The 143,822-nt window shown below is 44.7% G+C and overlaps 1 protein-coding gene across 1 annotated transcript; it reads right to left on the bottom strand.

Annotated features, from left to right (window-relative positions):
* Nucleotides 1-57,467: 57,467 nt before the first annotated feature.
* On the bottom strand, nucleotides 57,468-128,857 carry LOC120839584 (venom metalloproteinase antarease-like TtrivMP_A). The gene is made up of 14 exons (XM_040209898.1): nucleotides 128,815-128,857; nucleotides 119,892-120,067; nucleotides 119,304-119,396; nucleotides 116,416-116,542; nucleotides 107,731-107,769; nucleotides 107,513-107,631; nucleotides 99,499-99,576; nucleotides 99,313-99,440; nucleotides 99,157-99,206; nucleotides 93,178-93,286; nucleotides 90,811-90,984; nucleotides 74,378-74,522; nucleotides 62,171-62,296; nucleotides 57,468-57,500 (listed from the first exon to the last, which is right to left on the bottom strand). The coding sequence occupies exons 1-14, from the start codon at nucleotides 128,855-128,857 to the stop codon at nucleotides 57,468-57,470; spliced, it is 1,440 nt and encodes a 479-aa protein (XP_040065832.1).
* Between the last annotated feature and the right edge of the window lie 14,965 nt (nucleotides 128,858-143,822).

The raw sequence follows: 143,822 nt of genomic DNA, 5'->3' as shown, positions 1-143,822 counted from the left end.
TTCGCAGGTGCAGGAAGCCTGAGCCAACGTTAGCCTGAGCCGCCTGACGCGTTAGTTACTTGTTCGGTTTGTTGTCATTGGTGTGTGAGGTGTAGTGGTTGTAGCTTGTAGTGCCGTAGGGTATTGAAGTTGTGCTGGAGCTGCAACCGACGATGACCTACCTCAGACACGTTCAGCGTGCACAAAAAAGGTATCTTTTGCACGCTGGAAATTACTCGGTGCTCGTCTAGTGAGCACAAGTGATTGGAAGCCTTCCAGAGGTGCCTTCGCGTGCCGCCTGTACGTACGCGTACGTGCTCGAGGTTGTTCAGTGTTGGCTTAAGTTTCCCTGCTATGACAAAGCTTCCCATATGGCCTGACCTTCGCCTGGGGTCTTCCCAATCCGCAATGGTATTTAAATCTGACTCCACTTCGTGTTTTCTTTCTTGTGTTTTCGTGTTTTCTTATTTGTTTTGCTGGGATACTGATTCGCAGTGTGCGTTTCAACAGTGTTTCGCGGGCACAAAATTTCGTGATCGGGGATGGTATGTATTTTTTACCATAAAATGATAAATTCGTGTAATCATATTTTTGTGATGCTTTTCAAATCTTCAATATATAGCCATTCACCATTCGCCCTCTATTGATCGACAAGGAACTCGTAGGTGCCATGTATAGGTAGGGTTGTTCGTTTTCGGGTAAAGCCCGATTTTACCCGATTTTACACCCCAAACATATTTCAGGAGAATCGGGTTAAACCCGATTTCTCCCCGAATTCCTAAACCACATAACCAACCTATTTATTTTTGCGCCGCACGGAGTTTGCGGTGCACACACGCTAGCTGCCCTACCTCGGGACAACAGTGACCGATAGTTCGTTTCGCAATCTGCGTGCAGCACTGTGGACGCTATGCGACTCTCAGCCAACCGCCCAACGAGGGTGCCTAACTCACCCTGACATTCTACGTGGAGGCCGGCTGAGGAAAAGCGACAATAGGCGTTGGGGCCTCAGAGGGACATTTCCGTCCCCCCGCTGTGCAGGTGGGACCGCCTCGGCACGCCACGTAGCTTCGGCCCTGCTGCACGCAGCTTGTGAAATGCACTATCAATCCCCCTTAGACTGCTGAGGTGTTGACGCACAGCAGAGTCTCTTGGGTAGCATCGCCATCTTGCTGGCGTCCAACCTTTCTCACGAACAACGTCTGAGCCGGTCAGTCACGTAAACAGATTGGGAAAACTTAACAGGTTTATTCCATAGCGAAATATCTGATCGAAGACGACTGTCCCTCGAATGGTCGGGGTTCTCATTGACACCTGAGGGAGAGGAGGACTCCGTAGGTGATGCTTCCATTGAAGCGACTGACGGCAATCATAGCTGGAAAACCCTGATGTCCTCTCGATTACCGGCTTGAAACAGACCCTTACGGAGCTCGTAAAACGCTCCAAAAGAGAAAAATACACTAATATATTCCTGAGCACCATTCTAAACTTAACCCGAAAAAACCCGTATTTTGGAATGTTTCCACAAAAACCCCGATTTCTCCCCGATTCTCAGCTTGTAAAGTAGCACCTGATTTTTACCCCCCGAATTTAAAAAAAAAAATGAAACCCGAAAACGAACAACCCTATGTATAGGCTACGGGTAGCATTGGCCCTTGTACGTCTTTCCTCCGTAATAGACATAAAATTGGCGCAACGTTTGTTAAGGCCATTTTGTGAATAAATCACGGAAGTGTTAAAAAAAAGCCTTTAAAATGCCACAAAACGACGAAAGTATGGTGCAACTCGTGCGGAAGTGAGTGAATATTTTTCATAGTTGCCTAGAGACGCCAGTATCAATATTTAGCTTTCAATATTTTAATGGAAAAAGAAAATTATTATATATCTTCATTCTTCGCATGACGCCTAAGGGTGCATTGCTCGTGTCCACTCCACCTGTGTTATCATGCACAATAGTGAAGAAATATGAATCGTGAAGCACCTAAATTGCCAGAGAACATACTCTGTGGTGGTAACACGAAGGGGTTATAGTGGTCAGGTTTTTTGAACATGCTGGCACACAGGAGGGATGAACGACAATGGTTTGGAGGCACAGGGAACTCCCATACCTTGGGACGCAGAGAACCGCAGTTGTCCGCGACTCTTTCCTACGAGTAGTGATTCGGACGTGACCAGTGTTCTGTGCTTCCCCCAAGTACGTGAGTGTCATGTACCCTACCCTATACCCCCCCCCCCCCCCCCCCCAGGACATCAGCTTCTAGTTCAGGTGATCAGCGATGTTAGAAAGTATGTTGGTAACCATTTGCAGGTGTTGACGTCAGGACAACACAGTCGGAAGACGGGTCTTGCTGGGCATTCTTGGTCGTCACCAGGATCGTGCTCCGCACCCAGCAGCTGGCTGCGAGCAGCGAAATCGTCTTCCTGGACTCCACCTCGTCGACTGACGGCACTCGGAGCACCACCATCATGCTAATAGTTCACACCATGCTGGTGCCGGCCCTCTTGCAGTGCTACTGCGCAACTGCCAGATGACGGAGAGCTTCCGGAGTCTTCCAACTCCCGAAGGATGCCTATCTGGTCTGCTTTGGAGGAGCGCATGTGAGTAAGCTGTATGCAAGTAACACCGAGACAGACTACGCTCATAACTAGACAGAAAGTGGAAATTGCAATACAGTTCCCACACTAAGTTGCAAGATCATTGCAATTCGAGTTATCTTCTGTTCAACCCATGCATATTTGCACTTGTTTCAGTGAGCAGATTGCCCAATATTCTCATTTACTTCTGAGTTTCCAATATGAGCAAATCCATTTGTTTCATTTGTGGATTGCTGAATGTTGTGCACACTTTCACATGGTTAAAAATATTAGTTGGGAATTTGCTACATCAGCAAAATTCCACAATAAATATTTGCATCTGCTGACTTGACAACTTAGAAGTGAGAGCCTGTCTTACATAGGACCCTTTAAATATTATTTCTTCAAAAAAGTCTGGAAGTTATGAGAGGTCATGTTGCTATTTGATGCAATTTGGAGAAGCCAAAAATTGCAGCATGCTCATGTTACATTGCTGTACATGCCATTAGAGATTCTCACTCTTAATGTGGCACTTGCAGGCCCCTCAGGCGTTCATGACCGATAATGTGTCCGCTGAGTAGGCAGCCCTGCGAACAACCTGGCCTGAGGCCGTCCAGCCGTGTGCCACTTCCATGTGGCTCAGGCAGAGTGGCACTGTGCATTTGCCTCGACAAACCAGGTTGGTGGGGACACGATGCCGCTACGTGTCCAGCCACGGTGGGCAGAGGGTTCCTGCCATTTTGCTTTTATTTTTTATCCTCATGTGCAATGCTCCTACATGTCAAGTCACGGTGGACAGAGACTTTGTGTCATTGTGCTTTAGTTTTTTTTATCCTTGTGTGCAATGCCGCTACATGTCTAGTCACGGCGGGCAGACTTCTGCCCTGCCGTTTTGCTTTCATTTTTTATCCTTGTGTGCAACGCTGCTACGTGTGAAGTCAGAATGAACAGCCTTTCTGCCGTTGGGCTTTTATTTTTCATCCTTGCCTACAGTGTGGTCGCCCTGGTGCAAGGATTACTTTCAAAGAAGGCTCCTCTCGAATTCACAAAGTTGTAGCCCAGCCCACCAGCTGAGACAGATGCCTGCCTCCAGGGCCGTACCCAGAAAAAAATTTCGGGGTGGGGGGGGGGGGGGGGTTTCGGGGTCGACGGCGGCCATTTTGAAAGTGTCTATTGTCTTATTTTCGCCTATGAATCATGTGCATCGGTAGCATATAATGGAGAGTTACAGCAAACCGGAGAACCGGTCCCGGTTTGGTACCCGGTAGCCGACTGGCGCCACTGCGCGTGCGCAGAGGCGGAGATTAAAATCAGCTGGCTGCAAGTGCACCGACCAGGGCCGTACCCAGAAAAAAATTTCGGGGGGGGTCAGAACCCCCTAACACCCCCCCCCCCCCTGGTTACGGCCCTGCCTGCCTCTACTGCTGAGTACATCATTCCACTGCAGGACAACATGTATGACATCTGCCGTAACATTGGGATGTGTAGCTGGACAGCAGGACGCCATCTGTAGTCGGCTGGCACTGGTCCACTACCACTACAGAGAAGCATTTTCTAATGTTCCTGTGCTTGCACCAAACTGCTTACGTTAAGAGGAAAATGCCCAGCCGTGTTGTGTCATGAAGACTTCCTGTGGTCATCGCAGCAGCCGTCTACCAGTGCTGAAATTGTCCAAGGAGCCGCACCACTATCGGAGGCAACAAACAGCCTTTTGGTGTTGGGAGTTCCTAACTTTTCGCTATAATTGAGGGAGAAAAATAATTCTTATCATTAAGAAAGACTAAGCCATTTGAAGGAAAAAGCTAGTCACGCTATTATTGACAGAGACAGTACACAGAAAGACGCCTGGAGAAAAAGGACAGAAATAAGACATGCATCAGGAAACGAATATAGGTGTTTGGTTTTCAATTAGGAGAAGAAAGAGTGAAATTGAGCTTATCAGTTTTGTTTCACTGAGGGAAGCGAAAGTTCAGTTTTGCCATGTGTCGAGGTGCAGTGCAATGCAGGCACCGGTTGAAAGCTCGCAGCTATGAGATTCGCTACTTTTGGTTTTATACTGTTGAATTTCTTGAGTTGGTGCATCCCACAACGTTTACATGCCACTCTCATGTGGAAGCCAGAGTTGAAAGGATGTAGAAGGGTTCGATTGGCGTATTGGTGTGTCCTGGTCTGGTGGCCCGACTTGAGTGCCCTATCGCCTTCCACGATCCAACGGTGCTCCACATGCCCGCTGTTCTATCCTCCCTTTTCCTTGCCGCGTCTCGTGCCCCTGCGCGCTCATGGAGACACACAGACAGACAGGGAAGAACAGGGCTATCTGGACCCCTGAACGACAAACAGCTCAAGATGTTTTCCCGCCCCGAATTAAGGGGACTGAACCTTTAAAGAGTTTTTGCTCAGGACAGACGCCACTGACACTTGCGTAGCCGCTGTGCTTCTCCAAGACCACGACAGGCTTCTTCACCCAGTATGTTACACTAGCCGACAACTTTCTTGTCCGTGTGTCGTTGTGCACTTTTTAAATGCTGTAAAACCCTTTTTTCGTGGCCCCTATTTTTCGCGAATCCGTCAAAGAGGACTAGTTGCAGCCACTAAATTTTGCGAATTCAAGACGCCTGCATTGAAACTTAATTGCGCAAACTTTTCAGTTTGCGAAGTTTAGGAGCTCTTGAATATGAAGGGTTTTACAGTACTATGGAGGTGTCCAATTTTGCCGCAAACTAGCCTTCTTTCTTTTTTTGCTCAGTCTCTGTGGTTCTGGATAGTTGTCTTGTTTACTTTTCTGCAGGTGCCTCATCGTGTGTGTCACTGTTTATTTGGCAATAAATTTCATGTACATTTTGAAGAAGTGGCCGCTCTAGCTTTAATCAATTTACCTGCACCGGTGTAGGGCGGTGTGCTTCAGGTATTGTCTGGACAAGGATAACCCACAAACTGTTGCCCCGACGTTGAAAGAAGCTTTTATTTATTATTTTCTCTCTAAACTTCAAATTTTAACATGTAACTCGGACCAATAGAAGACGTATTTGAAGAAATGCGTATTACTGAGCGTCTGCGCTGGCCCAAGCAAACATCGGTGCAGCCCCACTACTCCTTGCATTGCAACATGGAATTGTCAAGGGGCAATGTGGGATTTTTCAGAAAGGTCTATTGGCCGAGTTGGAAAGTGCTGATGTCAATGAACCGCATTCCACATGTAAATTAAGGGGCATGCCATAGAAACTTTTTCAAAGCAACACTGGGTACCGAACATAGTCAATGTGCATGTTGAATTAACATCAATATTTGACGCTGCCTGTAAGCTTTCGAAAAATCGGCGCATGACTCGCCAACTATTGAGTGCAGAGCTTTTAATGCTTACTGCATCAGATAGACCTGGTGAAAACCCTCAGGCCTCTTCAAAAATATTCAGCACTATTTATGTCCACAAATAGGAAACAAACTACTACGGAGCTGTCATTGTTTTTATTGACATTTTCAATTTCATCTGAATCATTGTCCTGTACCACAGTTTCACTGCTCAGTATTGGCTGTTAGTGGCGATACCCTTGTAAAAGGTGTGCAGCAGACCCAACTCTGATGTTCTGAGTGTAGGTGTGTGGATACTGACATTTCAGCCCGAATGGAATCGAGCCAGAAAGTGACGACAAAGTCAAATGATAAATTGGATATAGAACACCAAAATTTTTATTTGAAATGCACAGAAACGAAACAACTGCCTAGCAAAAGAAAACACCTGCACGGCGTATTTTGCATAGAGCGGCCATGCAAACAAAAAGCGCTGACGACAAGTTGGCAACGACAAACTTGAGACAGCTAAAGAGTGTGTTCACTTATCCATGCTGCAGGTGTGGATACCCAGCATCTGCAGCGTGCTGGACAGATACGGCTGAACCTTTTCAATCGGGTTGCTGTCTTTGCCACCTGTAGTCGCCTGCATGTTCAGAATAGCAGGACAAGCCCCTCCCACAAAACTATGCGATTGGTGGGTTCCTCCTCTCCAGTGCTCAGTCTGCTAAAAGGGAAAGGGTGGATAGCTTTGTGGAAGGTGCTTGTCCTGCCAATCTTAATGTCGCTCAACATGGCAAGGCATGACATGTTTGTGGATGAAACTGTCATCGCAGAGCTAGTGTCCAGACTGAAAACTAATTCACGACTTCCTCTTTTGTTACACCAAAATCTCGTTTGTGTCTTTTCTATAAAATTTATCATTTAGATACTTCTGTAATAACAAACTAATGTTAAAACCAGCTTTCATTTCACCATACGTAGATAATCTATATAAAGTCAAGATTCCTCATTGTGTTATTTAGCCTATTACATCTCATTAATTCCCAGCACTTTCTCAGACTGGAACAACCTTCCTACAGAACTAGTAAACATACCATCCTCCGATGTATTGAAAAATGTGGAGACCACTTATGTGAATATTACGACCTCTCTGATTGGTTTGTTCTATAATTTCACTTGTATACACTTTTCTTTGTATTTTGTGCGTTTTTGCTACCTGGCTTATGTTTGTATATTCCTGATTGTATAATATTTTGTTTGTCCCACCCCCCTCTCTAATGCCTTCAAGTCCTAAGTGTGTTACAAAACTTTTCAGGGAAGATTGGTGGTGCCTGAATAAAATCCAGCACAAACCTGCGGTATCATGGAATTCTAGGGAGAGTAATCTTAATTAAACACGAATTTTGTTTAACAGCATTTCATGTGTCAATTCGGAAGTCCAATTACAATCCAATTTTAATTCGATAGTGATTATCGAATTGAAATGTTTGCACACCCCCAGTTTTGAAGCATTCACATACGTTTGCAGAAGCTCAGGCAATGGTTTTTTCTTAACATATACACAATAAAAGTGTGAAATTAGTCACCCTTTAAATTTAGGTTTCTTAAAAATGCAAATTAGGCATTCGAAGCCAGCACGCACTCTTAGTCTCCGTCACCAGCACACTCCCATGAATGAAGCAATCGGCGTCTTCCAAAGTGAGTAGCGCTAGCACTCGAGTCTGACCTCCGTTTTCCCATGCACGCAGTCGTCCGCTGCCTAGGTACTCACAAATTAGAAATGTTCTGCACAGGTCATCATTCCTGTTTCTGGGGCGTGTTCCGACATTTACTCGATCCTATTCCAGGGTAAGGTTTTTTTTACCTTGGCGTTCCAAAACCAACCCGTGACCAGCGTTTTTCAATCTCTGTTGTCACGTGACACGACCCGCCGGAGTAACTCGGATTCATTTGGAACACAGCCCTGCTCCCTTCGCTTAATAAAAACAAGAATATAATAGTCTGTTCCGTCCGCAGCCCTGTCGAAGGCACACGGGTGCGTGCGTTTAGTACAGTGGGAAAGCAGGCTGTGAAGCTACGCGTTGACGTGCCACAGCTGCGCAGAAAACTCAGTCTAGTAGCGTCGTAAAGCCAAAAGCGCGTAGATTTGCATCAAACACTGATAGACTCTGGCTATAATTGCCGAGGGAGGCGAGTGTGAATGCGAAGCGTCGTAGCTTGTACGCGCGTACTAACAGCCAGAATCGCTTTCTCAGGTAGGATATTGTTCGTGCAACTTATGCACGTGCGAATATTAGGGCGTTCGCTCGCGTCCTTAGACCCCACGGAGGTCAGTCGTCAATCGCGAAAGTCGGAAAGACGTTTGATAATGGCTGGAATCCAGCAGTGGCGATCAACAAATCGGTTAAACGCAAACAACTAGCTAGCGGCACCGCGCTGTGCTGCGCCAGGGCCGTAACGCGACAAAACATTGGCGTCATCAACGTGTACGCCTGGGCGTGAGGTGGTGAGGAAAAGTTTATTTGTACACGACACGGTAAATTACTTCGGCGCGTCCCTCCTGCGCGCGCTAGGCCTAAGGCTATGTGTAGCTATGTGCTCTGCCTAGGTTTGCTGGGAGTATATTGGGCGTGGCGTCTACTGTGAGAACGTCGATCTCACTTCTATATTTTCAGTTTTCTGGATTACACACTCGCGGTGTCGTACCTTTGACTTGACTTCGGCGGGGCCGGCGTGGCGTCGCCCCAGAGCCAGCCAAAGGCCGGTGGCGGCGGTGGCCGTCTGGCCGTCTGCTCGCGGGCGCGGTTTGGCGGGGGGGTGACGGCGGAACAGCCGGGTGCGCGTATTACGTGCCTACGCGGGCCAATCAACGGCGGCTTCTCTCCCCCTTTCCTCCTCTCTCCCACTTTTTTTCCCCTCGCGGCTCTGTGTTCTCCGGCAAGTGTATATACACCGCCGGCGTGCTTGACGACACGTAGCCAGGGACCGCAGAACGCAGGCCCCGGACGAGATGCAGCCAGGAACTCAGGAACAGCGACGAGATGTTTCAGCTTTCTAGTGAAGGCTAATTTTCGACCAACTCCATGGTTACGTAGTTTTTGAGTGTATTTCGGGGTAACCCTGAACAAGCACCTGATATACCCCAAGGACCTACCTGATCACTTTTAAAATTGCTCGTCAACGTCCGCATTTTTATACTGCGCATGCGATCCACCTTTCAACCTGGCTGAGCTGCAGAAATCTCTTACAATATTATCATTCTCGTGATTGTTGTTTGAGCAAGAATTGCTTAAAAAGCCGATAATTCGCAACAACTAAAACCAGGATTTATCTCGGAGTCCGCGGGGCTGTTTAGAGCATTTTTAGCGTTTCTAACTTAATATCAGCATCATATTAATAAGAGATTTCTGCAGCCCATCCAGGTGGAAGGGTGGACAGCATGCACAGTATTAAAAACGCTGACATTGAGGAGAAAGTTTAAAAGCGATATGACAGGTCATTAGGGTATATCAGGCGCTTGTTCAGGGTGACTCCGAATTATGCTCAATACCTGTGTAACCACGAATAGGGTCGAAATTGCCGATCACTATGGGGCTGAAGGAACACTGTTCCCATGATACTTTTAGGGCGGGCCGGGGCACTTCGGGGATATCGCAAATGGTCTATTGCAAATTTGAAATCACCACTGAAAAATACATCAGTATACTAATTTCCAAAGCAATAAATAAGTAAAAAAAGATAGTCCAGCGTTTTTTTGTTTTTTTTTAAAGGCCGCCCGACTTTTGTTAACTTTTTGATGGTAATCGCTGCACATGTACGGCGACGATGACATTTGAAAGTGGTACGTTCAAATGCGAAACTGCGCACGCCGTGAGAGGCATTGCCATTTGTAATGCCTTTGGTGAACTATAAATGTTGCATTCGAACGTTGTTTCGCATTGCTGGACTGGTTATAGCCTTCGAATTAGATGCTCCGTGCGCATGGTGCTCACTTTGCTTGCTGTCTGCTCCGGCGATAGTGCCAATGGGAGCACTGGCTCTTCCGATTCGTACTTCCGACGCTTTTTACAGCGGAGCTGTTAAGGGCTAGTAGTTTCCCCAGGATCATGGCCCCCGCAAAGGAATGAAGACACCAAACTTGAACACCAATTGTGATAAAAAATACATTTTTCAAGTCTATCTCGATGCAGAGATGCAGATACTAAGATGTATTTGTTCCTACACCCAATGGCAGTGTCGGAATAGGAATGTATTGCGACCGTCAAAAATGTACAAAAAATGGGTCCGGAAAAAGAAAATAACTGGCGAGGAAAGACCATTTAGAGTAAATATATTTACCGGAAAGAATGGTCCGAGGTGGCAAGTGGGAAACAATACTTCTGGTGAAATCCACTTTGGAATGGAGATAATAAACTGCCGAATTTCCCCAGCACAGTAATCAAATTCTTGGTGTAAGTGCCGTTGTTTGTTTTTGTTTTCTTTTTTCTAATAAAAAGAAGCGACGAGATGCACTTCAGCACACTGGCGTCAACATTCTAAACACAAGCCGGGACGTTAGATTCCAATGGTATGGACAACTGCACGCGGGAAGACTCGAAATATTATCATCGCTGTGGCGTACTCTTTACAAAAGTATTGAGACGGCGTTGCATTTGAACGAACGCGGATTTGCTCCCCTTCTTGGGAGGAGCGCCGAATGAGCCCTGGGCATGCTGTGGAACCGAACCCGAACAGAAAACCGGAGCAACACCGTTATTTTTGACCGAACCGTAACAAAACCAACCCGAAATCAGACATTGAATATTGAACCGGAACGGAACCGTAATCTCATGTGGCGGTTATTGGTTCATTCGAAAACGGTTCGGCGTGATCAACTATATATGAGCCGCGCATTATTGCCGGTGGCGGCGCGCAGACAATTAAATATTCGCGACGGTGGTGTCAGCGGCGACGTTCTGAGTAAACAAACGGCGGCGACGTGGAGGCACCTCAATAATATTAAACAAACAACAAAAACATTTCACCTTTTTGTGCAGCGCGATTCAGTGTTGGTGAGTCGGCCGAGTGGCGGACACTTTACCTCTTTTCAAGTTACGATGTTCCGCAAAGGTCGCAACAGACCGCCAGAGCGAATCCATGGCTCGAAGGGTGTCACGTGCACTCCCGGTTTGGCGGTGTGACGCCGGGAGCCAGCAGTCACGTGACGAGCTACGAGCTATGGATTGGCGCGGGTAGCCTCGTAGCGTCCATTGTGGAACATGGCCAGGTGAAACAGTGTATCTGACTATCCCAATAGGCTACAGCTGTTGTGTGTGTGCGTGTGTGTATGTGCATGCGCGCACGTGTGTGTGTCTGTGTGTGTGTTTGTGTGTGTGTGTGTGTGTGTGCAGTGCTCCCCCAACATAACGCCACCACTGGGTTCCCAAACATTGAGCTCGTGTAGGCTACTTACTGTTAAATTTGTCACCAAAACGTTCGGGATGCCTTCTCAGGATCCGATAGAAATCGGGAGGCCAAACATTCTTCAGATAGTTTAATCGGCCGCCGCAGGACCTGTCAGAAACTGCAACTAATGTGGCGATGCAGGCGAGTTGGTTATGCATGTTGAAAGTAGTGAAAGCGCACAATAAAGACGAATACGAAGACAGAGAGGCACTTCCGGAAAAGAAAAAGGCAAAGATGAGGCGGCAATGCACAGTGAAGCAAGTAAACAAATACGTGGAATGTGCGGTGGGCGTGATCTATACAATTCCATTGGGGTGCGGCAAGGTTTACATAGGCCAGACCGGAAGGTACAGCCTAGAGCCCTGAAAGCCGCTGGAATATTATTTTTTTTTGTGTTTGTGCACTCTTGAAACGCAGCATGTGGCCCTTTTTTCGAGTACTTTAGACCGTTTTTCGTTCTTCCTTCTTTTGAACTCAGCAGGTGCATGCTGCCGTCACGATGTCACCGTACGTGCCGGCTGCTCGACTTCACATGTGGGTACCGTACTTTGGTACTGTTTCTGGGTGCCTGTATGACAGCTGATATTTCGTAAAAGGGTGTATGCAATAAAAAGTCAAGACCACAAAACAAAATTAAGCATATATTTGTTTTGCCGTTCACGTTTCTGTGAAACGGATTTTCATGAACTTTTTTAAGATACAAATTCCGTCCAGTTTAATACACTTTTTGTTTGACTGAAAGGTGCGGACTTTACTTTTTCATAACCCGTTTGAACCGTTTCGGAGTCGGCGTATTGAATTCATCACTGAACCGGAACCAAACCGGAATGAATTGCGAAGCCACTCAACCCCAACGTGAACCGAACCGAAATAATAACCGGTTGGACTTCCTGGTCCTGGGCCATCTTTATGATCCATTTCTCTAAGCGTAAGGCGTGGATGGCCGTCTAGCCTGTTGGATGACTCATGGTTGTGACCGATAATGCTTCCAAGCCTTCTACTCCACGCTTCACACCAGTGTGTCAAAGTGCATTCCGTTTTCTTTTTTTATTTTTTTTTTTAACAAAATTAAAAATAAAAATGCACCACTTCAATCTAGAATGAAATTATTTATGCTTGGGGGGAAAGTTGCGTTTATAAATCCCATTTCAAAGTGTGTTTCGAGGAAAACGTATATATATTAATATATATATATTCTTTTTTTTTTGTTGGACAGTTTTATTTTACTTGCCGCTTGGAACCATTTTTTTTCGGTGTGGTTTTTCCGGGGCCGGTTATTCCGTGGAAATTTTAGTGGGTTCATTTATCTCGGCAACCACTACACAGCCCTGGCAAAGAAACGTATTGATCCGATGGTTCTCACGTAGCGTGTCTTGGAAAGCTTCATGTGGCCTAAATCGAAAAGGCGGTACGACTGTGAAACGCTTAGCGACCACGAAAAGTGTTTGCCATTCCATCCAACCTCGTTAAGGAAGGCATTAGAAGGAGCGGACATGACAGCGCAACCTTTCCTGAAAAATCGGCTCTCGGATTTTCATGGTCTTGAGACCCGCTCAGCACTTCCGCCATCGGTCACACTCGCGAGGCTGTCTTCACTCCTTGAGCCACCAGACAAACACCAGGCTACAGGGGGTCTTTGTCGCAAGATCATCTGTACCTCTTTCGCCCAGCCACGCCGAAATCTGAGGGCGAGACTCGGCGGAAGGCAGACGTGGACAACAGTGCCCCCAGAACATTCCACTGACAAAAAAGGGGAGTATGGCCGCGTTTAAAAAAAAAATATATGAATGCTTCTTTAAGATTTGATTTTGTCACTTGGGTTTTTTCAGTGACCCAGTTGCACAAGAGACAAGTCTCCTGGAGCCTTCAGAGTGCCTTAGAAGATAGCCGTCGCTTTAGAGGCGTAGCTTTTAAGCTTAGCTTACATGGTTAGCTTCGTGATACCGCTCAGCGACTGAGTACAGAGGATTAGGTTAGATACTTCAAGTTCAATGTCAAGTTTAATTACTCTCAAGAACATGTGAATGATGTATTACATGATAAGTTCAAATAGTTAATGAATTATCTTAGTGTACAATAAATGTTTGGATAGCAGCACAATGTAGGTAGTTAACAGTAAACATGAAAAACACGAGAGACATGGGAACAGAAGTGCTCACATTTCCAAAAAATATTTTGCCCTTTAAAGAAAATAGAAGTGCGTCCTTAACAGCTACGATGTTATTAGGATGTGAGTTCCAGTCTTTGATGCAGAGTGAAAACGGAGAATATTTATGTCGATTAGTCCGTAATTCTGATAGTTCAATTTTGAGTACACGGTCGCACCGTTGACACCTGTATAAGGAGGATAACCGTATATAGAGTTTAGGTATGGAAGGTTGTAGTACATATTATAAAGAAGCACTACCGAGGTAGTTTTTTCGTGCTGACAAAGGCGAAATATTAGATTCTGACTTGAGTTGTGAAACACTCGCCACGGGGGAGTATTTGGGATGGAAGGATCGGGCCGATTAATTTTGTCTAACTAGTTTTGGTGAGGGATCCATATGATGCTTCCACATTCTAATCGTGAGCTGTCGAGAATTTGATATGTTATGAGTGTAGTTTAGTAAGAAGCTTGGAAAAAACAACAACAACAAAAACACAACCTAGAGTTTGTGCTGCATATTTTAGAACGGTTTCGATATGCAAAATCTACGTTAGGGCTTCGGTAATTGTTATTCCTAAATTATTTTAAGAAGGCACCTGTACTATGCTGGTTGAGTTCAGTGTATAGTTTGCTCTGTAAAATTTAGTTTTATGATTACTCGTGATCATTTTTGCTTTAGAGCGCAGCTCTTAGGTGCCCGTTCAAGGCTTGAGCGGCGTCGCCGTCGCCGTTGCTGTCGGTGTAACTGCGCCTTGCATTATGTTAAGCTCCCATAATGATGTCGCAGATGACGTGACGTGTGACGTCCCCCTATTACGTCACACGGCGCCTATTTTTAGAGGAATATAAATTTAGCGGAAAAAATTCCTAGCTATATTTAGCGGGGTAATTTTCTCGCAAAATTTAGCGGAACATTACCTCGCTAAATTTAGCGGAAAAATTTCCCCGCTAAATTCAGCGGAAAAAATTCCCGCTAAATTTTGCGGAAACATTTTTCCGCTAAATTTAGCAGAAGAATGCCCTGCAAAATTTAGCGGAAACATCTCCCTGCTAAATCTAGCGCGAAACGTCTCCACTAAATTTAGAGAAAAGACTTCCCCGCTGAAACTACCAGAAAAAAATTCCTCACAAAATTTAGTGGAACACTCCTCCCAGCTAAATTTAGCAGGAGAATGTTCACGGTAAATTTGGCGGAAAAAATTTACATTAAATTTAGCGAACAAATTCCCGGCTAAGTTTAGCGAAACTAATTGCACCATAAATTCAGCAGAAAAGTCTTTAGCTGAAAAAATTTCCCGCTAAATTTAGCAAAGAAATTGAGTGAAAATGTCCCGCAAAATGGGAGGGGAGCTGAAGAGGAGGACGGGCTTAACCTTCCGTCCGTACCCTCCCCTTCTCCTCCTCAAGACCTTGATAAGGTTCCTCGCTTCAGGGAGAAACCTTATCAAGGTCGAAATTGAAGCAGAGACAAATCGTGAGAATTCATAACAGGGCGGCAAATGACGCAGTAATCCGCAAACCGGCGTATATATGAAGTAACAGAACATTGTAGATCGTTTACGTACAGTGCTAATCACACTTGTCTATAACGCGCGAGCGTGCGGCTTTCCCCGGGGAGCGCAGGACTGGTGGCAGTCGCGGAAACTAAGCTAGTCACGTGGCGCAACATGGAACGGCCCGCTCGATGTGTCTCCTTTTGAACGAGTCTCAACAATCGAACGAAATTGAACGAGTCTCAACAATCGAACAACATATATTGTACGTACCCGACGGTCCGAGTTATCCAAACAGCATTTGAGAAAGGTCTCAAACAACACAGCATATCTAATATACAGTGTCGACGATAGTCACTTCAAAACAATCGAACGGAATCCGGCTTGTCTTGGGGTACGTTTTGAAGACTGATGCTTTTTTTCACAGCACTAAAGCAAATGAAGGTACATGTAAATTCAGTCCACATACCCTGGACCCAATTAGCTACTCCTCGCCAAGACCAGGAACATAGCCGCGAAGGCTTTTTCGGAGATTATCTCAACGAAAATAATTTTCGAAGAACGTCGAAAGGCCCGCGTCGCAGGCTGCTTGACGTTCGCTTTCTTCCTTCGTTTCACGCGAAAGAGGAGCAGGCTGCGAGCCCTGGTAATCCCTTGTTCTCATGGTGGAAGATGACACAAACACGCAAGCATCGTGAACAGGCAAACAAAGTAAAAACTTCCAAGGAAAGTCGGCGAAATTCGAATGCAGAATGCAGGTGGGGAGCCGCGCTGACCGGGTTTCTTCAGCTCAGGCGGGTGGCAAATATGTTCGGCTGATAGGTGTCACTCGAGTCGCAAAATGGAGACGGCCAGAGAGCTCTTTTTGCAAATGTCTATAGGGTGATTGAAATAACAAGGCTCTACATAAAATATTCCGTAAAACTTGGCGCCTGCACGTAGCAATCTACACTTTTCGTCAAAGGTGTATTTCACAGGTCCGTTTTGTCTTGTAAAATTACAAGGTGTAGCCTTCTCTTTCTGTAAAAAGATAGGGCCAAAAAACCTGCCATGGTCAACGGCAGACAGCGGCGGGGACGACCGAGTCGATTGGCGTGGCGCGTTCGGGGCACATATTGATAGATTGCGCTACTTCTTATCGAGACTGCTCACGACGACCGTGGGCTATTAAAATGAACCTAATTTTTTTGTAAAGTACATTTGGTTTAAACATAAATGTCAATAATAAAAACTAAGCTAAAATAAAAAACAAACACGTTTGCATAACGACGGCGCTTTTGCTGCCGATGGATCTTGTGTGCGTGTCGTCTGCTTTCTTTCGCTGGTCGGCTACACCTCCCAACGCTGCTCCCGACGCCATCCATCGATTCGTGCGCCAATAACGCCAAGTCACCCGAGTCGGTCATCTGCGTTGAAGTCCGTCGTTGACTCTGGTTAATCTTTTCGGTTTTTACAGTAAAGCAGCTACGCTTTATTACTTTACAAGATAGAACCGACCTGTGAACTACGCCTTTGACGCAATGTTAAGATTGCTACGTGCAGGTGCCGATTTCTACGGCCGATTTTCGACCGAGCCTGGATGTTTCAGAGACCCTGTATATGATTTTATCCAAGTGAATCAAAGTTTTAGTATGCAGTACATGTGGAGCTTTTTTTCTTGTGACCAGATATTAATATTCACCTATCTTTGCTCTTAGCGTAATGTTCGTTTCAACTTATGATAATCAAGAGCGGACGATACAAGTCATTCCAGTCAATAGGTCGCTGAATACAAATCACGTGACGGCACGCTCCACGCCTGGCTGTTCTCCTCCCGAAGGTCACCGGACACTGACACGGCTTTGGGTTGGCTTCGAAACTTTGTAGCATCCTCATCAGTCTACCGAATTGTGAAACAGAGTATTTAGTGAAGATTTTCGGCCTCTGCCAGTCCCAGTGTAGATCCAGCAAATGAACTAGGCTTTAGAGTGACGACTTTCAGCTACCTTGGAGCCTAAATTTACTGCTACTACTTTCCTGAAACTTTATCTCAAATCGAAGGGAACTTTTTTTCCGCTTTCGTTAAACGTTAAAGTAGGTTGCGAATGAGGAAGAAGATGTCGCCTTAGCTTCTTGACACCACATCGAAAACTCACAAAGTCGCATTTTCGAATCTGAACATTTGACAATGGAGGCTTAGCCTAAAGGGACGCAGAAAATTGTTACACCGGTGTAAGGAACGAATAAAAAAGCATGAATCGTTAAAATAATGTGTCACTTTTTTATGACATCGTTGAAAAGCATACAAGAGGAAACAGGAGGACGTCATAGGAAGAAGCGAAAGGGAAGAGGGAAAATAACTGTGTGAGCAGCTCTTGAGAGAAGGAACGTCTACAAGAAGCCCCGGGCAAGTTTACTGTGGGAGGCCCAGTATCTTCGCACAGTCCATAATAACACCCCGACACGCAGATACCAGAAACGTGAGGGAGATGTGACACCTGTCCTCAACGAATATAAAAAAAAACTGGTCAACATTGGATATCAGCAAGCTGAAAAAGTGACGTGATAGTGCCCGATATGCCTTCAACGTGGTTTCACACATTATTGGAAACATCTGAACTAGTAACTTGAGTTACGCCTGTCAATACTTCTTTTGTGAACTTTTTGAACCTTGACGTTAAATGCATTAATATGGGGTAGTACAATTCCATGAGAATTGCTAGTGTATACGAGTACCGTTTGCTATGTTCTTATTTAAATAATAATTGGGTTGTGTGTGTGTTTATACAGCCTAGAACTTGGTCTGCCTCACAGGGGCGACGAGTCTCCCAGCTGTAGATGAGCAATTTAGCCAGTGCGGTACAGCCGCTAGCCTGGGGTCTATAACGTGCACCATGCAGTAGTGATACGCGACCGCACGCCGGTACGATGCTCATCCAGATCGAAACGGGCAGGGGTGGGGCTCGAACCCAGGATCCCTGGGTTCTGCAGCGCGAGCTTTCGCTTCACGTGCTCCGAGCTGGTGTGCGCTAGACCACTCGGCCACCGATCCCCCTATGTTCTTATTTATTTTCAACTGAAGAATTTATTTCTTTTTTTGTCTAATTTATCCCACCTGACAAAACGCGAATATTCTATCCGTATCCGACGGAGAGAGTTCTGGAATATGTCCTATCTTTGTACCCATTGCGCACTGCACTCAGTTGCTCCTAGCCTGCTTAGATTACTTAAGGTTTATTATAAACCTCATTGACATTCACCGTTTAACAAACAAAAAATGTACTCGCATTTCTTGTTGAGACAAATTATATTGTGTAGTCTTTTTTTTATTACCATGTCCTGTAAGTTCAGGGGCACCAGACCCAGTCAAGCTACTTTGTGGAAGCTTTTTTTTTTCTGGTGCCCTCAGCACAATAGTGCTGAGATGAACAACTTCAAGTTCAAGTTAAAGTTACCGACTGCTTGACGGTGTGGAATGAATGCTGAGGAAGCTCAAGTCACCACAAACAATGAGACAGCGCGAAATACTTTTGTTTTTTTGCTGCCTGCTTTACTTGATAATCGCACAACATGTGACATCAACGGATTGAGAATCGCAGGGTTGATAGTAAACTTGAACTTAAACTTTTTTTTTTTCAGCGCTATTGTGCTGAGGGCACCAGACAAAAATCTTCGACAAGGTGGACAAGGTGAAAAATCTTCGACAAGGTTGTGCAAAACACTATACAATATAATCTGTCAGAACGAAACATGGGCGTACCTATTTTTTTAAACAGTGTATATCAATGCGGTTTATAATAAACTTGTTAACTTTATTATAGTGCGTAATTGGTACAAAAACGAGACACATTCCAGATTTTTGTGCGTCGGATATAGGTGGAAGATTCCTGCTTTATCAGTCTGGACACATTGGTAAGGTTAATTTGCCGTTTTCGTAATATCTATTCTTAATTACAAGATAATAACTACCGTGCTGCGAAAAGTGTAAAACGTAGGTATTTAAAAGAAATTTCTTTAGCTCAGGTAACTAAAAAAAACTCCTTTAGGAGACACGGCGAGTGCCCTAGTGATATTTGCCATTTTTCTGGAATGCATTTTTTTCATTTCTTTTCATACCTTTTTAACAAATAGTGTTTTAGTTTTTGAGTGTCGAATTTGTATGAGGTTTTTATCGTAAACCCAAGAATTACATCGTGCAGGTAACGCATTTCTGAGGCCGTTAATGGCTATGTAGAGAGACACGTGTTCTTGCGTCCCATCACTTACCGTTTCCGATGCTACAGTTACGGTTAGTTTGGCCAGTTGGCTGAATATTGTTCAAAACAAAAAAAAAAAGAAGAAAAGAAATAACGCTTCACCTATGTACATCTTATACTTGTATCTGTCATGAGTGTTGGTATTGTTTCCTTATAAGCCCATTTGATTTTTTCTGAATTTTTTTTCCAGGACCTGCCACCTGCATTTTGCAAAAAGATCTACGAATACTGAAGGGTAAAACCCAACAAGAGGCAAAGTTTAAATAACTTCATTGAGTGAAACAACTCTTTCATCGAAAGGCTTGGATAGAGGCAAAACATGTGCCTCGATAGCTTATATTTTGTATACCAAAGTGCTACTGAAATATACTACTATTCCTCAAAATAAAGGATAACTTTTTTTTTCGATTTTACCTACTACTCTTTTTTAATGCTAAAATTCCCCACTGTAAATATACGTACTTTCCGTCATAATTTTGTACTGTTCAGCCCTTTCCCCCAGAGCGCAATCGCTCTCGGCGAGGAGACAACCGACAGTCACATTGGCCACTGTACGATAGGTGCCACTGCTTACTGTTCAGACCAACGTTCCAACATGACTATCCGCAAGTCTATCGATTGCACGTGCCTATTCCCTCAAGTGGTCCTAAACATTTTAATGTAAAGCGGAGTGTCAACCTGCGACACCCCGCCCCTTCTGATCACGGCCCGACCAGCGGCATGGATGCTCGACTGTTTACGTCATCTCATCTTGTTACACCACTGATAGGCGAACACGCGGTCACATCGGCGATAATTCCAGTCTTCTGTACACAACCCACAACACTGCCATCACGATGTTGCTGCTATGTTGCTGACACGCAGAAATTCAGAACCACGTTGAACGCCGCTTGGCCCTCGGCAACGGAAAGCAAAGCCGGACTCAGCTCGGAAGGCGCCGTGGCAGCAGGCAACAAAACCTGCCTGTCTTGGACGCAGTTCCTGCGATTTCCATGACGTCGAAAACGTCGACGCAGTTCCAAGCGGTTCCCCTACTGTAGCCTGACGTGGGCAAGGAGGTTACAAGTACTAGGAGAAGGCACGTTGAGATATTGGTGAAGCCTAGTCATAAAAAGTTTAAACGATTTTGTTGCCAACGTGACCGTAGATCTCCCTGGCTATTTGTGCGCGTGACATGTCACGTGTGAGATGGATGGTTGATTCTAGAAGGATTCCTTACAGGCTTGCGCGAGCTCCGCCCGGTAGGTTTTATCACATCGAAGGCTAGAGGAAGGCTAGCTACGGTCACGTGATGTGGTCACGTTGGCCTGATAAGTGAGGAGAGTAAGGAGGAAAATGAAAAAGAGACCAGGCGGTCAAGGGAGCATGGCTTGTGGAGGCTACGCGGCTGACGTCATGGCCGCTCCTACCATTCTGTCCTCCTTGGGCGTGGGTCCAGCAATCAGGAGATGGCCCGGCCGTCTTACCCAGTGTACGTAGCGCTGCTCGCACTGCTCCGGAACTTCGCTGTTTCTAGCGGCTTCGTTTGCTCGTTTGATAAAATTAGTGATAAAAACGTCAATGCAACCGAAATGTTCTGCACGTTTGGACTAGACGACGGAGTTACAGGCGGCCTTCGCTGCCGCTGAAGCTCAATCAACTCAACAACATTTATAAAACAACGTGCGCGGCGTGCTCGAAAAACGAAACCGAAAGAAGGTGAGTAGGGAGAGCAAAAGCTTTCTCCCGTCTGCCTGGAGAAGGAGGAAAACGTTTCGTTCCTCCCTGTTTCTCGTGTCCGCTTGGGGGCGCTTTAGTAGAAAGGAGGAAGACGCGCCGTTGCTACCTTTTTCCTCCATTTTTTCTTAGAGTGCACTAACTACTACGACGGGCATTTTACGAAGCAATGTTGTGCTTTCACACGCGGGGCATTTGACGAAGCAATGTTGTGCTTGCACGCGCGCTCTCGTGCACGATTAACACGAAACTCCTGATTTGTGGCCGTCTAACTTAGTAGTCTGTCACATGTGTTGTCAACAACAGGAGCCGTCGGCACGTGTGCGCGAGAACCGCGAACGCATGCCGCAACCGATCCACGCGATGTGGTATCATCGGCGTGTGACGTCACTTAGATAGGCTGTGTGTGGACAACGAGGAAGAGGAGGTAGACTCGAGATGAACGAGATTCGGAAGGTAGGTACCCGTCTCGGTGACGAACGGGTGTCGTCGAAATAAACCGCTTGTTTTTATAAGAAAACGAAAAACGCAACGTCTGTGTGACTACAGAAAAGCTCAGAAGTGGGATCGAGAGGCCCCGACTTGAGAAGCCGTTCGGATTGAATGCTACAACGTAAGTAGCGCTCTACGAATTCTTGCTTTACCCGAGATCCTCGACGAGAGCTTCGTCCACTTAAATCCCGATGTCGAGAAGACGTAAGCTAACGACAGGAGGACAAGGGCAGGGGACCCCACGAGAGGATGATCCGACGACCACAGATATGCTTCCCAGTGCGGAGGTGCGTGACGGACACTCGGACCACGACGATCGCCAACACGACAATTTGACGACGGAAGTCGGGGACACCGCGACGTCGAACGACCACGGCCTAGCTCCTGACGGTGCAACGTCCGGAGTCCTTGACTTTCAAGTGCTCATGCAAGCCGCGATACGAACTGCCGTACGCGAAGCCTTGGAAGGAGCGGCCCAGCTTTTCCAAACGACGCAGTCACCACAACGCCACCCACCAACGGGGGCTTCGAGCGCCATGGACGGACGGCTGGCTACGACGAGCGCCCAGTTGGTGCCAGTATATGATCCATTATCGGACACCCAGCTTACGGTGGAAGCGTGGCTCAACGAGGTTGACAATCTTGCTGCGGCCTATGAATGGAGTGATCGACAAACGACCTGCTTTGCTCTCACTAAGCTTCACGGCGTCGCAAAGACATGGTATGACGGTTTGACCTCTGTTCAACGAACCTGGCACGAGTGGAAAGTGGAAATGAAAAAGGCCTTTCCGTCGGCATCGAGTTTTCAACACGTCTTCAGGGACATGGAGAAAAGAAAGAAAGGGCGCCACGAGACCATCGAAGCATACTTTTATGACAAGCTGGCAAAAGCACGACGCTGCAACCTGGATGACGGGACGTGCATCGAGTACCTGATCACTGGACTAGAAGATGAAGATTTAGTGCGGTCTCTGAGCGTGCGAGATTCCGCCACCCCAGACGAGCTACTTCGGTGCATGAAGAGACTGCATGAACGAGTCGATGTGATCAAGCAGACTCGGGCCAAAACCCTCCATCAACCGCCGACTGGTCAATGTGAAAATCACGGTTTAGACAACAACGAGCCGACGACCAGGGCTCCACGAAAAAGATTCAACGAAGCAGGCGAGCCACTTTGTTTTAATTGCTCGACATACGGACACTTCTCGGCTGTATGCCCGAAACCTCAGCGAAAACCAAGATGCACCAATTGTGGGAAATCTGGTCACGAGGCGAAAGACTGCTTTCAAGAAATAAACTCAACGAACACGATTGACAACAAAGCAGCCGTTCTAACTCAACAAGGTAACAAGACGTACGGCTGCATGGCGCCAAACGAGAAGTATTTTATGCAGGCGATTCTAAACGATAAGCCAATCAAAGCTTTCGTCGACATGGGAAGCCAGTGCGTAACGTTACGAGAAAGCGAAGCGCAGCTGATGAACGTGACCTACGAACCGTTGAATCATCCATTCACAATCAACGGGTTTGGCTCTGGAAAAACGACGCCTTTAGGCAATTTCCAAGCAACATTGACGGTCGACCAAGCCAAGGCCAATGTCAAGCTGTACGTGGTGCGAGGCGCAGTGCAGGTTGTTCCGCTGCTTGTCGGACAGCCTTTTACTGAACAACCGCATGTTACGGTGGTACGTCGCAAGAACACCCTACGCATTTTCGAAGAGCGTGACACGTCTGATGATGAGGACGGGACTTTGGCCAATCTTAAGATACCGTTCCTGCCTCCACGACGCGTAAGCCTCTGGGTCAAAGAAGCGGTCGTAATCCCTCCAAGCTACGTCGGGATTATCGCGCTCCGTTCCGGAGAAGGGACACAGAAAACCCACGGAGACATATTTATTGATAGCAGTATCCACGAATCGCGTGGGCATTACGTCCCGACCTGTGTTTTGAGAAAAGACGAACTGGGAGAACTGTATATCCCCGTAACTAACATATCAGCTACGCCGCTGATCGTCGCTGAAAACGAACAGATCGCTAGAGGAACATGGTGCACGGTGAAGACGCTAACACCAACCTCGACGCGTGCGTAAACTACAGCGAAAGAAAGCCGACAACCTTGATTGCAGCAGAGGACGTAAATGTCAAAAGAAAGCCCTCGTCACCCCGATTAATGACTACCGCGACTGCTTCGCTACATCCCTATCGGAATTGGGGTGCGCGAATACAACAAAGATGAAGCACATCGACGCGCTCAGTAGGGCTCCTGCATCGGTACCTGAAGAAATGGATATCGCAACGGGCGAGTTGCGGAAGCCGCGCCCTAAATACCGAGGCCCGTACATCGTTGTAGAAAAGGTACCTCCCGATAGGTATAAAGTGAAAGATCTACCGGAGACCCGACGGGAGCAACGTTTCTACGAAGGTGTTGCCGCTGTTGTCCAGATGAAGCGCTTCACGGCCAGCGCTGAGAGAACCACGGAGAGCAGCGACGACGGCCTGTCAACGGGAGCGGAGAGCGACACAGATATAGCAGACGTAGAACCTCACCAAGAGGTAGCGTAAGTTGGATGATCACTTCGCCGAAACGTTCCAAGTTCCAGCGACGAGAAGACCCAGCCGGGGCGACTGGGATGGAGGATGGCCGTGTTGTCAACAACAGGAGCCGTCGGCACGTGTGCGCGAGAACCGCGAACGCATGCCGCAACCGATCCACGCGATGTGGTATCATCGGCGTGTGACGCCACTTAGATAGGCTGTGTGTGGACAACGAGGAAGAGGAGGTAGACTCGAGATGAATGAGATTCGGAAGGTAGGTACCCGTCTCGGTGACGAACGGGTATCGTCGAAATAAACCGCTTGTTTTTATAAGAAAACGAAAAACGCAACGTCTGTGTGACTACACATGTATGCACAAGTTTCCACCGCCACGTCTGGTAGGGCCAAGTAACATTTGACAGGGAGGCCAAAAAAAACAAGGTGCTGTGATTTTTCTTGGCGTCGTATGGTCTCGAGGCAGTGGGCACACATCGATCTATCTTACGTCCTGTTTTTGATATATTGTTTTCGATTTTCCTCCGAGAAAAACTTAAAATGAAACACGCGCTCATTCTTGCTCATTGAAACGTACGCAAAAACCTGATCACCCGGAAATCATCTCGGCCGCAAGAAGTTGTTTGATAATTAAGATGTGCAAACCCGAGACTGTCGTGGGACAATTTAAAAATTTAAATTTGAAAGCACCAGGTCGACTACAGCCTAACTGTTCTTTCATTGCTTTGATAGGCATAGCGCGACGACGCTGTGTTGTTCCAAAATGAACTTTACTCCTGTCAATGGAAACTAAGCGGAGGCATTTGGCGAGATCAGACAGCGTAAAAACAATGCGCAAACAATGGCTTTTGCTAGCGGGGCTCCTACTGAACTTTGATAGGTGTCAGCAGCAAACAAAGCAAACGGAGCGACCGGCAGAGCTAGCAGACGACAACTGGTGCCTATCGTACAGTTTGCACAAAGGAACAAGCGTGACTTAGCTTTGTAAAAAGCAAGGAAAAGGCGGTTATCTACGTCTGAACTAGGTTTTGAAGAGTCAACACCTGTGTTTGTAAATGAGCACTTATGCCCTACATTGAAAAGACTGCTTGGAATGATCCACACACAAAAAAGCAAGAGTGCCAATGGGCGCGTTCAGTAGCGCCTCCTTTGCCTCCAAATGGAGTGACTCGAGTCAGAGCTCTTTGGATTTTCTCGCCGTAAATCGTCACCAGTCAGGAAATGAGGTCATCTTTAGCTCCTTGGACTCTACGTGCACCGTCTCCGGACTCGTTGCTTCGGAGCTTGACTCCGCCGTCCGGGAGGTACGTGCACCGGAAGTGACTTTGGGCCGTCCAGTGGAAGGAGTCAGTGACTTCTTGACTCCGGGGCTGATACTGAACGCACCCAATGGCGCTTCATTTGGATCAAAAACTGCAAGATAATGGCACGAAAATTGGTGGGCACTTTGATTGTCTCAATACGCATGAAGAGGATGTAGACCAGGTTTGTTAGCCTATTATAAAGCCGGTACTTTTTTTCTTTTTTTTCTTTTCTGATGCACTACCACGAATTATACAGGTCAACACACTGGCAAAGTGTGAAGACCTTAGTTTCTTTAGATACGGAGAAAAATATTCTTTAACCCAGATCGTTATTGCGCAATGTGCCGTGTTTGCGATTTGTTTTCTCAAAATAACTACCCTAGTACTCGGTGATTAATACTTTTTGTCAATCCTTCCTATGTCTAATTTGTCAATGAATATTTCTAGACCCGTAGCCTGAACATTTTTTGGGGGGAAGCCGCCCGAACTGTCAACATCGTACACGTGACTGAGGGGGCGCTTACAAAATTGTTAGCAAAGACAAAAAATTTTTTCCGAAAACATTAATTGGTTTTATTCTTCTGGGGATTAATCCAGCAAAGTGTATTTTTTTCTTCAAAACTAAAAATGGTCACCGGAAATGGCTGTTCGATCTTATCTGAAAACGCCCAGTGGGTCGACCTCAAGGCATCTAGCACTGAGGTCTACCCACTATCCTTCCTATCAAAGCCAATCAGAAGTCGTCGTCGTCCTGACGTCACCTCAGTCCCTGCGCAAGAAGAAGATGACTTGTTCTCCGCGTTGGTTGTGCTTCCGAGCAGGGGTTAATGAGAGCTGCTCTTTTCTGGTGGGAGCTGGTCCACTTGGTCTTTTGGGGTTGATGGGTCTTGTTCCGGCGTGGGGAAGTGCTTTGCCCTATACAAAGAGCTTCTCCTGTAAATACATCTTTCAACTGTAGTTTGAGACGTCATTTTGTGTCGCCTTTTTTTTCCTGGGTTTTTTCTTGTCTCGGTTTTTTTTGTGAGTGTCGCTTTGCTAACAAGCAAAAAAAAAAAAAGGATGCAATTAAAAAAAAACTGCAGAACTTCCTTTTTTTAATTTAATCGCAACAGCATGGTCACCTAACAATTCTACATGATTTAGCAAGCAGCAAAAAACAAACACCACAGAATTTAGCAATGGTAAGAACGAGTGCAACCAAGCCCTGCATTTGCCGTTTCTCCGGCGAGATACCCTCTGTCGTCGCACAGCAACGGGCCTCTCCAGTTACTCCGATTTCGGAAACCACGTGAACTTGAGTTGCTGGGACGATGAAAAACACAGCCAACCCTGCACGATGTTAAACACGCTCTTATGAGGGGGCTGCGGGAGGGAGAACTATGGAATTGGAAAAGCGGGAGTCTGCCTTTGGGAAATACTGTTCCGTAAGTCCACACCCTCAGCAAGTCGTCAACGCAAGTTGCATGTGGCCCACAACTGAGTACTGCTTTTTCGGGAGTTACACTTACACCCTGAAAATTATCTGCGAAGCGTGTTTTATTATGACTGAAGGGAATAAAAAAATCCCGAATTATCATTGAATGAAGAAAATGCAGGCTTCTTGAGAAGAAATCTCTAACATGAGCATTACTTTGTGCAGCCAGAGAACCCAGCTTTGACTGAACTAACGTGAATGCGGTTTCATTTATTGGGAACTACACCTAATGTCGTTTCCTTCTCTTGTATATACAGCCTGCAGACTTGTACCGTACGCATTACAAGTAATCAAATTACTTGGAATCGATTACTTTTTAGAGTAATTTTTTCATCAGTTGAATACTTTTATTAGGCAGTAATGCCAAGAGTAATCTGATTACTTTTTGAAGTAATAAAATTACTTGTAACCGTTACAATTTGTCCACGGGACCCCCCCACCCCCCGGCATACGCCTTATTTTTATGAAATAAATAAAATAAAATTTGCTTTTTCTTTTTTTCGAACGGAAAAAAAGAAGGATTTTTGCGGAGCTGTAGGAAACGAGGTCAATCTCTTTCTATGTACAGTTTCTGTGGAATGTCCGTTTTTTTGTTTTTTTTTTTCGAGCTGGGACTGGGAGTGGGAAGCCCCAGGAAAGCCACAATGCGTGAAAAAGGCCATTCAGGGCGAAGTTGAATGTAGCTTGTAGCTTTGTGAGTCCTTCGTTCAAACTAGCCCCTTCACGCACACACGCTCAGAAATAAAAAAAGTAAAAAAAAAATATCCTGCTTAGGGTACCTACTCGCAGCCCGTAGGAGAACTAGAACCGAAGAATGCCTAAAGCGGATGCAAAATATAACAAAAGCAGTTGAAATATTGCCCCATTTTCCCTACGTGGTCTTTGTGACAAGCAATGTTTCCAGTTGAGAATTGGTCGGGGCGATCTCTTCCGCTAATGGAGACTACACATGATCCGTTTCAAATCCTGGAGCTGCTGCTCTTTTGTATAACATGCGAGCTCATTCACATGTGAATAATAAGGTGAGCGACGCAAACTTTGAGCGACAACCCTTGCTCAAGCTTAACAAGATCTAGAACCCCCTCCCCCCCCCCCCCCCCCCACACACACACACCCACTGGCGAACGCCCAAATCATTAAACGCTTTCAAACGAATTCTATGCTTGTATCCGCATTGTGAAGGTGACACGACCACGAAGAGGGAGCCAGTTTTACTTCTTTAATACTTGTGCAAATATGAAATATAGGTTGGAAGTAGTTCATTTTTATGAGCGCTAAAGATGTGTCTTCACACAGTAAAGTAATCGGAAAAGTAACGATTACTTTTTTAAGTAATGTCCAATTACTTTTGACGACGAGTAATCAAGTAATCTAAGCGAATACTTTTTAGCCAAGAGTAATAGTAATTGTAATCGATTACCATTTTTTAGTACCGTGTACAAGACTGAGTACGGGGATGTTTTGCAACTGTTCGGGTCGCGCTCATGTTCCTTGGAAGTTGGGGAATTTCACGCCCGTGTCCTATTTGCATCAGCCCCAAAAACGTCGGCGTTCATCTAAAAAAAAAAAAACAAAAAAAAACACCTATGAGGTTGAGCGCACTGAGAGTGCACAGCTGGTAGTCCCGTGTGCCTTTTTTGATCTCGCACACTTTTCATAAAACTTGGAAGTTTAGGCAAACTAAGACTACATTGATAGTTACAAAAAGATGGGATATTTATCAACACTTTCTACAACGTTTCTATTAAAGGCCTTCCACACAAATTAAGCTGTAAATAGATAACATTAGCCAGTTTGGATTATAGCAAATATATACTGACTTACTCAATAGGACTCTTAAGAATCCTGGGCTGATTTGACTCGCGGAGCGTGCACTAGCGTTTTTAGGTCTTGGCACAAGTTAGCTAAAAAACCCTCTTTACTACAAAATGGTTATATCTAGAACCCTTCGTTTTTTGGGCTAAACCCGATATTTTTATGCATTCACTTTTGGAACGTGTGCTTCGAAAATAAGATTCAACCAGCTTTCTCCGTGAATTCGGAACAAAAACTCCTTTATTTTTTTTCGTGTGTTTTAAAAAATGCGTCGCTGATTAACTAATCCTGTTAAAAGTGCTCGTGACAAAAACAATGCGAAAATATTAGAGTGATACTTTCCGGAATTTGTTATTAAGGCAATTGTCATGAGAGAGTCCTACTCCAATCTACCAAATGCCTCGTTGGGGTTGATTTGCGCTACTGACGAAGCATTTAGGTTGAGAATATATTAGCTCAGATAAGATATATTTGAAGACTGTCAGAGATCTGCTATCGGGACAAAAATGCTGCGCACGCAGGCTTTTTTGTGGGAGGCGGGGGAGAGGGGGGGAAGAGAACTATCGTTTTATACAGGACCAAGATTGAAATGCGATTACACAAAATGGACACGTTTTTACAGAAGCACAATACCACACTCAACTAAGTTAAACATTTCTGGCAGAAATGCCTGAGATAAAGGAACTAAATTCGTCCCGACTTCTAGCTATTAGGACATGTTCTCGGAGCTTGTTCTATTGCAGTGTCGTACACGTTCCTCAAAAAGAGGAACGGAAGCTCGTTCCTCGACCCTCTTGATTTTTGGAACGCGTTCCCTTTACAAGTTTCATCTGCGAGGAAGGAACTCGTTCCCGTTACAGTTTAAAAAAATAGAACGTGTCGTTACATATACGTTGCATTTGTATTTTGCTAATCAAAAAATGTATTTAGATGAAACCAACATTTTTTTTATCTCTCCCATTAAATAGCAACATACGAATTCGAATGCCGTGATGGAAGGACGCTAGAAGAAGAAAACAAGCGGAAGCAAGGCTTCATTTGTTGATATATTCACGTTTAAAAACTCTCAGCGTTTTGCCATAGTCACGTTTGCGGTGGACAATCCAGATGAGCCAAATATACTGTTACCCCCGATTGCAGAAGCGTTTTACAACAACTTCACACGTTTCAATCTAACAAAGTCCCGTGTTCGAACTCAACAACAGTTCCTGCTCGATGCTGCTGTCTGCAAGACGAGCAATGGAGAAGAAGGTAGGGCTTTTTGAAGGTCAGTCTTGAAAACTACCAGTCCTTCTTCGTGAAGGTTGGACTCGTTGTTCAGTTTGAAGGTGGGTGAAGAGCACAGAGAAGGAAGGTTAATTTTTGTGCATCTGGCCAATGTTTTGGATACAAGGGTGCGTTTGATGTATAGTAACCTCTTCTTTTGGTGTAACTGGTTTCTTTGTAGAAGTTCAGTGATGGCTGCAGTAGGCCTTAGATTTATAGGTGCATGAGCATTCGTGAAAGCAAGGAAAGTAGCTGATTTCAAGACGTCCCTTTTTTCTCTTTTTCCTTCGGCCAAATGTTCTGACTTTTTGCCGCAGTCTCGGGCACTGAAAAAAATAATCTATGGTTACTAGCTCTCCTGCAACCTGCTGTTGCCAAGCGAGGACCCCACAAAATAAACCCTAAGTAACAAAAAAACGGAACAAGATCCTCCTCTTCGTTAATATAATGTTGTTATACTTTTTTTTTTCGAAATTCCCCTCATGCAAATAAAATAAAAATGACCACAACGGACGAAGAAAAAAGAACGCCGATCCTTTTTTCCGTTTACGTAAAAATCTAACGAGTTCCCATTCCAGTTGCATGGATGCAAACTGGAACGGCGGCGTTCCTTCGTTCCTCCTAAAAGGAACGCTTTCCAGGAACGCCGTTCGTTGGAACGCCGTTCCGTACAACACTGCTCTATTGTCACGATGTTTGCAAGAATATTTCATACTTAGAACAATCCTTAGAAATCTTTGGTTCCTCCACATGTGTGCTTATTGTGAGTGTTATGCGACATGCTTTCATTTGTCTACTGTTGTTCATTTACAAGAACGATGTTTCTTATTATGTTGTAAAAATATTAAGACGTTTCTTCTGCTATCTTGTGTTATGGAGGGCCAGATTCGCCCTACCAGAAAGAGGTGACCCAGAGTCTAGCCATATCTAACAAGAGTAGATGAAACGTAACGCACGCCGTTGCACCTGTTCCGAATTTGAAGCTAGATGTTTAGTATGCGGGTCCGACTTCGCACGCGTATTCTATAAGTGGTGTTAAAAGTTTGTATGCAGTAACCTTTGTTTCTGACGAAGCAAGTTCAAGAAAGCTTTTAACGTAACCGCGATTAGAATTAGCTCTTGCTACAATGGTATTAACGTTCTGGGTCCAACTTAGATATAAAATTAAAGTAAAACCTCAATGTACTACTCTGATATTTCACTCAGTGTTTTCCCTGCAGCCTTTGCACCTAATGTAGAGGCTGTCGGTTGTGAGTAATCGTCATACGTACTATCTAGTCGAGGTTTATTAACATTTCTCACTTAACACAGCATTCCTTGGCTTTAAACAAATATATGTTTAGCATAATTTCATCATTTGGAAATTGAACTGCCGCAAAAATTGTGGCTGTAACAAGAGAGTCTTGAATAAAACAATTAACAAAATTCAAGAACCGCGAATAATGCAAAACTGAACCATGCGATACTCCAGAATTTACGTCACATTCGTCTAAACTTACTCATTCAATACTGACATACTGCCGACGATTAATTAGGAAGGCCTTAATCCCTCCAGCAAATTTAGAATCTTCTAAGATAAAATAAATTTAATACGAGACTTCTACGGTTAATCTTGGCCGAATGCTTTCTTAAACACAAAAATGTAGCATATCTTATAGTCCCAATTAGGATCCACTATCTCAGAAAAGTGATGTAAGGTTTAAACTAGCTCCGCGACCGTTGAGAGCCTCTCACGGGACCCGTGTTGGTACCGGCTGAGACCGCTATTTGATGATGGAAACTGCCGGGCATGTTTAGATACGATATTTCTGGAATCTTTGCACGATGTTGATGCTAATGCGTGGGAGCTATAAGTACACACTCACTTAACGTCTCCACTTTTCAGTATTGGTATTAGGGAGTTTTAGATAACCGATTATGCAAATTAGATACGGAAACAATGGGCCGTCCGGTACGAATCGCTCATGCGAGAGTCTTCTGCTTTGGCGCATGCGCAGTTCGTGCGGACGACATATCGTATCGGATGGGCGAAAACGGTTCTCTAAAACTCCCTATTATTTTGCTGGGTTTTCAGTCATATGGCCCTATACCGGCCAAAGTGACTATAGGGCGCTGTACGTCGAATTGAAGTTTTGGGGTGTAATATATGGGACAAAGGGTGGAACAGTACACCCTTTTACACCCTTTTTTCTTGAGAGTGTACGATGCAGATGATTATGCATGTCAACAAAACATTCTTGGAAAATAAAATGGCCAAGTTTTAAGCCTTTTATCTTCCAATTAATTACTTCATCGTGTAAATAAAGCATGCCATGTCGTAAAGCCGATCAATAGAATTAATGGACAATTATAGTCACATACAATATAACCCGAGATACCAGAATTCAATGCATGATAGTATCTAGAAAAACTCGATTTTCTCCTATTAGCTTCGAAAATAAAAAGAGAATCTGCGCCCCCCTTAAAAAAAAAAATGAAATCCTAAAATGAAGGGTCTTACTTAAACAGCTGCCCCTTCGACTAAACAAAAAGGCCGTTTTGTTTTACTTTGTATGTTCGATATTTTACCGTAAAGTCGAAGAGCAAAGTCACGTCCGCAACAACCGCGTCAAACTTTTTTTTTCTATTACAGACGCGCACTTTATGGTAACACAAGGCAATAATTAGCATAAAAAGCAACATCGACGTTAGTAGAGGTACAAAGTAGCTCGGTCTATGTGTAACAAAATATTGATTTATCAATGAAAAAGCACTTAATATACAAAACGCGCAGTGCCCAATAAGTATGGTCCAACCTTCGATTCAACTACTCAGCCTGTTTAGATAAAACATTTCTTCTATCTCTTGTGCAGTAGAAATGTTATCTCGTTTGGTACAAGTAACGGGACAGCATACGTATCTTTACGTTCACTTTGAAAGTCTGGGCCGCTAAAATTATTTACATGCTCTTAAATCCATTCAACGTCTGATAGCAAGACAACATCTCAGCGTTTAGCATTACCATATTGCTGGAAACTACTGCGAATCCAGTTGGACAGAAGGGGAGGAAACCCAGCATACTTAGCTGCAACGATAGATTGATGGGCTTCAAAGCACTTACTGCCAGGGCGCATAAACTCTATCGTTCGGATTACTACGTATATAAACCGAGACTTGCAGTTCCGCATATCAGTGATTTATTTCGAAGCAAAGACTCTCCGCAGAAAATGTTGTCTCAAAGTATCTGAGAAAAACAAGCACGTGAGTTTCTTCAGAGCGGCGAAGGTAATAGTAGATTGGGTTACAAAATAGAACTCTAACGGACAGTCAAACATGTCGTCATTTCTACAAAGAATAATCTTTCTGCTTGTGATCTTGGAGGAACCGACGTCTTCGGACAGTTTTAAGTTGGAAGACACTGGGAGGGTCCTGAAGACCATGCAAGACATATACAACGAGTTCCTAATCCATTTTGAATCGGGAAATTACTTCATGGACATATTTGTGCCCACAGAGTGCCTCAACGACAACACTGCGCTGTTCAAGGCTTTCGTGAACTCCCGAGCGAAACCGATCACGCTGTGGACTGACGGCATAATGCACTCAAGACATGGCGAGACAAGATATTCTACACTATTAGAAAGTAGTTTTTTTCAAATGATGTACTTCATATGCGGCAACTACGATGTTGTTCCTCTAGTGCTTAGCCTTGGAACAGAATACTTCATGAATATTTTCGTCGTAGCTGAAAATGCAAATCACGGTTCGGAAGATTATCGAAAGGCGTTTTCATTACCATTTGAGCCACCGTACCCTAGAGCTAGTGGTACATACGTGATAAATTACGACAACGGCAGTCTTTTCATAACTAGTGAGTTTGAAAGAAAACTAATCGAACGTCAATCTCTCACGAGGGGTCTGGTAGAACGGCAGCGGTCGTTGAACGGAAGCATGATACAACTCACTTGTGCAAGTACTTATGCCTGCCAGCACACAAGCTTCAACGTTACATTACAACTCTTGATGAACCGCAATGCTTCGGCTTATGTTGACCCTTCAATTAACAATCGTAAGTCGTTTTCGAGCACAGATATAAATAGTTTAGTTAATCCTGCAGATAGAGACAACCAAGGCTTTTCCGGCGCGCTTCATTATTTCGGATCGACCGGTTTTTCATTTTATGTTCTCAGGCGTCGTCCAGTCCTCAAGGAAACAATATTTTTCTTGCCTTTTTTATGGGAGGTTTGGGTTGCGCTTCTTGCGTCTTGCTTGTTACTCGTCTTGACGTATGGCCTGATTGAAAAGCTTACACTGAAGCCGAATGTGAATATTTTAGTCTTTCTATTTCCCATGGTGGCGGCATTCTTTCAGCAAAGCACTCAACTCCACACAAGACTCTTAAACTCGTCTCCGTACCGAATGTTGTACGGCATAATGGCATTAATGTTTGTCGTGATGTCGACAGCATTCAAAGGTCGTCTCACTTCGCTTCTCAACAACCTTCCTCTTGAGGGAGAAGCCACTCAGTTTGTGTCGTTTGAGCGTCTTGTTCAAACGGGACACCGACTCTGCTTCCTTGAAAGTCGGGGCCTCATTCTTCCAATTAGGTCGCTAAAGATCTTCAAGAAAAACGGCCCAATCAGGGGAGGAAAGAAATGCTACCAAACTTCAAACTTGGCTTTAGGTAGTTCTCGCTCAATCAAAATTTCCGCAGATGGAAAGGACACCTTTTTTACCTACAACTCGCGAACAGGTCGCAGCGAGGTTTTAAGACGAGAACTTCTCAGCCGGGGCTACATTGAAAGGAAAGGCACCGTGTTCTCGTACCCCGTAGGACCAGAAATAAGGCCATCGTCTGTTTACCGAAACGCCTTCGGTGCAACAGTGAGTGAAGCGATTGAGGCGGGCCTATACCAAAGATATGCCTCCCTTGCCGAGTACAAGAGCACTTATTTTAACGAGGCTAACTTGGAGCACGCCGAGAAACTGGTTCTGAACTTCAGCGATCTGAGACCGTTTTTTCTTGCTTGGTTTTTGGGCATGTCCTTCTCAATTCTTGAGTTCATTGGTGAAGCGATTTTATCTCGTGTTGGATGCCGAAAGAGCTCACATCCCGCAGAGGTAATTTCCTAACGACCTTCACAAAACTTGACGCGAACCACGCGTTTTACCAAATTAAATCCTCGTCGCGTTCTTAAAAGAAACTGAACAAATTATTCTAAGAAGTTTGAACCAGATTGGGTTTATACTTTGTACAAATCATGGTAGTTCAATGTTCACAACATTTGAAAATAAAGAGTAGTTTTTCAATCATTTTCTATGGATGCTTTGAGAACTTTAAAACTTAATATTGTACCCTTATTTGTAAATCATAATTTTAAGGTTATTTGTATGTGTATCATCTGTCGATGATACGTATACATATATATACATATATACATATTATCTGTGTAAATCCTTGAACGACGATTTGCTTGGTACAAATATTTACCGATGGTGCGAGGATCTTCTCTACAATATTTGTACGCCAATTTTATTCCTTTTCTATTCAAAGCGTATATCGATTTAAGTTATACTCTCAACCTTGCTTTGTTTATCATTCAAAGCTGATGTTCAATGAATGAATACTGTAAAAAGTAAACCTTTATATTCAATGCTGATTTTCAATAAATGTATGCTGCCAAACCTCCTTTTTCAGTTAAAATCCGATATTCCGTAAGAGAATGTTGTCAAAGTGCCTTTTTTCATTATTTTTTTTTAATTAAAGTGATGTTTAATTAGAGTGTTCTGCAAGCGTGTACCCTTGTTTTCTTTTTAAGGTTGATATTTGGTTTTAGTATGCTGAGTGCTGTGTCACTGACGGAAAACGGGATATCTCAGGTAACAGAAGAGAAAGAACTGATTGTAAAATATATGTACCCAACAAAGTTTAAAAGCGTACTCTGCCTCCCAATTCACAGAATGTTGAGATCCCAAGAAGACCTGAGGTCCAATCGGTTAATATATTCCATGGTAAATTATTGTTATCCCTACTAAGGAATTAAACATAAGCTATTGTCGAATGAAAATTGTTAGCGCTGCGGCACTGTAATTTGTTTTTTTTTTTGTTTTTTTTGAGAATGTGTCACAAATGATGAAGCTCTACTACTTGATGACCAATTCGTGATTTTAAAAGCGTAAAAAAACGACGGATGTTAAAGGCTGTTGCTGTTTCCAGGTTTTATGGCGCAGGAGCTACGACGGCCATACTGCGCTCAACCAGGTAAGCTAAAATGAACTAGAAATGATGTACCAAGGAAGTACTTGCGCTATAGTTTGTGTGAAATCGCTATATTTCCTAGAAAAGCTAGGACACGGTCAAATGGTATGAAAAAGCATCGCTTGCTAGACGCAACCCAAGATGGTGCACTGGTTCAAGCATCTTCAATGCAGACGGCCTAGCAAATCCATACACAATAGCACCATAATCAAGACGTGATCGTACGAGACAGGAATAGAGACACAGCAGACACCTTTTATCTGAGCCCTAAGACTTGCGAGAAAGAACTTTTAGGATATTCATAGTCTGCATACACTTTTGCTTCAGCCACTTTAGGTGAAGTAGAAAGCTATGTTTGCGGTCGAAAATCACTCCCAGGAACTTATTCTCTGGTCTTACTGTAATGCTATTTCTATTTAAACTGAGAGTCGGATCTGACCAAAGCCAACGACGCAGAGAAAAGGGGACACAGATAGTTTTCCCGAAGAGAACTTAAAAACATTTTCGTTTCCCCAATTAATCTTTTTATTTATGGCTAGCTGCAGCTCTCTTTATCAGCTAGACATATTACAAGATGCCACAGCAATCTGAATATCATCCACATATATAGGGAGTACGACATGGGAGAAGGTATGACCTGACAGCGAGAGTTATTTTTACGGCGAAGAGAGTGAAACTCAGGACTCCACCCTGAGGAACACCGTTTTCCTGAACATACGAATCGAATAATGTAGTGCCTATCCGGACACGGAAAGTGCGTCCACAGAGGAAGTTCCTTATGCAATGAAGCATTCGGCCACGTACTCCATACATCATACATAAAAAGGTCGAGCAGGGTGCCATGTTTCCAAGTGTTATCATAAGCCTTTTCTAAGTCAAAAGAGACTGATACAAAATGCTGCTTATTCACAAATGCCTCTCGTACAGTTGTCTCCAGTTGAACTAAATGGTCGGTTGTCGAGCGTCCAGGTCGACAGCCGCACTGATTTATATCTAAAATATTGTGTTGTTCGAGGAAATAAACAACCCGTTTATTAACTAACCTTTCAAAAGTTTTCCCCAAGCAAATTCTTATTGCTATTGGCCTGTAACTGGAAGGAAAGGAAGAATCTTTTTCAGGCTTCAGCAGCGGAATAACCCCTGCCCGCTTCCATTCGGAAGGGAAGTGATAATCGTTCCACAGATGATTGAAATAAGCGAGGAGGGTATCCAGTGATTCCTTTGCGAAGTGTGGGATCATCTCCTAATGTACTTGGTCAGGACCAGGGGACGAGTCTTTCCGGACATTAAGAGCCATTTGGAGCTCGACCATCGTAAACGGTTGATTGTAGGGTGCAGAGGCTTCTCCTGCCAAGCTGACTTTCGTGCTTTCTGCATCTGTCTTAAACTTCAAAAACGCTGAAGAGTAATCGGGGGAGTTGGAAATGGCTGCAATATGTTCGCCCAACACATTAGCCTGGTCGCGCAACGAATCCACTGAAGGAAAAAGAGGAACTGTAAAGCAGCGGTATTTGCCTTCGACTTTGTGAAGTCGTTCCCGCGCTTCCTTCGCTAGGACGTAGCTGCTCATAGAGGCCAGATAACCTTACCAAGACTTCCTCTTTGCCTGCTTCCTGGTTGAACAAGCGTGAGCTCTATTTCTATGAAGCTATCAAATTTATAGGCGTTGGATATCTCCAAAAGATACACCTAGCCCTGCCCTGTTTTTCTTAGTGGTGGAACAATCTTTATTCCACCGTGGCTTACAATTGTTTTTGCAATATTACATAAAGTCTGAGGGATGGAGCGAAAGGCCGCATTTACGATCTGATCTGTAATGTAAGTGTTGGCTTCATCATGTGTTGATGGCAAGAACATGCAAGGTTTGAGCTCCGAGTTTGGGCTAAAAGGCTCCAGTCTGCCTTTTCCAGTTTCCAACGTATACTGCGTTTCATGAGGCTTAGAATAGAAACCTGACTCTCCAAAACGACTGGAAAGTGGTCACTCCGAAAGGGGTTATTTAAAACTTTCCAAGTAAATATAGAAAACACTGAGCGGGATGAAATTGAAAGGTCAATAGATTTAAAAGAGCTAAAAAAGGTTTTTTTTTTTTGTATTCATAAAACACCGTCTAGAAGATAATGAAGATCGCTCAATTACCCAACCACGCGAGTCCTGACGGGCGCTACTCCACAAGGGGTGGTGAGCATTAAAATCTCCTTACGGTAAAAATGGATGAGGAATCTGTGTAACCAGCCGTTGAAAATCATGAAGATGCAGTGAAGTGTTTGGTTGAATATCAACAGAAACGACAGTAATAAGGCAGTCCAAAAGAAAACGTACAGCTACTGCTTCAAGAGGCGTAGCAAGAGAAATCTGAGAGCAGGCGACTCCATTCTGCACAACCACAGCTACTCCACCAGATGAATTAGATACAGGGCGATCTTTTCTAAAAACTTGATGGCGGAGCAATAAAGTCTTATGATGATCATTGAGGTGCGTCTCTTTAAAGAGAGAGCAATAGGACGTAAATCGTCCATAAATAAATTAACATCATCAATATTACGTAAAATACCGCGGCAGTTCCACTGCATGAAATGAAATTTAGCCGTGCCTCTAAAAAATTAACGAAAAAATTAAACTAAAACGCTGCTAAACCTGTAAAGCTAGAAGGGAATACATGATAAGTAACAAATATGCCGCTCATGGCACCAATAGATCAGCAACATCACTTTGGGGGGATTACGGGATTTTTGTTCTTCTGTTTAGCTTAGGAGTCTGCCAGTCCATGTCGTCTTGGTCAGACGCATAAATGGAGACTTCCGTGCCCTCATCAGTTGCCTCTACTTCTTGAGGCGAGGCTTTTGGTGCTGGTTTGGGAGGCTCGGAGGATGGGGCGCCATGCCCCGTCCACGACCAGCCCCAGTCGAATGGGCGGAGGAGGTGCTCGGCGAGGAATCGCCCGAGTGCACCCGTTCCTGCCCCTTAGGTGCTGCAGGAGCGGCACGAGAGCCATGCCGCTCCCTCGATGATGCTTTCTCCAGGGAGTGTGGGCGAGAGTGTCGATTCTTCTGCCTGGATGGAGATCGCGGAGGAGGGAGGGTTGCCGTAGCCGCCGGCCCATCCTGAGCTTGGGAAGCAGCCTGCGTCACACTTGCACGTAACTTAGAAACTCTACTCAAGTTACTGTACCTTAAATGCTTTTGTGAGCAACTTGGTATCTTACAAATACTTTGGAACGTCAGTAGTTAGTCCTCTATTTTAAATAATTTTTTCAAGTAACTTGTACTCATTTTAAAGTTACTTTTATGTTACTTTCTTTTTTTATTTTCTTTAGAGGCGGGAAGCTTGGAAAATATGGAACTCCAGTTCTTTTGGATAGGCGCCCCGCCATTGCAGATCCATTTCGTACCAGGTAATGCAATGAAGGGGGGACATCGAGAAGCAGGTGTCGAAGCCTCAAGCGGAGCGGACATGTGTCGTGTCTTCTAACTGGCAAAACGTCAAAGCACATTTTTTTACAATTTTTTTATTGCCAAGCCCAAGAGCAACAGATATTCCAAAGCAAAAGGGCACGCGGGTGAAAGCATAAGATGTGTACAAGGCTACAAGCCAGAGGGAGGGCACTTGTGTCGGAGGAAGGGTAGGTTCTACAAGTGTCTGGTGAGAGTCGACAGCAAACCGGAGTTTATTTTTTTATGTTATGAAGTGAAAGCATATAAAGGAAAGCCTTCTAGCTTCAGAAATGCCTTTGCATCCGCACGCAGTCGCACACACCGAACGTTCGTTTCACTAGGCTCTCTTCGCACACAAAACTCGTAAGACGCGACTGCACGGCTCCAATCCGGCGGCCCGTCGCTCGCGCCGTAGGCAGCATTAGGAAGTTTTAGTAGACCGTGTTTCCCCCTCCGCTAATCCCCCGCTACGAAGAAACGGCCACTGCGCCTGCCTGCTGATGGCCTTGGCTGTAGAGTTGCGGGTAGCGGAAGGGCTCAGCGGAGGGGTAAACACGGTCTTCTAAAGCGCCCTATTGTCTTCGGCAGCACGAATGACCGCCGGCGCCCACTACGGTGACGCCCGGTCTCTCCTGGCCTGGACTCCCCGACCCCCGACTGCACGGCACCGCCAGTGCACTGACGGGGGTAGCAGAAATGAACACCTGGCACAAAGCGAGCGTCGGAGGCGAGTCTCTGTGTATAGAAACTCCCTCCGCAGGCGAACGGGCATCGCGCTGCCCTCGCCTATGTCCTCGCCATAGCAAGGGTATAAAAGAAAAACATTTTTATTTTTGTTTCATTCGTAGTTACCGGGACCTCCTAGAAGCCTGAGTGGCAGCCGAAGTTTAGCTAAGAGATTTCCAGCAGATTCCCTAGTAGGTAGGAGGAAGAACTTTTTCTGAGTTCGGTTGTGCTTGACAATGAATTGAAAGTAATAAGTTACGTTTTTGGAATATTTTGTGCTTTATTCAATTACTTTACATATTTGAGTATTCAGTACTCTACTCACTATTTTTCATGGTACTCCGTAACTTAACTTAAATACTTTTAGTGAGTATCTTGTACAAGCCTGGCCTGCGTACCCTCTACGTGAGAGGTCGGAGGCTGTTTTCCCGTAGAAGCGCGAGTGTTTGCACTCTGGCTGGGAGGGTCAGCAGACCCACCAGACGAGATTGCACGCCCTAGAAGCTGAATTTTCAGCTGGGGTGTGGGGTACTGCTGTGGCTTCCCATAGTCCAGAAAGGACGTCTGGGTTTCCACTGCAACCTTCAGTGGTGTAGGTCCCGCTGCACCACCTGCGCATAGCAACCCTTGCACAAGAACGCAAAGCGACGGCGCGCTTCCGGGTAGGAGAAGTTTTTTTTTAATTTCAAGGTAAACACTTCTTTCTCTTCTTTCCATGTCTTGCAAGATCGAGAATACGCTGTGTGTGGATCACTACAGTTGAAACGATGGGCTTCGTTGGAGCAAGAGTCTGCAGAATGGTCATTTTTTTCACACTTGACACAAGTGGCCTTACCACGGCAGTTCTGAGAGGTTTGGCCAAACCTCTGGCAGTTGAAACATCTCCGAGGGTTAGGTACATAGAGCCGAACCTTGCAGTGCAGCTACCTAGCCTTCAAAGCGTCGGGAAGTGTGGTAGATTGAAAAGTTAAAACTATGTGCTTGGTTTTACGTTTCTGGCCATCAGGGAGCAGGGAGATGCGTCTTGCAGCGATAACTCCTAGATTAGAAAGGCCCTCAACTATTTCAGTGTCAGTAGTCTCAGGAAGGTCATCCTCGGAGATAACTCCTTGGATGGAGTTCAAGGTGCGGTAAGGTGTGACTGTTACTTCATGATCAGCTACAGAACTCAAGGCCAGAAGAGCAGCGCTCTGCTCGCTTGATTCAATTTCGACGAGTAGGTCACCCAATGGCATTTTCTTGGCTTTAAATTCCTTACCGATAACACCTTCGAGTGTTTTTACGACAAAAAAATTGAGATAATTTCGACAGCTGTGTCGCTTTTTCAGAGTGAAAGACAAAAAACGTGAAAAATCAGGCAGGTGTAGGGGGGTGTATTCTTTGTGGCTTGGACTTCGGTGCGGACCCTTTTCAGGGGCCGATCGAGGGAGGTTTTTGCGCGAGAACCCATAATATGGGAAGGAAGGTTCAATTCTCGTGTGCACCGCCCACCACGTAGCCCAATAAGGGGGTAGGTTATGTGCCATATCAAGATGGGCTTGGCTGACACAATTACTCTACCAGTGCTGCCACGGCCACTATACCCTACTGTGGTTGCAGGGACAGGACCTGTTTCCACTCAAGGTTCGCCCTTGCCGCCTAAAAAAGTGAAAAAGGAAGGAAGAGACTGGAGAAGAAAAGAGAAAGAGGTGGAAGGAAAAGTGAAAGAGGGAGGAAGAGTGTAGAAGAGGTGACTGACTGAATCATCCTGGTCGGGCCAAGCTAGGACACCCGTCTACGAGAAGCAGAGGCCGAAGGGGTGTTTTGCCTCACCCGGGGGGCCCCAAAAGGTCCAAACATTCCCCGGGCTCAGCTCAACCACCAAGGTCCCCCTTTCCCCGGACTCGGGTTAAGCCACGCACAGTCAGACGTTGGTGGGCGCCACATGGCTCGCTGTTCGTAGTGACACCACTCACAAAGCACCTACTAAAGCTATGGTGGCCCACGTGGCTGGGGTCCGTGGCGACGCCACTCTCCAAACACCTGCTTTCACAGGAGCCCCCTGCGGGGCGGATGTTAAAGGCATCAAAATGAGATGCATATATTCTTCACTAGAGTGTTACCTGTAAAAAGTTTTTTTCACCCAAATTCCACCTATTCTTGTTTTTTGTATTCAAGTTGGAGGGCTCTGGAAGAACTGTTTGTATCCAAGTGTCTGAAGAAAAATTTGGTTACCAGTCACTAGCCGTCATGTGAGACGCCTTCTGCAACATTAGTATTACGTTTTGCACATTTGTACCCTATGTGCATAAACTGATTTTAAGGCAATTTGCGTAATCGTGTTAATTGTGAACTTCATGAATTTAAAGAGAAATTTCAACACCTTCATCAAGAGTGCATTCCGTATTTGTAAGTGTAGCTTGCAGTTTTCTTTCACGTTTGATATGAAAGCATAATTTTTGCGTAATGTATACAAGTATAATGTATCTTCGCTCTGTGCTAAAGTGGTCAGGGAGCTTGAGTGATTCCCAATTTTTTGCCTATTAAATATAAGAATAGCTCTAAAATGAAGATTGTGTTAATAAATGTCGTGTTTCTCTCCTGGCCACATTTGTTCTGGTTTTGTTACATAAATTTATTCACTTACATCAAATTTTAATTCCCTTCATTTTAACTAGCGCTGCAGGTCTTCGACATCAAGAGGGATCTTTTCACCACCTTATGTCATGCTTGCCTCCTGCCCCAAATCTTTCAAGACATATTTAACCACCCTTGTGTGCACGGCTGGGATTTTGATTGACGATTTTAAAATGTAGCGTGAATTAGCATTTCATATAATTCTATCAAAAAGCGACACAGAAAACTTCACTGCACAATCAACTTCCAAACACCTATATTTGTGTTTGGAAGGTGTTTCACATCCAATGCACCTGTTGAAAGCGCTATATTGTTTTTATTAATTGGTGTAATGTCTTTAATACACGCATTGAGCACATGAAAGAGGTGTTGTAATACCTTTTGGCGACGTCGGAAACGTATTCTAGCTACATTACATCTTTTACAAAAAAAAGAAGGTGTTTCCAGCTGAAAACACCTTTTTTGAGTTTGCCGGAATATTACTTTACTGAAATAACAGACCGGTGTCATACTGGGCTCTGAGTATCGCGTTTTTGGGAACGTTTGGGGAGGTGCGGTGGTGAGGTGATCCAACAAGATAAAAAAAGGGTTGAGCAGAAAATTCGAAGTGAATGCGATTTCGCATAGTTTTAGTTTGAAATTTTAAATTGCAGAGGCACACCATCGCTACCAGTAACAACAACATGGCATGTCGGTCCAACGGGCGGTTGGAAGTATGTCGTTTGTCAGTCAAGGTAAGTATATTACATTTCAAGATTTCGGAGGAAGTATATGAATTGGAAATGTCAATAAGTGACTAATCCAGACTTCCGTTCTATGTACGTCAGTTTTGTACCTAAAGCCATAGTAGAATGTTGACTATAAGCATATTTGTTGCTGCCGAAAACGTGAACTGCCAATAGTATGCTAGCAATTAATATAGTTGTATATAAACTTCAATTTGCAAATGGGATGCCTTCAATCGCCATATTTTCGTCAGTGATTTCCCTAGTCGTCAGTAAGAACTTGTCTACGATTCAGTAACGAAGGTTTACTGTTCCAGCCTAAAATATTAAAATGAGAAAGAACTGGCGTTTTACTACCTGTTACAGAGATACGACATCAAGTTCCTGGGACAATCGGTCTTCGTATGCCTCGTCCCGAGCCACTCGGGGAATTACTCACCTCGTCAAGTATAAGAGGCACGAGTTTATCGATCATGGCAGACGTATTTCGGCATAAACACCCGCTACTACATTTGGATCCAACCAAACCAAAGCCTCTTCGTATGCCTGTTAAATTTATAAAAATACATAATCATCCCCTCATCGTAGTAATGCCTCGTAGGCGCTGCGAGGTAACATGAATAAATAAATAAATAAATAAATAAATAAATAAATAATCTGCGTCACAAAGAAATAATAAAAGAGCGAAGATTTCGAATAAAGGCTGATTCAGCCTCAGCATGAGAATGCATAATGGTGTTGAATAGAAGAAACGTGCCACATTTTTCCATTGTAAATTTATAAGAATAGTTTAGACCTTTTAGACCAGATAACGGCAAGCTCTGTAACTTTGGCATCTGTTCCAAACCATCAGAGTTACATTTCGGTGGCGGTAGAAACTTTCACGATGCAAAGTGTTTTTTTAATTTTCATTTATTGAGGTGGAAAAAGTCAAAAATATTTTAGAGACAACCGACACATATTTGTGTGCAGTTCATTTGTGCCAACGTTCAAGTTCTAAGTGGTGCCATACTCATAAAATATAGGTCGTCCACATCTGAGTACAAAACCTTTTCTCAAATGACTTAGATAACTGATATTGTATCTGAAAACCGGCAAATTGTCCATAGTGGAACAGCTCCTCGCAGTTGAAATACATAATCACTCATCTATTTTTAAATTAATCTAGCTGAGGAATTAGCTTATGAATTATGTATCATTCTTAATTTTCTGAATGTCATATTGTAGAAGCATTGTCGAAGCAAGCCTGCTGACGCTACGAAAACCTGTTTCACCAAGGGAGGAACCCAAAGCGCCGTCATCCGCGGTCCGAGTCCTCGCCAGCCACGTGAACTTACCCCCGCGGTCCGGTGTTTTCGTATCCGTCGAGATCACCGAAGCTTTCTGAGGCGAAGCTCTGCTTGAGGGAAGCCTCCGGTCACTTCTAGAAGCAGGAATAGGCGACACAAGAGGAGTATCTGAACTTTCGGACAGAAATAGATTGTAGCAACAACCTAGCTGTCAGCTTAAAAAGGGATCGGCGCTGAACCTCGAGTCACTACTTTTCGAAAGCAGGAACTCAGCTGGAAAAAGAGCAAATCCGCGAAGCAACTTCAGTATAATACTGGGGTCCTCGTCAACGAATTGTGCATGTGGGGAGGATGCTTTATGGAAAAGGAAGGCGCTTCGAATTTTCTAAGGATAAGAGGTGCCTGACACAGAGACTGGGGTAGAAATAGTGTGCGGCTTTAAACGGGTGACTCACGGCAATACCAACGTAGCTTCTATCTAGCACTAAAGTAAATTTGTTTAGATCTCGAGTGTTTCGTTCAAGCTCTGAAACTTTGCACACGAAGGCTACTTCTATGGAAACCATAACAGAGGATCTTTCTCCTCGCGTTCTAGAACGTCTGTTTTAGAGGGTTTGCTCGTAAATCTCGAAATTACGAAGGGAGTCCGACATTTAAACTAAACTGATTGTTACAAAGCTGTGGATTTATATTTACTCATGCACAATTTTGTGATCTCTAAAATGCTCTCCGTCTCATATGATACAGTCGTCGTTATGCTTTCTGCAATGCTGAAAGCAGCCTCTATACGCCTTGAGGTTTTTCCCTTGCAGTGCTAATGCCAATTTTTTGTTTCCCCTCGTCATTGTGGTGAAGGAAACAGAATACAAAATGCTTTCCTGTAAGAAAAAATAATCGTCCAAGAAAAATTAAAACCAAACGGGGCGACGTCGGCTGAATAAAGAAGGAGGATTGTCGGAGTCATGCTGTTTTTGAACAAAAATTGCTGAACAGAGCGTGGTGTGCAGAGGCGGAGTGCCATGGTGGACGAACCAATCGAACGATGCCAGGCAAGAATTTTGCTGCAACAAGTTTTACGTGTAAATATTCCTATAAAATTATCTAACAGGAAATCCACGACGCTTTAGTTAACTTTACAATTTCAGCAATCGTCTGCCGGCGGTTATCGAAAATGGATTGAGGAGTTTGGCGACAAGTCTCATTGAGTGCGCCTGGTCGAACTTTGCCCGGTACGAAATTGAATGTAAATCAACATTTCGCTTTGTTTTAAACTGGAAGTTCATTTATCAACTTGTGTTTTACATATATAAAGACTAGTCTGAACAGTACGTAGTACAACAGCCATTATCGACGCACTTTGTTCCTCTACAGGAAAAAATCACACTTTATTGAAGTGCGTTTTTGCATTCGGTCTTTCTTGCGTGAGTTGAAAAGTGGTGGCTCCAGTCTGCAAATATTCCCCACCACTTCCGTTTCGGAACTATTCGGCGAGTTTCGCTGTATTTGTGAAATAATCAAATATGCACTTTATATTTTCAAGATGGCCCCTTATAGCATTGTACGCCTTACTTCACTCCTATGATAAAATATTCATGCCTAAAAAATACGGAAATGGTCGTAAATCGCAAGTGTGCCGGGGCTGCCAAATAGAAGGCGCCACTTTGTTTGTTGCCAAGCAAAAAAGGCGCATAAATCAGGTATCACGAAATAGGGAGACAAGTTGAAAGAGACTGCAAACACAATCCAGCGAAGCCAAACATTGTGTTTCACAAAAACGCCGGCTGCTACACTAATGGAGAGTGGTTCATAGAAAACGCACTTAACGGAGGGAACTCGCTCTACCAGACACCCAGCCTCAAGAAGAGAATTGCATTTACATTCCGGTCCCCGCTCGTATATTGACTAACTCAATAGGACTGTGAAGAATACTGCATCGGTTCAACTCGCATAATAGTGCTCAGCCTCTTTTTTAGTCTTGGTAAATATAGCTAAAACACTCTGTATAATAGACAGTGCGCATATCGCTCAGCTTGTCCAATACGCGAAAGGCTCGTTTTGTTGCCTCTAACACGTTCGATATTTAGCGCCAAAGACGCAGAACAACTTCACGCGTGCAAGAACCATTTTAATCGGTATTTCATGTTTTATTTCATTTAGTTTTTGTCGTTTCGTTCAAAATAATGTTGAAAGATGTAAACTACGCTACGTTTTCCCTATCGAAAGAGAAGCTGAAACACTTGACAGGAAGTTGGGAAAGGAGGTTTGTAGCGCTTTGTCCCGTGAATTCAATTGTCGCACTTATCTTGGGCAAAAGAAAACGTAAGTCGCATTTATTAAAAAAAAAATGCGTGCAGCTTTTGATTTTAATCATGCATGCGGGGATCCTCTCTGCCGCATGTTAATGCCGGCCGAACTAGCAGCAACGGCTCCGCCGGAGAGCGCCACCGGGCGACTCCGGTAGGCGTCCCAACGCGAGGGGGGCACATTGGCCAGATATTGCCGAAGTTATTGTCAAAGTCGATTTCATAGTTTATTGAGACAACCGTCCAGGAGTACAGTTGCCTGGGCGGACATCACGAAAGGCATCAACATGCCTGACAAGGCAACGGCCCGCCCCCCACCCCCTCCCCTTGTGATAGAACTGAGTTTCGCGATGCCTGGACTGCTCAAGAGCGCGAGTGCGCCTCCGCCGGATTTTCCGCACTTTCGTCGTCTGCTCTTGGTTAGGTTCTTCCGTTTCGGCTCCCAACTTTCGCAGAGCTCAGTTTCACAACGGCACTCGCTGCCTACATAGCTTGTGTGGATGATGACCTGGTGATCAGCATGAATGTGACCATCCTATCCAGCTCAATGAGCTTGCGAAATCGCCGCGCTCTGAAGACAAGAAGGCAGAGGCTCAGGGTTCGGCCGAGTTGGCGCTGCGGTCACACCAAGGGGCAGAACAGTGCATTGCTATCCCGGCTGCGCGCCAGAGAGATGAAAGCTACTTTGGAGAGTCAGTGAATGAATTGGTTGTGACGAGGGTTCAGCATTTATAATGTCCCACAGTTTGGAGGAACCGCTCCGTTTAGAAAGGCTTGGGAGAAATAGGGATTACAAACGAAATCACGCTATGTTCTTCTGTAACGTGAAAGACGCGCGGAAAAGTGGACTGCGCGTGGCCATATGACATCGGAACGTCACTATCTACGCCACCACCCATTGGCTCCCTTCTCCGGCAAGAAACGGCGAGCTATCAAACGCCCGCAAGCCGGTTACGTGAACGGCGCCGGCCAGCAAGCCTCTGAGGGCGAAAACAGATCTTGGGCGGCAGCCCGGAGCAACCAGCGGCAGGCGGCAAAGAGAGAGGAAAAATTCACGTACTGCGATCGTAACGCTGGATTGCCGGTATCTGATATGCAGAAGTGGCATAAGCTAGCACGAGGGTGAACCCAAGTAGGCGGTTCATGGCGATCTCAATGTCTCCCCACGTCAACGTCGTGTAGTACATTCACTACCGAGACGAAAGCAGCACTGGGTGTTTCGCCGGTTTCACTGGGATTCACAATCGTAGTGGTGACGACACGACACCCAGACAGTTTTGTTTGCATAAAGTAAATGGTAAAAAAAGAGCGACCCCGGAGGACGCAAACGTTGCAGTCACAGCATCGGGGGTCTCGCCACTGCGCCCTCGGCGACGGGGTAGTGCAATCCAGCAGGTGACCTACTCCGGCCAATCTATTGCAAACAAATTTAACTCTCATTTTTTAGTATCGGATTAACCAATGTAGCCTACTACGAGTACGCGTAGGTGTGAATCCTATCTTACATTACCTTTGGATAACTCAATTTTTCTAGCACCCTGTAGTGAAATAGAAGCAAACACGATTATTAAATCCTTAGGCAACAGTGCCGCCTGTGGTGAAGATGGGTTGTGTTCTAAGCCAATAAAAGAAGTTTCCTCGTTAATCTGTTCACCCCTTGCCCACATCTCTAACACTATTTTGTGCACTGGTGCTTTTCCAGAAAATTGAAAATAGCAAAAATGTGTGTAATTCATAAAAGGCGGCCCTAAAGAGTAACATGAGTAACTATAGACCAATCTCTGTACTTCCGCTTTTCTCAAAAATATTCGAACGCGTTATTTACAAACGTTTAAATAAATTATGTGTTAAACATAACATTATTACAAACAAACAGTACGGATTGCAGAAAGGTAAATCAACGGAGATGGCATTGCTAAATATAAAAAAATTTAATATTAGACAACATCAAAACCCAATGTTATACACTAGCTGTATTTATAGATTTCAAAAAAGCATTTGACTCCATAAAACGCGACGTCCTACTCCGAAAACTACCGCTTTATGGAATAAGAGGTACTGCACTTAGCCTGGTCCGCAGCTACTTAACATCTCGTCTTCAGTATACGGTCCTCCATGATGCGCGCTCTTCTCTAGCAAAAATTCAGTATGGTGTACCGCAGGTATCAATTTTAGGCCTCTACTTTTTCATCTTAATGTTAACGACATTATAAACATCCCAGAAACTCCTGACATAACTTTACACGCGGATGACACGAATGTATTTTTCACCGGAAATTGCTTACACACTTTAGAGCCAGACAAACACTTGGTTGGACCAACTTCATTTGTGGTTAGTTGCAAATCAGTTAGAACTAAATACGTCGAAAACTAAGTATATAATTTTTAGTGCAAAACACCAAACCCATTACTAACACAATTAATATATTCTTTCAAAACTACATTACTGAACGCGTAGAATCTTATAAATTTCTTGGTGTTCGTTTCCACGAAAATTTGTATTGGACTGCCCAAGTAAACGATCTCCGAAAAGAGATTTCTAGATCCATTGGTTTACTTTTCAGGTGCAGACAACTTCTTCCAAACTGGTTAAAACGGCAATCTATAAATCTATGATGCACTTGAGGCTTTATTACTGTTTATTGGTGTGGAGGACAACCACACAAAATAATATTAAGCAATTACTTACATTACAAAAACGCGCGGTTCGGCTAATTGATAATTTGCCCCGGTTTCAATCAACTTCCTATAGTTTCAATAACCATAAAATACTTACGTTGGATAACCTTTTTTGTCTAAAGGTGGCGATTTCAATTCATACACAAATTAACATTGATCCTGACATCTTTCACGAGAGGTACCTACCCAAGCGAACAAATTACAACCTGAGGAACCAGCAGTTTCCAAAACCAAAAATGAGAACTAATTACGGCACTCAAAAATTATCCTACCAGATTACAGATATACTAAACAAGCCTTATTGCGTGTATGAGACGGCCCAGGAAATCACTTCCATGTTTCATGTCAAAAAATACCTAAGGGAATATTTTAATGTTGCTTGTGTACATATCTAGTGCGTTGTGTTATTAATCAGTGCTTTTTAAGCTGAGGAGAGTTTAGCTGGCTAAAATAATTTCTTTCTTGACTAAAGCTGCGAGTTGGGTTTTCATTTTCATTTTATTTCTCTATCATGATTTGTGCCCTGCCGTTGAGTGTTGTTACAGGGGTTGGGGACCCAGTCAGGTGATTGTATTCGCCTTTTGTCCCAACCCCCTTGGCAATTGTATCAAAAAAATAAATAAACAAACAAATTTTGAAGCTTCTTTTGCCAGCGGCACATACTCGTAAAACATTTCTCATTTATGTCACACACGCCAATAAACACAGCCGAGTCTTGTTCCAAATACAAAAAAGCACCCATCACTAAAATGAGACAAAGTCTAGCGGTTTCACGCCGAAAGACACGATCGACGGACCCGTCGTGTTTTCAGACGAATCAGCAACGATACGAAACGTCAATGTTTTGTCACGTCGGGTGGGGGCGGCGCGTTCGGTCTTCGCCCGCATTTTCATAGGGGAATTTCGTCGTTCGAGACTCTAACTAATTAGACGCGATATCGCCACTTTTTGGGAGAAATGACACATTTCTTGGACATAGCTTTCCTTGTCGGAGTGGAAAATCGCGGCTGGATGCAGTCGCTTACACTGTCGCATTATCGCCGTGATAAATACGGTGTCGGCTCTTGAGGGCAGATTCCTTTGGCGGTTTAGCGCGCATAGAAGACAACCTATGGACACGCAAAGACTACGCTTTTAAGCCGGCAAAAAGCCGTGTTGAGGCTCTGGGCCACGCTCCTTGATCCTGTCTCAGGTCAAGCGACCGCCATTTTAACTTTACGCGCATGGCAAAACATCACCACTAAACGTGTAATTACGGAACAAAATACACGTTAAGAAATGTTCATAATACACGAGACCTCGCGTGTAAACAAAATACCCCGAGCCGTGAGTGTAAGACGAACGCCATTCGGGGTATCCGCTCTGGGAAAACGGTTTACACGGCTATAGATGTAGATTTTTGCTAACAGTGTAATTCGTGTTTTTGCGCTGTGTTTCACCCTGACAGCTACAGCTGCATTATACAGTGCCTATAAGTACGGCTACACCGCCACACATGCGACGGTTACCCTATAGCAATCGTCGCTGACGCTGTGACGTGGCGGCAAGGCATGCTTCTTCAAAAATGCAGCAGCGACGCACCTTTGATCGCTTATATGCTAGACGTGCACGGCGACATTTATGTGAAGGTTACAGATATCCAAATTTCGCCTCCGTTAAAATGCATTCTGCAATAACATGTTATATATATTGTCTTAGAAGCAGCAGTTGTGCCTTGTCCCCACTGGCCGGCGTAAGCGGTAACGTGAACGTACTAATTGCTCACGACGTTTTGATCCCTAAGTCACTCGTATATGTCTCTCTAAATAAATTAATGCGGCAAGGCTTACCGTCATAAAAAAAAAAAAGTATTCTACTCACGATCGTTTTTTTTTTGTTTTTTTTAGGGGGGGGGGGGGGGCTGTTATCTGCATGGACCTGTTTAAGTCATATCAATCAACGCGAAAGCTCTCCGGTTGTGCCACAGAATGGAGAGAACTCTGTTCAGGAGTCAGATCTCCGCTGCCATAGGCGTTGTTTTTTACAAGAAAAACTCACAAGGAATTTTGCCCATTTTTTGTCGTTGTAACATCTAAAAAAATCCTCCGGTCGTACCATCCCTTCCAGGTCCCATTTAGATAACATTCATGTAACTGCAACAATACTTAAAAAGCAAGCGAGCTGGTGGTGATTCTTGGTAATAAAAACCTGAGACTCAGGAACACAGGAGACGAACACAACACATTTTAAACAAACTGCCAAAACCATAAGGCTCCGGTGTGTGTGCGTGTGCGTGTGTGTGTTGTGTGTGTGTGTATTTGTGTGTGTGTTTTCTATCGGCCGGGAGGACTTCCACACACAAATACGTGTGAGGCGGTCAGTGGCTGCATCGAGGCCGAAGAAACTGTGTCCTTTCAAAACCAATGTGGCATATCGCTGGACTCATTTTTAGAGCTCCTGAGATACTACCTCGCCTCCACAGTGGTCACGTTCAAAAATAATGCGTATATTCAAAAGAAAGGAACATGCATAAGCTCATGCTTCGCACCTGTACTGTGTGACAATTTTATCACAATGTGACAGGGACGTAGCTCCGATGCTCCCCACGAACCTAATATAAGGTTTGGTTCAATACGTTGACGACTATCTTGTCCTTTTGCATGAACAACATGAACAAGACGACTCGTCAACAATAAACAACATCGGCACTACCTTCGTGACGCAATCTCAAGAACTAAAGTTTACCCACAAACTACCAACTAACTGCAAGCTCAAGTTTCTAAAACTTTAATTGTCCTTCGAAGACAACCATACGCTTTGAACCATAGCCTCCTCTATACTGACGAAGCCTGTCAGATCGTCACCTGACGCGGCCTCCGACAGGGAAAAGGTAGAGCGACAGACAAGAGTCATGTAACGGGCGCCCCGCTGTGGCGAGACGCCGGAACACACTTGTTCCGAGCGATAGAATTTCCGCCAGTGCTTCTCGCGTTCTCCGGGCTACCGCTTCTTTTGTCGTCGGGTTTGAAAACCATGTTTCGGGTCCTCGCCGCTGCAAAAGCTGTGCGGTGAATACCAGACTTTTCGTGAGATGATCTGTGCTACCCGATCCTTGTGCTCCAAATTTGCGACCGGGCACTCTATGGCTCCGTCATCGAACTGCCAGGCTTTGTGAGTATGGAGGCGGCTATGATTGGATTTATTCACTGCGGTTCAAAAAACACTTCTTACGTTTGAATTGCATCATTTGAAGATAATCAAAATAGGAATTTTAAAAAGCTGCTTAAGCGCGGCCTCGCAAAAGCTTTCAGCCTTTTGAAGAAGGAAGAGCAGCGGAGCTGTTCTATGTACCGCAATCTATAAATGACGGAGGCAACTGGACAACCGGCTTGCCGGTTGTCTGGTTGCCGTCGTCACTCCTAGATGGCGGTAGCTGTCCAGAGCGTTGTGTCGAGATTTATTTGTCCACGAACACGAAACCGGGGAAACTAGCCCTTAACAGCTCCGCGTTAAAAATTAGGCGAACACAGCGAAGAAGAAATTCGAGGCCGAAGCTCTAAGGCTTGGGCCTCTGGATATACCAGCTCGTTGTTGTTTGTTACCGCTACAAATAAAAGAATAGAAATAAGCCGTGATAGGAGGCGTTGAACGGGAGTGCTAGGCTACCACCACAAAATTAATTGCTAACTTGAAGTGGATAACCTTAAATTACGACACTCCCCTTAGCGAAAAAAGGCTGTAGTTGAAATATGTTCCAAATACATGTATTACAAGTATTTTATTCTGTACTATTCAGATCTTTTTTCCGCATCCAGCATTCGTTCGGAAAGCATTTTAAGTACATCAGAAATGCAGCTTTAATTATATTACGTATATATCATAAGCATTCCAGAAATATGTCAAGTGCGTTCCAAACCTATTGCAACATCATTGAAAATAATACTTTTTTATTTTTCCTCACCAAACGCGATGCGTAAACAAGATGCAGTAATGTGCAAATCATCACTCGAACATTTTCTTGTAATGAGACGTCGCTGACTGTCGCCACAAAGCGGCGTGAATGGGTGGCCCGGATCGATGAATACGCGCCCCAGTGATACACGCGCGACGAAATATCCCTACAGCGTACGATTCGCGTAACGAGTGTCGATGACATGTTAATATCCAGGAAACGTGTCAATGAAACGTGTATCTACGAAAAGTTGTCTGTGAAACAAGTTTCCGCGAAATGCATGGAGAATAAGAAAGTCAGTATTCTACCCGCATTTGTCACTTGATTTCAGACACGTAATGGAAGTCGAATGCCGGAAGAATTCCCAAGAAATGTTTTATCCCGACTGCCAGGAGAACAGGCACTGCCTGATTCTAGAGGAAATCAGGAAGAGTACCTGTAGAAGAAAGGTCAATCGTCGCCAAAATGTAGGTTGCAGTGCAGTTAAAATAAAAATAGCGGACAGGAAAGTTGTAGTCGGAGATCTATGTCAACGCGGGCACTGCAGAACAGCCACAGTAGGAAAAGAATTAAGCTGGGGTCAGACTGCTCATGCACCATACAAAAGACAGTCTGCAAACACGACTCACCGCAATATCCGTGGTAAGAATGCCGCGTGCCCAAGTTTGTCCTTGAACTTAATGCCATGCGGCATTCGAAGCACCGAACAAAGACGAGAAGGAAGGGCTCCGTGAAGAGTCAACACGATGTGGCACAGGCGGTCATTTATTTGTCGAACCGAACACTAAACGTATCATGGGAATTTTTTTATGGCTTCTTCGAATAAATTTCATGTTACCGATATTCGCCTTTCCGAACACTGATAGCTTTCGTTTACTTCGAATGCGTTTTGCGGACGATATAACCACTACCACCGAAACCCACGGCAGCCCCACAGGCCGCAGCACACACAGAACTAACCATCAAGAAGGCATTCCGGGATTGGGAACAGCCACTGCGTTATTCGTGAATCTTTTACTACGTGATGACGGTCCTGTAGTCACTCGCGCGCAGAGAGCGGAGTCAAGTGATAGAAAGCAGACTGTTGATTTCTCCGGTGAGCGCGCGCCATCTGCCACGCTTTCATCTTAGAGAAAGAGAGAGAGAGAGGGAGAGGAAATGGGAAAGCAGGGGCTCCTAGCGCATCGAATCTAGAGGCGACGAATCACGCGCCCCTGATCCTTCTTTCCCTTTCTCTTATACCCAGTCATGAGCGGCGAATCTTGGTTTTATTAGCTACGGACGCATCCGTGCAAACTGAAGAGAGACGGGGTGGGCTGACGAAAGGTTAATCGTCAAGGGGCATCCCAACAATAATCAATAGCGATAAGATGTGCCACTTGTATCAACTTGGAAGTTCTTTGGATAGTGATTTCGCCAGCTGCAACTCAAGAAGGTAAGGCGAGGGAAAGGTAGGCCGGGGAGGAAGAAGCAGACGGGACACTGGAAGGGAAAAGGGGAAACCTCCTCCCAACGTTACTAAAACACTCAGTTGGGAAACTCGCCGTCGAAACCTGGGCCGCTGGCGTCCACCGAGACCGAGCTAAATGCGCCAACAGCGCCACTCTTTTTCGTTTGTCTGTACTATGGTCACCTCGAGCTTTTTGAAAGCCTGTTTTTGCGTAAAAACAAACGGAAAAGACTCTTTTTGTATGAAATTTATTGGAGTTTAGTACCAAATGATGGGCGCGTGACGTTTTTATCATCTTTAATTCGCAGGGTTTTGCGGAACAATTAGTATTGTTTTCATACAACCATGCCTCAGCGGGCCTTTCAGGTAGCGCGTCCCGCCCTAGGTGCATTTTAACTTCAGTAGTTGAACGCGGTGAGTCCGCCGGGGAGACGGGGGTGGCACCCCTGTAACCCCAACCGCTGTATCTGTTCTTGAAGCCAAAATGCAAGTCTCGTGCAGTTCTTCGAGTGGCCGTTGCGGGAGAAATGGTGGCGTTGTGTTCGTCATTAGCTCGGTGCTCGGAGACAGATTCGGGCCTTTTTTTCAAAGCTGTCCCTATGGGAGTTTCCCAACGGAGTGTTTTAGTAACGTTGCCTCCTCCTCTCTTAAGCGTTCCGTCTGCTTCCTCCTCCCCGGCCTTCCTTACCCTCGCCCTACCTTCTAGAGTTGCCATGGACTATAGTACAATTTATGTTATGTACGTTTTCCTTGGCCTTCAGGCAGGTGGCGCGCTCTGCCTTTTCACCAGCTTGGAGACTGAAGTCACACGACCTTAACCGGATACACGATTGGTCTAAAACGCGCATAGCGTCTACTCTGCTGACAACACCGAGTGGGCAGAACAGCTGCGTGAAGGCTAATTTTTGAAGTTCCAAAGACACTGCCCAGCTCAAAAGTTAACCGAAAGCAGGAAGTATAAAGATCCTATGTTTTTCGCCGTATGCCCACATTCTATGCTCCGGTCGTGGTTAATTCTGCATTTGAAGAATTATCCGCAACAATTAATTCTGCGCACGATGTTTATATATATATATTTTTCAGGAAATAAAAAAAAAAGTGTTTAAATGCATTGTTAGATTTGCGTTTTTTTTTTTAAATTCAGTTTTGGGAATTTTCGCATCTTTGTGGCATTTATGACTATATTGTTTAAGAAATGACACAGTTTTTCTTACATCCTACAATTATTCAATATGACAGTGCCAAAGCAGTCAAACGTTGTTGCTTCAACACAAAAAGAAATGTTGAACTGTTGGACATATCTGAATATTGAGGTTGATAGAGTCCTATCAACAAATGTTATGTTTTACTTAATTTGAGGCAAAAATGTTTGTTACAAGAGATAGGCACACATGGTCTGAGATATTAGTGAAAATTATTTCTCACAATGGACGAAGTATTATTTTTTCTTAGCGCGCAAAGTAAGGTATCGCTTAACATATCTAATTGCTGAGAAGTGGTGTTGATTCAATTATTACAATTTCAACTATATTCAAAATTCTGTTCCGCGATGACGTCAAGTTCAGTACGGAGTCGATGACAAAAGGTAGACAGTTAACGTTGTTCACATCATCAAACCCTGTGATACAAATAAAAAAATACTTCTATTTATACGATTATGTTTATATGTTTCCGGAATCTCACAGAAACAATCTAATTTACAAGATAGAGGTGATACATAAAAAAGTGCCAAATAAGGTTTAAACAACTAGCATGCGTGTCAAAGCATTTTAGAAATAAAAGGCTTGCTAAATTGAGTACCACGAGCCAACCAACAAGATGTCCAGAGTAAAACTTTTCTACGCACATCTTTTTTTACGACCAAGCAATAATCAGGAGACAAAAAACAGTTCAATGTCGCTTCACTCTTTATTCCAAACTCCTCAATTTATTCCAAGTTAAAGTTGCATTATGCTTTTATTCGTAAAACATCTTTTAAACTGCAAAAATTGCATCTTCCTCCACTCCACAATACTTCCCATGGGGTACCATGCATGTAAATTTTTCCAGCTATTGATGTAACTCTACCTTGCATTGATTACGAAACGGTCGCTACAGGATTATGTGTACGTAAAGAAATACATTTTCATACTTAATAAACCCTTCTTATTTCGCGAGGATAAGTAAAATATTGTAGAGAAATGAAATAATATAGAAATTAAAATATTTCGATTTTACTATAGGTTAATAAAAGGAAGTAGCAGATAATATCCGAAATGTGAAATGATTTATTTTTTAAACTTGGGCCAGGCTGTTACCAGAAGCGACATTCTCCATGTCTGCAAGTCTGCAGAAAGGCAAAATACGGAAGATAAGAAATTTACGTCACTTTAATTCAACATATATTTAGTCATAGTAGAAAACCCCAGAGACAAGAAGCTGAAAAGGACAAGAGCAATATCGTCTCAGAGTCTCTGGATTTTTCTACTATGATTCGTCACCAGCTCGCCTGTGTCTTCCCTCTAATTTCTTCAATATATCTACAGGTTTTCCCGCTCATTTTAATCCAAGTGACGACCAATTTAATCCCGGGGTCACTCAAATTAATCCAAGCGCCATACAATTTAATCCAAGCGCCAAACAATTTAATCCCGGGGTCAGTCAATTTAATCCACAATATATATATGCACTTACCGTGTTCAGTGGTCGTGTTTCCCTTACAAATTTGGTAACTTAGAACAATTGTTTATACAATTAGAATTCTTGGGGGGGCAATTGATAATTTGATTACTAATGCGATTACTTTGAGTTACTAGTCCCACTGTTGACGATGCTTGATTGATGTGTTGGTTACTCTTTTTAGAGCGCAGCTCTTAGGCACCCGTTTCCGACTTGAGCGGCGTCGGCGTCGCCGTCGGCGTAAACATGCGGTGCATGATGGGTAAATTCCCCCGCTAATTTTAGGAGAAAAATTTCCCCGCTAAATCTAGCGGAAAATTTTCCCCGCTATATTTAGCGAAAAAGTTTCCCGCTGAATGTAGCGGAAAAGTTTCCCAGCTAGATGTAGGGGAAAATTAGCCCCGCTATGTCTAGCAGAAAAATTTCCTTGCTAAATATACCGGAAAATTTTCCCCGCTAAATTTAGCGGAAAATTTCCCCCGCTAAATCTAGCGGAAAATCTTCCGAGCTAGATTTAGCGGAATATTAGCCCCGCTAAGTCTAGCGGAAAATTTTCCCCGCTATATTTAGCGAAAACTTTTCCCCGCTAAATCGAGCGGAAACTTTTCCCCGATAAATTTAGCGGAAAAATTTTCCCGCTAAATCTAGCGGAAAATGTCCCCCGCTAAATCTAGCGGAAAATCTTCCCAGCTCTATTTAGCGGGAAATTTGCCCCGCTAAGTCAAGCGGAAAATTCCCCCCACTAAATCTAGCGGAAAATCTTCCCAGCTAGATTTAGCGGGAAATTCGCCGTGCTAAGTCTGGCGGAAAATTTGTCTCGCTAAATCTAGCGGAAAATCTTCCCAGCTAGATTTAGCGGAAAATTTCTCCCGCTAAATATAGCAGAAAACATTCCCCGCTATATTTAGCGGAAAATTTTCCTAGCTAGTTGTAGCGGAAAAATTTTCCGGCTATATTTAGCGGAAAATTTTCCCCACTAAATCTAGCGGAAAATTTTCCCAGCTAGATTTAGCTGGGCAAATTTTTCGCTAAATTTAACGGGGAAAAAATTCCGCTAGATTTAGCGGGGAAAACTCTCCACTAGACTAAGCGGGGCACATTTTCCGCTTAATCTAGCTGGGAAAATGTTCCCCTAGATTTAGCGGGCCAAACTTTCCGCTAAATCTAGCTGGGAAATTTTTCCGCTAGATTTAGCGGGAAAAATTTCCCACTAAATATTTTCCGCTAGATTTAGCGGGGAAAGTTTTCCACTAAATGAAACGGGGGAAATTTTCCGCTAGATATACTGGAGAAACTTTTCCGCTAGATTAAGCGGGGAAAATTTTCCGCTAAATTTAGCTGGAAATATTTTCCGCTAGATTTAGCGGGGAAAACTTTCCGCTAGGCGTAGCGGGGAAATTTTTCCGCTAAATTTAGCGGAGGAATTTACCCATCATGCACAGCGTGGTTACGCCGACGGCGACGCCGACGCCGACACCGCTCAAGCCGGAAACGGGTGCCTAAGAGCTGCGCTCTACAAAGAGTAACCAACACATCAATTAAGCCTCGTCAATAGTGGGACTAGTAACTCAAAGTAATCGCATTAGTAATCAAATTATCAATTGCCCCTCAAAAATTCTAATTGTATAAACAATTGTTCTAAGTTACCAAATTTGTAAGCGAAACACGACCAGTGAACACGGTAAGTGCATATATATATTGTGGATTAAATTGACTGACCCCGGGATTAAATTGTTTGGCACTTGGATTAAATTGTCTGGCGCTTGGATTAAATTGAGTGGCCCCGGGATTAAATTGGTCGTCACTTTGATTAAAACGAGCGGGAAAACCTGTTGTTTTCGTTGTTTAATCCTACCTTTTTTAATTCTCACGAAGCTTTTTTTTTTTTTTTTTTTGCAGTTACATTTGTTAGTATAAATACAATTTGCGAATCATTATTGAAATCTGTGTTTTCTATAGAGAAACAAATTAAAAGCTCAAAGGGGATTGACGTCATGTAAAATGTGACTCATGTTAAAATTAGAAATTACGAAATATTCAAATTATAGGCTAAGGGATATCAGGAGGAACACAGCTTGAAAGTTACAATGGCTGAACAAAAAATAGAATGTGTAATAAATGCCTTATAAGTTACAATGCTGAATAAGCTTAGCACATTTTATAATGCTCAATGTTATTAAATTCCTAAGAATGCAAGTCTTCAAATATGTTTCCACTAGGGTTAACCTATAAACCTCGTTTATCAATTAAATTTGAGTAGCTTCGAATTGCCCTATGAAAATACTTGAATTCTTAGCGACTATAGTACAGCACTATATTTTTCGACTGCATAGTTTAGTACTGTATGGGGTAAACTTGTAAAGAATTTGAACCATCTGACTGTTTAAGCTACACATTTACCTGCTTACAAGTTGGGTCTTGTTCGAATATGCCACTCTCGTTACCTCGTAACGCTAAGTCTAAATATTATAGATATTTCTCATGCACAATAACGAGATGAAAACAAATGTCAGTGTAAAACAGTCGAAAGTACGATGGACTGCAAAGTGTTTTATGACCGACATTTACATTTCCTGAAGAACCCCTATTGTCACTTTAAAGGGGGGTGGTGCAACAAATTTAAGATTAAAAGAATTTGCATCTCGTCATTTTTACGTCTTTTATCGTCTCCCGGAGGATAGGGAAAGCATCTCCTTCGTTAAAAAGATTCCGCAGGATAATCGCGAAGCAAAAGTCGAGCTTTTTGCTCCATCTGCAAACGCGAGTGGCAGCCGAAGGAACTACGGCGAGAAGATTACGTAACCTCGCTGGGCTCTAACCTGCAGCATAACGCCTGCTAATGTCAGCAGAGAGAGGGAGAGGAAGCGTCCTCAGAGGAAGCACACGGGAACCTACACGCCACCCCGAATTACGTCACTAGGAGTGCGATAAGGCGTGACCCTGAACAGTGGCGTCACTAGGGTCAGCGGCACCCGGGTCGGTAGCCCGCCGTGACACTCCCCTGAGCGCTGCGCCCGGGGCGGTCCCCCCGCCCCTCCCCCCCCCCCTCCCCCCCCCCCCCGCACCCCCCTAGTGACGCCACTGATCCCAAAGACTGGGAGTGAGTTGAGGGCGCCAGAAATTACAATATTTATCTTTTTTTTAGAGCGCAGCTCTTAGGCGCCCGCTTCCGGCTTGAGCGGCGTCGGTATCGACGACATAAACGTAAGGCGTCGGTGTAACCCGTCGGCCTAACGCGTCGGCGTAGCAGTAACGCGTCGGCCTAACGCGTCGGCGTGACGCGGCGGCGTCGCGGTCAGTATAACCATAACGCGTCGGCGTTACCACTCGTTGCATTTCGGGACGTTTACCATTATGCATCGCGCGGGAGGGAGGAGGAGGAGGGGGAGGAAAAGGGAGGAGGATGGAGGAAGAGGGGAGGAGGGGAAGGGAGGAGGAAGAGGGGAGGAGGGAGGAGGATAGAGAAGGAGTTGAGGAGGAAGGAGGAGAAAAAGGAGAGAGGAGGAGGATGAAGGAGGGAGGAGGAGGAGAAAGAGGAAGAGAGAGGAGAAAGAAAGAGTAGGAGGAGGGAGGAGGAGAACGCAGGGAGGAGGAGAAGAGGGGTAGGAGGCGAGGAGCACGGGAGGAGATGAGGAGGGAAGAGGAGAGGGTACGGATATGGAGGAGGGGCATACCCTCCTCTCCATACACTCCCCTCTGCCTCCATAAGGGCTGCGCTCTAATTCGGCGTTACAGGGAGTTGTAGATGTCTTTTATTTTTTTGCACAACTAGGACACGCAGGCAAAATCGGTTTTCTGTTCTTTACTTCAAGAAGTGTCAGAGGGCAACTTCCACAAATTTTTCACAGAAGTCTAGAAATCGTTGCAACCCCCCCTCCCCCGCCCCCTTTAACAAACCCAGGAAAATAGCGGATGCATTCGTTACTTCTCTCTAGACTTAGGTAACTAAGACGGAAAAAAATTGGAAATAAAATATTAATGTAGAAAAAATAAAGATGGTTGACATTTTACCAAAAAACAAAGTATTTAATGCACACCGATTGTTAATGGTTTCGTTGAAAGCATACTGGGTCTTACTATTCTGTAGACAGCAACGCATAGTTAGTTTATAAATATCGGGGTTTTATTTGCGAAAGCTTTCATTTGTTTTGCCTGATGCATAGTTTCCTTTTTTTTTACACTTGCGTTCGTGCAGTTTGCCACGCAATCAGAACTATCTTGTCATCCCCTTCTCCAACAATATTCACGTTATTCATGTTTATCGCATCGGGAATAATAGAAAAAAACAACTATATTTTGATCTCTAAAAAAACGTTAACACCATAACGCCCTACGCACCGCCCTTTCTCCGTAGCACGTAAATCCTTCGGGTGCGAAATGAGGGTAGTATATGTAGCCTCCGTATGCATCAGTTCGAACTCTGCACTGAATCTTGCATTGCAGAAGGTCCAAAGGGTCTTGCGGCTGTGTACAATGCAAGCAACCGGTAAAGCGAGGCCAATTCAGTATGGGGCGGAAACTTTAACATCTATTATAGCAGTGCTTACACATCTAATTAGTTTCCTTTCAGTTAAAACCCTTTGAATAAGAAAGAAGAAAAGAACTGCGTGCTTTCGCGATTAAATGTTTTTGAGGTAAAAGGAAACACTTTATCGCAATATGTAGATTAACGTAATAATTCCTCAAACGTCCTCACACTTCACTACACAATGCCCCTCAAATATGTAACAAGGTGCAATTTTGCAAAATGATTACTTGGATGATCCCTGGTCTAAAAAAGTAAAAAGGGAACATTTGTTTTTTTCCAAATTTGATGTAATAAACAAATAGCCTGATAATGATGAGTGCGTCGTTTGCGCTCCATTTTTGTTTCATGCAGCGGTCTTGTGCGCGATTAGTTTACAAGTCGAAGTTTATGTCCTTGAGGTTGAATTTTATATCCATGATGTTTCAACCTGAATATTTTTCTTGACTGTGCCATAGATATACAGAGTGTTTCGGTTTAATCTGAAATTCTGAACGGAGTTTTAGCAAATAGGGTTGAGTTAGACGAGTGCCGTCTTCACCTTGTAGGTATAAGGCTCTGCAGACATAAGATGAGGGAATATTCCTCAAGGTAATTTGACTAATTACCAAAACTCTGTTAATTAGCATTTGGCATTAACACTTTTATAGGTCTGTAAGTAAATTATTAACGGCATTTACAACTGGAGGTCGGATCAACTCAAATATTCTACGAATATGTAATAGCATATGTAGAGGTTTATATTTATTTTCACACTTTTGACCAGATATAAAAATTCCGCGAAGAAAGAGTGCCACAGGCCCGGCCCGCAATGGCGTTTGGAAAAGTGACACAGGCGTTTCAATTATGTCGAAGCAATCTCGGCAGCGTGCCCTTGGTAGGTGCATCGACGGCGGAAGTGACGACGGTGCTGAAAAGACTATGTCATTCGTTTAAGCGTTATTGTAGACAAGGCTCGCAGCGCTCTTGCGTGGAATATTGGAGACAAGAAAAGCAAACAAATAATAATTTATACGGGGTGAGCGGAGATAAACAAAAACAATAGAATGGCCAAACTTCCGAGTGGAGTATTGTAGAGGCTATGGCCGCTGTCACAATCTGCTGCAGGACCAATAGCTCGTGTGTGGTTTAACACTTTGCTTTACGCAGAATGACCCCTGAAATTCACTTGCGCGGAATCGAAAACCCTCCCTGTTACCTTGGGCGAAAAGTGCGTGCTTTTGTTCCTCGAGGAAACGACAAATCTGCTAAAGTATCGTGTGCGCGTCTTCAAGACTACCTATTCGACAAAACCGGTCCATATACTTAAGGACGACTTAAAACCTACAAATCCGTAAACGCGTCCAACTACTCCGTGAACTTCAAGGCATCGGCGGTGGGCACCTACCTCCCACAGGCCTTGGGTTGCCAAAGGCATGGTAGCGCTTTTTTGGACCAGGTCAAAAGAAAGAAAGACAAGACAGACACGAGCTTTCGTTATTAGCTTTTGTTATTAACACTTCTAGAGGTCTGTCTTGTCTTTCTTTCTTTTGTCCTCGTACAAAAAAGCGCTACCATGCCTTTGGCAACCCAAGACCAATACCAACTAGCCCAGCATTCAGCTTTGATAACTCCCACAGGCGCCGAAGATACGCGCCAATCCTCTCCGTGGGGGTCGCCGAGCCGGGTCTTGGTTTTAGCAGAGAACCTTCCGAAAAGTTTTAAAGCGAAAGCCTTAGCTGTCCCACGGAGTGAGCCGACGTCATCAGCTTTGAAGCGGCGCCAAACGGCACCTTAAATCCTTTCTCCAAGTTGAGCCAGCTCCCAGCTGTGAAACCACGAGAAAAGCCGAGCCAAGCGGCACATAGTTCCCCCGATCTCAGAGGAGCGCAGTATAGCTGACGGATTTCGGCTTCGGGCTCATTTGCCGGCGCGCGTTGGCGAGGCTCCCATTGGCTGCTGCGCGTCATTTTCAACGACCGCCACCCCATGGCGCTGCGTGTCTGTCAGCGCGCCGCAAACACGAGACGTCCAAGGTTAGAGTGGCGAGGAGAGGGCGCTCTCTGCCGTCGACGCAAATACACTGCAGGCGAAATAAGGAGGCGGACGGGCGGCTCTGCATGCTTTCACATTCACAAGTCATAAGAAGTGCTTAGGTGTACCTCGAGCCTTTCTTTATCACGCTTCTTTTGGCTCAACGCGACTCTATTTCCTATTGGTTTGACTCGCTTGGTTTGGTATTCAGGGTTCTTTTTCCAGAATTTATGAGCAGAATAATTAGTGCCAGATGCATTTTGTGTTCTTTGAACATTTCTAAGTATTTGACGCCAGTCCGGAAAGTGTTCAGCAACTTTAGTAATATTGCTGACCTGGGACACAGCTCCCATATCATTTGGGAGAGACACAGTCTGACAAAACTGTACGGCGCTTAAGTGAATAATCACTTTGCTTTCGTACATTTCATCGGCAGCGATGCGTTGTTTAATTTGGTGAAGCGCCGTCGTGTAGCCAGATCAATTGTGACTGAGCGAGTTGGTTCAGGGACATACGTCAATTTCACTTCAAAGTGCAGTAGTCACCAGCGGACACTGTTAGTTGGTAATGCCCGGATAAATATTTGGTATGGGTGCGTCAAGAGCCATACGCAGTCTGAAAGATCCTCGGGAGTCAGAGCACCAGACGGCATGAGACGCGTGCAAGCTGCTTTCAACGAAAAACAGCGAATGACAATAAGATCTGGTCATGAAACGTGTAGCGGCAAAATTCGCCCCTCAGCTTCTTTCGCAACTGAAGAAGGATATTCGTGCTGAAGTGGAAAAGGCCTTGCTTGAAACCACAAATAGCAACACAGAGTTCCCAAAGATGATTATAGCAATAGATCAGTCATGTGTATATCCCTGACCCTGAAATAAAAGCTCAGTCTAGCCAATGGAGCTCACCAGAGCCGTTATTTCTGAAGAAAGTACGGATGGGTCGCATTACGCCAAAGGTAGTGTTGACCAGTGGCGTCAAAAAAGGGGTAGCAGGGGGGGGGGGGGGGGCGGTCGAGCGCGCCTTCTCCCACTGGACAGTTAAGAATTTTAATCGAACCAATACGGGGGAGGGGCCACGAAATAGCCACCGGCGCCCCCCCCTTCCCCTCGCCCTCCCCCGACCACCGTCGCGCTACCATCGCAGGCCTGAATAGTTCCAACGCTTCCAGTGTTGACGTCCTTTCTTGGTCATAAATGCGTCGTCCAGCACGAGTAGGCTACTTCAGGTGACGCAATAAACAAAGAGTACTAATGTAAGCTGACCATCGTGTTGGCTCAGTTACAAGACAGCAAAACAATGGGAAACAGGTGGGATAAGGAATGATGTACAGTTCCTTTCAACTAGCTGCAGTAAAATAAAGTCACAACGATTGTCTTCCGGAATCACACCTCACAGTAAAAATAAAAGAAAGAGACATGGAAAGGGGGCAAGGAAAGGAAGGAGAGGGTAACCTAAAACTTTAAATGATTGAATTAAAAAGAAGACTTAACGATCGACTTAAAAACCAAGCGGCTATGCGTATTCCGGAGAAAAAACGCCATCTCATATCGTGTTAAAATGAGTGACTTAGAAGAAACATTTCCACGGCTCTGTTCATAGTGAATGATTCTATTATATCTCTTCCTAACCTGCTGTCGTTCCCTCCTATGATACTCGTTCGCTGAAAACATGGATGCAATCACTGCACGTGCGAGGATAGACGACGGTCAGGTGATACGAGTCGATTGCACGTCATGTTCTCCTGGACTCACGTTCACCATTGAAAACCAGTCGCTAGAGGCTTTGCAGTACTTCGAGCTGCGTCTTCATCATACTCCATCGGGTTTGTGCTGGGCATTTCAATAGAGTACAAGGAAACCGGTGCTTTTCTTCTAAATTGCTCACTCTGAATCAGCAAAACACACTATCTTCCAATGGACCTTTTGGCGAATATGTGCTGCCACCTATGGGGCGATGGACGAACCTGAGGCGCACTGGGTTGGAGAGTATTTGTAGAGAAAAAAACGTCCATGTTAGGCTTCTTGTGTGCTACCGGTTCGTTTTCTTTTTGCTGCTCTTAGTTTTCTTTCGCTGCTCGCATTTATACATCGGCCAAACTGGCCGATGTATAAATGATAGAGCAAGGAAGCACGCAGCCTCGGTGAGAAGCACATCAGCAGGACATTTGTCAGCTCATTGCCGGACCTGTGGATGCGATGCCAAGCTCACCAGCATAACCGTCCTTCATAGGAACAAGAACTCCTTCGCGCGTGAAGTGCTGGAGGCCTTGGCCATCGAAGAAAAATGAGAAGATTGCGGTCTGCCACACCCCGTTGAATACTAGGCTATACTTCGTTTCACCTTATGTGCGAGCGAAGGCAAAGCTGGAAGCGCGAGCACGAAACCTCCGTGCCTTCAGGCTTTGCTCGAGCGCGCGAGCTGGGCAGAAACGCAAAAAGCGCTGGTCTCGCGCTTCTAGCTTTGGCTTCGCTCGCAGATAGAATGAAACGAAGTATAGAAGGCTTTTATAAGTGTTTATTCTGCCGTTAGACGAAGAAAAAGAAAGAAAAACAGGGCCTAGTCCGGGAAGAAGACAAAGTAAAATTCAGTTGATAGTCAGCGTTGTCTTTGTCCAGTTCTTTCCTTCGTGTCCCTCTTTTTTCGTGTTCAGCTGACCTGATTTCCAACAAAAGGTTCTCACCTTGGGGGTTATGATCTGGAGGACCAGAGTTGAAACCGACCGAGGGCTGACGGCCGTGGACGCGAGTAGCTAAACAGTGTAGGGACATAGTCCGGGTGTGCCTTGTCTAACGCCGGCTGTGATCATCGCCGCACTTCGCAAAGCTCTATCGCTAGCAAAAAATACAAGTCAATTTACCTGTAATAAAATGGCCGCTACATAGTCTGGACAGCTGACTCGGCTTCTAGTTTTTCGAGGGGTCGGACTTGTCAACTCTCCTGACGGCACGAATCCAGGCTGCCCGCTTAACGGGATGAAGCTTAGCACACGGGAAGCGAAAAAAGCTAGTTCCACAACCCAGGCGATAATAGTTCCGACAGCCGAAGGCTACACAGTTCACCGGCATGATTGCGGTGCACGTCGTTATCTAGAACGGGCGCCGTCAGCATGATGACTCGTGTTCACCTTGTTCGCAACATCAAAACTTGAGTCTCGATGGTCTCCAAGGCGCGGAAAGGCGAGAAAAGCAAGATGGCGGATTGTTTAGCACTAGATACTCTCGAACCCAGGCGCATCAAATACCCCGCGCATGCGCACCGCGTATTTCTACAAAAGGTCCATTCCTTTCCTCTTCCTTCTTTTCGAAGCCATGTCCTCACCTATAAGAAAAAAGCTTGTGAAATGCGAAGCTCCAGGACGACGGCACAGAGGACACGTGAGAAGCGGTCGGCCGAAAGCCACGAGCCGGCGCGTGATAGAGCGTGCTGCGTGAGGCTGGAGGCAGGCAGGAACGATGGAGCCGGTTCTGCCTAAAGGAACTGGATCCTGGGAAACTAGCGCCAAGCTCCCTGTACGGTAGCCATTTTGGTCCGTGAAATGAGCAATTTCTCCTTGACCCCTCCGTTCTTGGTGAGCCGATCTAAATTCTCTGGTGACGGGTATAGCGTTATGGAGACGTTTCTTGTATATCAACATTTTGCTATCCACACACCCGCGAAACAAGCGAACATCTTGGTACCACCACCTCATGCTGTGTCGGTGCTTGGAGGCGCTGAAAAATAATTTTCCTCTCTTGAAATACGCAGGAAGAACAATATTGTTGGTATGAAGACCCAGGAACAGCGGCAGCTTCACAAAACTGAAGAGCTTTAATTCCGACGTGCGTTCGATGCGAAAAAAAGAAATGGTAAAAAAAAAAAAGTGAACGAGCTCCGCGCTCGCCGTCCACGAGCGCAGGCCCCGATCTCGTGTGCAGGCTTGCCATTGTGCTGCTCAACATTGCTTCGCTGGTACTCGACCAGTTTGATCTATTTTCAACAATATAATTGTAAGATATCCGTGCCGATGGGCATGATTGATAAGTTGATTTAGGGTGCCTTCATGTGCGTTTTGCTTGGGGGGATGACATCTAACCATTTTGTTTCGAACGCCTTTTTTTTCTGAAAGCGTGAAAGTGCGTGTCTCTGCATGCGCTCGTGGCGCTGACTATTCTAAGGCGACATTTTGTTTCCTGCGATTTCTCTGTGTTTTACCTGTGTGCGCGTGCTGTCCGCATCGGGTATTACAAACGATGACATCACCCAAAACAGAAGGACATTGAGGCACTCTAAGTTGATCGCATACCGTGTCAAAGACGCTTCTAATGGCGGGGACCGCCTTCAGTACGATGATGTTCCATGGTGATTTTGACGCGACTGGTTTAGAACGACCCCATGGAAGCTTCGAAGATTTGAACGGATCGAGAGTGCAAATTCCATGGCAACGTAGACAAATTAGCCAATCGCGTTGCGGGGTGTCGGTTGTATGTACATTAGTACATACGAGCTCCAGAATAGTGGTTGTTGCAATTAGGGGAGTGACGAGCAGTGCTGGTAAGATTTAAGAATGTCGTCTTCGGAGCCGGAGGAGAGGCAGCGCCCATTCGCTGGAAGGCAGGATAACAGCTGGCGGGAGGAGAAACAACCACATTTTACAACATTAGTATCTGTTTGTCATATGTACATCAGTATTTGTTTGTTTGTTAGCAGATGGGAAAGGCAATGGCGCTACTTTTCCAGGATCCAGTGAGCTTAGTCCGGCCCATGGCGATCCCTGGAGCGGTCTACCAGCGAGATCCGGACAAGAACCGGCGGGATCGGCGAGCCATGGACATATCGGTCTGGGCCATGACAATCCCTGAGTGGTTACGCAGCGAGGCTCGTATTATGACCGCCAGGAAAAGCTAGCCCACGCAGCGCTGGAGTGAGAAGGACGATCCACAGGCCTGAACACGGACCCCTATTGCGAGCTCTAAAGAACGGGCGACATCTAGGATTAGAAGGCCCGGACTGCCGGCTCTTGAGGACGGGCAACTGGGAAGTACAGTAAATCTATTCGCTGTCGTCTCGTTGTGTGGCGCCACTCCTTGGGAGACGATCGAAGCACACACCGATCGGATGACCAAGATTATAGAGCGACCCCACATAACAATGGCGCCAAACCTGGGGCCTTGGTCGGCGTACCTCTGCTTCTGGTAGTCCCCAGGGGGTCCCACGGACTCGCTGAGCGGGTTTTTCACAAACGCTAATGAGGCCCGTTGAGATAAAGCTCGTCGGAAATTTGGCGACTTCTCTCGCAGCAGAGCTTAGCAAGTGGCTCCTCAGGTCAAGTACAGAAAGAACTCGAAGGACATGTTCGCGGACGCGCTCTCTAGAGCACCCCAGAATAGTGGTTGTTGCAATCAGGGGAGTGACGAGCAGTGCTGGTAAGATTTAAGAATGTCGTCTTCGGAGCCGGAGGAGAGGCAGCGCCATTTCGCTGGAAGGCAGGATAACAGCTGGCGGGAGGAGAAACAACCAGGACTCGTTGCGGATTGAGGACGCTGCACGAGGAGACCAAAGGTCGTGGCTTAGGGTGAAGTGGTGAGCAATCGAGGCCCGGGGAGGAGATCGGTTTTCGTTAGGGGTGTATGAAAAATTACGGGAATAGCAGTTGACACCGGGAACGCTGGCAGATGAGCGGGTCAGCCGGAGTAAACGAAATTGCGGAAGTTGCAGTTTACACCGGAACAGCTGGCAGGTGAGTTAATGAACACTACAATTTGTACCTGCTGGGCCAAGACGGCTTGTTGCTTCGCGTCATCCCAATGAACGATGAAGGGCAGAGTGACAACACTCTCTTCAGAGTGGTGGTTCCTAGAAAGCTACGGAGGTTATTTACCCGATGTTTTTTCGCCTTCCCACTGGCTGGTCGGGGCAGTGGCAGCAAGACTTTCCATAAGTTACGTCGCGTCACAATAAGGCCGGGAATGAAGTGTGAGACATTGCGGTGGGCTTGTAGCTGTCCAGCTTGCCTCGAGGAACGAACGGTATAAACGGGCTTGCTCGCTGAGCTGCCGCCCCCTCCAAGGGCTGATGTGTCCCTAGGCCCCGGATGCACGTGGACGGGACGGAACTCCGAGGCTTACATCGGGTCGCATACGGTATACGCGGCCGTTGCGAAATGCAGGTATGGTAGGGCCATCTTGCCGCGGGCTTTAGATCCCCTCGCTTGCGCTACATTTGAACTGTGGTTACGCCATCGTTACTTAGTCCTGAGGAAAACTCATCCTGTGAGAAAGGCAGCTGGTGGTTTGGCCTCATTTCTCGCTCCGAGGTGAGAGGGCTCCTACGAGGTAAATACGCGAGCGTTGTCTCATACTTCGATGGTTGCTCGGTGAGATAAATACGAGGAGTCTGGCCCGGTTGACATCGCTGACTTAAGGGGACACTACTTGTCGCGATGGGGAAGATTATTAACGTGGAGTTGCGGTAGGACACAGAAAATACCCTGTTCCTCGCGAGTAGGGGCGAGCTCTGGAATGCGGACTCGCTAAGGTAGCTGCACGGTACACAACTCCTTCGGCAAGCAATTTTGCAGTTGAGGCTATGACCGCTGCCACAATCTGCGGCAGAGCGTTTGTTCGTAGTGTGGGGTTCTAACACGTTATCCTGCGCAGAATGACTTCCTCGAATGTCCGCTATAGACGGCGTCACCCGGGAAGTCCTCCGGGAGGATACACGGGCTCATCCGTTACCCAAAGTGCTCAGGGTGGCTGACACTAGTTTGGCCTGGCAGACCCCGGGGGAGCCGTTCCTGAAGACGGCGGCACCGGCGATGACCAGCCGGCGAAACGACGAAAAGCCGAAAGGGCATCGCGCCCCCCCCCCCCCCCCCCCCCCCCCCGAGCCCTACAGACGTAAAGCCCCTTGATAAAAGCGTTTTTTACAAGTACCGCCAACCATTGTTGTGGAAGCGCTCGAGACACGTGCCATGAGCAGGTGCTCCGCCGCCATTCGCTTCCAAAGCCCGTTCATTTCAGTGCTGCGCCGCCATTTGCTTCCAAGGGCCGCTCAAGACATGGGCCTCGCGCACTCGCGCATTTGACGCTACTTGCTAGACGAGCGCAAACACATCGAGGGGCTTTATACAGACGCGGGCTGTTGTGCGCCCTCGGCGACATCCACGCGCGACCAGGCATCTCCGTCCGCATCGGAGAGACCAGCTTAGAGCAGGTGCCCTGCTGCATCGTGGTGAATGGGACAGCGAGCGACGAACAGGAGGCTGTTGACATTCTCTGCCGCAGCTTCGCTAGAAGAACCAGCTGACGTCAGTATGAAGAAAGACCGACGCCGAGGGTAGTACCGTAACGTACGCCTCTTTCGGACGCTACAACGTGGCCACCCCGGCAACACCAATAGCAGCCGTCTCTCCCGACACCTCAGACGACACCTCTGCCTCCCCAGTCCATTGACGAATATGTCATACCTGACATGGAATAACTTCTCTCTGAGGCCTATGAGAATCCGAGAACCGGATGTCCGCTGAAATCCGTGCCTTGAGGTGGGGAGAGTGTGGAAGACCAGTATGGAAGACGACAGGGCTAAGGACACGTGACAAGCGGTCGGCCGAGAATGCACGAGGTGGCGCGTGACAGAGCGTGCTGCTCAAGGCTGGGACCGGGTTACGGTGGGCCGGGTAGACACGGGGGAGCCGTTACTGGCCCATGGTGATCCCCGGAGCGGTATACCAGCAAGAATCGGACCAGGACCGGCATAAACGGCGAGCCCTGGCCACACTGGTTAATGACATGGCGATCCCGGAGCGGTTCGGCACCGGTACTTTGGCAATAATAACCCAGAGCAGCTAGCCTATGCAGAGCTGGTGTGGAAAGGACGATTACAGGCCTGGACACGGAGTGCCGCCTTTCAAAGTTGGGCAACATTGAGGTACAGGAAACCGAATCGCCGTCTTCTCGTTATGTTGCGTCCCTTCTGGGAGGCCAGCGAAGCACGGTCCGATCGGGCGGCGATTATTATAGAGCGACCCCACGAGTTTCCATGCTCAGCACCACAGGTTGGACATTGCGGGGTTTCCTTTGGATCTTGAGGAACACCTGAATAAAATTCATTCTTAGTGTTAGCCCCGCAAGACCTGTCACCAAAAGCATGAAGTAGAGTTGTTTTGCCGACATACCCTAAGTACTGTCGCGGTGTTGTTCGTGACTTATATATATTAAGTTAGATAAAGCACGGTTGTATCCTTGGAACGAAAACTACTCGTTGATCATAAAAATAGTTAGATGAAATGAAAGCATAAATGCACAAATATATACTACCACGAAAGAGAAGAGATCTAAAAAGTTACAACTGGGAGAAACTTAGATCCTTGCGGTAGGCTGGTATAGATACCGTGGGGTTGGGTTAAGTCGGGTGGCGAGGAGCGTTTTGGTTGAGGTCTCTTGATGTTAAAGGAATCTTGATTCGCAGCGGGAGTTTTCGTTCTTGCTGGGCGCCAAATGTGGAGACCAACCGTGCTCAAAACAAAGTCAAGTCAGTCCCGGCTCTCCAAGACCAATCGGGAATCAGCAGACTTGATTGAACCTCTTGAGGCCTGGCCGACTGTGGGGGCTCAACGTCTTCGCACTGCCCAGCCTGGTTTGACTGTCCCGCTCCGCTTGCTCCCACGCCGCTTGTGTCCCGTTTCTTTCGTTCTTGCCACGCGCACTTCGTTTCCTTCCGTATGGGTTCAGCCATGGCGCTACATAACTCAGCGCACAGTTTGAAGGCTATTTCCCCCGGTACATCACAAACGTTTTGTTTCTTGCAAAACGCGTTTAGCACAGCTCTGTAAAAGTGTTAACAATGACGAGAAGCCGCAGGAATGAGCTGTCAAGCACGCAAAAAAATTCGTCGCATGCTAAGAGAAGTAGGTTTGTACTATTCCATTAGGTTGTGGGGACCAATACATTGGGCAAACTGCAAGTTGCATCAAACATCGACTTCGGAAAAGTCGATTGAAAGTTTTATGACCCTCCACCGTGACTCGTATCACATTATCGACTTTTACTCCTGTTCGTGCAGTGGTTGCATTCCATGATTTGAGCGAACCAGCACCTTAGGAGGGCACCATGCAGGTTCGGCAGAAAGATAATAGAAACATTCACCATGAACAAGGCCGACAACAATTTTCCTTTTCCGTCATTGATCTTAACTCAAGATGAAACTGCGTTCTTGTCTCCGGAAATGATATAGCCGTTTGGTCATAATTTTAGTACGCAATGTAGTTCTTACCGTCAAATTATTTTTTTTTTTGTCTTCTAATATTTTAAACTTTTAAGATGTCATCTCCGTTCACTCCTTGTCCCATTTCCATGTCTATTTTGTTTGCTGCTTACTGTGGGCTCTAATTTAAAAAAACAAACAAAAAAAAAACAAAAAAAAACAACATCGCTATGGTTTTATTGTGCTGTTCATAGTTGAAAGAAAGTTTTCGTCGTCCTTCGTGCCACCCATATCTCATACTTTCGGTGTTCCCCTAAAGAATTCTACATGCGAGCTTTGTGCCGGCGGAGAGATTCCATAAGAATAGTAAGACCAGAGTTGTGGGACGCTTGTGGCGGCATCATGAGAATGCACCCACCCGTTTGCCACGTCTCTTCTGTTTTTTTTTCTAAAACACTGCTTCTGTCGGGTATGCAACCCCTTAGATGCCAAGACGTGGGTCTCTGCGACTTTATTCTTTTCAAAAATATAAATTCCAGTTGAAGAGTTGTACATTTGAGACCATTGACGAGATTAGAAAATAAGGAAGGAAGCCGCTAAAGGCGACCCGGAAAATGAGCCTCGCAGCATGTTTTGAAAATGGATGTAACACTGGCATAAATGTGTTGGCTCCCTTGGGGAGTACTTTGAAGACGAGTAATATTTCATTGCCCTAAAGCACCTACATTTTAAGTAATAGGAAATTGATGGTCACTTTCCGAAAAAAAAACACAAAACACATCTTATTCAAGATTAGGTGTCGACTATGAAGTGGATATTTATCTTACCTGGGGATAATAAATAAAGGGCGACGAAGGGTGGTGATTTTTACAAAACAAATTTCCATCAAAGAAATCTCCTGGTAGTTTGTGTTCTGAATTTATAAAGTAATCATATCGGAATTTAATAGCTAGGCAGTCCGCCGACAGAAGTCTGAAAATTAAAAATAGAAAACCATGGTTAAAAGTGTTAACTAGTTATTTCTCAGCTGTCTATACAAGCATGTTATATATTCGCTCGTATTCATTACCGTAGGAGAATCTCGTCTGCAGGAAACTTATATTATCATTTTCGCTGCAGTCAAGATAAATTTTCAGATATACTACTCATTTCATTGTTCCGGCTTATGTGAATTCCCTTTGACTCTATCCTTATCGTAGAAAAACTGTCCATTGTTGGAGTGTTCTTGTGTTCTTTTTTTTATAACAAAACATATGCTTTTAAAATTGGTTGCAATATTTCAAAACGTAGCGAAATAAATAGCATTTTTCATTACATAACCATAAGATAAGAGCTTAATGAAAGACGGGATATTTAATTTCTGAAAGCCAAAACTATTGCGGCCAGCACAACAGAAAAGGAAAAAAATGCAGATAGTTCGGCAAAACTGACAACCTGCTATATTTCAAAATATACAAAATATACCAAATTTCAATAGCAAGAAAGGCAGAAAAATGCAGTGTTCTATATAAAAAGTTAGGTTCTAACACATAGTCTCAAGAATAGTGGCATGCATGCCATTTGGTAAAGCAGTTCCTGGACGCTGTAAAACAGAGGTAAACGTAGCGGGTTCTGCAGAAAAATGTTGTCTTGTGCTCAACTTCGTACAATTTGTAACATATCTTACGGTTGCCTCGCTTCTCCATTCTTTTTTTTTTTAAGGGGGGGGGGGGGGGAAATTAATGCAGTTTTTCAGTATGTACAGTGCTCATCGCCTGCGCAATACATTGGTCGCTTCATTGAAGGTATGTATTTTGTTCCCTTAGCCACCAGACGTGGGGCGCTATCTCTTCGCGCTACCTCATCGAAGCGCTATCTCCTCGGCTGTGTGCATGTTCACAATGAATCGCCATCTAGTAGAAAACAAATAACTATACAGAAACTAAAATTATATCGTCCAATATAACCATCAGATGCATTTACACCCAACACAAATCGCCTGGATTTGCACGCGAGATCAGCAAACAACATGAAAACCAAAACAAAAACAATCCTTACCCACGCGCAGTCGGCTGATTTGACGAATCATTGCTGGTTTAGCTAAAAAAAAATGTTCGTTCGACATCATTTTCCCACTCACTCGTGCCAGTGTCCTCAACTAAATCGACCGCAGACCTTCACGTATAACAATATTTCAGGCCACAGTGTAAGAAGGCTCTCGTGTAGTAACGCCGTCTACGGAGGTTTAACTTCCGTTCCCGCTTCTCATGCACGCTACCAGATGGCGCCATGGTCGTGGAGGTCTACGATGCGAGGCTTCTACATGGAGGGTGAAGGTGAACTGTTCAACGACTGAAGCAAAGCTTTGCACGTGCTAAACCGAACGTGACAGTTAAACATGGCACTTCGAAGCGGCGGTGGATATTGCTAATGTTATCTGAGGCTACGAACCGTTCCAAGGGGGGCTTGTGGCCGGTGTCATTTTCAGTGTATTTGCATATGGTGCGTACTTTCTTTGTCATGCAAGACACGCGTAATTGGTGGGATAATGGGATCGCGCGCTTGATTGTGGAATGGTAAATGTTGGAGGATGTACGGAGCAGGCCTTCGGATCCAAACGCACTATCGGCATACGAAGTGCTCAGAATCGACCGGAAGGGATGGGACGCTGGACTCCTGTTGTGGCGACGGTATTTTCATTTGCTTATTTTCACACCAGGCAAAATTATTCCCTCGTTTGAAAAAAGTGAAAGCCGTTTACCACTCCCTGTAACGCCGAATTGGAGCGCAGCTCTTGAGGAGGAGGAGGGAAGGGTACTGGGGGCCACGTGTTCTCGGGGGGGGTCACGTGACCCCCCCCCCCCCCGAGGGCACGTGACCTTGGTGGGGGCACATGGGGGCAAACACGTGCCCCCCTCAGAGGTCACGTGACCTCGGGAGGGGGTCACGTGACCTCGGGAGGGGGTCACGTGACCTCGGGGTGTCATGTGACTCCCCAGGTCACGTGACCAAAATTTTTCTGCAAGATTTAGCGGGGAAGTTTTTTCCGCAAGATTTAGCGGGGAAATTTTTTCCGATAGATTTAGCGGGGAAATTTTCCACTAGATTTAGCGGGGAAATTTTTCCGCTAGATTTAGCGGGGAAATTTTCCGCTAGATCTAGCGGGGAAATTTTTCCGCTAGTTTTAGCGGGGAAATTTTTCCGCTAGATTTAGCGGGGAAATTTTCCGCTAGATCTAGCGGGGAAATTTTTCCGCCAGATTTAGCGGGAAAATTTTCCGCTAAGCGGGGAAATTTTTTCCGCTAGATTTAGCGGGGAAATTTTTTCCGCTAGATTTAGCGGGGAAATTTTCCGCTAGATTTAGCGGGGAAATTTTTCCGCCAGATTTAGCGGGGAAATTTTTTCCGCTAGGTTTAGCGGGGAAATTTTCCGCTAGATTTAGCGGGGAAATTTTTCCGCTAGACTTAGCGGGAAAATTTTCCGCTAGATTTAGCGGGGAAATTTTTTCCGCTAGATTTAGCAGGGGGAATTTTCCGCTAGATTTTTACCGCTAGATTTAGTGGGGAAATTTTTCCGCTAGATTTAGCGGGGACATTTTTTCCGCTAGGTTTAGCGGGGAAATTTTCCGCTAGATTTAGCGTGGAAATTTTTCCGCTAGATTTAGCGGGAAAATTTTCCGCTAGATTTAGCGGGGAAATTTCTTCCGCTAAATTTAGTGGGGAAATTTTTTCCGCTAGATTTTACGGGGAAATTTTCCGCTAGATTTAGCGGGGAAATTTTCCGCTAGATTTAGCGGGGAAATTTTTCCGCTAGATTTAGCGGGGAAATTTTTTTCCGCTAGGTTTAGCGGGGAAATTTTTCCGCTAGATTTAGCGGGGAAATTTTTCCGCTAGATTTAGCGGGGAAATTTACCCATAATGCACCGCGCGGTTACGCCGACGGCGACGGCGACGCCGCTCAAGCCGGGAACGGGGGCCTAAGAGCTGCGCTCTAAAAACAAGTCTACTCTAGAATAAAAATAAAAATAAAACGACGTATGTTATTGGCATATTTTTTATGATATACTGGTACATATGTTCACGAATCACGCCTATACACTATGAACGAAAAGTGCTTTTGCATGGCGTGCTCCTTTTATCTATCGCGTCATAATCTTACATGTGTACTAAAACTCATCATGAAGTTGACCTATTTTGAGAACTCAGTGAATGTTAGTTCCGGTGAACGAATGCAATGATGCAAAGACGCGGCATAAATAGGCTTTGTTCTTAAGATTTTATGTAAAGAACAAAGAACTGATTTGTTAACAAAATTCAGAAAGTAAACACCTTTTACTCCAGAGGCAATAAACGTTTGACGAAGAAAAATGAAAGCCGCTTACAACTCCCTGTAACGCCGAATTAGAGCGCAGCTCTTGAGGAGGAGGAGGGAAGGGCACTGGGGGGGGGTTAAACTAACCAGCGGGGGGGGGGTCACGTGACCGTGGGGGTCACGTGACCCCCAATGCCGATGTCATCACTGACGTCACTGATGACGTCATCAGTCACGATGACGATGCGGGTACCGATGACGTCATTAGTGACGTCACTGATGACTTCACCAGTGATGATGACGATGACGATGCGAATGTCGGTGACGTCATCAGTGACGTCACTGATGACGTCATCAGTGATGATGACGATGACGATGCGGATGCCGGTGACGACATCAGTGACGTCACTGATGACGTCATCAGTGATGATGACGATGACAATGCGTATGTCGGTAACGTCATCAGTGATGATGACGATGACGATGTGGATGCCGGTGACATCAGTGATGATGACGATGACGATGTGGATGCCGGTGACGTCATCAGTGATGATGACGATGACGATGTGGATGCCGGTGACGTCATCAGTGATGATGACGATGACGATGTGGATGCCGGTGACGTCATCAGTGATGATGACGATGACGATGTGGATGCCGGTGACGTCATCAGTGATGATGACGATGACAATATGGATGCCGGTGACGTCATCAGTGATGATGACGATGATGATGTGGATGCCGGTGACGTCATCAGTGATGATGACGATGACGATGTGGATGCCAGTGACGTCATCAGTGATGATGACGGTGGATGCCGGTGACGTCATCAGTGATGATGACGATGACGATGTGGATGCCGGTGACGTCATCAGTGATGATGACGGTGGATGCCGGTGACGTCATCAGTGATGATGACGATGACGATGCGGATGCCGGTGACGTCATCAGTGATGATGACGATGACGATGTGGATGCCGGTGACGTCATCAGTGATGACGATGACGATGTGGATGCCGATGACGTCATCAGTGATGATGACGATGACGATGTGGATGCCGGTGACGTCATCAGTGTCGATGACGTCATCGGGGGGTCACGCGACATCGGCGGGGGTCACGTGACCTCGGGGGGTCACGTGACCTCAGGGGAGTCACGTGACTTCGGGGGGTCACGTGACCCCCCACGAGGTCACGTGACCCCGGTGGGGGGCTCGCGCGGTGCATTATGGGACATTTCCCATGATGCACCGCGCGGTTACGCCGACGGCGACGCCGACGGCGACGGCGACGGCGACGGCGATGCCGCTCAAGCCGGAAACGGGCCCCTAAGAGCTGCGCTCTAAAATTGCGGCGATGTCATTGCCCATGCTTTGTGGTTTAAGTGAGGTGAGCCAAAGCGAAAGCCTCCTGCACCATTCGTTGCTGACTAACGCGCCCGATATTGCAACCACAACGACATATTAGTTCCAAAGCGAGCGGCGCTCACTCACTGGAGCACCGCCATGTTTCCCCGCATCCCTCCCGAGCCAGTCACGTGATCTCAAAATCCCTCTCCTAGGTACTGCGGCTAACTTTAGCCGCGGTTAGTGTTTCGAGCAAACGGGCCCAGGTGAAATAAAACTGAATATAAAGAAATGGTGCCGCTCGCCCGACGCTTCGTTGTTCTTTTAGAGCGCAGCTCTTAGGGGCCCGTTCCCGGCTTGAGCGGCGTCGGCGTCGGCGTCGCCGTCGGCGTAATTGCAACCCTCGTAACCCTCGTGAGGGTTACGAAGGTTACGAGGGTTAATCTCATGAGGGTTACCCTCACGAGGATCACGAGGGCCACGAGGGTTACTTACCCTCGTAACCCTCACGAGGGTTACGAGGGTTAGTAACCCTCGTGAGGGTAACCTTCACGAGGGTTACCCTCACGAGGGTCACGAGGGTTATGAGAGTTACCCTCACGAGGGTCACGAGAGTTACCCTCACGAGGGTCACAAGAGTTACCCACACGAGGGTCACGACAGTTGCCCTCACAAGGGTTACCAGGGTTACCCTCACGAGGGTCACGATGGTTACTCAGGTCACGTGACCCCCCGTTGACGTCATAGCCACTAATGACGTCATCAGTGACGTTACTGATGACGTCACCGGCATCCGCATCGTCATCGTCATCATTACTGATGACGTCATCAGTGACGTCACTGATGACGTCACCGGCATCCGCATCGTCATCATCATCACTGATGGCGTCATCAGTGACGTCACTGATGACGTCATCGGCATCGTCACGTGGCCCCAGGTCACGTGACCCCCCGACGTCACGTGACGCCCCAAGGTCACGTGACTCCCACAAGGTCACGTGACTCCCACAAGGTCACGTGACTCCCACAAGGTCACGTGACTCCCACAAGGTCACGTGACCCGCCGCCCCCCGAGGTCACTTGACCCACCCCCCCAGTACCCTTCCCTCCTCCTCCTCAAGAGCTGCGCTCTAATTCGGCGTTACAGGGAGTTCTAAACGGCTTTCATTTTTTCTTTCGTTTTTTCGTTTTAGAGCGCAGCTCTTAGGGGCCCGTTCCCGGCTTGAGCGGCGTCGGCGTCGCCGTCGGCGTCGCCGTTGGCGTCGCCGTCGCCGTCGGCGTAACCAAGGTCATTCCAAGGTCACGTGGCCCCACAAGGTCATCCCAAGGTCACGTGACCCCCCTGAAGTCACGTGACCCCCCCCCCCGAAGTCACGTGACACCCCGAGGTCACGTGACCACCCCCAGGGTCACGTGACCCCCGCCGAGGTCACGTGACCTCGCCGATGACGCCATCGTCACTGATGACGTCACCGGCATCCGCATCGTCATCGTCATCAGTGATGATGACGATGACGATGCGGATAGCGGTGAGGTCATCAGTGACGTCACTGATGACGTCATCAGTGATGATGACGATGACGATGCGGATGCCGGTGACGTCATCAGTGACGTCAGCAGTGATGATGACGATGACGATGTGGATGCCGGTGAGGTCATCAGTGACGTCACTGATGACGTCATCAGTGATGATGACGATGACGATGCAGATGCCGGTAACGTCATCAGTGACGTCACTGGTGACGTCAGCAGTGAAGATTACGATGACGATGCGGATGCTGCTGAGGTCATCAGTGACGTCACTGATGACCTCATCAGTGATGATGACGATGACGATGCGGATGCCGGTGACGGAGGTCACGTGACCTCGGCGGGGGTCACGTGACCCTGGGGTTGGTCACGTGACCTGGGGGTATCACGTGACTTGGGGGGCATCCGCATCGTCATCGTCATCATCACAGATGACGTCATCAGTGACGTCACTGATGACGTCACCGACATCCGCATCGCCATCGTCATCATCGCTGATGACGTCATCGGAGTCCACATCGTCATCGTCACTGATGACGTCATCAGTGACGTCACTGATGACATCATCGGCATCGGCACGTGACCCCCCAAGGTCACGTGACCCCCCCCCCCAGGTCACTTCACCCCCCCAGTACTCTTCCCTCCTCCTCCTCAAGAGCTGCGCTCCAATTCGGTGTTACAGGGAGTTGTAAACGGCTTTCACTTTTTTTGTTAGGTAGCATGGGTAGCCCGAAAACTTTGTTGGCATTGCCTTTTTTGCCAGAGCGGCATACTTTGGGACCACTCACGAAGAAGTGGCACTTATAAAGCAGTGGCGTAGCCAGGAATATTTTTAGAGGAGGGGGGGGGGGGGGGGTGTTGGAGGTGGCTGGCATGTTCTTGACTTGGGGTGCAGAAGGGGGATATCAAAATGCATGTGTATATTATAGGGTCGGCTGGGTTTCGGGGGGGGGGGGGGCTGAAGCCCCATAAACCTCCCCTTGGCTAAGCAACTGTTGTAAATGGCGCTTTCCTGGCCGCTTTGCTCACAAAACCTTGATTCAACATGCCTCTCACAGACGACGGCTGAAGGTTGCCGCAAGCGATCTTTGCGTGGGATCGCGACAAGCCACACCTTTAGGCCGTCTTCTTCTTTAAAGTAGTAAAAAGAGGCAGCGTCTCCGTTCACGTTTTGTTACCCGCGTTGCACCGTGGAGCAAAGCACTTCTTCCCCATTGCCGGCAACTTTCGGTATGGGAAACTGCACTCTAAACAAAAAGGTTTATTCTTACAGCCTTCGTTCCATATAAGACACCCCAAAACTTCAGATCGCCGTACAGCACACTGACGTCGATCTGACGGTACTAACTCTCACGAGAGGCTCGATAGCCGTTGGGCACAATTTATTAAAATAGCAAATGCACGTGTTACTGACTATCGAAAAAATGTAATCGGGGTTTTCTTGGCGCCACCGCAAAACCTCATTGTTTTCTTTATGTGGTCTTTGATACGTACTTTAGCTATTTAATAAGTTATATCCCACCGTCATCAAGCCCCTCGTAAAATCTGGGGCCGTTTGTTCGGCTAGAGTGCGCTGTACATGGAACTGAACTTTTGGGGTGCCTTAAATGGAACAAAAAGATGTAAGGTGAAACCCTTCTTTTTTAAGAGTGTGGCCAGAATCGAAACGCTAACCCGGGACACCTACACAGCGTTGCAATGGCGGCAGGTGAGGGAATCGCATGCCGATCTTCGCCACGACTGCTCTTTGACAAAGGCGCAGCGTTACGCCACACGAAATATCTCTATCACCGTGTTTGAGACGCTTCCGAGGATGGCACACCGCGCGAAGAGCGCTCTTCCTTGGCTACGCCTTTAAATATAATAAACCGCTACCTCTCGTGGAAACAAAAATAACAATGCAAAAACTAGTACTAGAGCTTCTTTTCTAACCACCACACACGACAACCAAAACCGAAACCAAAGCAAGTCTTACCGACGCTCAGCTATCAGCAGATCAGCACTGTCGAAACTAAAATCTAATAAACCGACATCTTCCAACTTCTGAAAGTATCAGGAACTAAATCGACCTTGAATTGCCCGACCTCAAAAGTTTCTGAAGTGGTTCGCCGCGCGATAAACGATCTTCCTCGGCTGCGCTTTTGATTATAAAAAATATACATCTCGTTGGGGAAAAAATAAAAAAGCTTTACAGAAACTGAAAGTAGAGTGTCTAATCTAACCATCACATGCATTGACAACCAGCCGAGACTGGGAACCAAAACCGATACCAAAACAAGCCTTAGCGACGCGCAGTTGTGGTTGTTCCGGGCTTACCTGTCAAGTTATCGCTGTTGAAACTAAACTTGGATGATCCGACATCATCCTCTGACTCACTCGTGCCATATCAACAAGAAAATCGACTGCACACGCCCTCAAACTGCGAGACTTCAAACGCTTCCAAAGAGGTGCGCAGTGCGATGAACATGCCATATGGGTCATAGAAGCGCTTTTTATCGGCTGCGTGTTTGGTTAATGTAAATCGCAATCTTGTGTGAAAAAAAGTATCCGGAAACTAAAACTTTAGTGTATCCTTAGAATCGCAACTTGCCCAGAAATGCACCAGAGGTTTTGAAACGGGGCTTGCAAATCGTCAATCACGGATCACGGATTTTTCGGGCAGGCTAAAAGGGTCTAATTTTTAATTTTCACGAAAAAAATATATGTTTTGGGGGTATTTCTGAAATGAAGGAGGGCGCAAACCGCATGTTCTCCCGATTTTTCGTTCTCGAGTTACGAGCCGTAGAAGCCGCAGTGGCAGAAACTAGTGTTTTTGACTGCCGTCGCAGGTCGCGTGTTTGACACCCTCTGCTGACGCTATTGTTTTCTCTACACCCTTTTAACTTTTCTCCCTCATTTAATAGGTATTATAGAGATACCTTGATGTATTCAAATATTTTTAGAAATTCGATTGTTGTCTAAAACACATGTCAAACTCGTCACTCCGGTCGCTTTTCGGTCAAATTTGACAGGTCATTACTTCGTCTGTACTTAAGGTAAATTTTCTTTCTTTGGCTCTACAGAAAGCCCAATGCAAGCCCATTATAGATATAATAATATCATTATGATCTGTCGACTAGCCGATCCGCTACCTTCACGTAGACGTTGTAAGAAATAACAAATGTTAAAGGTTTAAGGTCGATTTCCACAAAAACCCCATTTTTGTAAATTTTCATTTTTTAAATTCATTTAGACATATTAGTCGACTATAAAAAAAACAGTCTAGAAATGTAATATTTTGGTTGTATGTACTCTTTCTGAGCCGCAATCGCGCGAAATGTGTGAACATTTGTTATTTTTCACAACGTTTACGTGAAGGTAGCGGAGCGGCTACATGGCAGATAATAATGATATTATTATATCTATAATGGGCTTGCTTTGGGCTTTCTGTAGAGCCAAAGAAAGAAAATTTACCTTAAGTACACACAAAGTAATGACCTGTCAAATTTGACCGGAAAGTGACGGAGTGACGAGTTTGACATGTTATTTAGAAAACAATCAAATTCCTAAAACTATTTGAGTACGTCAAGGTATCTCTATAATACCTACTAAATGAGGGAGAAAAGTTAAAAGGGTGTAGAGAAAACAATAGCGCCAGCAGAGGGTGTCAAACACGCGACCTCCGACGGCAGTCAAAAACTCTGTTTCTGCCACTGCGGCTTCTACGCTTCGTAACTGAAGAACAAAAAATCTGGGGAACATGCGGTTTGCGCCCTCATTCATTTAATAAATGCCCCCAAAACATATATCTTTTTGGTGAAAATTAAGAATCAGACTTTTTTTATTCTGCACGATTTGAGATGAAATTTCCCATATCGGGCAGGCTCAAAGGGTCCAGCTTTTAATTTTCACGAAAAAAATATATTTTTTAGGGGCACTTCTCAAATGAATGAGAGCGCAAACCGCAAGTTTTCCCGATTTTTTGTTCTCGAGTTACGAAGCGTAGAAGCCGCAGTAGCAGAAACTAGTGTTTTTGCCTGCCGTCGCAGGTCGCGTGTTTGACACCCTCTGCTGGCGCTATTATTTTCTCTACACCCTTTTAACTTTTTCCCCTCATTTAAAAGGTATTATAAAGATACCTTGATGGTATTAAAATAGTTTTAGAAATTTGATTGTTTTCTAAGACACATGTCCAACTCGTCACTCTGGTCGCTTTTCGGTCAAATTTGACAGGTCATTACTTTGTCTGTATTTAAGGTAAATTTTCTTTCTTTGACTCTACAGAAAGCCCGAAGGAAGTCCATTGTAGATATAATAATATCATTATTATCTGCGGAGTAGCCGTTCCGCTACCTTCACGTAAACGTTGTGAAAAATAACAAATATTCACACATTTCACGCGATTGCGGCTCAAACAGAGGACATACAACCAAAATATTACATTTCTAGACTGTTTTTTCTTGTAGTCGACTAATATGTCTAAAAGAATTTAAAAAATGAAAATTTACAAAAATGGGGTTTTTGAGAAAATCGACCTCAAACTTTCAACATTTGTTATTTCTTACAATGTTTACGTGAAGGTAGCGGAGCGGCTATTTGACAGATCATAATGAATATATTATATCTATTATGGGCTTGCTTTGGGCTTTCTTTAGAGCCAAAGAAAGAAAATTTACCTTAAGTACAGACAAAGTAATGACCTGTCAAATTTGACCAAAAAGCGACCGGAGTGAGGAGTTTGACATGTGTTTTAGAAAACAATCAAATTCCTAAAAATATTTGAATACATAAAGGTATCTTTATGATACATATTAAATGAGGGGGAAAAGTTAAAAGGGTGTAGAGAAAACAATAGCGTCAGCAGAGGGTGTCAAACACGCGACCTGCGACGGCAGGCAAAAACACTAGTTTCTGCCACTGCGGCTTCTACGGCTCGTAACTCGAGAACAAAAAATCGGGAGAACATGCGGTTGGCGCCCTCCTTCATTTGAGAAATACCCCCAAAACATAAATTTTTTCCGTGAAAATTAAAAATTAGACCCTTTTAGACTGCCCGATTTGAGATGAAATCACCCATATATATATATATATATATATATATATATATATATAAAACCCGTATATATATATATATATATATATACGGGTTTTTTTTTTGTTTAAACTTACCATATTTCTTTAAGGTCGTGAAAGTTACATGAATAAGGTTTGTGCGAGTGAGTTATACAGACAGGGGGACAGAGCATAGGGGGCTAATCGTAACAATCAGTCGGCTAATTAATTATGATTAGGTAATTAACTTTTTAAATAATGAAAATTATTATATGGTTCCAAATAGAAACTTGATCAGCGTCATCGAAAACCACTAAATGAATACTTTTAAAAAGGATATAACGAAGGGGCAGTATATTACGGCGTTCCGTAAAAGCACTCAATTTTGATGCGTTTCTATACTTCGTTTCGTCTTAGGTCCGAGCGCGGCCGATGCTATGAGCCCAAGGGCCAATCAATTAGCGTAAATAAAAAGCGTAATGTCATGGCGTTGTCTTTGGGCTTGATAGGACAACGGGCGGAGGAGCACGCACAGAGACACGGCGAATACCGGCTGGTCCTATCAACTGCAGAGCGCACGCCATGGCGTTGTGCCTTATTCGCTCTTTGATTGGCCCTTCGGCTCATAACATCGGCCGCGCTCGGACCGAAGCTGAAACAAAGTATAGGTTTCCCTTTCTTATCGGAGCGCATCTTTGCGCCCGCGGTCCTGCCTCTCGGTGGTCGCGGCGCGAAGTCACCCCTTCGCCTCCCTCGTAGCATGAAGGGAAGTTCAGCGCACGTGTGTTGCCATAGGCACGTCGCTAAAAAAAGTGGCCGTCGAAAGTAGGAAAGGAGGGGCGGGGAATCGGGAGCGGAGGGAACCTTCTTTGCTAGCGCCACACAAGAGCGAGCGGACAAACGCAGAAACAGTTTTTTTTTTTTTTCGGAATTGCGGAGAGGAGAAATTCGACGTCAACCCTTCCCCTTCGCCGTCCCTGCGCCGCAGCCGTTTCTCCCGGAGCACGAAAACGACGGTGACGATTACACGAAAACAAACGTGGTTCGGGGAGCGGCCGCTCACGACCCAAGCGCTCGCTGTCTAGGTGTGCCCTTTCTGCTCTGCGCTACCATATTGGTCGCCGCTTCGCGCGCTCCTCCTCTCCTTTTTTTCTGCGGCCGCGCTCCCTATGGCTCTGCCGTCGATGTGCCAGGCTTTCTCCGTATAGAGGAGGCTATGGTGTTGCACGTCTCAGTCTCAGGGGAGCAGGACCGCGGGCGCAGAGATGCGCTCCGATAAGAAATCGAAGCCTATAGACCTTTTCCACAAGGGCGCCGCCATCTTGAATTGTCGTCACTTCCAGTATGGGCGAAAACATTTTTTTGCCGTCACCACGCTAATGGAAGACATTTAGGATATAAGCCTAACCGTCACACATTCTCGTTTTAGCTCCCCTCTATTTTTTTACTAGTTACAGGTTGAAACGTTTTACTATTTTGGCGTCGCCCATACTGGAAGTGACGACAATTCAAGATGGCGGCGCTCCTGTGGAAAATGTCTATATAAACGCGTCCAAGGGGAGCTTCTTACGGAACATCGTAATATACTGCCCCTGCGCCATGTCCTTCTAAAACGAGTTGATTTAGTGGTTTTGAATGACGCTGAGCAAGTTTCTAGTTGAAATCATATTATTATATTCATTATTTAAAAAAAGTTAATTAAAAAACCTTAATTAATTAGCCGACTGATCGTTACGATTAGCCCCCTATACTATGTCCCCCGACCCGTATAACTCACCTACGCAAACCGCATTGGTGTAACTTTCATGGATTTTTTTTTAAACAGATCTATTAAGATTAAAAACATTGTGTATAAATATATATATATATATATATATAGACAATGTTTTACATAGCATTCTCAAATCAATACTGTGAAAAGATCGCATCGCATAGGAAAAAGGTTAATGCCATATCGGTCCCTTTGAATGAGTATATATAAAGGAAAATCAGTAATGTTCGTTAAAATTAAGTTGCGTATTGCTTTTGAGTAATCAACTTTTCATTCTTTAAAACATTATTTAAAACAGAAACTTCCTGGGCTTTCCCATGAAACCACTAAATCAGCGTACTTTACAATAATTTAAGGCACGCGCCAGATGTTACAGCGTTCCGAAAACGAAAATCACGCTCAACTTGTTCACTTAAACAGCGCAAATAAGTTACGTAAGGAAGAGACAACAGGAAGGAAAGAGCGCTGACTCACAACTGAGGTTTTAATAATGACGTAGTGAAAGAGAAGGATGGTGTCAAGTGCTGTAATATTATTAAATTAAAGAAGGTTACAATTATTAACCTCTTTCTAAGGGCCAAATTAACGGAATGACAATTTGCATTTCTAAGTAACCCGAGTGAATATATCTACGTACAAATATTCAGAAGTGAACTACAAAGTTGTCGGTGACCCAACGGTTACTGGTTGACAAAGCCAAAAAAATAATAAGAATCACGATGTCGACGGTGATCCCAAGGGCGTTGGCTTCCACAGAAATGAAAATTGAGAAGGAAAAAGAAGAAGAAAACAGGAATAAAAATAATTTAGGGACTAAAATTCAAAAATTGGAGCTCTTTCGCCGTCAGAGCAATCGAAGGCGTACTTATGCAGGCTAGGCCCTTATTCGCGATCTTGCACGCCTCGTACACCTCTCTAGTCTTTTGTTCTTTAAAATGTTTAAGCACCTTAATCTCAGAAAACCTTGGTGTGCACCCGCAATCTCTCACATGCGCAGCAAGATGGCCCGCTGGCGTTGAGTTTAGAGAAAGTGCATGTTCCCTAAGTCTCACATTGATGCACCTTCCAGATTGTCCCAGATACACCTTCCCACATGACAACGGTATTTCATATATGATGCCACTCTGACATTCCACGAACTTTCTTGCATGGTTGATTTTACATTGGTCGTGTGTATCCCGCTGCTCGTTGATTTTTGGACATAATCTTTTAAGTTTGTCGGGCGCTGTGAGGAGGATAGGAACCTCAAACTTTGCGGCTACTCTTTTTAGGTTATGGGAGAGACGGTGAATGTAGGGCATTACCACAGGTCGTCTCTCCCATAACCTAAAAAGAGTAGCCGCAAAGTTTGAGGTTCCTATCCTCCTCACAGCGCCCGACAAACTTAAAAGATTATGTCCAAAAACCAACGAGCAGCGGGATACACACGACCAATGTAAAATCAACCATGCAAGAAAGTTCGTGGAATGTCAGAGTGGCATCATATATGAAATACCGTTGTCATGTGGGAAGGTGTATCTGGGACAATCTGGAAGGTGCATCAATGTGAGACTTAGGGAACATGCACTTTCTCTAAACTCAACGCCAGCGGGCCATCTTGCTGTGCATGTGAGAGATTGCGGGTGCACACCAAGGTTTTCTGAGACTAAGGTGCTTAAACATTTTAAAGAACAAAAGACTAGAGAGGTGTACGAGGCGTGCAAGATCGCGAATAAGGGCCTAGCCTGCATAAGTACGCCTTCGATTGCTCTGACGGCGAAAGAGCTCCAATTTTTGAATTTTAGTCCCTAAATTATTTTTATTCCTGTTTTCTTCTTCTTTTTCCTTCTCAATTTTCATTTCTGTGGAAGCCAACGCCCTTGGGATCACCGTCGACATCGTGATTCTTATTATTTTTTTGGCTTTGACAACCAGTAACCGTTGGGTCACCGACAACTTTGTAGTTCACTTCTGAATATTTGTACGTAGATATATTCACTCGGGTTACTTAGAAATGCAAATTGTCATTCCGTTAATTTGGCCCTTAGAAAGAGGTTAATAATTGTAACCTTCTTTAATTTAATAATATTACAGCACTTGACACCATCCTTCTCTTTCACTACGTCATTATTAAAACCTCAGTTGTGAGTCAGCGCTCTTTCCTTCCTGTTGTCTCTTCCTTACGTAACTTATTTGCGCTGTTTAAGTGAAGATGTCTATCCAACTCGCCCAGCAACTCATTTTGGTACGCTCAACTTGCTTCTTTTTAAGTTTTTCTTTTCTACGCAAACGCATCCCCGCACCAGCGGTCCTGCTCCCGTTGACCAAACAGAGTAACTAAAGCGCTCCACAATGAATTCAAAACGTATCCCTAGGTATATCCAAGAATCAAAGGTTACTCTTGCAATGTTATTCCAACAGCACAGCATTTCATATTGTTTTTCGGTGCCACACTTCCTTTTCTGCTACGAAGGGGAGGATGCTGTTGGTGCCCGCATTTATCACGTGTAAGAGGACCGCTCGCGTCGATATTCATTTCGGAAACAAAATCGAAACTAAGAAACGTGTCCGAATCGGGTGTTTATTCAGAGCACCGTAAAATGAAGCACGCACTTTATATTTTGTTATTTTTGTTGATTTAGTGATTTGACCCATGATGCGCAAAAACGTTATAGTAGAAATAATATCTTCAGGCGTAATTTTTACAAATTTAATTACTCTGAACTATTTAGGAATGCAAACATATGAAACGTTATTAATTTTCCGAAGTTGGCCGATTAGCATGACACCAATATGACATTAGTTTTGCTATGCGCAGGGTATTTTTACAAGTGCAATTTGGGCAGCATGTATTATACTCCTTGTAAATAAAACAAGCAAAAAAAAAAAAAAAAACTTCGTTAACTTTGCAATTTTTTAATTGCGTTTTTTTAATCTTTCATATATTGTTGGCAAATATGATTTTATGTTTGAAACTGGTCTCTACGCTAATTGAACAAAGATATATAATAGAAGGATTTAAGTTTTATAGACATTGAAAGAATGAAACTTCTAGAACCATTTAAATGACCGATGTGCGCGAAACGTCTTTGGGAGGTATTATACCCTCAAAGCTCATATTCTTTTAAATAAAGGTGCACACTTCGTTTTACTTTTGTAATGTTTGTGTGATGCAACATTTAATAACAGTCGAAACTTTCTTTACAGTACCAAATATGTTGGTTTAGTGTTCATCAGGTAGCGAGGCAACACATTTGAAAAAACCAGACGTTTACTCAATATCGGGAAGATATTAATAAAAAATATATATTTACCCGAAAAACACTTTCATCTGTAGTTTACAGCAGGGAGAGAAATGAAAGGACTTTGCATCCTTTTCAATGTAGCTCATCATGTAGCCGTGTTCCCACGCGCATTCTGGAAATTTTGATCCGGAGTGATTTGGAATATGGGCTAGTGGTCCTTCACCGTCATGCACGCAGCCAAACCTAAAATAGATAGATAGGTACGTTTTATTCGGTTTGATTTGAAGCTTCATCTTTGGTGTCGTGTTCCTAAGTTTTTTGAAGGAGAGATATCTTTGCCATAATATGCATTACCCTGAAACCGGAGAAAAATAACATTAAGAATTAAAAGAAACCAAAAAATTGAGGTAGATACAGATCGTCGCCAACGCAGTTACTGCGTCTATTTAGTTACCCTTCTTAAACACGCCCCTTTTTTATGTTGCGAAAAAAGGGAATGTGCAACGATATTTGGTGGGAAGTTTTCCTCTCTTTACACCAGCTCACTGGCACTGGTGGGACCCAAGAATACTCCAACGCAGCGTCACTGACCATGAAACTCCTTTGTTGCGGTATTATTTCAAGGACAAAAGCGGGCCTTTCCTTTAGGTGCTTCCTTCGCAGAACTTGATGACGGAGCCAATTGCGTCTACAGCTGGGGAGGCATTGCCAACAATGCGATCCGCAGGTGTGCGCCATCAAGTTTTGCGAACCCCGCTGTAACGATATTTAAATGTTGTTCATACAGTAGACATAAACACTGCGTAGGCATTCTAGTAGTGGCTCGTTTTCGATCGTTCGAATGAGGGGAATTGCCGAGACTTAACAATGCGTTGAACTCGGCAAGCGCCCTGTGCTCTACCAACCCGAACGCGTGTCTGTGTTAAGAGCATTGGCGGCGTATAATCGGATCCATATCACGTGGCTGCTTTTTTCTGGCTGCGAGTTGAGGGGGTAAACGGTGTTTCCTTTTTCTCTTTTCTTTTTTTCTGCGATAGCCTTTGAGCAGAGAAAAAAAGCAACGGGTCTTTCATTGTTCACATACGTGAAGAAATCTTTCTAAGCTGTATTTATGCAAAATAGAAAAATTGTTGCATCGCCCCTCTATACCATACGAACTTTCCCCTTACCCAAGTTATTTAACATCAGAGTAAACTAAACACAGCTATCCTTTCACTCTCACTGTTTTTGGTTGATGTGTCTGGTCGGTTGTTAACTGCGAGCAATCGTAAAATTTTTAACTAAGTCGAGGTCGTCCAAATCAGATTAATAAAAATATTGTTTTGACTCGCACGCTCCCGTTCCTACCGCCCTCCAGGACGGGGAGAATGGGGAAATGTGGTGGGGTGTGGGTGGAGCAACATGAATCGAAGCGCCTTTTTTTTCGTCTCTTAGGACCTTAGTAATCCTTCGGGCCAAGATATAACATGGTACAAGGCTCGCGTGGCCATATTTTTTTACAAGTACCAATCGATCTTTCAAAGTAATCGGTTGGTCATACCCTACCTGCTGTCTGTATTCATTGCAATACTCAGGGTGCTTCGCACAAAAAAGTATAATAAATAAACGTATTCCTTCGGGATGCTACTCTATCGCCGTGGTCGATGTCCGAGTACGAGATGAAAGCAATAATACCCTCACCTTTTAGCTAAATCCTCTAATTTTCTCCCTAAACTTGCGAACTAGTTTGCACATTTCAACCAAAAATTTTTTAGTCGTAGTGAATAGTCCAGTTATAATACTGATATCTAGATTAAGTCTGGCAACCTTCATTGGTCGATTTAATCTTGTAAAGGAACCCTGCTCTCGGAACTAAGAGGTAAAGGATCGAATAAAGATCTTCCCCGAGGCACGATGTAAGATACATTTGAGGCGAGGACACACAACACGGCAAACGCTGCTATGCCAAAAGACCCTTCTCCTTTTTTAATTCTTCGTTAGTACGCGCATTCTATACAGGGTGTCACAGCAAAATTAAAAGCCTCCGTAAGTTTCGCAAGCCACTGCCCGGATAAAGGACTGTGTGCATTGGGTCATGGCTAGTAGATTCCTCTGCCGCCTCAGGCGGTAAATGCGCTGAAGTTTTACGAGAGTACGGCGGAAAGCTGCAGGGGGACACACGTTTGTCTTGGCGTCACCGCCTGCTAGCGTCGCGCTTCTTGTAAGACGCTGAAGGAAACGCTGGCGGCGACGCTGACCGGTCTTGTCGTTCGTCGCAGGTAGAAGAGTGAGGTGTGTGCAGGTAAGAACGAAGCTAAGAGATTATACGCCGTCGAGGCCCCGCGGAGGAACCATCTGGGCAACGCGTACTCGCGTATAGGTTCTCTAATTCGACGGAAACTCGGAGAACTATCTTATCCTTCTGGCTAATTCAAACCGCGTAGCTTTTTTCCTTACGCATGGGCCAACTCGTGAGCAGTTACACGGACACCTTGATACGTTCCCGGCTTGTCTTCTCCCATTCCGACATTGTTGAATCCGCACATCACCGCGACAAAAGTCATTCCTGTAAAAAAAGAAGACGCAGTTAATTGGCACATCAATAATCCAAGCCCGTGTTGCAGTACTAAAGAAAACTTCGCTTAAGTTGCGAGTTAAAAAAACAATTTTTTTTAAGGCTCGTTAAACTCTTAAGTGCTAGATACAGTCATCCATCTGCGTAAAAACCTCACTTCGAACCCCAAAGTCCAAATACGCAACTTTCTATGCTCAAAAATTTAAAAGACATGGTCGTTTTAGTTGTCCCTAAGACGACTTGAAGTCGAAAGCCCAAGTGCCGATGGATTAAAGACGGACATCTGATTTTGTGATGCGGCGGTAAGGCTAAAGCTACCGCCGCATCAGAGGCTACTGAACGAAAGGTCGCTGGTTCGACGCCTGTTTAGGGACTCGAGCGAAAAGTCTTTTCGGGGGCATATATCGCCTCCGCCGATGGCACAAGCAACGCCATCTCGTGGTCCAGTGGCGAACCATGGCAACGGAACGCCTTCTCGAAGAAACGCGCTAACCCACCTTCACGAGACGTCATCTGCCGAATGCCGTCTGCTAAAGTGAATGTAGCGACGTTAACCAAAGTTGGTCGCGACGTTGTAGAGGACGACGCTAAGAGCGGGAAGCAGTACCTTTGAGAACCCTTGGCGGATCCGGCGAGGGTTGTTGCACAATAGGCCCCGAGATTATAACAAGTTGTCACCGAGCGAAGCGAGAGGCGATCTCACGGAGCGTCTTTTATGTGGAAGCCTAGCTTGGGGCCCAGGCCAACGTTGCCATGTTAGTTGCAGACGGCATTTAGAAAGCAGCTTTCGTCTTATTTTGTTTTGAAAGCACAAAAAAGCCAAACCTTTTCAAAATCGAAGCTTAAGAATGTTCGCGACTTCGCCAGTTACTACGGCTTATGACTGGTCACGCCGAGATAACGCACTGCCGCCATCTATACGGTATTTCTGACCCGCTTTGTGTCTCAATATTTTCTAATTTTTTGAATAATTCCTTTGAAATAATTAGAACAGTGTAGTAAACGACCAATCCTCGCAGATGACACTTGGACGAGATACCGCAGGTACTCCAAAATTTTGAGTCTAGTTAATGAAAAGAAGCGTTCTAGTTCGATTTATAAATTGTCACCATATTATTTCAACTCTGCACGGTGACTCGTATGAGGACGCAATGTGTCAGAACGCCAAGCTTTGGTGTTTTTACGGGACAAACTAACAAACCGCATTTGACGCACTCTTGCGGAGAAATAAATATTATTTTCGAACGCACGGCATTGTTTTTTTTGTTTTTTTTTTTGCATTCATGAGATGCCGGTTGCACGTCATTTGCACTGCAGCTCGGCAGGGATTTCAACCCGCCAGCTGGGGATCCACAAACCGGCGCTTTGTCTCGAGCCTGAGTAATGTCGCAGTTGGTCACAAACAAAAATAATAGCCAACAAGGTCAAGGACGCAGAGGGTGTTCAAACTCAAATTTCATTCATCAGGAACCTTTCCCAAAAGGGACTGTATTAAGAAATTAGTCAGGGATGAAGAAAGAATAAAACAATTAAAACAGGGACAACACTACCACATCTTTCAACTAGCAACAGATGAGTAAACTTTCAAAAGCGAGCAGCCGACTAACCCAGTAGGAGAGAGAAGGGGAAGAGAAGGAAAGATAAGAAACGCCAAGTGCAAGTCAGGGTGGTAGGGTTATCTCGGATTTTAAAAATTCAACCTCAGTTTTCGTCAGCAGGAGGGAAGGGTTTGACACGTTGTTTTTTGCAGTGATCATGGCGAATGATTCTATGATTTTCCTGCCGAATCTGCTGTCATGCCCCCCCCCCCTCCCCCTTCCAGGATTTTTGTGTAATTAAAAAGGGGATGACACACACACACACACGCACACACACACACACGCACACACACACACACACACACACACATATATATGTGTGTGTGTGTATATAAAGTGCAAACTTTGTTTTCTATTTTTTAAGATTTACAAATTTATTAAAAAAAACGTGAAGGTTAGACTTATGCGGCTTGTGAAGGTGACTTATACGGCGAGGATGACATTATGTGGGTGGCTAATCTTTGCGATCAATCGGATAAGTAATTAAGATGCGTTAATTAACTTTTTAATTTCTGAAAACACACATATGTTTTCAATTAGAAACTTGGAGAGCGTAATGAAAAACTCTTAAGCCAACTCTTTTCAGAACGACTTGAAGCTTGCGGAAAACTCGGAGGCGCACCAAAGTTACCAATCGTGCAGCAGGCGCAGAGCTACCAGTGGCAGAGCGCGATGATAATCAAATCATCCGCGTTCCACAACCGCTAGCCTTGTACCTGCTCCACGAGTGCTAAATTTAGTGCACTACTACGCTTCTCATGCGCTCAAAGTCTTTCTTATAATTATTGATTTAGTGGTTTTCAATGACGCTCAGCAAGTTTCTAATTGGAACCATATACCGATTTCCATTAATTAAAAGTTAATTAACAAATTATACCTAATTATCCGACTGAGCGTTACGATTTGTCCCCTATACTATGTCCCCCTGGCCGTAAAACGTACCTGCAAAAACCGCATAAGTGTAACTTTCACGGATTTTTTAAAAACAAATCTGTAAAGCTTAAAAAGAAACACCCTGTTTATACGGTGTTTTTCTTTCTTTCAGATGTGTTTAAAAAAAGCCGTAAAAGCTACACTTATGCGGTTTTTGCAGGTGAGTTATACGGCCAGGGGGACATCGTATAGGGAAATAGTCACAACTATCAGTCGGCTACTTGGGTCAAATTTGTTAATTAACTTTTTAATTATTACAAATTGGCATACAGTTCCAATGAGAAACTTGCTGAGCATCATCGAAGACCTATACATCAACTCTTTCTAGAGGGATATAATGCGGGTGAGCATTTTACGGCGTTCTGTAAAAACGCTAGATTTGGACGCATTTCTAGGTTTCGATTTCTTATCGGAGCGCACCTGTGCGCCCGTGGTCCTGCTCCCCAGTGGCTAACACGCGCAACACACCTACGCCCAACTTCCCTTCATGCTACGAGGGAGGGGAGGGGGCGGCTTCGCGCCGCGACCACTCGGAGGCAGGACCGCGGGCGCAAAGATGCGCTTCGATAAGAAACCAAAATCTAGAAACGCGTCCAAATAAAGCATTTTTACAGAACGCCGTAAAATACTTCCCCAGCGTTATATATTTTTTAAAATATTCTATTTAGTAGTTTTGTATGATGCTCAGCAAGGTGATGCAGCAAGTGGTGTAGTGGTCAGCACACCCGACCGGACATTAGGAGGACCAGAGTTCAAATTCTGGCTCCGCCATTTATTTTGGCTTTCGGAAGTTTCGTAAGACATCGATTCATTCGATCAAGTACGGTTCAATCATCACCATATTTTCGATTAATATATATATATATATATATATATATATATATATATATATATATATATATACGGAAGAAAACGCACCTGAGACGGTTGTTGGAGTTTTTAAAACATATTATCGGTAAAGTTGGTCGACGTTTCGGCCTGAGACAGACCTTTTTACCGATAATATGTTTTAAAAACTCCAACAACCGTCTCAGGTGCGTTTTCTTCCGTATATACTTTTCGTCATCCTGCGCTTCGTTTTTCTCTCTCTCTCTCTCTCTCTCTCTATATATATATATATATATATATATATATATATATATATATATATATACATTATAAAAGCAAAGCTTCTTTTCGGGTAGATTTCGAAGCACAGAAGTCACGAATAACGTTTCTTTGGTACCACGAGGTAGTGGTGGCAGTACAACCTGGTACTCATCAGTAGATGAATAATAAGAAGAACTTCGGCCTCCAAGGGCCGCTGTAGACGCTCCTATGGAGTTAATGTTCCGAACGTCTTGCGCGTTTGGCACGTGCCCGCCCAGGGGCGCGCTTGCACGGGGACGCCCGTGGCACTATTCTCGTCTCCAGCTCGACGCTCGCCCTCCCGCGGCGGAAACGGGAAGCGCTCAAGTGAGGGTTTCCCTGTTCTGCTCCTCAGCCGCCCTGACGAAACTCCTCGCTATCATGGCTCGCGAATTGTAATTTCCGAATGCGAACAACACTCTTTATTGTCTCAATGTAGCGCTGCAGCAGGTATGGGACTGCACCTTATTAGAGAGTTTTAGTACTGCGTATAGAAGCAAACGCAAGCGCTGTGCGTGGCGTTAGAGTTGCATGCTCCACGCTGTGCATGTGCGTCGTCTTCATGCTCCGATTCAAGACCGCAATTTCGGCCACGCGCGGTGTAGAACACGACACGCAAACAACCAGTGCTTTCGTTCGCTCGTATGCGCAATACCAAAACTCGCTACTTTGTCAACGGTGTCCAAGGCCAACGAAACGTGCTGCAGCGAGCAGACGTGCAAGCGGGCATGCGTTCCCTCGAACTGGAAAGGCTGAAATTTTCAAAACGACGGTGTGTAAAAATTAAAGAAACGAAATGTTTTAAGGGAATAAGTAACTAAAAAAAAAAAAAAAAAGGTTTTCTTTTTATTAATACTTTTATTTTGGGGTATTTGGTCCGGAAGGATTGACGACGACTTTGGAAGTTTTGTCGATTCTCAAAAGTCGCCACTTTTTTGGTAGCCTTACACACTGCAATTTGTGTATTTTTACATCGATTTCTCAAATTAGCAAAAGAAAGTTTTTACTGATTTTAGACTATTTTTATTTTATAACTTGTCAATTAAAAACGCTGGAATTGGCACTAGTAACGACAATTTACATATTTTTCGGTGCCATGCTTGTTCGCGCGTTTGAAATTAGATTATAAACAACAAATTATGTGCGAGCTAAAAAAATATGTATTAAAATATCTTAATTGTATTAATATTATTAATACAAAATTGCGGCAATGTAGGCTTCAAATAGACGCCATGATCATAAAGATCCGCCATTCCACCATAGTAGTAGTTCCAGAAAAGCCTCATTTTGTTTTTCCTTTTAGCCTAGAAAAACTTTGACATTGTACAAACAATGGATGTAATATAAAGTCCTATGCATCGTCACGCGTTTAAAAAACACACAAACTTCTCTTGTCTGACTCGGATTCCGTCTTTGGGTATTTTTAGGGAGAACAGCGTTTCTTAATTTAAACGTTTTGTGAACATATTCCAAACTCAGCACCCGTGGTGATGAGTTTGGAATATGATTTTAGCATTCATCTGCTTTGGAATAACGTTAAAGCAATCAATCATCTAAATAGCCCCGAACCCATTAAAAGTCCTGCAGTTCAATATTTCATATCACAATTATTAAAAGCAATCATTACAAGCAGTGCGCCACGCCTTCTAACCGCACACAGCGCTCTGGTTGTGACGTCATGATCCTCCACTGCGCAGGGGCGCGAATCCCACTGGCTCCACGACTGCCGTGACGATGCATATGCGTTGCTGTGCTTCTCTTTGTGTTTTATTTCTGAACGCGCGTGTTTGTTGACTTGCATTTAGGTGCCGTTTTGCTCAGCCAATGGGCATTTAGGGATTATTACAATCAGCCAATGGCACTAGGTGCCGTTTTTCGCGGTTACAGACAACGCCGGCTGCACTCCATGGAACAGTTAATGCTTTCAATTTAAAAATAAATTAACGTAGAAGTGAGAACTACGACATTCCGCCGATGCAATCGTAGGTAGGAAAAGAGAGAGATAGGGAAATAAATGGTCATTTCGGAGATATTGCAATCGTAAAAATATGCGAGGTGGCATACTATTTACAGATACCATAGAGTAAGTCTAAATAAATCGGTATGCGGCAATGAGTGAAAGTAGTTACCGCTGTAATAATACTTATCTTTTCAAATAGTTCCATATAAAAAAAAAGGACAATCCAGTCATAACTTACGTACCCATGAGAGTTATGTCAAGATTTTGGCCCTTCACCTGAGCGAGGTCTCTCCTAAATCCAGGTGGAGGAACAATACGTTAGTGTAGGCATTGTGTAGACATCCTGTTTAGAGTAAATATCCTTTAAAAAAACAATGAATATAAGGTTTGTCACTCACCCTGAAAACAAATAGAAGAAATCTGGATTTCCGAAAACGGGCCTTTGACGAAGAAACCCATATAAGTTTCTCAATGACTGTTCAGCCAATACGTATCCCAATGAATAAGAATATACGAGTGATTCCTCCTAGAAAATTATTCTAAATGTAATAAAAACACTTTCTAGAAAAAATTATTTCACTCACCTGATATGTCAGTCGGTACATGCCGACAATTCGTATGGTAACAAAGGGGTTGGACAGCAGTGTAAACCGAAGTTTCACCTAAATTTAGAGGACAGTTGGATTCATATATTTGTTTTTTTAATTTCTGACATGTTTATTGTTGTGATATTCAAATGACAGATTTTTTATTTTGTAACTCTCTAACACTATTTTTTGGTACATTATTAAAACACGACTTAATTAAGTATGAATTATTTTTAACTTTTTTGCTTTTGTTTACTTTATGAACGGGGCATCTAAATAAAAATGATCATAGTTTCATTTAATCGAAAAAAATATTTAGAAAGTGTTTAGACAACTTTATCGTGTCATCAAATTTCAGGAGCGTAATTACCTAGTATTTGTTTCTAATTAAGAATAAGCGAAAAATTGAGTGTCACAGACAAATCCCAGAACGCGAAATGAATGGCCTTTCGTCAAAATACATAAGAAGTCATCAGTGTGGGTTCGTCGTTTGAATGTTTTGTAAAGAATTATATGCTTTTGAAAAAAAAAAAAAAAAACTAATCCCAATGCTTTTTCGTTCGTTCATTTCCCGCCAAATCTAGCGGCGAAACTAAATTGTTGGTTAGGTTACGTGACGTCGATTAACGTCGCATAACCTGACATCACGCGATCTATACAACACTTCAGTTTTTTCGCTAGAGTCAGCATGGGAGTTGATGTCACTTGACCTCAGGTCACGTGACATGTACACTGATTAAGTTTCCTCGCTCAATTTAATAGAAAAATCACGTAACGTGGCACAACGTCACGTGACCTCTAATCTAGATCATTTCAGCTCCCTCGCTAAATGCGCCGAGGAAATCGGTGTCACGTGTCCCAAACTCCTTCGCTTCCGTACTAAACTTTGCGACGAAATCGACGTCACGTGAGCTGACAGCACGTGACGCATCAATACGATTCCCCCAATAGATATAGCGGGAGAATCGACGCAACGTGACTTATACACAAGTTTCGTTTTCCCACTAAATTTATCAGGGAAATTGACAACGCGTTTTGTATCCAGTTTCTCCCTCCATGTATCCGGCGGAACTTTAAAAAAAAAGGCACTCTAATCTTAAAATGTCATTTCATTGTCTCTTAAATATTGCTAACCAATCGCACCTTAAATTTTGCTATTCACGCAATATAGTTTTTTAAAGAGAAAGATCGTTCACAACCTTTTCTTTAAGTTCTAAGGTTTTTCTTTCTTTTTTTTTTGTTGGGGGAGGTTTTTGATTTTTCGTATAATCGGTGTTTTTCGGTGTCTTAAAAAAATACAGTTTCTCACAGTTTGTTGAAATAAATAAGACACTGCCGTGTAATTTTTCAATATCCTAGGACCATGCGTAGGACCAGAATACTTGAAAGCCGGCCGGGCATTCATAAGAAAAGGAAATGAGGGAAAAGCTGTGATTCCCGAAAAAGGAGGTAGCCTCGCAGGAAGTTCTCTGCGGGTTTTTTTCTGGGAAGTGATGACAAGCGCGGCCAGCTGAGCGAAAGGACTTAGGGATAAGAGACTTGAGGACAGCAATGGGCACAAGACCCCGACTCTCGCGCACGAGAGGCATGGGGTAAGCTCCTTTAAATCTTCGCATAAAGAACATCTCTTACGATTATTCCATTAAAACTAAGCTCATAAAGGAAAATATCATAAAGGAAAATGTCATAAAGCACATCGACTAGAAGCAAATCTTCCAGAGCACACCTTTCAATAACGCAGCAGCTCAACCCGTCAATCGCCGCCCATTTTGTGTTGGCTTAATTGCGTTTTTGTTTATTGAATCACCGCTGAAACTCGAGGTTCTGAGGTTTTCTTAAATTTTCGTAAATACGGGCACGGGGGTTACTCTCGGAGTTTATCGATACATATCGAAAGGGCGAAGCGCTGGTTATGAGCAGTGGCAATAAAGTCCGTCGCGCACAGACACAAAGGTCTAACGGACATTACCATTTTCAGGACTAGAATTCAAGCGTGACATGGCAGATGGCGTGCTAAAACAGCCATGTACAGGAAGCACAGTTTTCCCGTACCTGTAAATCTTAGCGCGAGAGCAGTACCCAAAAAACAAGCAGATTGTTTTGTTAGGAAGGTAACCAAGACTTATTTTAAATATTTTTATATAACACTCGCATATGACTATATTCTTGAAGCAATTATATAACCCACAGCCAGATAAATTGAACCCTTTGTGTGAGGTGGTTGTTACCAAATAGATTACAGTAATATTCTTGCTTAGCTTTTTTCCCCAACGTATATATAGTTTGTTTCTGTATGTCTTACATTTTACATGAACGTGATTGTCTACAGATTCTAGAAATATAGGATCTAAACTATTTTGATTCCAACTTTGTTTAAAGGGGCGGTGCAACAATTTGCGGACTTTGGCTAATTAATTGCGGGAATTGATCCCGGCCACATATAAAACGAAGGACCGAAAACTATTCTTTCCTGCCTGCCCTAGTTTTCATTAAAAAAAATAAAAGAAAAGAAATTGGTATCTTTGGCACCCCTCAACTCAACGTTGAAACGGCACCAGCTTCGCCTGTGACGTCATTCGGAGTGGCGTTGGTTTCCGGTTGGGTTCTTCTGGCTTCTGTTTCCCCAGCGCTCGCCGGCTCGCCAGGCTCGCCGCTCTCCCGCCGATTCCCGACTAACATGGCGGCATGGGCGGACGGCCTGAGCGACGTCGAGCGCAAGATGCTTGCGTATAGTAAGTCAGTTGGACTTGTGCGACGGGCAGTCGACGCGGCGGGCAGTCGAGGTCGAGGTCGAGACACCAGGAACAATAACGATACCACGATACTACGGACCACGACCAACGCACTCCGTCGAGCGAGGGAAAGCCAAAACGTCCGGGTTGCTCGTGTAGCCGCCGTAAGCGCCTCGGGCGTCGACGGATGACGGCGACGGCAGGTTTTGTTGACTTGCGGTAGATGGCGCCACAAATAATTCATACCCTTTTAGCGGCAATATTAGGCTTTTGAAGCGTTTCTGCATGCCTAAACAACAAGATTTTTTAAACTTAACCTTAAATCAAGCTTACAATTGCCTAACACTATAACTTACAAAAACCACTCCGAATGACGTGAAACCACAGGTTCCATTTGCGGCCACCATCTGGCCGCAGGTTGGAAAAAAAAAGCGTTTTTTATTTTGCGATTACGCAGCGAAATAGAGGTATTTTGGTGTATGGTGGCACTTTTTCTCTTACTTATGCCGAAGTAAACAATATAAAAAATACAAGCCGCACATTCGTTCAGTGTTAAAATCATTGCACCGCCCCTTTAAATAAATCATTGGAAACCCAGGGTTTATTTGCTCCTTTGCTAGGCTTTATGCACTTATAAGGAAAGAATTTGTTATAAATATCTCGGAAAGTTTCCAAAAATGTTTCGTATGCTGCATCAGGAGAATTCGCTTAAACACGGTCCCAATTAGCGGTACCAATGAGCTCCCTAAATGACATGCGTACTTTGCGATGTAATGTTACGTATTCTGAATCCTTCTGATTTGTGTTTGCAAGCTGAGAAGTGCATGTTAATAAGAATAAGATGGGTAAATGATCACTAATGTTGTAGCTAATTAAACGCGATGCATAAATATCTTCTTGTTTGCAATTTGTAGCGAAGTAATCAAGTAACACACAGCAATTTTATTTTGTTATTCTCACTGCATTTGTATTAATACAACCAATACCATTCTATTCGACTACCGAAAATAGTTCATCGTGCAGAGTTGATGTTTTCAAGAGATCAATATTAAAACCACCTCAAAAAGAAGAAGGTATAATTATTGTCATTAACTTGACTGACTAGTATATCAAATACAGAAAGCAGGATGTTAACATTTCCAGAGGGAGATCGATATAGTACACTGAAAACGCACTTATTCCAGAGTCCTGACAATAATTCAAAAGAGGCATTCAGTTTTGTAAAATGTGGAATAATGCAACAATTCAATGATAACTTCACAAGCATTAAAACACCTCCCCCACTTCTAGAATTTTGAAGTATAGAAAAATGTTTGTATTAGGCAAGACAAAGTCATATGAATCCGAAGTATACCAGGTATAAGAGAACATAAGTAGCCTGAAAGAAAAAAGCATGGTATTAAGAAGAACTTCAACGTCATCAACCTTCGATAATATGGAGCATACATTCATGTGAAAAAAGATAACACAGATTGTTTTCGGTTATTTATATCATCAATAAACTCGTCAGTCTGAACGCATAGATTAGATAACGGAGATATTTTCATTAAAAAGAAAATGAATGTGATGCTACACGTTTCTTTCCACTTTTCATCGAATCAATTCAAGTTTCGCTTTCAATCCTAACTGTAAGATCGCTCGCAGCATCGCACGAAATATGACGTCACGCTCCTCCTGCAACAGTTGAGACAGAGGGGAGGTGGCCTCGCTTGTCTGCTTCTCGCTTCGGTTCACCAGTTCGAGGGGACGAAGTGAAGAGGAAAGGGAAGGAGAATCGTGACGTCACGTGTCTCGTCGGCGTCGTCGGCAGTGTTCAATCGCGCACTTTTCCAAAAAAATACGGCCATAAGTTAGAAATATCGCTGGATGAGTGATGTTTTTGGGCTTTGCAGCCTCCCGCCTCTCGCTCCAACCTTGTTTTGGAAGCTCCAAGGTTCGGTTCAGTATCCCTTTAAGCGCGCCTGTTAAAGCGAGGAGTTCGTGACAAGTACTTAGAACGGGCAGTTTCTGCGAGGCAGTTCGCGACACTGCGCATAACACGGTACACAGGTGTAATATAAGATATATTCGAATAGTCTTTTAGAGGAACAGATAAAGAAGCCCAAAATGGTGTCATTAATATGCAGTTCTGGTATAGCGTTACCACAGGATACCGTGGGCACGACAACAGTCATGTCAAGCGCTGAAAACTACCTTTCATAGGTGAAGCCCTTGCAATGTTTTACCATACAGTGGCATGCATGATGGCCTATTAATAACCACGACGCAGGTTGATAACGTGTTGCAAAGTAATAAAACCTCAACACTGTGCAGTGAGTTGTCAGCTTCTGACAAAGAGAAATCTATGTGAACGCTGCTCTTCCGGAACTGGACGTGCATCCTGCGCGGCTCACTTTTTAGAGCACAGGTGACGAGGTTCAGTGCAAACACCACGATATGTTAATCACCCTCAAGAGTATTTTGACACACCCAGGAACGTGGCCGGCGCAAAAAAGTGTTCCGTAACTTTCAAAAAAATTAACATGAAAATGAGGTTTCCGCACCATTTAAAGATAAGATGCTCGTTTTCTTAACGACGTTAACATCTCCGTCACTTGTGACATGCTCCTTCCGTAATCGCTTCGAATTTGTAGCCAAATATATTAATTTAAACACACTGACGGGCGTCAGCGATCAGGCGCACGAGCAATCCTGGAAAATATATCTCTATCCCGTCTGCCATCTTAGCACTACCGCCCCGACAGCGTTCCAGTTGCGAATGGCAGATAATTTTCAGTCGGCATTCGCCTTGTTGCCGAGCCCATAAAACCCACCTCCTACCGTTCTAGCTTTTCTTTTTGATTTTCGGTCCCAGCCAACCTCGAATCTACACGTCACTGCTGAAGGACGTATGTATTTAACTACCTCAGGCTGTTCGGCCCCTTCCCTTGAGCAAAACCGGGCACGCCCTAGCTGTTTTAATTAAATTCAACCCCAGATTGTTGGATCGACCGAATGTGCATTTTATGGTGTTCGCTTCCATGCTAAATATATAAGCTCTTAACGTATAGAGCTAACCGGAAAATTAATGCACTGGTCATCGGTCAGAGAGTAATGGCTACGACACAGTGAGGGCTCTGCGAAATCGATGTCGCTCTGTGAATTGGCCAGAGCCACTCGGCACAACAGCCTACCAATATATAGATATCTTTTCTTCCATCGACAATATATAACCGGGTACGATATAGTTACTTATTTACGGAAGTTACACACACCATTTGCTTGCTTTCGTACTCGCCACGGCGTAGCTAATTCTAACACCTGCAGCAACTTGCGGCTATGACCGCATTCATTTTGGTTGAAAACCAATTTCTCTGCCTGTAAAACACCTCATCCAGCTGCTGTGTAAATAGCCCATTTACAGGGGTTAATTCACGACGACCACTGCCGCCAGATACGAACAGCACAAAAAACAAACAAAAACGAATGCTGTGGTAAGAAATGTAGCGTCCCTCGCGCCATTCTACGACGTGCTTTGCGGGGAAGCGAACACATGGCTGCTTGGAACCGCAGTGAAGCGGGTTTATTGGCTGTCACAAATATTTACATCGTGACAGATTACTTTTTACTAGGACACACATCGATTGTGCAGTTTGTATACATTGTGAGCAATGATATTACTAAGAAAAAAATTTAAATGCTGGTAAAATACTGCTTAGATCAGTCGATCTCAGATCTGGGTCCGCGAAGGCGTTCTAGGGGTCTGCGAAGCCCTGCCTCCTCGGTCAAGCCGGAAATAAGATGCTTTTAATGCGAAAACATTAACTATCTCATGAGCGCACCGACGTCATCAGCTTTAAAACCGCGCCAAACGGCACCTTAAATCCTTTCTCCAAGTCAAGCCAGCTCCCAGCTATGAAACCACGCGCATAGCTAGCCACGGCTCCTTTTACACTTCGGTCCTATTGGCTGGCGCGCGTCGACAAGGCTCCCAATCGCCGGACACGCAGCGCCAATGCGCTAACACGCAGAGAGGTAGTGTTATGTACATGATTTCGCATTCCCAGCTCATAAGAAGTGCTTAGGTGTACCTCGAGCCTTTTTTATTTTCAGATTGAAAAGAAACTTTCCACTTTTCGGATAAATTTCCTCGTGTGTATGTCAATGAGATAAGTCTACTTCACGCTAGCCCTTTGTTACATTCATTTATTATAGGATTATCAAATTAACCTATACATTTACATTCCCCCCACCAGGAATGGGGTCCTCTACCATCTCCGTCGATCCACAAGGAGTCCGCGAAACATCAATGGTTGAGAACCAATGGCTAACATCAGACATGTACAAGTTACTAAAAAAGTAATAAAGTTTAGTTACTGAGTTTTACCTCAAAAGTGATTTGAATAGTGTAGAAATTACTCAAGTGGAAAGGAATTGAGAAACTTGCTCATTACCGTAAAAAAGTAGCAAATTCTTTTTGAAGTTAGCACGAGTTAGCGCAGTTTTCAAGGCAACATTCGTTTTTCTCTACAAATACGGGTTCTTAAAAAGCAAGAAGAAGCCAGGGTAAAGCCAAACTTTACTTTCTTTGGGCAGAGTCTGAATATTTTGTCCCTTGTTCGCAAAACCAAAGTTAGGATTCACCGCTGGTGATTTGTCTACCACCTGACGCATTTGGGCCTAACTTGCCAAACAAGTGCCAGATATAAGTTCATATGTATGGCATTTTCGGCTCAAGACTGGCACTTCGTCAATTATGTGGCGAAGCAAAGGAAAGTCATAGAAACGCGAAAAAGAATTAGCGCACTAGCTTAGCTAACACCTGGGAGCATTATGCCAAAATAGGCCCCTACAGTTGCAAAGCTTGTGCCAACTTGGGTGTTTCTCTGACCTGGGGAAGTGCGTTTACCGCTACTCCACCCCGTTTTGTCTTTCGACGTTCTCTTTTTATATCCGTTGAATGATTTCTAATATCATTATTTATATCCTAGAATACGAGGTTATCCGGAAAACGACGACGACGACGTTATCCGGAAGATATCATTTATTTATTTCAAGTGTTCGGTTTTTTTCTTTTTGTCATTGGTGAAACACTAGGTATACCAGTCTAATATGTGTATTATCAGGGTAACAAGGTACATGGTGAGCTAAATGCGACGTTTTTTTAGTTTTTTTTTTTTACAAGATTCGCTTCTGAATATAATTTGCAAGGGCAATATACGCGCTACATTAAATCGTATATGAACATTGCCGCTCGTTATAAATGTCTGGTTCGAGATTTATAGAGAATGATGACTCACCGCATTCAGTAGGGCTATTAAATACGTGAACAGGTTGGGGAAAGTTATGCCATAGACAGAATCTACCAATATAAATAGTTCACAGACAATAAGGGGAGCGGATGCAACTTGTCGGTTTTCTGTATGGAAAGGTAAAAAAATTATTGTATATGTCAGTCTGTATATCATTCAAATAGTGCTTGAGTAAGATTTTCACATGATGCGAAGAGAATGCTTACCTAATAGGCGCAATTTTGATGTATTTTTAGCCGCTAGATCTGAAAAAAATTTCATCACACGATAATTGATATGCTTTATGACGTAGTATATATATCCTTATTTTTTACGATGGTTTGCACCAGTTGCATTGTCCCCACGTAAAATACTGGCAATTTTTGTTTTCATTGAATTGATCACACCTCGTCTACACACCGCACTCGGTGCACAGTGCGCACGTGAAAATCTGTCATACACAGCTCGCAGTGACAAGTACCTGCTATATTAGCTGACAAAAAAAGCACGTGTCATACATGAATCATCAGTAACCTACGTTGTCATTGATAAATTCCGTCACGTATCGTCCTAAAAAAATCCCCATAAACTCCGCACCAAATGATTGTTCGCACCACGTAATCTTTCTACTTTTAGATATATTAGTGCCTGGACAATATAGAGAAATATCCAATATCCTGAACAGCTCACTCTTTTTGCCTCCACAACTACGCGTGGCTTTGATGGCACAGGGCTGTTGTCGGCTCTGCACCTGTGCCGGCGTTTCGCTTGACGCGAATGCTATTTCTGTGCGCGCTATGTGTACACACCTGGTGAGGAAAACGCTAACTGGCTCGCAATCATTATGTTCATTTTTTTTTCAAGTATCAGATAGCATCCCCTTGAAGCATGGCAAATCTGTTAATGTCTTCGTGGATACATAAAAATAATATTGAAAGTGTTTTGCTTTTATTTACGTCAGTTAGTCATGTGATGTCTTTTATATTTAATTCGTACTTTTGAATGTTGATAACACTATGAACGGCATAATTTGGTATACCATGTATATCATTATTTTCTTACGGCAGGAAAAGCGTGTGACTATCATTTCATGTTGCAGTCGATTGGGCTTAAAATTGTTCAACTGAAAATGTACTTTATTTATTCATTTATTTATGGTTCATACCCTCAAGCGCCGAAGCATTGTAGAGGGGAGGGGCAAAGCAAACAAAAATAAAACAAAATGAAAAAAAAAACATGCGGCAATCAACTCAAATATCAAAAATACACTGCGATTGGCAAAAGCTATAAGCAACATCTGTTCCGAACAAAATAAACAAATTAAAATGACTTATGTTGGCTCATCGAACAGAAATGCAAACAAAGATTGGTGAAAGAGGAAATTATCGGGTATAGTTGCGATATCTGCTGGAAGGTGGTTCCAGTTGTTTCATGTATACGGGATAAATTAATTAAAAAAGTATTTGTTTGGCACCGTGTTAATCCAACTTTATTCTGATGGTCCAGACGGGAAGAGTAATAGTTAGGCAATGTAAAGAAATGGTCTCGCAGCGACTGATGATGATGCACTTTACGAAACAGGCAAAGTCGAAAAAACTTTCTACGCAATGACAAAGCGGGCAACAGCAAACGGGACTTCATTGATGATATGCTGGCTGTTCGATTATAATTAGACAATGAAACGAACGGCGTTATTTCGAACTAGTTCAAGAGATTTAAGTAGAAAGGCGTCGTTAGGAACCCAAATAGAGGCTGGCTATTTCATCTTTGACCGTACAGGAGTGTTATAAAGAGGTTTTAAGTTAACTGGGGCCGTTCTGGAAGTTTCGTCGTAGGTATCCTAACATGCAGTTATCGTTGGCGATTATTATATCGATATGAGGTTTCCTGGTTAAATTCGATGACATAATAACACTCAGATAACGGTACGAGTTTACAGATGATACTTGGGTAAAAAAAATAATTGGCGATTTGGAGCATTTTATGAAAATATTCAGTGCATAGAGTGCAGTAAAAGACGACTATTCGATTGAGTAAATGCATTCTGTTGAGCTTTTATCTATTAGCGATACAGACATCCCGTAAACTTGCCGGCTTAATTGCGTGTATTTTGAAAGCTTTATTAAGAGAGTGTTTTCGACAGATGTAACACTTCGTGTGCAAATCAGTCACTGAACGACCATTTACCAAAATATAGAAAACAAAAATGCAGAAATATGCTGGGAACGCAGGAGCAAGCGCATTGCGCACCCGCCTAAATTACTAAAATAAGGTTTACGAACGCAAATGCGATATGGTGTTTTTGCTGACGTTTGATTTAGAAACTTTACATTTGCGCAGCAAATGTAAAGTTTCTAAGTCGCGCGCATATGTGAGCAAAGTTTCTAAATCGCGCGCATAAGTACGCGCAGCATATGTGATCGCACCTTCAACATACACCAAAGTTCTTGGATAATTAGAAAATGGTATATTAAAACGTTCAATAATATTTAAATTCAAGAGTATGACCGTGTCTTTTTTCGCCTTCGAATATCTAGTACGTCAAAATTAAAATATTTTCTTTGAAGCATTATAAAAACCATCCGCATGAGGTAGCGAAATGCATTAATTAAAGGATGAGTTATGATTGGTTGAGGCTATTGCAAAGACATCTTCCCGAAATTCAATGTTTCGTATGGTCCCCACCCCAGCGTCGAAAGGGAGGGGGGCCGGGTGGGGGTTAGAGGTTGCGAAGGATTCCACGCCCTCAAAGAAACAGTTCGGTCATTTATGAAAAAAAAAATTCTCTCCCCTCCTTTCTAATCTGCCGAATATGGCCAAAGCCTGTTCTCCAATCTGAATTACGTTGTATTTACAAAGTGTTTCTGTTTGAGCATAATTATATTATGGTATTTCAACATACAATGCGGTATTGTTTAGCGGTAGGGATGGGCAAAGATAATCGAAAAAGATTTCCAGAACACAAACAATGAATTCTGTGAATTCTGGAGTTCCTCAAGGGTCGGTTTTAGGCCCACTACTATTTTTAATCTATATTAACGATCTTCCCATTAATGTGTCTTCATCCGTTTGTCTCTTTGCCGATGACTGTGTAATTTACCGTGAAATCTGTCACGATTCTGACCTGTCTACACTTCAGTCTGATATTAACTCTGTCTCTCGTTGGTGTGAATTATGGCTAATGAAACTAAACACTAGTAAATGTAAACAGATGAGAGTGTCCCGCAAGCCTAACAACAGTCCCTGTTACCACCTAGATGGCAACCTTTTGGAGCAAGTGGCAACGTACAAGTACCTTGGTGTTCACTTAACAAATAACCTTTCATGGAAACCCCACATTCAGTATGTTACTACCCGTGCTAACTGCATGTTGGGCTACTTAAAACGCAACTTTTCATTGGCACCTATTTCACTAAAATTGATCCTCTACAAAACATTAATCAGGCCTAAATTAGAATATGCAGCCTCCATCTGGGATCCCGGTCACGATACTCTAATCACTGCATTGGAATCCATTCAGAATAGGTCAGCCCGTTTCATTCTTTCCAACTACCATCGTACTGCTAGTGTCACATCAATGAAAAATAGTTTATGTTTACCACTTCTCTCCTTGCGACGTAAAATTTCACGCCTATGTCTATTTCATAAAATGTATTTTCATATCCCTCTCCTACGCAATCGGATGATTACTCCCCCCTTTTACATTTCATCCCGTCTTAACCATCAGCATAAAGTTGGAGTTTCAAGTTCGTTTACCACAACATTTCAATCTTCTTTTTTACCCCGCACAGCCGAGGAATGGAACCACCTCCCTGGTTTGATTGCTACTATAACTGATACTAACCTGTTTAGAAATTCCATCACTAGCTATTTTAGCAGTGACCCATGACCTATTATTAATATTATTCTTTGTTTGTTGTATATTTAATATTGTTGACTTGTTACTATATTACTATCTTTGTTTCATGTATGTGCTCTCCCCCTCTGTAATGCCTTCGGGCCCTGAGGGTACTTTCAATAAATAAATAAATAAATAAATGACACGTGTATTTTACGGACAAAATGCAGATACTGAGATACGCTTGTTTTTTATGTCACTTGATATTCTTAAAAAGCTTCTGCAGAAACGACAGAAAAGCATTCCGCAATACTGAGAAGCAGATACATACAAAATTTACTCCCAAATGGTTAAGGCGACCGGACGTCCCGTTTTAGCCGGGACAATCCCCTTTCCGGTTGCTCATTTCTTTCGTCAAGTCTTTTCGCGCCAGAAAACCTCGTGTCCCGTTTTTTTTCTTTTTTTTTTTTTTGTTGGAAGGTGCATAGTTGCGAAAGCACTACTAGTCGATTTGAAGAGAACCTAAATTATGTTTACTCGTTAAAGAGTGAGTTTTAAGAAACTACTATTATAGGAACGAGGCTCCTTTTTTTTATTACTGAATACGGCATACTTCGGTTAGCACCATTTATCCCCTATTATTTAAACAAATGGGAATAAAAAACATTTGCATTTATGACCCAGATAGAATGTAGCAAGTAGATGGCGTCATGCATCAGTATTACCAAAAGGATGTTTTTCAGTTTATCGTGAAATCCCGACAGTTAAGTTTCTACAGCAATTTCAACGAAATACCTAAGACCAGCATAATACTCATACGCAACCGACTCATGATACAATGTTTTTTTTTTCACATGTAACTCGATACAGATATACAGATACTTAAGAATATCTCTGAGATACTACGGTGGGGTGTGCCCACGTTGGATCGTACAATGACTATCCGGCCATATTTTTGATATTTCTGTAATAAATACATGTTAAACCCATGCTCCTGGGAGGAACATTTAGCTAGATGTGGCCGCCGTACCTACATTTTTTCTCTGAGATATAAGATTGAGAAGCTCGAGGCGTGGACATCGCCGTAATTTCATCAAAGCTAGCATTTGCACAGCCACCAATGTTACACCAAATCAAATACGTAGTAACATATATATACACATATATATATATATATATATATATATATATATATATATATATATATATATTATCCACAATTTCAATCATGCACTAAAAAGTATTAAAATATAAATTATATATTTTTATGCAAAAAAAATACGAAGCACGTAAAAAAAGACGTTTTAGATGCATTTTCACAAATTATTTAGCAACAAACAAGTTTATGCCAAATGTCGCTGAATATATCAAATGTGCGTCTTGAAATGCAGCGAGTGAATATAAAAAATATTTTCTTAGCCAATATTATAGTTCTCTAATTAAATCAGAAACTAATGTCATATCTCTAAAACTTGCAAAATTGCATATCAATATTTGAAAAATCCATCTTTATTTCATTTCAACACTCCTTAACTCCTTGCCGTAACTTGAACTAACTTGTGATGGTGAAATATTGAGTAGCATATGAGCTCCGATTGAGAAAAGCAACAACAAACCTTCACTCCAATTGGGCTAGCTTGTTTACATTATATGGGCTTTGCCGCACGATGTTTGCTCCGAAGAGATACTCTATAGAAGGGACAAAGTGTGTGCAACGGCGCTGCTCGTTTGCAGAGCATTGAAATTTGTCATAACTTAAATCCATCAGACTAGGGAGCATAAAAAAAGCGGGCAACACAACTCAGAAATTTGGAAACAGCTGAGCTTATGCGACCACACTAAAGCAAGAAAAGTTCACGAAAACAAAACATGACGTCGGCAACTTGTTTGGCCAGACGTGGCTTGACAGGCTAAATCTCTACAACACTAGACACGCTTCCAAAAACGAGCATCCGCCGTCAAGCACGCGCAAAGATAATCTCCGTCAGTATTACGACAGCCGCCCAACTTCCTAATCTCAGGGCGTAAGATTATGACCATTCCTAACCAGCTCGTTTGCCTGCGTTCACTCCTCGGAAACTCCTACAGTCCCAAGATTTGTTTCTTACAGCGGAGCTGTTCAGGGCTAGTTTCCCCAGTATCGTGTCCGTCAGCAAACAAATGATGACACGAAACTTTGGACAGCTACCGCCCTTTATGAGCGACGGCGGCAATCAGACAACCGGCTTGCCAGTTGCCTGGTTGCCACTGTCACTCATAGATGGCGGCAACCTTTCTAGCCTTTCCGGATTAATGTCGTGATGTAGGCGAGTTGGTTCATGGTAACGGAAATAAACAGCGCGCAAAAAATACACAGGACGAAAGGAAGGTGTGAACGACACAAGCGCTGAACTCACAACTAAACATTTATTGAAAAAACACCAACGAAATAAATTTTTAGTTGTGAGTTCAGCGCTTGTGTCGTTCACACCTTCCTTTCGTCCTGTGTATTTTTTGCGCGCTGTTTATTTCCGTTAGCCTTTCCGCTCTGGCTTGCTATCTTGCGGACGGGCATTACTTCATTCCGACCATAGTAAAGATTCGCTGGTCTTCAATCTTCACCAAAGTGGAAAGGCAGAAGGTTTTTTTTATCTTTCTGTTTCCTTGTGTTGCCTCTTAAAAAAAGGGGGGGGGGGGTGCAATGATTTCCGGACTTCGGTCAAATATTTGTCGAAGTTGCCCTCTGACTCTTTAAAAAAAAAAGAACAGAAAACAGATTTTGCCTGTGTGTCCAAGTTGTTCTGTAAAGAAAATATAAATATAGTCATTTCTGGCACCCCTCAACTCACTCCCAGTCTTCAGGGCCACATCCGGTCCTCGTCCTAGTGACGTAATTCGGGGTGCCGTGTAGCTTACCGTGTGCTCTCTCGGATGACGCTTGATTTCACTCTCTCTGCTGACATTAGCGGGCGTTATGGTGCAGCTTAGGGCCGACCGAAGTCACTTTATCTTTTCGCCATAGTTCCTTCGGCTGCCATTGCGGCTTCAGGTGGGGGGAAAACCTCGACGTTTGCTTCGCGATTATGCAGTGGAATCGCGACATTTTTGAATGAAGGAGATGCTTTCTCCATCCCTCGGGGCACGATACAGAACGTAAAAATGTCGAGATGCAAATTCTTTTAATCTTAAAATCATTGCACCCCCCCTCCCCCCTTTAAGCCCCCACCCCCCTCTTTATTTCCTAAGGAGTTTCGCCGGACGCCACTGCTGCCGGCAGTTGCGAACTGTATGAATGCAAGATTGCCTTAAAACTAGAGCGCGCACACAAGGAATACCAGTCACTGCTTATACAAAACGAGGGAACCCTTCTTTGACATGTTCTCTCTAAATGCTAATGCGAGAGTTTCTGAAGGCCTTTCTGCAGGCTCCAAGTATTTTGTTAGCGTGGTGAAATCGGAACAGCATGAAAACGTACTTGTGGTGGCCGATTTCTATCAGGATTCCTTGCACTTCCCGTTACATCTTAAAATGATAAGCCGGTGTTGTTTGTTTTCCACCTCACAATGTTGAACTCTAAGATAGCGACCCCCCAGATACTACTTCTTTCGCTTTGTTTGCGCGCGGTGGCCGACCTTCCTTGTGTGCGCGCTTGTGTTTCCAGATCTGCCATTCATATTGCTTGCAGCTGCCGGCAACAGTGACATCCGCCAACACTCTTTGGAAATAAGGGTGGGGGTCATTAGGAGGCAAAACAAGGAAACAAAGCTTGGAACAGCACGACATTCTGACAAGTGAACGCAGGCAAACGAGCTGCTTAGGAAACGTCATGATCTAACACCCTGAGATTAGGAAATCGGTCGGTTGTCGTAGTCTTCGCGGAGACTATCTTTGCGGGTGCTCGGTGGCGGATGCTCGGAAGCGTGTCTAGTGTCGTACGGATTTAGCCTGTCAAGCCACGTCTGATCAAAACTTCGGTACGTCACGTTTTCTTTTCTTGATTTTTCTTGTTTTGGTGTGTCCAGATGAACTCAGTTGTTTCGGACATTTTGTGTTGTTGTCCGTTTTTTATTCTTCCTAGTCACATGGTTTTAAGTTATGACGACATCCTGCGCTCTGCACTAGACCAGCACTGCAGCACACACTTTGTCAGTTCTAGAGAGTACCTCTGTGGATCCGACGTCGCGCGGCGAAACCCCTATAACGAAGACAAGCTAGCTCAATTCGTGTGAAGGTTTGTTGTCAGGTTACTCAATTCAAAGTTATATGCTACAAAATATTGAGCCATCTCAAGTTAGTTCATGATATTGCAAGGAGTTACGGACAGTTTAAAGTAAATCAAAGATAGTTTCTCAAATATTGACGTGCAATTTCGCTACGTTTCGAGAAATTACTTAGGTTTTGAGTTAATAACAATACTACAATAATGGCTCAGCAAATATGTTTCAAATATTCATAAGCTGACTTTCAAAATGCACATTTTAAAATATTTAACGACGTTTTGCATAAATGTTTTTATTGGAAAATAATTTGTAAAAGTACCTCTAAAACGTGTTTTTTACGTGTTTCGTATTTCTTGTTGTGCAAAAAAATATTGTTCAAATTTTAAATATATGGTGCGTATTTTGCAAACTGACTACAAAATATACGCAAAAAAAAAAAAAATCAAACCGCGTGCCTGCTTTGGTGTGACATTGGCTACTGTGCGAATTACTATAGTGAAATTTCGACCATCTCCACTCTTCGAGCTTGTCAATTTTATATCTCTAGGAGATTTTAGCTACAGCACTCACAAATAGCTGAAGGTTCCTCCAAAGAACCGGGATTTCACAAATATTATTTACAGAGTTAGCGGAGCTATGACCCGGACAGTCATTATGCGATGCGACATAGAAACACTCTGCGATACATTTGTATCGCGATACTGCCCAGCCCTGTTTTACGGTATAAACTTTATCGCACTGTTTATTGGTTTTTATTAAATTGGATAGTAGATTAACGCGTCATGAAGGACGATAAAGTAAAAAAACATTATAAGTGATACAATTGCTTTTGTTGTCGACAGATGTTAGCGAGTAAAACAATTCGTGATGCATACCACTGTAAGAAGCCGTGGCCAAAGGAGGCAGTTCAATCCGTGAAATCCTATGGGGTAGACCTTTCCCAGGCATTCTTTGCATCATAGGCAAGGGCTCAATTTTTAATTGTTCAGTAAGTATTCCTTCCTAAAAGAATGCACGTTTATCAGACATATGACGTAATTCTAACTATCATAACGTTTTTATACCTCAATATAATAAAGGGTATTAAACGATCACGCGCTTTGCAATTGACATACTTTGGCTCGGCACTCGGATACTGTAATTCAATACTATTTCTAATTACTCATTCTTAACATAATTCGTGACAGTTACTTTCGGCAGACAAAATCATTTTCCTTATCTGTCACGAGTCACTTTCCCACTACTTTGTTAACGAACTTCTCTGAAAGTAAAAGAACACAAATCTGGTGTTTTGATCTCATTATATTCTGTTCATCCTTAAGCTGACAATGTAGTGGGTGTTACGCACTCGCCGAACCAACCAACCGCCTTCCTTTCATCACTTGAGACCGATCACTGCGCCTGGGTATGCACGGTAGAGAGATCGCATGTCGAAAGTCGCACGAATTACTCGTCCCTCTTGTACGTAGGTTCCACGGCACTGTCGGCTTAAGGGTGAACATAAAAAAAGTGATGTTCAGTGTTGAAAAAAGATCTAGTCACTCGGGCGCAAGTTGGGCCACAGCTTTCTCTTTAGACCACAGCTCTAGGCGCCCCTTTCCGGCTTAACCGGCGTCGGCGTCGGCGTCGCCGTCAGCTAACCGTAGCGCGTCGGCGTAACGGGTCGGCGTGACACGTCGGCGTCGCCGCCGCCGATGGCATAACCACAACGCGTCGCCGTCGCCGTTGGCGTAACCGCGCGGCGCATTATGGGAAACGTCCCATAAAGCACCGCGGTGACGCGCGCGTTGCATTATGGGGCGTTTCCCATAACACACCGCGCGGGAGGGAGGAGGGAGACGGTGGAGGGAGAGGAGGAGGGGATAAGGAGGGAGAGTGGGAGGAGGGAGGAGGAGAAAGAGGGAAAAGGAGGAGAAGAGGAAGGAGGCGAGGAGTACGGGAGGAGTAGATAAGGAGGGAGGAGGAGAGAGTGCGGTTGAGGAGGAGGGGCATACCATCTCCTCCGTACCCTCCCCTCCTCAAGAGCTGCGCTCTAATTCGCCATTACGGGGAGTTGTAAAAGTCTTGAATTACCTTCTTTGTGGCTTCTTAGGTACTTGGTCGTATCACTCTTTTTCCGGAACAAAACATTGAAACACACGGCTACATACACCAACACGCGGCTTTGACGTCACGCCGCTCCCGTGGCCCCGTAGTCGGTACGACGCATGCGCGAACGCTTCAGTTCACACGAATCTGGTTTCTGCTCACGCGCAGTGCCCACACCTGGCGGATTTGTTTGCCGACAGTCCGCTCGTCTCTACTTCGCCCGAAGCGGACATATACGCGGGTATTTTTAAATCATCCTGTCTTGTGTAAAGTGATGCTTATACGCCGAAAGAGTAACACCAACATCTATAATATTACAAAAAGTAGTATGAGTCTGCTTTCGCCTGTCTGTTCGGTGTTCCGGAAGTCAGTACAGGACACTGATTTCTATGTCTATTTGCTGGATCGTGTTTGCCCGCTCCGCGAATGCCGCCATTGGCAGCCACCTTTTTGGTAGAGTTATATTACCTCTAGCCAATGTACAGCTGGTGCAGACACTATCATCCATCCATGGCAGACAGCGTTGTGGAAGTTGTGGTGTCGGGCTGTCATAATGATAGCCGTGGGTTATATTTTGTTCTCCATTGAAATGGTTCGACAAAGCATATTGTTGAAATCTGGCGTGAACGGTAGCTCGATCTTTGAAGACCCGTTGAAAGTTTCACGAAATCACAGCACCGGGGAAAAGCAGCGCTGCACGCATCGAAAATCGCATCGAAAGAAGTATCGAAAGCAGTCGCCGTACTGGCGCCTGCTTTCGATACGAGCTGCGCCGCCTTCCCCCGGTCTGCGCTTTCGTAGAACTTTTCCCGGGTTCTCAAACATGGGCCACCGTTGACACCGGGTTTCAAGAATCTGCTTCGTCAAACAACTTTGACCAATCACGAAATATTACCCACGGTACAGTGTACTAGACCCACGGCTATTTTATGGCAGCCTACCGCCATAGCGCTGTGTTCCATATTACTATGATGGCTCGAGATAATATAACTCTACCAAAAAGATGGCCGACCGTGGCCGCATTCCCGTCCACAGGCGGAGCTGGCCAGCGCGATCCAGCAAAAGGACAAAGAGATCAGTGGTACGGGACGACATACATCAGTGCCAGTGATTGATAAAATCTACATGAGAAGTTCAGAAGGATTCTACGCTCCTCTTAATATCAGATTGCTCTTCGCTCGTTGGCCGTTTAAATTGACGTACTGGAATTTACATTACTGCGGCTGTTCTGGCAAGCGCAAGTCTATTTTTAGGTTCAAGTCTGGTGTAACAAGAACGCCAGCTGCAGATCCCAAATTCAAGAGCTTTGTATAAGGCTCCTCTTAGGAAAGCTCACACTTACTTTAACCACACGTCGGCAGCCATACAGGATGTCTATTCGAAATGCATCTGCTATGAGCCATACAGTGCCGCTCCTGTTTTCTTGCAAATCAGTACATCATGGATTGCCGTCGCGATAAATCAAAGCGAATTACTTTCCAAGTATAGACAAGGTTTGAATGTCCCGTACGTTTTTCCCTAAACTTAGCCTTGGAACGCTTTCACTTGTACAGGGTGTGGCACGTCGAGAAAAGTACATCAGATTTTTTTTACATCTAATGCCAATTATTTCATTTACGAGGTAAGATCATTATGCTATTAATCTATTGTACCTAATCTAAAACCATTATTTTACCAATGTAATGCCCTCGTCATTCTTGATCATTATGACTGAAGCAAACTTCTCTCTGTCTTCGTATAGGTTTTCCTCTAACTCCGTTCCATTTTTCTGAAAAAAAGAGTGCAATGTTTATCATTATAAACACCAAAATAATTCGGTCGGCAGATGTTTCCACTCTTCAATGTGGAGTATTTTCTTCACAAAATATTCGCACTTTGAACCCCAAATTTAAAAAAAAAAATAAAACACAAAAAATTGAAGAATGGAAGAATTCAAGTCAATAATTTTTTTGATTCGAGCTCAAATGCAGCAGGTTTAAAAAAATCACCAGCTTCAGCCCTCAATACAGCCATCGGCACATTCACATTATAAATACTGAGTGTAAAGGACAGATAGCCTACAACCAGTTTGTGTTCTGAATGCAATTGTGCTTTTATACTTGAAATCTAAGCGCTGCGAATACTGCGATACCAGTTTACTCTGTAACAATAAAATGTTTACATACTAATCCAGAAACTGCAGTGCTCAGTATTCTTTTACTTCTATTTCCAATACAATTGTTTATCAACAGTCAAATAAATACATTTTTGTGATGAAACCTACCATTCTCAGAGCGAAATTTCTTTCAGAGAAGCCTTCGATCAAAACTGTTTCGGCTAATATTGAGGCTTTTTGCAGTTCAAGGTGAATGTCTTTGTTAACCGAAACTATCCGCTTCCCTCCTTCTGACCTTTCTTCAAGCAGTCTTGGGAACACAATGGCTTCCTCTGGAAATACACCTAAGTAGGACAAACGAAGAATCAGTATGCATGTGTTTAGCAATGCTTGAATCGAGATGTGGCTTTCATCTAAGTGCCGATAAAACCCAAAATATCACAAAAAGAGATAAATTGAGTTTCATTCATTTTGCGCGTGAATGTAGCTTGTAATCAAGCAATTATTATAAAAAAGATGCCAAATACACTAAAAAATGCGATGGTTTTCGATTGTTTTGTAAACAGCGACTTTTCCACAAAAATATCAAAATGTAGTTTTTCTGTTAAATTTAATGTAAAGGGGTGGTCCTGCTCTAGGCCCTGACCGGTGATTAGATAAATAAGCATTTTTTCGGCCCTCATGGAGAGATGATTGACGTGTGAAATGTCGGTTGTAAAATTGCAGCTCCGTACCGTAATAGTATTTTAATCGACAATATTTTCTTTTATCTTTGGGAAACAAATAATTCAAATTAAGTCATTATTGCTTTAAAAAAGTATCCCACGATTGCCTTTTCGGCAATAACGATAACGAACATGGATGCTGGCGGCTGTGGAGTGATGAACGAGCGCAGTTCGTGAAGTTCGTCTATTCTTAGGTGTGCTAGTCGTTTTGCGTTCACCGAGGAGTTTACACGAAGATCTCCTCAACCGACGTAGTTTGCAGCAAACAACTGTCACAAGTACGCGCCTTCGGAAGAGCTTTTGTTGTGGCGGGTCTGACGTAAGCCTGGCGTCTCGCGTCAAATATGTTGCTTGATCTGGCTTGATCTGCCCTGCTTGCGCGTGTTGATCTTGAATGGAGATGTTGGTTCCCGAAAGCGGCCCCGCTGTTCTATGCATTGTGCAACCGTCGTGATTGCGACCAAGGTTTTTACACCAACAGGGTACCTGCACAGCACAGTATTTGCTAGCCATTTGGTTGGAGGCAATCTGGAACTCGGCTCGCACCAAGTTTGTCTAAGCATGTTCCCGTTATCGCGCCTCGAAAGGCAAGCTTTTAAGTTTTGGAGTGCAGCTGGTCTACCACAATGGAATATTTTTACGTCGTGTTTCAATTTTGCAATATGGCGCTCACTCACTTTGCTCGCGGCTGCCATGTGAAGAAAAAATATTGAAAAAAAAGAACGGTAAAGTTAGAAAGACTGCGTATATATTTATTGATATATATTTTAGTTGTCTCGATCGCTTAGTGAGTGCATCGACACGCTGAAAGACTCGTATACTGGACCGTGGCTCGAGAATAATGAATCGCTAGAACGCTGCTTTCATGGTAGCGTCTTCTTAGCGTCGAAGAAGTTTTCAGGCTAGGATGAATAGCAGACGGACAGAGGCGAAAACGAGCCCCGACGTGAAGCTTTCGTGTCCGCTTCCCAGGGGCATTGCAGACGACGCTAGGTGGTGGCGAAATAGCAGACAATGCCGGAGGCTGCCGCTCGTCTGTTCGCACGACTAGCAGGCGGTGTTCGACTTCCAGTCTAGACGCACCGGACGACGCGAAAGGGAGACACTGCGCTCGTTAGCCTGTTCGGTCGTGCAGCCAAGCCAGTCTCGTAGCAAAGGGCGGGGCCACTGATCTGTGGGCGGGGCTTAGAGCGGGCTGTGACCTCCACCTAAATTGCGTCTAACGGCGTCCCCCAATATTCCCCCCAAAAATATTCTTTAGTGAGAATTTGTTTTTAAACCGTGTCCCATTTATGTTATTTTAACAAATCTTTTTTTTCCTTGAAGTGCTTATTTAAGTCCAGACACTGCCGAGGCTACGTGCTGATAGGACCAATCACAGAGCTTCAAAAGCGCACCCTTCTAGTACTCCTCATGTTTGCTTACGTGTCTTATCATCGCTAAACCAATTAGAAACAGAAAAGGCTCAGTGACTTGCACTTTTCACGGTGCTGGATTGGTCCTATTAGCTCGTAGTGCCGGCTGCCTCTGAACTGAACCTCAAACGAAGTATAAAATACACAAATAAAAAATGGGGGTCACGTGACCTAGGGGGATCACGTGACCTCAAGGGGGGCTCACGTGACCTCGGGGGGGGGGGAGGGGGGTCACGTGACCCTGGGAGGGAGGGGTCACGTGGCCGTGGGGAGGGGTCACGTGGCCGTGGGGGAGGGGTCACGTGTCCTCGCGGTTACCCCGACGGTGACGACGACGCCGACGCCGACGGCAACGCCGACGCCGACACCACTCAAGCCGAAAACGGGCCCCTAAGACTTGCGCTCTAAAATGGTAAAACTTCATATGCGCAAAGAAGATGGATTGAGATTAACAATCCGAAGAAACCAGACGACACCGGTGTATGACTGGCGCTTGGCTGATAAAGGCACGTTCCTTATCGGAAAGGGCTAAAGAATGATCGTTGACACAGACGGACGGCCGATGTCATTTAATCATGAATAGATCATGCACATCACGCTCTAGGTTTGGTTAAAGATTGTGGGTTTTGAAGGTTTTTTAAGGTTGTGGGAGCTTTAAAACAAAACTAGAGCGAGACATACATGAAGCTTTCGTGATTAAATCACAGGGATTCACTGTCAGTGTCAGCGCTCCTTCTTTGGCCATTTCCGATAAGCAACATGTGTTTATCGGTCAAACCTCAGTCATGCACCAGGGTCATCCGGCTTCTTCGGGTTCATAATCGAAGTGTATCCTCTTTGCGCAAGTGTGGTTTTACATTTTGTATGTGCATATTCTAATAAACATTACTTGAACGCTAAGCCCTTTCCTGTGTGCCACTCACTTGTCACTACAATAAATCTGAATTCACACAGCGGCTACTAGATAAGGTAAACTTTTGAAAAAGGAAAATTGATGGCGCCTTTTAAAAGGGTACGCGGGGTATCTAAATCAAAATTGACTGTTGGATTAGTTCGGTATTCATGGCAAAATTAGAACGCAAAAAACAAGGGCATGAAGGAAGGAATTGACAGGACAGAGACAATGTTCCTTTTCGACTCTTTCGCGCTATACGTTTGCAAGGGGTGGAGGGAATGGGAAGGGCGAGGAATGGGGGAGGAGCTCTGCGTTAATAATTCCCTCTCTCCTCCGCCTCAAGTGCGCAGGAAAGAAGGCTGCTCAGTAGGTTAGGCACCGCACGTTGACACGTTAACCCACACGTATTTATATATGCTAACATGTTAACGGATGTTAACGCTTATTAACATATATATTTTAAATTGTAACACACGATGTCATTACCACACAGTTCGGAACTGCGTGTTAATATTATCGTGCCTCGACTGCTTTTGGCGAAATGCCGAAGGCAGACGATGTTCGGGCAATTACTTTGCTAAATTTGCCGTTGGGCATCAGATTTTATATTCAAAGTGGCCTAGAGCTCCCTTTCCCAATAAAACATTAATGTATCTACGGTCTTCCTGTTACGGAAAGTTTTTTACCCGAAACACTCAAATAAAACTCTATGTGTACAGAGTGTAGGAGCACAATATGTGCGTCTGCTAGATCTGTACCTTTGGTAGATGTTCTCTCTTCACAATACCCACTGTCTCTCAGTTCTGAAAATATTAAGGGACTTTAATGTAAACTTTGAATTTCAGCATTAGCTTGTGAACCAGAACACCTAGACTCGCACCATATAGAGTGGCGAACTGTCCAGACTCTTATTGTTTGTGATCACATATTTTGCAAGTATGAGTAGCGTGATTTTGCATTGACAATGCGCATTGCAACAGCATCACATATCTAACCAGTTCACGGTGCTGAATAAAATGTTTTGAGACGATTGAAATACATCTACACGATAAAACCGTACCGAGGAACAAGTCTTTAGTCTTGTTATATATTGTTATCTCCGAAGATAATAAGCTGAAGCTACTATCGACGGGTTAACGGAGCCGCGGCTCAGCGACCACCAAGGTGCGGGTTCAACGCAGGCGGAGCATGGCAGGTGAGTGCTCAGTGATGGATTCTCGGCAACGTTGCCCCTTCGGCAAAAGGTCAGTTTCACATTTGGACTAGGCTCCTCGAAGTCGAGTTCCTACGCTGAGCAGATGGTATTTTTATTATTATTCACCGGTCTGTATTTCTGACGTTAAAATGGCCGTGCAACGGTTTTGGGTAGGAATGTGTCTGACCTTACACAAGGTTACTTGCGCAAGTGAAACCCAAGTATGCTCGAACGCAGGGCCACTGAACAAACAGCTTCTTTGCTGTGTAATTTCAAGAATAAAAATTTACGTTTTATTTCAGTCTCTTTTTTGCAAAAAAAACTTGACGGCAAAGCTGTGGGAATCGCACATTTACGTTGCCAACAATATGATCCCCAGGATCTTGTCATTAATCTTTGCGATACTCGAGGTCACGGCATTTAAATGCGGCTAATAGGCGCTGCGCGTGAGCGTTGGATTTGGGCTCGTGGCAATCATTGCCTCGGCGTGCATTTAAATGGCGTCTTGTTCCCAAACATTGCGATAACGGGAATAGCCGATTCTTAACAATGTGTGCGACTCAGCGCCTGCCCTGCCTTTTCCCAACCACGTTGCGTCGCTATGATAAACACTGGCTGCATATGAAGGCTCCCGATCACTTGGCCGCTTGTCTGGCTGCGAGTTCAGGTTAACGCTGCTCGCACTTCCGTAAAGATTTTTTTTTTGTAAAAAGCAATCAGTGGATAAAATATCTGTAGCGTAATTATTTATAAGTTATGATTGCAAGAAACTAAATATAATTTGTATTTAATGAACGTATAAAAATTGCTGATTCTCCATTTATGTATTGAAGGTAAACATGTTCGGCAGATATCTGCCTGGTTGGGTGAATTTAAATGTAAAGAATAAAGAAATACGCCAACCAAAAAGTCGAAAAATTGTCCCGACGTTTCGAAACAGTTCGTTTCTTCCTCAGGGGCGACTAAACGGGATAATAGCTTCTTTGTCTTTCTTTGAACTGGCTATCTCTTCTTCTTCATTGTCGATTGCTGGTTGTCTTCGTTTCGCCTGCGCCGTCTTGATTGTATCTCGTAACCCATGAACATATAAACTGGGTAAGGTGCCTAGAGACCTATTGATGTTATTTGCGGTGTTTTGAATATTCCAGGATTCTATCAGCTGTCTTCTGCGTAGGTTCGTCTCAGTACCCAGAATGCTTGCATCTTCAAATCCGATACGGCCTTCACAGTGCTCCGCCAGAGCACTGCGTTCGCGGTCGAAGTTGCGTACGTCATTTTTGTGTTGACGGAGACGTTCTTGGAAGTTTTTAGTTTCTCCAATGTAGGAGGCGGGGCGCTGGGTGCAGGATAATTGGTAAATTACACCCTGGGCCCTTTCCTTGGGTGGACGACTTTTTGGTTGTATCCATTTATGTATGGTTCACATTGTCACGGGTGGTGACCAAAAAACAATAAATAAACATTTAGTGAGGCGAACTTGCGCCCAAATCAAAGAGGAAATAGAAGATAACAACAGAGCGTCATGGGCGTCGAAGTCGGCGTAACAGTAGGATCGAACGCTGGGAGAGACTGACTGTGGCTTGCCACACGGAGCACTTTTTGTGCACGCGTGGGCTTCTAAAGCAATCTGCGTAGAGGGTTCAGCGCGTAGAACATACCAACCTCGAATTAACAACACGGTTCTCGAATTTACCAGAACATCACATTACAGACACAACAGGAATGTGTACCCGCGGCCAGGCTTTTTGCGTGAAAGGCATGCGTGATAACCGTTAGGCCACGAACGCGCTGCCTACTTGGTTTGCTACGCGCGCAGCAATATTTTTAATATCCTTGCTCCGCAATTTTCACTTGGGTTAGAGCATGCAGAAACACAGATTACTTTTCACGCGGTTCCCAAGTCGTTTTGGCACTTCGAAATGGTATGGGTTTCAGGCTCTCCTGGTGTCCGAGTTTGGTAAAGGTGAAAGCGAGAACAATATCGGGCTGATAATTTAACGTTGCGGAAGTTTTCTACTGTGCACTTGTAATCTACAAGTGAGAAATGTTTACAATTTCGCCGTTCCGCAATTGGCCAGTATTTTGTGAGAAGGTGTCATCAATACCTAAATCGAGAAAGAGTGGACTCGAAGCCTCTGGGATGCTCGTGCGTAGTATACCTTCATCCATCGGTCGATGTCAGCTTGAGTACCACATCAGAACAACTTGAGATTTCAAAACGAAGCGTGAGTTTCAATGGTTTTCAACATAAAAAGAAAAGCAGGCGATCTCAATTTCGACCTGCATCCGATCTCACTACCTCACAGCTCTCGCTGCGTAGAAGACAATCCACTGTCTCTCGGTTTGTTAGTGGACAAACCGTCTGCGAACAATAGTGTAGCATTCTTCGTGAGAGGCTAATTACATCCTTCTCTTTCTCTTTCAATCGCGGTGACTAAAATCTGACAGCCTGAGAAGTTTTTCCGACCAAGTATTTTTTTATGAGGTGTGTTGAGATGTGTCTGCTTGTTTTATTCTTTCTTTCCTGTGTCCAGGAAAGGCCGAAGCTTAAATGCTGGTACATACAAATACATTCTTAAAACGAACTAAAGGAACACAATAATGCAAACACTAAAGAAGAGCGGGTACTACAATCTCATCACCCTAAGCAAAGTGCACATAAAGGCACCCTAGCTTGGAATGGTGTACACACCATTCTAATACTTACAAAACCACAGCCCAGCGTGCGATTTCCACAGCCAAGCACGCGTTTGTTTTAGCTTCGGAAAGCGAGCAATGCGAGAGACGCAATCGCTGAGAGAAGCTCTGCGTTCAGCGCCAGCTCGCTGATATCCGCGGTGCTTTGGTTGCGCGTGCACGCCTTTGTCGACAAAGGCAGAAAAATTGTGCTGTATGCCACGCGCACCGTCTCAAATGGACGGTGCGCGTGGCGTACCGTGGAGGAGCCTTTCGACTCTCGAGCCTAGTCCGTTGTCCATCGCCGCTTCATCGGAAGAAAACACGCACATACAGACAGAAGTACAAAGCGCTCGAGCTGAGAACCATATTTCATACGTAGTGTTTGGGCGTGTGCATGTAGGTTGACTGTACGACATACAAAGCCTTGTTTATGTTTGAAGAAGTAGCTTTAAGATAAACAAGGTCAGAATGCGTCCGGAGAGCCTGTTGAACCGCGTTTTTGGGGGCACCGAGTTTAGTCGATGAGTGCTGCTTTCGCTCTCGCTGTGTCGAGTTCTTTGTTGACTCTATTCTCGCCTGTCGACCAGTATTTTCTCCGTCCCGCGATCCATGCACTTCTAGAGAAATAGCCTAGTGAGCGATGTCTTTCCCACCACCGAACACTAATTTAGATTTACGGCTCGTGTAAAATTCGTTGAAACATTTCAGGAGCTCAGCTCGCAATGTTTTCGCGAACTACTGTCTTCGTGAGGTTCGGAGACTTCGAACTTCGTGACCTTAGGCTTCGAAAAAATCCGACCTTTCGAAGTTTTCTATAATTTTGAATTTGCGTGAGCTTCTCAAGCAAACTGAAAATTATCGAATTTCGCGAACCTTAATCTTAAAAAAAAAAAATAATTTAAACCATCGAGTTCGAAATTTTAAAACTTCGATGACTTCGAACTTAAAAAATTCAAATCCGGGCAGCTTCGAAGGTTCCAAACTTAGCGAAATCGAACCCTTGGTAGGTTTGAAAAGCTCGCAAGCTGCCGAATTTGACCTACGGGAGGTTCGTGACATCCCTACTTATAGCTCCTTATACATTATTTTATGGTTATCATATGTTCTTATATAATCCTATTGATCGTTCGCGTTTATTAAACCAAAATGTTTCTCTTAGAAACAATACTTTTCACTGGGGTAAAATTTCGTGACATAGCGTAACGTAAAAGAAAAATGGGGCCTTGTGAAGGAGCATCTACGGTTCCTTTCCTTGACGCCAGGACGTCACGAGTTACGATCATGGCTACTTATCATAAGCATTCCAAGAAAATTTCTATGGCGTGTCAAAAAACCGCTGCAGAAGCTTCCGAAAAACTGCCCACAGTTGGCAGCTGTCCACCGTGTCCCTGCGCAATGGCGGACTAAGACCGCAACGTTTCGGCGCAGTATATGCGTTTGGTTGGATCACAAGGCAAAAAAGCGTCCACAGAAAAAGGTTATGAGCGCAGTGACGTTGCACTTTCGAGGCTTTGTGATTGGCTCGTCGTCTCCTTGCGTTGGCCGCGCTCCTACGTTCGGTACCTTACAAAAAGGATTCGCACGTTTCACGATGTCAGTTGTTCCGCTACTGTGCAGTGGTTCCGAGCTTCTAATTACCCGCTCGTGATACTCGAAAAAGTTCTATTTTGAAACCAAAACGGTTCAAGTTGACAGACTTGCATTACTTCTATTTACGCCGATTAACGATGAATGCATTTTTTTAGGATATCATATTCAGCTGTCTTCCAAGCTTGAAAAGCGGACCACAGCTATTAAAAGTCAGAGCATCCTATCTAGAAAATAGTATTGTTAGGGTGATTTTCGGCCGACAGTCAGGAGGATAGGACATGATGGAGACTGAATATAGAATACATTTTATAAAGTCCGGGTCTCCACGAGGACCTGGCGCACAATAGTCGTGCCTGCCTTTGCCACACAGTCTTTATTTGATAAAGACATGCATATATCTGTCACAAATATTAGCCCTGTTTTTCCTTCAAAAACACGTTGTTAAAGCTTCCAATTTTTGATATCCTTAGAAACATTACTATCCAGAATAATAAAAATGAGAAGAGAAAATCGGTCCTAAAAACAGCGAGAAAATAGTGAGTAATGTGTACACAGGTCGTTACTTATACAGTTTATGAACTGGAGCACTCACATGATAGTCTGTGCAGAATAATAAATATCTTGACAATTTCCATAATGGCTTAATGAGAATAACAAGTCAGGTGGATCGCCTTGCTCCGAAATGACGTTACTGTCCCTTCGTTACAAAATATGTTCTTCCCGGATATTGCTTTTATAAGCCTACTCTTAAAAGGTCGAACTGACCGCGGAAAAGGACATAAGCACTCACTCCCGAATTACGAAAAAATGACATTTAAAAAATACAAAAAAAAAACGGCAGATATAAATGCCACTATATATTCTTCTCCTAGACACTCTCACTTAGAGAACACACGTGCCCAGTTGAGTCGATAATTGGAAGTGCCTTAAAACTACTCAATAGTGAGAAACTACAGAAAAATAATCCTTATTCGAAGGAAGTCCGAAAGGTCAATTGTGCCCAATGCAAAATGATTTTCAAACCTATGAACTCGACAATGAGAACAGCAGAGAAATATTCACAAAACGTTGAGATCACGAGTTAAGTTTCTCGTCTTCACAGTGGCGTGGGAGGCAGGTTCCGCTCCAATAGTCTGGAGCGTGGTGGCACGAACGTCGCTGAGTGACGGGTCGACGCACTCCTTGTAGAGAACTATGTGCATTTGTTTACACTAGTTGCAAGTCTCAACTTGGGAAACCATCTGCCTCGTCTAGAGTCTCGACCCCAGTCCCCAGTTTCCCTCAATCTGATCCAAAATCCAATCAAGATCACTACCTGCCAATCCGCTCGGCACTCCTTTTGTAGGCTCGCAGGGTCCTCCTTTCAAGGTTAGAGGATGGTCAAGGTTAGAGGATGCAGGCTATGACAGAGTGTTCATAAAAAGACAATTGGAATTACAGCAAAAAAGATAAGCAACGACCAGATAAGGAAGCAAAAAGGCATTATGCGGTCATTCCGTATTTTCACACAATTTCTCATAACCTTAAAGCATGCGCAAGTAAATTTGGGATAGATGTAGCGTTTAAGTCCAACTTTAAGCTGAACCGTTTGACACCGTTTCAGGCGAGTCAGGAAGTGTGTCAGAAAGCGCATCGTCATAAGTCGGTTTATAGCAAGGAAGGGGTGGTCTATGAAATACCACTGGAATGCGCTTTCAAGTGTGTGGGACAAACGACAAGGTGTATTAAGGATAGATTGGTGGAGCACAAAAGAAATGTAAAAATAAGAGCACCCAATTCAGAGATTGCTAAACACAGTAGTGAGTGTAACGATTGTACGGCACATTGGTCGCAAACTGACATTGTGCACAGAGAACGCAACAACACTAAGAGGCTCATAAGAGAAACAGTTCGTATCAAATCCAACGGTAATTGTATCAGCCATGCTTCGATGCAACTCGGAAGTAGTTCCAAAAAGTTCCTTAAATTCTAATTTTTTTTTTGTAATAGTTGTAAGTGAACGTGGAATTAGTCATTTTACGGGCAGGTGTTCAGTTGTAAGTCACATCAGTTCTCGTTTAGATTTTGTTTACAGAACAAAAAGTAAGGGCGCAAACGAGCTGGTGTACATTGCACGTGGTTGCACATGGTCAAAGAAAAGAGAGGTGCATGACGCAGAGTATGTTGTCCTTGTATTTAGTCAAAGGTTACATTGGTGGAAAGTGGCATTCTTTGGTGTTCTCACCCTCTCCCCCTTTTTTTTCTTTTGTATCGAAGTGCCCATATAACCAGATTTCGGAAAATAAAAATTTCAGCTGTGTTAGAGACTTTTTAGTGTTGTGTCGTTTACCCGCAGTGTCGGGGTTTTTTCAACCATGAGATTTTGTTTCTTTTATTTTGTTCAAGGTCCTAAGCTTTCAGTTTGGGATTGAGGTCACCGTTTACGGTTGAGGTGAAGACCAGTGTGGGTAGGATCCTATAGATAACAAAGGTTGACCTTGTGACGTCGGTGGTCGGTTGTTAGGTTGAGGGTATATAAGACATTAAGGAAATAAACTCAGTTTAAGACGTTCTTTTTCCCTGTCTTTCTTCTTCGACACCGTTTCCCTGCTTTTACCACAGTCTCGGGTTTTCTACATCATGATCAGTTTTATTTGCATCAGAAACCTTGCATGTACATTTCCGTTTAAAAGAGGTTTCATAAACCTTATATTGCAAGTCTTGAAAGTTTGTTCTGCAGTTTACAAGAAAAAAAAAAGATAAGCGGCATTGAAATAACAAAAAGTTTCACGCTTGCTGAACCCCTCAAACAACAAGGCGGTATTCGAACTTTTCTTGGAAGCCTTCTGAACTTTATATTTTATGCATTCACGTTCCGTCCCCTCCCCCTTTCCCGAATTCCTCTAAACTTTCCTAAAAAAAATATAAGCTAGAAAAACAAAACAGTTTTTGACTAGATGCCCTAGCGACGAATAGGCCTGTGACAAATTGCCCTACGCGACCAATTGCCCTGCTACGAATTGCCCTGTTACGAATTGTCTTTCGAAGAACGCACGTAGCCCAGGCCCAACGACCCCAATGCGAAGAAACCGAACAGAACCGAACGAACTTCTATAACAATAGAACAATAAAACATCCACCGTCACCCCCGACACGCGCCGGAATTCAACCCTAGCACACCGATTCCAAGAAACAGAGAAGACACAAACACCACTTCACATTACGGCACATAAAGTTCAAGATCGCCGAGAACTCTCCCAAGATAAAAACGTCAGCAACTCCTTGTCTAACACAATGGACGGAACATCTCTGCAGCTACAAGCACTTGTTATCCGAAGAGTCTCCTTCAACAACCTTTTACAATTATCCTTTTCTTTGTTAACAATTTCAGTTTCAGTCCACGTGGGGTTATCCGTTGCCATATTCCCCAAGATTTTTTTTTTTTTTTTTGAAATCTATTTCCGAATCTGACGTGCATGTCAGTACTGCTCGTTTGTGTTCCAAGATGGTATCATTTATGCACCGTTCCGTCTGCCCTATACAGGAAAAACCAGACGCCGTCGGTATTTCGCAAACCACAGCCTCTTCGCATCCAGTTGACGCACCCCTACGTTTCTTCAGACAACCTTTCGAAACGGCCCCAGAAGGGCATCGAACTACTCAACTTAAAATCAGTTTTGAACACCATGGAGACACCGTATTTCCCTGCCGAAGATTTCAGGTTTTGTGAGAACTGATGATAGAACGGTATACACACCCAGTTTTTCCTTTTTTTTTTGCGTTCCAGATTGTTTTCCGCTAAGCTAAACAGGTGTTTCCTTGCCGCACTAACCGATACATTCGAACAAAAGCCTGATTGCGCTAACCTCGAGATTTTAACAACCACTTTATTTTGTAGGTGATAACAGCATGATTTTTTTCATCGCACTTGTAACAAGTGAATTTGCCACTCCTCGCTTGACTGCCCTAGGATGGCAAAAGTGGTACAACCAAATACGCTTCGGCGTTTCTTTTCCGTAGCCCCAGCACAATCCTTTGACAGAATGCACGTTGCAAATGGGTGTTAAGGTGGGAGAGGGGGTAATACGAAACTGCGCCTCTGGGGGGGGGGGGGGGGGGGGGGGAGAAAGGGAGGGGGGGCGGGGTGGTCGCGGATGTAAACATTTCGGCGTCGGCAATGGAGGACGTGCTGTTGCAGCTGTGGTTGTAGCCGTAAGTCCTTCGCGTAATTGCTGGTAAAAAAAAAAAGAACGTTCCGCTTTTCTTTTGTGTGATTGAGAGGCCGGCTCCGACCGGGCGCTGTCCAAGGGGCAGTGTTACCGGGGGAAATGAAAACTTGCTCCGTCTTCGGATGTGGTGGACGCATTCACGTAGGTGAGTCGCATTTTATATTTCTGAGGGGATTAACAGATTGAGAGTTTTTTCGTTATTCAGTGGATGATGGTGCATGTCCGTTCTTACTTGGTGGAGCGATTTGTTTGGTTAATTCCGATAACGAACGAGACTCTAGCCTATTAAATAGGTGCGTGGCTCTCTGCACCTTGCACGCTTCTTCGAAGGACAAGCAGTTCCTAGCCGCACGAAGCATAGCAATAACAGGTCTGTGATGTCCTTAGATGTCCGCGGCCGCACGCGCGCTACACTGAAGGAAGCAGCGTGTTTTTATCCCTGTCTGTTAAGACAATAAGCTTAGAAAAAAAGTGACTTGAGCAAATACAGAGGGCTCATTGAAGCCCATCGGATCACACCCGAGCAAGTGTTCGTCTGTTTAAGTAACAAGGCATAAAAAATAAGTTTCCATACAATTCTGCCAAAAACAAAAACAATAATTACTTCTTGGTGTCAACGAGTCTACGACATAACTTCCGCAATATGCTCGACGCCGCACACAAGAGGAGGGAACTTGGGGACGCGAACCACCCTTGTTCTCGGTTGTTAGTAAACAAAACTCGGCGCGTGGGCCACCTCGCCCTTGAGAACTTTGGTTTCGCTCCTTGGAACGTGTCTGCTAGTTGTTAGACAAACTGACATTGCACCGCTCGAGTTATTTCGTCTGTCCTCGCTGAAAGGCAAAGTCGAGCTCGCTCGTCAAGGTAAGACAGCTGTTGAATAGCAGATGACGTTGCAAAGGAGCAGACGACGTTCTGATAGGGGGTCGCGGCGCCCCTGTATCCTTCAAGCAGAGCCAATCAGAGCTCGGAGTTCTGACGTCACCGCAAACCCTGCTCAAGAAGCAGACAAACTTGCCCTCCGCATAGTCTTTCAAATCAAGAAACTGAAGAATGTGCGTAGTACACAGATCACTCGCGAAAGACAACTCAGGAGCGGGATGTTTTCTGAAATCAACCCCCTCTTCAACACTTGGGCCCTCAAATGCACATATAAAGAAATCATCAAAATAACGTTTGAGTATCGCACTTGCTCCGGCCATTGACTGTACTCGCGTATGAACCTCATGATCTAACACACCCAACTGAATGTATTTAAATCATGAACGTAAACCAGCTGGCCTGCGCCTTATCACTCATTTCAACAGTTACAACATGAACAAATGTAACATGAACGATTACAACATGAACGATTAAAACTACAGCATCAAAATACGCGTCATTTGAGTCCATAGCAGCTACCGCTGTAAAATATGAGGGTGTGTTGCCCTCAGTACCCCTTACAAACGCGAGTGGCATAATTGAACACTGCAGCTTCGTGCAACCCCTGCGGAACGAATGAATACATTCAGGGAAACGCTGGACAGAAACACAATGGAGACCAATACTAGAAACTCCCGCGGTGCGCGGGCGAAAGCTGATCGCAACGCCCTTCATGAGCCCGGGTTGTCCGTTAGCAGTCGAACTGAGCGGAATGCATTGGCTTTGCCTGTCTCCGTACGAGGAAACAAACGAAGAAGCATCGCGAATCGTTTTTATTTTTTTTTTGCTTAATTATTAAGAATTTTTTATCATACCATAAGTGAAGGATGTGTTCAGTGTATGAAAATTTATTTCCCCGCTATGTGGTCTTATTTTATTCATTTTTTCAATGCAATAGCATTGTTAAGCTACTCATCGGAAATTTCTGTGTATGTATTTCGCTTCTTACGTGGTAAATTTTCCCTAAACTTTAGCGTAAAAGTGACTTTACGTGACCTAGGCACCAACAAGCGTCCCCCGCTAAGCTTAGCGGAATCAGGTTTCCCGCTACATTTTGCAGAAAACTTCAGGTGACCTATGCACCAATTCAGTTTTCCCGCTAAATTTGGCGGAACATTTACGTCACGTGATCTATGCACCAATTCATGCTACCCGCTAAATTTAGCCGGGAACCAAACACCTGCTCCTGTGTGCAGCGATAAATGCTATCTTATTCATTAAAGAATCACCCCGTGATTTCCATAATTTGCCTCCACCAACAATTTGTTTTTTATTTTTTATTTTTAATATACTGCTAGCCATGAGGCCAATACAGACTCGTAGGCAATTTAAAGCTAGAAAAACACTAATTTATTAGGAATATTAGCAAGACCACCACACACGTGCTCACTGGTAACAACATTCGTGGATAGGCAGTTCCATTCATCGATAGATTTAAAGAAAAAAATATATTAAAAGAGTTAGTGTTGAAACAATGATGCACAATAAATGTGTTAGGCGTGTTTTGCTTCACGTGCACCGAAGCGTTACCGAAGTTAGAAAGCTCGCTCCGGAGGCGGACCATCTACTGCTGATCTTATGTTGCAACAGACTATGGGCCAATTGTGCGAGCGCTGACGCTTTCAGAGGTTCAGTCGGCACCACAAAGTCTGGAAAAGGTAGAATAGAATAGAATAGAATAGTTCTATTTTCCAATACACACATTTTCAAAAAGTACAATGACGAGCCGGTGTAAGCCTCAGGGGCTTGTGTACCTGGCTCAGCGCAGAAGGTGACAAATTCAGTATGTGTAACATTAGTATAAAATGCTCACTCAGCATCGAAGTACTTATTCAAGGAAAAAAGCATTTTAAGCAGGGACCAAGAAAAAATGAGCGAAAGACGGCATCACACTGCAGAACAATACGCACTGTCCTGAAAAAAAAAAAACAATGAAAGGGAAAAGAGGAAACCACCATCTAGCACTCGTTCACTGGTCTAAATTCCGCAGTGCTTTTTTAAATTTTTGTCTTGATGTGGGGACAAACAGGGACTCTGGCATGCTGTTGAATACATGGGGCACATAATAAATACGCGTACGTTCCCCATATTTAGTTCGAATTCGCGGCATGTTAAATCGAAGTGATTGTCTCATTGGTCGGCCTGGAGTGTACGGTGTTATAAAATTTGAGTTCCAAAAGTGTTGCAGTATCACTGTCTCCTTAAATAATCCCAAAAAAGACGGCAATTTTAATTCTTTAAATATACAGGGGCTAGAGACATCGGCCCGGTCAAACGAAATACTTTTTAAAATACCCTTCAATAAAGAATCAACTCTATCTCGCCAAAATAGAGAACACCTCGCAATGAGGGTTATACCGTATCGAATGTAACTATAAGCCAAAGCATGTGTGATTATCTTTCGTACCGTAAAAGGCATGAACATTTTAACGTTGTAAAGACAGCACGAAACACTTCTTAACCGTTTACACAAGTGCATCATATGCGTAGACCACGATAAATCGCGATCAAAATGGATCCCTAAGTACTTTACTGAATTGACATGCTGAAGAGGAATGCAATCACATGACCTGCAACTAGAAGTGTGAAGAGCGACAGTAGTCGATAGATCGACCTTTGTTTGTGGGTTTTTTAAAACAAACTAGCTTCGTCTTTGAGGAATTCACTCGGATTAAGTTTGACTGAAACCAGTCCATTGCGAGAACAAGGTCTTTTTGTAATTTTTCAATAGCAACATCATAATTCGCATGGCTTGAAACCCGAAGCGTATCGTCCGCATATTGGGACACTCTACACTCGGAAATGGCGGAGGGAAAATCATTCACGTATAAATTAAATAATAAAGGCGACAAAACTGAGCCTTGTGGCACCCCGGCCGTAAGGCACACTATACTGCTCTTCAGCTCTCTGAAAGTCACAACCTGGGACCGTCCTGAACAGTACCCTTTTAGAATTGAAAGAAAAGGGCCCCTGAAACCGAGTCTGTACAGTTTGTGAAAAAGAATTTCGTGATTTATGCTGTCAAAGGCTTGAGATACATCCAAAAGACTGCACAAGATAGCATATTATTATCAAAACCTGCGTTTAAGCAGTCGCCGAGATTTTCCAAAAGTGCCCGCGTTCCTCGTTCCGCAACGAAACCGTACTGGTGAGCAGACAATAAAACAAACCGTTCTACGAAACTAGTCATTATTTTTGAAAGATGTTTCTCCAGAATTTGTGAAAAGCATGATAATATTGATATTGGACGATAACTTCTAACATCGTCCACTTTCCCTCCTTTGTACAGTGGCTTAACAATGGCGGTTTTCATTGCTGTCGGCCAATCTCCAGTGTCAATGATACTGTTCAAGATTGCGAGGAGTGCAGGTTTAAGCTTTCCAAAGTTCCTTCGGAGATCGCGCATCCGGATCTCATCAAAACCTGGGGACTTCCTTTCCTTGAAAGAAAATAAATAATCGCGTAGCTCCCCTTCCGATATTGGAGGAAGAATAGCTGAGACTTCATTATATTTGTGCAAGGTAATGTTAGTAGCGTCATCACGTGGCTGGAGTGCCCCGGATGTGCGAGAGAATGAGGCGTTGAATTCGTCAATTGTTTTCTGTGTAGCAGGCGCAAAAGATTTGTCTATCATATCGTCAATAGAACGTTTTTTAGTCCTACCTAGAACCCGATTTGCGCACTCCCATGTTTTTGCGGTATCGAAACGATGCCTTTGAAATTCTCCCTTAAAATGTCTGCATTTAGAAGAACGGAGCAGGGCGGCCGCCTTGTTCCTGGCTATTTTGAACTCATCATTTAAACTTAAATTACCTGGCGAACGTTTGCGGCGTCTCCAGAGAAAATCTTTATACTTTATAGCACCTAAGACGTCTGACGTAATCCATTCATGATCCTCCTTGCGCCTTTTAATGATTACTTTTTTTTTTTTGCACGAAGACGAAAATTGCGAGAATAGGTCTATTATAGTATCGTATAGACTTGGTGCTTCCTTTGAAGTTAAAAGACTATCCCAGTCGTAGTCATTCACCTTTTTATCGAACTGCGCTTGATGAATAATAGTCATTTCTCTTTTCGTAGTGCTCGAGCCCCTCCCCTTGATGTTAGGTTTTACCTGACAGGCCATGTAATAATGATCTGCCAATTGTTCTGATATTACAGCCGCGTTCACGGTGCTGTCGAAAATACGGAGGTTAATATGGTCAATACAGGAAGAAACAAAGTTGCCACCTAAAAATTCCTCCCGCGTCGGTGCCTGTATAACGCTGTCTATACCGTGGGTCGCCAGTAAGTTAAGATAATCACACACTACATGACGCGAGGAATCCATTATATTTATATTAAAGTCGCCTAACAAACACAACTGCCCGTTGGGCTGAATTCCGATAAAGTTTTAGATAGCTCTTCTAAAAACAAATTCGCGTTGCTGGACGGGGGTCGATAGATGGCAATGAAAATGAGAGAAAAATCTTGGCAGCTAATCTCCAGACCTACGTGTTCCGCATTCGCCATCGTTAACACGATATTAGTAGTGAACCAACTACTTCTTAAGTACACGCATATTCCCCCTCCCCTTCCAGACCTTCTTGTGTAGGCAAAACCATTATAACCGGGAATAGAAAACTGAGTTATATCCTCAGTAGCATTTATTTCCGTAAGAATAAAAGCATCGATGACAATGTCCAAATCTTGAACAATAATCATGAAGTGGTCCCAGTATTTTCTGATCCTTCTAATATTAACATGAAAAAAACTAAACGAAAACTTCGACGGCTCTTCGAAATTATTTTTAAGTAACGAACAGCTCGGAAATTGAAAAAAAAACCATGGCTTGTGCTTAAACAACTGCGTCTAAATCTGCAACACGATTAATGCGCAGCACTAGCGAGTTCTCGCTCTTCTTCACAAAAATCTTCCCGTTCTTCACCCATGTGAACTTATATTGGTTTTGCTTTGCTCGTTTCCTGACCATCCAGAACAGCTCTCTGTTCTGTCTCGTGAGATTGTCGTTGAACAAGAGCCTTGGCGCGTCTGCTGTTCGCGCGAGATCACGCAGTTTGCCACGGGCCTGGAGCCAACAATCCTTTAGCTTACGTGAGCTGAGCTTAACCAGAACTATTGGGATTGACCCCGGCTTAGCAGGAATTCGACGCTAGAAAGTAATTAAATTACAATTACAATTCCTTTTAGCCGAAAGTAATTATTTCCAATTGGAAATTACCAAAAAGCATTTAAATCACAATAATTTAATTCCTGTAATTGAATTACTACCCAAGTGTGGTAGGAACGATGGCGCCGGTCTGGCCCATGGTGATCGCCGCAGCAGTCCAACAGCGACGTTTGAAGTAGGACCGGTGGAAAGAGCGAGCCCCGGCCATACCGGCCTACTCCACGACGATCCCGGAGTGCTACCACAGCAAGACTCGGGCGATTATAGCCCAGAAAAGCTAGCATACGCAGTTTAGGCAGGGGAAGGATAATCCGGAGGCCTGTGCACAAGCTACGACTGCCAGCTCTGAACGACGGGCGACAACCAGGGTCGGCAACCCGGACTGCCGGCTCTGCCGGACAATCGAATCACAGACCAATGAGGAGGCGATTAATATAGAGTGACCCCACAAGTTTTATAGCCTCTAAAAACCCTTTCCACGGAGCTTATATATTCTAAAGCTTTGACGTTGTGCGCGTCGTAAACTTGTGAATGTGAACAAAAGTGTTACAAGCTTAATGGGTGTGTTGCGCAGAAAAAAAACAATGTGACGAGGACACGAGAGGAGGGTCATGGTCGAAAAAAGGACAGCTCGGTCATAATTGATCCTATTAAAGGAGTGCAGTGGTGCCAGCCTTTAATCTCAAAGCCAAGATGTTCAAGTAGCCATATGAACACGACAGTGATGGTCTTCGCCGACTATAGCGACCAATAGATGGTCGTTGCTTTACTCTACAAAAGATCAGGGTGCCACAGTTGTTTTCAAACAGTCTGGCATATGTTTTTATGATGCGCTACGTCTGGTCGTACTCAAAACATGTAATACCGACTCTGGAACAGCGTGTCGACTGCAGGAAAGGGCAGCCACAGTTTCTTAATGAGTGAGTCAACAGGAGCTCTGACATCATCGGAGAGGCGGAAAAGCGATGAGCGGCGATCCACCCCCAGGCGCCGATAGGCCATAAAAGCAAGTTTCTGCAGTCACGTGAGCGGGGGGATATGCCTTCCGATATTAGTCCAATCATTTGCAGCATTGCTGAGGTTGGTGTGGTGCTCCCACGCGTCATAGTCACTCATTTATAAGAAAACGTCGGGTACCGACTTGCACTGCTGGATAGACATTTTACAAAAATTCGCCTATGCCCTAAAGGGCCCTTTAACGACAGCATAGAAATCCGTTCTATGCATTCAAGAGCTTGCGCGCTTTACTGATGTCCTAGTCACTTCACCTTCCTCCTACCCAGCAGGTAGTTTCTGTCCACCTTTGTCTGCAGCTGTATACTACTGACTCGCTGTCGACGGGGCACATGTTCTCTCCCATAACATGACCGTTCTCATTTACTTGCCTGTTAATCACGTACATCTACACTGAATTCACTGGTTGGGGAGGCAGTTGCTTTCCTAAAAGAATAAACAAACCTATTATGTAAGGCTCTCATATCAAATATACAAAATGTAACCACAAAGTGAATATAATCTAAGGTGTTCCCTGACAGCATCTTTAGGGAGGAGACTTCCGAAGAAACATTGTGGGCAACCTGGCGATTCCAAGCGGTTGGCCCAGGCTGCCCCTCCGACAATCGTAAGTGGTCATCTTGACCACGAGTGGGCCAAGGGCAACCGGCCACGCGAGCGGCGCTCCGCCGCTGATAAAAGGCCTTCGCAGCGGATGCGCGGGGGCTGTTGGGATCGCGGCGCAGGCGATAGCGGTCATTAAATGTTCACGTGTTGTTGAACCGGTGTGCTGTGTTATTCTCCGAGACGGGTAGCAGCAAGGGAAATCTCACACTGGCGCCCAGACGTGATATGCTGCTCGTCTGGGGGGATGGCAGCAAACTGGGTTCGTTCTTACGTTTTACATAGTCAATTTTGCGTTCCTGAGTTTGCCCACAGTTGAGGGGGCGTTTCTTCGCAAGCCTAAGTTCATCGACCTGCGGAAGTCTCCACTACAACACGATGCCGTCTACAGAGGACGCCGACAGAAACGTGAGTGAGGACGACCTTTTGACGCTCGGTGCACTCGCGGATAACGCCGCCAGCGACATAAAACCAGACGCTAAGCCTGCAGTCTCAGTCCCGGTAGGCGCATCATTAGAGGGTGGTCTAGCAAAACTAAGAGTGGCCATGACCATGCTTGTTAACATACAACGAGAGCAGATGATGCGCTCAAGACCCACTCCTGCTGGAAGTACGCCCCCCAGGGACTTCCTAAGGCTCTCGCTTAGCGTTCCGGTTTTTTCGGGGTACGCAGATAGAAAGTCAGTTGCGATGTTCATCTCGGAACTGCGGGACTACCAAGCTGCGTCGGGAATTGACGACGAATCCATCCTCACCCGCCTTTTGCTGGTTGCACTGACAGACAGTGCAGCACTGTGGAGGCAAAGACAAACTAAATTCACAAGTATGTCAGATTTTGAGGCACGATTTAGGACGGAGTTCCTGCCTCCGGATTACAGCGTGCGGATTAAGGACGAGCTGCGCGCGCGCACACAGCACCCGGAAGAGTCACTTGTTGAGTTTGTAAGGGCTCTCCAGGGCCTGTACGATATCGCCGACGCCGCGGCACCGGACGCGGAGAAAGTACAACGCGCCATCCGCCAAAGCCACCCGCGTTTCCATCCCCATCTCAGAGGACGTACCTTTACGAATTTAGAAGAGATGGCACGGGAGGCAATCACCATCCAGGCCGACATCCTCGCGGAACTAAGATACCGACCCCCTCTACTGCAGAACATGACTCTGGAACCATCGTTTGCGTGGTCTGGAAACACACGTGCACATAGAGTCGAGAGAGAACAAGACGATTCCAATCAGGCGCCCGTCCCCCGAACCCCAGATCCTCGTGCATACGAATCACGGGCGTGCAGCAATTACGAAGGCACGCATTCACAACGCTACAGCCCCTCCATTGGTCAAGATGAGTTCTTGTCCTCTGGACCGGTAACGCGGAGCTTGGGAGAGGCAAAAGAGAGCGGGACACCGCACGAAGCCGACGGGCGGGTCACGCCCCGTTGTTTTCGATGCAACCAGCCAGGACACATACACCGGGACTACAGCGAACGGCAGCGGCCGCCTCAGACACAGGGAAACGGCTACGGCCGGCGGTGGTAAGAAATTTCTACTCTCCGCCGGCCGCGTCGAAAACACAATCCACGAGATCGAGCCGCCGCAGCCGCCTTCGGGCCTCCCGGAGGCTCGCACGGGCTCCGGGGACAGACTCTTTTCTATCGACCCTCGGTGGCCCTCCACCACTTTTTCTTCCTGAAAACACTCTCCGTTGTGAGACTCCTGGTGTGTCCGATTTTGCATGGACACCCGGGCGCCCAGCTCGCACCGTTCGTGGTGTTGAGACTCCCGGCGTGTCTGCTCTCGCATCGACAACCGGGCGGCCAGCTCACAACACTTTCCGTCATGAGACTCCCGGCGTGTCGGCGTTCGCTTTGACACCCGGGCACCCAGCTCACACCGTTCGCGGTCTTGAGACTCCCGGCGTGTCTGCTCTCGCATTGACAACCGGGCGGCCAGCTCATAACACTTTCACTCTTCCTCGTGAGACTCCCGGCGTGTCGGCTTTCACACCGACACCCGGGCGCCCAGCTCACACCGTTCGCGGTCTTGAGACTCCCGGCGTGCCTGCTGTTGCAGTGACACCCGGGCGGCCAGCTCACAACACTATCCGTCATGAGACTCCCGGCGTGTCGGCTTTCACACCGATACCTGGGCGCCCAGCTCACACCGTTCGCGGCCTTGAGACTCCCGGCGTGTCTGCTTTCGCACAGACACCCGGGCGGCTAGCTCATAACACTCTTCGTCGTGAGACTCCCGGCGTGTCTGATTTTGCATGGACACCCGGGCGCCCAGCTCACACCGTTCGCGGTCTTGAGACTCCCGGCGTGCCTGCTGTTGCGGTGACACGAGGACACACCGTTCGCGGTGACACGCCCGGAAGAGCGGCCGCCCGGAAGAGCTGGCCGCTCTTCCGGGCGGCCAGCTCACAACACTCCCCGTCATGAGACTCCCGGCGTGTCGGCTTTCACACCGACACCCGGGCGCCCAGCTCACACCGTTCGCGGTCTTGAGACTCCCGGCGTGCCTGCTGTTGCAGTGACACCCGGGCGGCCAGCTTACAACACTCCCCGTCATGAGACTTCCGGCGTGTCGGCTTTCACACCGACACCCGGGCTCACACCGTTCGCGGTCTTGAGACTCCCGGCTTGCCTGCTGTTGCAGTGACACCCGAGCGGCCAGCTAACAACATTCTCGGTCATGAGACTCCCGGCGCGTCTGCCTTTGCACTGATCCCCGGGTGAACAGCTTCCACTGTTCCCGGTCCTATGCTACCCGAAGCAAGTGCATTTGAGTTGGACCCTAATGCGATTCCCTTTCAGCCAAAGGCCGGCCCGATCCCCAGCGTCAGAGCCACTTTGAAGTTCTCAACACCAAGGATGGTCGCTCTGGATGGCCGGCCGCTAATGGACTCGCACCAGCCGACGGGGGTAGGAACAACCTCACTAAACGAGGAACCGACAGTGCTCATCCCAGCTGTGAGTAGAATCGAATTTACACCCAAGTCTCTTGAACCTCGTATGACTGTGAATGTACTAGGTATACCAGTAGCCGCTCTTTTAGATACTGGAGCAAACATATTGCTTATTGGGGATGATGTATTTGCGGAATGTAACAAGAGAAAGATACATCTTCGGTCAGCAAACGTGAAATTGCAAGTAGCATCGGGGTCCGTACTGCCTGCTGCCGGCGCAGTCAGGTTACGAATTTCCTTTCATGGTAGAAAACGAAGACAACGGTTCGTATACCTCCCGGAACTGCCGGTGCCCATGATCCTGGGTAGAGATTTTATTGCAGCGGAGCGGGTTTTGCTCGACTTCGCCCAAGCTGGATATTGGTTGGGTGGCGAAACGAAATTAACGCCGTTTACCAGACGGCAGGATTGTATCCGCGGCCAAGCATTCCCGTTAAACTTTGCCGGGCAGATGCCTTTACTTCCAGACAGCGTGCTCAAAGCCGTGCAAAAGTGTTCCGGTGAAGACAAACAGAAGCAGATCCAGCAACTGCTGGAACCCTTCTCGCCAATGTTCACGGAAAGACCTGGGAAAACCGATCTCCTACAGCACCGCATCGAAACCAAGGATGCACCTCCCCGGAGGTGCAATCCGAGACCCATAAGTGCTCACAAGCGCGAACTTCTTGATGCGGCGCTATTGGAAATGATCGACACAGGCGCACCTCCCCGACTTGAATCGT

The sequence above is a fragment of the Ixodes scapularis genome, unplaced genomic scaffold (assembly GCF_016920785.2).
Source record: "Ixodes scapularis isolate PalLabHiFi unplaced genomic scaffold, ASM1692078v2 PGA_scaffold11__112_contigs__length_91849675, whole genome shotgun sequence".
Classification (NCBI taxonomy): domain Eukaryota; kingdom Metazoa; phylum Arthropoda; class Arachnida; order Ixodida; family Ixodidae; genus Ixodes; species Ixodes scapularis.
This window is presented reverse-complemented; position numbering and strand designations above follow the sequence as displayed.

What these genes read in the sequence shown, in the direction of transcription:
- LOC120839584 (XM_040209898.1), bottom strand. Translation starts at nt 128,857, where the DNA reads ATGGAAATTGTCAAGATATTTATTATTCTGCACAGACTATCAT. An exon ending in TATTCTGCACAGACTATCAT is followed by an intron (nt 120,068 to 128,814) that starts GTGAGTGCTCCA and finishes TGTCCTACTTAG; the next exon opens with GTGTATTTCCAGAGGAAGCC. An exon ending in GAAATTTCGCTCTGAGAATG is followed by an intron (nt 119,397 to 119,891) that starts GTAGGTTTCATC and finishes TCTTTTTTTCAG; the next exon opens with AAAAATGGAACGGAGTTAGA.